General features: G+C 40.2%; 1 protein-coding gene across 4 annotated transcripts; it reads left to right on the forward strand.

Moving 5' to 3' along the window:
* Nucleotides 1–67,742: 67,742 nt before the first annotated feature.
* Nucleotides 67,743–121,580, forward strand: KIF2A (kinesin family member 2A). 4 transcript variants are annotated; one of them, XM_059834180.1, is made up of 21 exons: nt 67,743–67,812; nt 88,183–88,277; nt 89,580–89,699; nt 90,143–90,197; nt 92,209–92,331; nt 92,904–93,004; nt 95,550–95,645; nt 96,452–96,506; nt 99,792–99,954; nt 103,384–103,474; nt 103,617–103,680; nt 104,101–104,192; nt 104,435–104,577; nt 105,312–105,516; nt 108,873–108,983; nt 112,433–112,500; nt 114,224–114,337; nt 115,474–115,624; nt 116,971–117,072; nt 119,013–119,148; nt 120,674–121,580. In XM_059834180.1, the coding sequence occupies exons 1-21, from the start codon at nt 67,749–67,751 to the stop codon at nt 120,757–120,759; spliced, it is 2,235 nt and encodes a 744-aa protein (XP_059690163.1). In that variant the 5' UTR covers nt 67,743–67,748; the 3' UTR covers nt 120,760–121,580. The 4 variants fall into 4 exon arrangements, with proteins under 4 accessions (XP_059690163.1, XP_059690165.1, XP_059690167.1 ...); XM_059834182.1 differs by lacking the exon at nt 114,224–114,337; XM_059834184.1 differs by lacking the exon at nt 114,224–114,337 and having other exon boundaries at nt 92,209–92,274.
* Nucleotides 121,581–121,896: the final 316 nt, after the last annotated feature.

Raw genomic sequence — 121,896 nt, forward strand, 5'->3', positions numbered from 1 at the left:
TGGAAATAGGTAACATACCAGTTCACAATGTTATCTGTATGCGCATTTACATCTTTTTTACTTTCTGTGTCCTTTCTCTCCCTCCACAGAGACGAAGATCTGAACGCCCTTTATCCACCATTGCAGGCAGTCTCAGTATCATTAGCATCATTTCATCCCAGTGTATCATCTACCTAGTGACTTAACCTGATGAGATGACCCTAGCCGACATTAGTATTTCATTTTTCAATTCCCCAAAAGATATTTCTTTTCAATTTATTTCCTACCTGACAAAAATATTGCTAAACACCTGCAAGAGATAAAACAACCTTAATCCAATTTCTTTTCACAGATTCTAAGGGCCATGTTCTTCTGCCACGTATGCAACTTATAGCTCAGACTTCTGCACAATTTAAATGAGAAGCAAGTTGTGTGACTTGGTTGTGGGAGTGGTATAAACAAACGTAGTCTGCCCTTTGCTGACATTGTGTGCCTTGGAGAGCTTAGCGCTTACCTGGGAGAGGAGGGAACACAAGTGTCTTGAAGAAGCCAGGTGTAAATCAGTAGCAACGGAGAAAGAAGCTGTTTCACTGTGTATTCCTCTTGTGCATCTGAGGCAAGTCAAGGCAAAATAGAAGGAACCAAAAAGAAAGCCACTTCTGATAGTAAATGATCCACACTGGAGCTGGCCTCCAAAACAGACTCTATAATCTGCTTCTCTGGCTCACAGACTAGATGCAGCTAATCGGCACAGCTCTTTAATTAGCGCAGAGCTGCTGTCTCCGCAGACAGCCGGGGAGGATGTGCAATGTGCTGGCATGGAGCATCACACATGTCAGTGGGGAACCCTCTCCTCCCATAACGACACCCTGGCTGAGAAGGTTGCTCTTGGCTGAAGAGAAATACTGGAGACCAGAGGGGAAACTGCGAAGTGGATCTTCCTTCATGTGCAGAGTGTTGAACAGCTGAGCAGCCGGCATGCTTCTCTCCAGGCTGTACCCCAAGGAGGCTTTCCCTGGAGGGCTGAGAACAGGAAAGCCAGCGTGCAAGTGGTTACTTAGACTTACTACCCGCTTAATACAAAGGAAAGAGGCTGGTGCTTCACTTAACGTGTTTTCACATACATTCTCCATTTGCATTCAGCAGTGCAAACCTTGCACGCCCTGGGATGAGTTGGTATTTTCACCTCTGACCCACAGAGTTCATTGCCACTTCAGTATTGCCATATGCAAACAGTTGCTGTGACCACAGATCAAGCACCTTTGACTAAAGGTTTTTACTAAACAATTCATCAAGTAGTGAGCAACCTCTCCTAAGAATAACATGACATGATATAGACAAGGCAGCAATCCTAGCTACCAATGGAGCCTTAGGCAGGCAAATCAGCAATTTTCCCTTTTTGAGTTTCTAGGTTGAGGAGAAATTTCCTGAAAATAATCCATCCTTTGTTTGCAGAATACTTCTGAGGTTACATTTGCCGATACGGTTATATATCTCAGTATGTTCTGTCGTCCAAAGGGATCCATCCAAAGTGTCTTCTGCCACCCTCCCTTCTCATGCTCACTACTCAGCTTGCAGCTACAGAAGCAAAAGGGTCTCCTGACACTTACAGCGATGGGTAATGGTGCAGAACAGCGATGCTCACAGTGTGACAGGGCCTCAGACAGAGCCCAGTCACACCACAGGAAAGCCAGTGGGATAACTCTAGTCTAGTTAGGTTATCCCAGGTGTCTCTTCCTCTTAGGAACAAGACACACAGATACACAGACATAAGATACCTCGCAGGCCAAATCCTGTTCTCTGTTACCAGTATCAAACTGCAATAACTCCAGTTAAGCCAGCCTTCGACATTTAATTACATCACTATGCTGGGTTATTCTGGATCGATGTTGCTGCATGAGAATAGAGCTTGGCCCTTAGTATATAGTGTATATTTTTATACAGAGGATGACAGATGTCAAAAAATGCATATTTATTTGCAGGAAAGAGAATTGCACTCTCCTTGAAGATGCTAGGAAGACCCTAGGAAAGCTTCAGGTTAAGATAAAGTTTAAAATGAGATGAGACTTTCTTCCTCCTTCTCCCAGGAAGAGTCACTACATATAATTACAATCCCATGACCGTGATAGGCCCAAATAGTTTCCAGTATTTGCAAGTCTATGTGCCATCAGTGTAAGGACACTTATATATCAAATGCCAGTCTTTGTAGCTTGTCCCGGCATTTCTAAGATGAGACGTAGAGTTATGCTTCACCAGCCTTTATCCAGAAGAGATGATGCTGCTAAGTTAACAATATATGGCTCTAAGTTTTTCATTAATTTTCCAATGCAACTTGCCTTAGCGGGCAATGTAGATATGAAGTTCAAAATTTGCATGGAAAGGAGAAACCTGTTAGGAAGTTAGCAATTAATGTCATAGAGCAACACAGCTAGCACCAAGATTTTAGGGCTGTAACATAATTACTGTGATTATGTGAGCTGCCTGCAAATATATATATATGCACAGACAGATCCCAATGGATTGAGCTGAGGGTTGTTTTTTTTTTAACTTTGGAAGATTCTTGGCTGAAAAAACTCCTCTCCCTCTCTTCCTGCAGTCCTATACAAGCATGTATCTCCTAGGCCTTATGTGCGTCATCCCATTTATGCCATGGAGGCTGCCCATGCGTGTAGGGGTGGAAGGGTGTTTGTGTGAGCAACTGTGCAAACATGACCCAAGCAAGCAGGCTCGGTTTTGTTTCTAATTCCTCCTACCCATAGCCTGGAAGGATAGATACTGATAAAAGTGCAGCTGCGGGAGAGGATGCATGAGAAAATTCAGCAGGGGTTTTCCATAATTTGAACAGCTTGGGATGCTCTCCCTTAACCTGAAGGTTTCAGGTGACTCTGAGCAGACCCTGGAAAGGAAAAACAAGGCTCAGGGGCATAGGAGGGGTCTGGCTAGTGATGGGCTTCTTCAGATCCAGCGCCAGGTGGGGCCATTTCAGCATTTCCTCAGTACCCATTTCCTAGCTGGGTACCAGTGTTCAGATGTGTTTTTTCATAGTCTCTTGAAACATTCACTGTGCTCCCACACCCTAGACCATATGGTACTTATTAAGCTGCTTTTGTAATAAATATACAAAGTCTGAGTTATGTCAGTCATACAGCAATGTGTCTCAATTTTGACATCAACAGAGTTACCTGGCATAAAACCAGTGTGATGCAAGGGAGAATAATAACTTTTCCACTGGCATGTAGTTGAGGATTGTGCAAATTGTTTCAGCCTGATGATAGTAAGATGGCAAAACTACAGGTATGATTCCTTGCTTGTCTGAGAACGATAAAAAATGTAGATTGTCTAGGGAGAAGATGAACTATTTCACATAGATTAAAATAAAAAAATCTCTTTGGGGTCCATTACATCTTCCCTGTTAATGTTTTATATTTTTTATTCTGCATTTTAAAATTTTGACATCCCGGGGTTGGCTAACTCTACAAATGTCACTTCCCGGGTGGGCTTGTCCTTATGCAATTAGAAATAAAGCACAGAACATCCAGAACAGATGGGACTGCTGCACAGAACAAAATCTCCTTCTTTACTCTCATTTTTTTCCACCCAAATACTGTTTCACGCAGAAGATATTTAAACTATGGAATCAAATTAGAGTTAATCAGCCAGAGCATTTTGTAATTAATGAGAAGGTCACATCCCATGTGGAACAGTGGAATTTTACAGTCCGTCACCAATCCTGTGGCTTTTACACCAGTTTATCTGGGTCAAACTCTGTTTTCTATGGGAGCAGGGTAAGTGAGGAATAAAGCCATTCAAACCCACGGAGTTACTCCATATTTATATACCACGGAAATAGGTACAGAGCCTTTGTTTCGAGTAGCAGATGCAGAGTCAAGACAACTCTAGCGTCGTGACAACCCACTACCAAGCACCGTGGAGGGGCTTGACCCTGCTGCTCAGGCTGGGTCCCCTCTGAATGCTCCTGCTGGCGTCACTGCATCATTACAGGGCCATTACTCCCGCTGGCCTCCTGCTCAGGAGGTGAGGACGTGGCAACTCCCTTTGCTAAAACAAAGTGCCTCTAAAGCCCTAGGAAGAAGTGAGAAGAAAAGAGGAGCTTCCCTTCCTCCAAATTTCCCATGTGAGTTGTACCGAAGGTCTCACTTCCCTCCCAGCATCTGCAGAGAATTGTATCTCGTTTGCTCACTTTCTCAGAGGTTCTTCCTGCAACCCTGTTTTCTCTTCTTTTTAGCGGGTATGAAGAATGATTATGTCTGCTGGTGACGATGAAAAGCAACACCACCGCTGGCTTTGCTCAAGTGGAGCCCTGCCAATGTTGATCACTGTTACAGAGACTAACCTATCTCAGCTGTCCACAGAAATCTGAAATCTTCCTTGGGGTTTTAGCCCTGCTATGGACAAACAGTACAAAGACGCTGAGCCTTTGAAGTTTCTTCAGACACAATTCTTGACCTGACAAGCAACCCTGGGATTTAACCACAGCCTTGGAGAGCTAAATGCTGTGTACGCTCTCCCAAATACTTCCAAGGGACTTGCAGAGGCAGCAATCGCATATCCCACGGCTTTTGTAAAGGAGCAATGAAGAAGTTCAGATGATGGGAGTGAAAAATATTTGAGAAGGGACTCAAAGCCTTTGAGAAATGTTAAGGCAGAACCCATCCGGTAAATCTCCAGACTACTGAGTTTTAAATTGGCATGCACTTTGTTTGTTTATCCTTTCACCTTGCATTGTCCAGACCACCCTTTTCAGGGTGCGTATGGAGGAAAACATCCCCACCGCGTTACAGTGATTTTCTTTTGGTGATTTGTTGGGTTTTGACTAGTTTCTAAGCAGAAACGGATCAGTGGGGCTATTTTGCAATGTTTATTTTAAAACATTCTGTTCTTTTATGTAAAACAGTTGGGAATTACTGTAAATTGGCATTACTTAAATGCTATCTTCACACTTCTCCCAAGGCTGGTAAGTCTAAAACATTCTACCTGAGTTGATTCATGGCATAGCTGTGGTAATTGCCCAAACACGAAGATACACTTTTTTTTTTTTTTTTTTTTGAAATGGCCAACATGGAGTTCCTAGCAAACAAGTGTCCATCCTGTAATAGCTGCCAGCAATGCTGACATGGGTCTTCTTCAGCCGTGTCAGAAAGGCCAGAGGAACCAAGTAACGTCCTGCTCCTCCTCCAGTGGGACCCTCCTGCACGGACACCCACCCTTCCCTTCGGTGTCACCATCACTGAGCAAAAAGTCAGGAAGTGAAAGGGAGGTTTAAGAGGGCTTCAGGAGAGCTGTGAACACAAAACTGAATGCTTACAGTTCCCCTGGTTTAGATGTGTAAAACGAGATAAATAGGGCTATTAAAGCATGTCAGTGTTAACTTCAGGGAAAACACAGCTGAAGCAGTGTGAAGTCTAAAGACAGAGAAGTTCTGCTTTATAACTGGATGCTTTAGTGCCTGCAGTGAGGTGACTCTTATTGAGCTAGGGTGGGGGAGACCCCAGCCCCCTGAGGAATGCTGAGCTTTGTCTCCTGCTCCAGTGCACAGAGTTTTGCTATTTACACAAGCAGAATTTGCTTATGTATAATACCAATGCGGGAAAAGACAAAATACAGAAAAAATATGCATAGATTGAGGGATGAGCTTTCCTTTTGAGAGAAAAAAAAAAGCCTTAGAAACAACTATCTTTATTGTTGTGCACTCATGGGGCACAGACTATCACTGAAGCCATGGGATGAGGTTCCAGCATCTTTGTGTTTGAGGCTGTTTTATATAGGACAGGTGATAACTTTCCACTCTTCCTATTCAGGACCCTGCTAAAGACTGCAGGCATTAATTACAGATGCACGTTCAGTGCTCTTTATGGCACTGACACACAGCTGACTTTTTGTCCCAGGTCATGACCACACTGAAGGCAGCTCCCACAGGGAAGCAATTTGGCTTGCGAGAACCCACTGGCAGTCCTGGACAGGCACAGAGCATCCAGGCAGAGCCCTTTGGTTACTTTGACATTCAAACAAAGTTTCCACAGAAATTTTACTGAAAAAACACTCTATGGTAGAACTGAGGAGAGTATAAAGATAATGGTAATTATCCAACTACAAACAGAAATTGTTGAAGAAACATCCAGTGTGATAGTTTTTTAGTTTAAAAGCATATTTCAATTACTTAAATTTTGTGCTAGCATGATTCCAGAAAAATTACACGAATTACAGCAATTTTTCCAAGCTGTGCTTCCTAAAAAGGTGAAATAATTACACAAGCATCTAAGCTAAATTTCTCCTCTTCACAAACGGAAAACATGTATATGATATGGGTCTTCTCCAGTGGGCAGAGAAACGAAAGAGCATGAAGTGAAGAAAGCTCCTGAATAAATTAGGATAACAGGGAGAGGAGCGATACAGGGAGGAGAGGCAGAGACCAGAAGGGGAAAACATAGATCAGGAAGGACCTGAAGAGGGAAAGTGAGGAAGAGAAGTGAGAGGTAAGGCATGTCTTCCTCCATCTTTGAAAATTCTGGAGAAGATATTTCCTTGAAAAGAGTGTGAGCTTAACCTGGGAGATCAAACCCTGTATTGCAGCAGGACAGTTTTAGATTTGAAGGAAGAAGTGAATACCTGGTGCTCCCTTCCCCTGAAATCTCTGCACCTCATAAATTCAAGCTGTCTCAGATTGGCCATGCTTGCGCTGCCCACAGAGGATAAACGAGCTCTTTCTAAACAGACTGTCTTGCTTGTGTCTCGCATCATGCAGGGTATGATACCATTAATATTTATAAACCTTCTGCTATACAGAATATCCCCAAATCCTTTATGATAGGACTCATTTATAAACTGAAGTGGAGAAGGGGAAGGGGTACAAAGGGAAATGCACAGGCAGCGCTCTTGACTTTCAGTTAACAGGATTAATGTCGTTGAAGAAAACAAAATTCCTCCAGATCTGTACTGGTATAATTGAGGGCAGCACCTGACCCCGTGCTACACTCACCTTCTCACATTTAAGAGGGCAGCACGCTCTTCTCCAGCTGTAACTTTTGTGATCTTATATTCTAACAGAAGTGGCCTGACAACTTTAGAGGATATTTTCTGGTCCAAGAGGGTAGCACGCAAGAAAAGCAAATTGGAAATTGAAACTCGGTTAGGGGACAGAGAGGAGGGAGGCAGGCTCACATTGGAGGCAAGAGGGGATGGGGCCATAGACAACCCAGTTAACAAGAGGCAGCTCAGTTCCTCTTAGCTTCTGGAGCTGGCTTGAAAATTCATAGGTAACCTGAAATAAGAAAAGGAAAAAAAAAACACTTGGCATTTCAGAGAGAGAAATAATCATTCCTGCATCACACTGACTGGGCCAGGAGACTAGCTGTTTCTGGCAGAGGTCAAGGACAACACAGTCATGATACTTTTGCTCTCCCCCAAATCTGGAATGAAATCGGTTGTATACACTGCAATGCAGTCAACAGTGAAATTACTTCCAGTTGGGTTGCTGCTATTTTTGCTAATAGCAGCTAGAGTTTAGCTGGCTGTTTTCTCCTGAAGAATCAGTGTAAAGAGGGGAAAGATAATACACTGATGAAAATTGCTGTTTCTCTTCAACATCCTATACTCAGTAGGTTTTGCTAGGCTCCTCTAAATATAGAAGTGTGTGCTGGGTCGTAGATGCTGCATGCTGTGTTCAGATTCACAGCACTGTGTGGGAATGGTGCCCTTCCCAAATGCCTGGTGTGCAAATCACTTCCACAGCCTTCCTCATCCTCAGCTGCATCAGTTTCTTCTTCTTTAATAACTGAAACAAAAGTGCGTCAGGGAATTAATTTCCACTGGCTGTGTTCTTCATTTTTATTCATGCATTTTTCAATTTTAAGCACACAAGTAAATAGGACTCAGACAGACTTGAGTAATTAAAGTTACTGAAGATCCAAGGAGAATTTTTTTCTAATGAAAACTATTTCATCCAGAAGCACCAGTCTGCTCAACCTAAATAGCTTTTTTCAAAACATCTTGGGTTGGCCCTTTTGGTGACCCCAGAGCTGGATTTGGTATTCGTCACAACTCCTGTCAGGAGACCTGGAGTGGCGCAGGTGTCCCCGTGAGGTGCAGGGCTTGTCCAGGAGCCAGGCTCCCAGCCCTGCAGCAAGTGCTGTTGGCCTGTCCGACCCTGGCGAGGGATGCCAGAGGTGCCGGGTACCTCTCGGCAGCATGTCCAGGCTCTTCCCCAGAGCCACGGGCAATTTCCAGAGCCCCTGTCCATAGCGAAGCCAACACCGACAGTCATCTCATTGGCAGGCTGCTGGTTTGAAGGAGCCTCTGGTTCACACGGAAGTTGTGTCAGAGAAATGTTTCCACCCAAAGTAAGGAAAACAATAACAAATCCAGAAAGCCGCACACCTGGTGTCAGAGCAGTTCTTGTATCTTTCCAAGGTACAGAAATCGCACTCTCTGCTGAAGCCGTAAGCTTGGACTTCAAGAGACTAAGGGGAATCTTATATACACATGCAAATACTTATGGCCCTGATCCTACAATTTATAATGTTCAGGTAGACTGCTGTGCTCAAGCAGAGCACCATTAACTTCAATGTGGATTCCAGTGATGCATTTTAAATTGCCAGATCAGAGGCTGAAATTATATGTACTTGGGGGCGGGTATTGTCTACTGCATCTTCTACAATACCCAGCAGATTGTGAACTTTTAAGAAAGGATAATAAAAACATTCAAATATCGTAATAATAACAATAATAACAGCAATAATAACGATGATGAAAAAATAATATGTTATAATGCTGTCTACAACATTCACTTTTCTTCAAGAACAAATAACGTATCAGCTTGGATTGGAGTAAACTAAGATTTGTGAGCCACGATGCAGCAAGTTGAGCCCAGTTTGAGAAAATTCTTCCTGGAATATTGAATTATTTTGCTGATTATGAAACAATTTTGCACAGAGTTGTTTAAATAAGAAACATTTTTATCCCTCGTGCAGTTCTCAAATTGTGATTCACAGATAAGAGATGGCCTCTTTCAGAGCTGGAGGGAGTCACCTCAGATTCACCAGATTCACAGCTCTCTCTTCAGCACCTAAGCCTGGTCCATTCAGCTCCCTGGAGCTCTGTATCAGTTTTGCCCAAACTCCAGGGGCACGTGGGCAGCCCTGGGTCAAATTCCTCCTCTAAAAAATTGAGAAGCAAGAATTTGGAGCCATACCCCTCTGTTGTTAACCATCCTCACAATTAAAATCAGAGAGTAATTTGAACTCCATTGGTTTCAGCAGAACCATATCTTTTTATTAGGTCTTTCTGTGGGAAACTTAAGGGACCTATAATATTCCGTATTTTCTTCCCTGTAGGCTTCTAAACATTAAACCCAAGTCATTTTTCACTATTAATTTTGGAGAGATAAATAGCTTAAGTTCTTGAAGTTTCTTACTGTACGACATTTCCTCTAAGCATATTCTGGACCCATTTCCATATCCAGTTTGCCAATGCTCTTCTCAGAAGAATGAAAGCTCACGGTAAGAAAGAGATCTCTTTTGGTGACTGTCCTGGCCACAGTTTTATTTAGCTCTCTAATTATTTTGCCTTCCACAAATTTTAGGTCATTGTAATGCTACACTTACCTCCAGTTTACTGAGGAAAACATTCAATACATCAGGTATAATCCCGATTTCTGCACAATTACCCTAGAAAATACCATGAAGAGAAGATCCAGAAACTTGTAGAGATCTGCTTCTTTCTGAAATAGTCATGTCCTTAAGAGAAGAACTGCTGTTTTTCAAAGCTGGTCTTAAACTAATAGATTTTTTTTCTGATAAAGATCTTAGAAAAGATCTGTAAATTTGTGACCTCCAGTCTGGTTGAACATAATGTACTCATCTTTGCGCTTCAGGAGAATATTGCTTAGAAATATAAACTAAGACAAAATGGAGAAATGCCCTTTGGCCTGATCTGGAGTTTAAATCCAAAGAAATCTTTCCTTCTCAATCAATACATTTGAGCTTATACCTTTACTGGAACTGCTAATATGGATTACATCAAGTCTTCCAGACCAATTAAAATTTGAAATCCTGGAAGATCATTTTTCTAACCACGTCCTATCATGGCAGTTTGTGATACCTTACAAGAGACTGGATATGATAGCATTGTGGGATGTAAAAGGCTTCATAAGTCATTACGAAATATTAGAAATTACTTAAAACCCTTAATATTTGACCTGGAATTTCTATCGCCCACTAGGGCCCTGTGAGAGGGCATGAGGAGTTATATGGAGAGGAATAAGGCAAAATGGGAGGGAGTTATAATTTTTAAAAAAACATAGAAAATGCTGTTAAGACTTCATATTCTTGACAAAGACCTGACTCAGGAAGGCACCTCCCCCGGGATGTGACAAGTGCCAGCGCTGCTGGCTTGGGGTCAGCCCTCTCCAGCCACTCAGATTTTTGCTTCAGAGATCACTGGGTTGGTTTTCATTCTTGCTGAGACCTTTAATCTCAGGTTGCCCACCATTTTATGGTTTTTTGGCTTTCAGGAGTCAGATGTATTCTGTGAAGCTGTTAATTTCTGGCTGGTTAGTATTAATGTGTTTACTACATGACAGTTTTTATAAATGTGAGAACTCACTCCTTTTTTCTAAACTGTCTGTAAATAGGGATAGATTATGCTTCATAAATTATCTATGAGAGTAAATTCCTTGAGGACTATAATTTTTAAATAATATATGGTATTTCCATAGGAACATGTTGCCCATTACAAGTTTTTCTTTAAAAGCCATAATGTAGCTACCTCAAAAAGCCAGCCTAACTCTGGCATATGTCCTAACCTTTGAAGAGAGCAGCATGACCTTAAAGGATTGAAATTATGCCTGCCTGCCATTAAACAGACTTCTATAAAAAAGCTTGTTTGATAAGGGCAAGCTACAAGGAAGAGTGCATTTCTATAAGCACAAAAGCAGCACAATACATGAAAAGAAATTGAAAAAACAGTCAGGCATTTGAAAAAGAAGAGAAAGACCCCTTTCACTTAGGAACTCAGTTCATCTGGTAAGTGCTAGAGATTTACCTACATCCCAGTGTTTATTGCATACCTTCACTGTGAGTATAGTTGGCTGTAAGTTTCCCCCTGTGCTTAACGACAGCACTAATTTACAGAACGCAGGTCTGTATTTGGATTACTCCCTCCAAATCCCTCAAAATCAATTACCCTTTGAAATACAGACTCTTCCCTCCCTCTCTACACACTACATGTTCTTTTCTCCAGATCACTAATGTAAAAGGAAAACAGCATACTCTCATACTGATGTAATAGTTGTTTAATAGTAACGTCCAGCCACATTTTTATTTTCCTAATATTTAAAATCCTTTCATATTTTCCATCTTAAAAAATCATTTACTGAGGTATATAGCTCTATTCCCCTGCAATATATTGACTCAGTGAAGTAGTATATGTTAAGTATTGGGAAAGATATATCCATTGCCTCCCCTTAAAAAGCTTGCAAATAGCTAGTGAAGGATCTGCTCCGTTCAGATTTTCATCCTCAGTATGGCTCCAACGTGCCATCTAGGAACTGATAAAGGGATGGAGTTAACTGCCCAACACAGAATCATAGAATCATAGAATATTTTGGGTTGGAAGTAACCTCTAAAGTACATCTAGTAGAACCCCCCTGCAATGAGCAGACACATCTTCAACTAGATTGGGTTGCTCAGAGCCCTGTCCAACCTCACCTTGAACACTTCCAGGGATGGGGCATCTACCACCTCTCTGGGCAACCTCTTCCAGTGTTTCACCACCCTCATTGTAAAAAAATTGTTCCTTATATCTAGTCTGAATCTACTCTCCTTCAGTTTAAAACCATTACCCCTTATCCTATCACAACAGGCCCTACTAAAAAAACCTGTCCCCATCTTTCTTAGAAGCCCCCTTTAAGTATTGAAAGGCTGTAATAAGGTCTCCCCGGAGCCTTCTCTTCTCCAGGCTGAACAACCCCAACTGTCTCAGCCTTTCCTCATAGGAGAGGTGTTCCATCCCCCTGATCATTTTTGTGGCCCTCCTCTGGACCCACTCCAACAGATTCATGTCTTCCCTGTGCTGACGACTCCAGAGCTGGACGCAGGACTCCAGGTTGGGTCTCACGAGAGCGGAGTAGAGGGGCAGAATCACCTCCCTTGACCTGCTGGCCACGCTTCTTTTGATGCAGCCCAGGATACGTTTGGCTTTCTGGGCTGTGAGCGTACATTGCCGGCTCATGTCCAGCTTTTCATCCATCAGCACCCCCAAGTCCTTCTCTGCAGGGCTGCTCTCAGTCCCTTCATCCGCCCAGCCTGCATTGGTACTGGGGGTTGTCCCGACCCAGGTGCAGCACCTTGCACTTGGCCTTGTTGAACCTCATGAGGTTCACATGGGCCCATTTCTCGAGCTTGTCCAGGTCCCTCTGAATGGTATCCCATCCCTCAGGTGTGTCAGCTGCAGCACTCAGCTTGGTGTCATCTGCAAACTTGCTGAGGGTGCACTCAATCCCACTGTCTATGTCATTGATGAAGATATTAAACAGGACTGGTCCCAATACAGAACCCTGAGGGACACTACTCTTCACTGATCTCCATCTGGACATTGAGTCATTGACCACTACCCGCTGGATGTGACCACCCAGCTTGAGGGTCCTTTTTCCATTCTTGACTGGGAACACATTAGTTAGCCAAACTATGACTTGTTTGATATATTATTGTGATTGCTTAGATTAACTCCTATGTTCAGGCTCCCTGCCTATAACATTCCATTCATTCATTCATTTATTTAGATAATTTCCAGTCTTGTCTTTTCTGAGCCACTAACACCATTGCAGGCATTGCATCGCCAATTGGAGAGAAAACCCTCAGGTTACTAAGATGATCTACTTCACTCCAGAAAATCTGTTTAGATTTTGCTAGAATACATGCTGCCAGAAGCCACCATGTCCCTTTTCTGGCTCTTTTGGTTCAGGAAAATTTTGACAGCCTGCTGAGATGGTACTGGAGCAAAAACGCAGTAAAAGGGCGCAACAGAGGGAAATGAAACTGTGCTACCATGACCACCTCTTGGTCTAAGCATATGTTCCCAGCAGCCAGCCACCCTCTTAAGGTAACAGCCGTCAGCAAATCTGGTTGCTTTTATAGAGTTCAATAGCTCTTTAAAAGCTCTTGAACTTTTATAGAGTGCCCGGAGCATTTTGCTGAAAGCTTGTGGCTCCAGTCACACGGAGGAAAGTGGCATTGGTCCTGGTGTACATCACAGAATTTGTTTCCAGCCTTTTAAATAAAAGGGAGGTTACAAATGAAGTGAATGTGATTTAGATTTGTGAAGTCAAATGGTTGAATGTTGTGAAACGTCTGACTTAAGGTAGTCATGCAGTTGCATCCTTTGAGACAGGTCTTATGGACAGGAGAGATGGTCAGTGTGTGGCTCTGGAGTGGGTGGTGTGTGCAGTGCTGATGTGCCATAAGCAGCGTGTAGTGCACAGTGCCTGGTGTGGGGTGTGTAATGTGTGGTGTGCAGTGCATGGTACGTGGTGTGCAGTGTGCAGTGTGCATTCCTGCCAGTGGAGGGAAGTCTCAGGGTGCAGATGGGGCTGGTGGTGGGGCACTCTTCATCTGTCTCTACTCTCTCTTGCCCTGCAGCATGGGGTAGGAGACTTCATCCCCTTACCTTAGGGCTATGTGATACAGGTGCAATGTGCCATATGAAGATTTTGATGCATGACCTTTAGGATCAAGATATGGGTGTTAAAGCTATTCAAGTGATTTAAGAACCTGGGTTTCATTGACCATTTTTATCATCAGTTTAAATTGTATGCCCAGGTACAACCTTTCTGTCGACTTATGCCCATTCACTGTACAGGAAGGATATACAGGCAAGGTTTTAAAGATCTCAGTGCTCTGAATGTTGATGTTTCTATCTTTTGTTTAACTTTGCAAGCAAAGAAAAGAGCACAGAAGTGCAGAATAGGTGTCATGATGGTTTTCCTAATAACCACAGGCTGCACCCTGCTTAGGACTCCCTTGTATTAAGGACTGTGCAGCCACAAAGATGGATACAGCCTCTGCTCATGAGGAACTGTTAAATATGACAATCTCAGAGGAAGGAGGATGTGTGAGTGAGCGTGATAAAAAGCAAGAGGAGAAAGGGACTGAAGTAACAGTAAAGAGTTTTACCCAAATACATGGTGTTCTTCCTTCAAATCTTTCCCTATGATTCACATAACATGATGACCTTTAAACACTACTTGCTTATTCTGAGTTGGGCAGTGATAAACTAAAATACCTGTGTTTAACGTGTTCGTTTGTCTCTGCTAACAACATCATAAAAGTCTTTTACCTGATGTACATCACCAGCCTTCCTGAAAACTGGCTGTGCAACTACTGGAGACCTCTGTCTACCCATTACCTCCTGAGCCTCCTTTTGTTTGTTTTAACTACCGTGTCTTGCCTTATGTTAAGGTTATAAACCCTTTGGAGAAGGGGTTGTCTTTCCTTTTATGTCTGCATCTTGCCTCAGTCTACTAGAAACTTGAAGAGACTGTATTAATGCAAATGAGAATGCTTATTTATTTTGTTTATTCAGAAAACACTCATCATTGAGCTATAATGTCCTTGACATACTTTTAACTGTACATGAACAGGAGGGATACAAAATAAAAGTTAACTAAAGCAGTAGCACTTTATCCTCAGACCCCATCACTTGGTTATTATTACAGTTTTAAAGGTCAGCCACAAATAGTGCCACCCTGTTTTAATTTTAACTTAAAAACCCACTTTCAAGAATGCTAACTTCATCAATAGATAGTCACACAGCTGGGTGTTGCAAAATGTTTGGATGTTAGACAAGTCATGGCACATCAGACAGTGGAAGAAGGCACAGCTGTTAAAAGGACAGTAATAAAACCTGGGCTGCAACCTCATCATTCTGAATCATTTGAAAACTCTAAAGTAACTAAACCTTATTATCCCACTCCTACTGCTTCCTATGCAGCCATTGCGGGTGGCTTTGTTGTTTTGTTGGGGGGGGGGGTTGTTGTTTTATGTGACTGAACTAGATCTTGATCCATATATCTGCTATATTTTCCTCTTTAATCTCAGGCAGCAGTTTGAGTGCAAAGAAGCAGTAGGGGGGAAGAAAGTACAGGTGCTTGTGAATTAGTGGGAAATCGGACTTTTGAAGCAATCATCAATGACACAACGAATATAAGGGAGATGCAAACCAAGAACTTTTATGTGATGGTGAATAGGAGGGTAAGGAAAAGATCCACAGCAGGTGAGGAAAATGAGTTTATCTGTTCTTTGAATGCTGAAGGATGATGCCATAAATTTGGGGAAGGCCAGGAGGAGGGTAATGTATCCAAGATGCATGCAGGTGATGATCTGGCTGGAATTGTTAAATAAGAAAAGCAGATAGGAAGGACTACAGTCTAGAAAGTACTGAGAAGATAAACATGGCAAAAGGTAGATATACAGAGCAAGGCAGAAAGAAGTGTTAAAACTTGCAGTCAGACTCTGAAACAGAGTGACAGAAAATAAAGTGCTGGTGTGATCAGTGATTGAGAAAAGCATGGGGTTTGGTGAGGGATTGAAAGGAGCTCAGTTTTGGCCAAGTTAAATTTAAGCTGATGATCAGATATCCAAAGAAAAGAAGGAAATACTGTATTTGATCAAAGGAGACTACTCATGGATAACAGAATAGTTTAAAAGAATTGTGGGTTTGTATAAGGTTAAATATAGTAGCTGAAGCATATTAGACAGATGATGTCATCCAAAGAAAGGTCATAGAGTGAGAGTAGTCAGGGACCAAGGACCGTTCCCCAGAGGGGAAAAGGGGTAACACCTAAAAGTAATCTTAAATTGGTGCTAGGGAGGAGGAGTAGGCACAAGAGAAGATAGCACCACTGAAAGGAGGGTCAGCAAGAGCTTCAGATGTGGAGCATATTCAGCAATATCAGAAAGAACAGAGCGATACAGGTAGGGGACGAGGGTTTATCTTTGTGAGGCGGTTGTTGTAGACCTTGGTCAGATGCAGGAAGGGCAGAATGTGGGCTCGAGTTGAATCTAGTCGCATCTAGAGGAGAACACCTCACAACCCCAGGCAGGGAGCACGTGTTCAGCAAGGTGGCAGCAGTGGCAGGGAGACTGCAAAGCACTAAACAAGCAGTTTCTAGAGCTAGACTTCTGCTGATGTCCTACTTATGCTTCTCCATTTTTAAGCACCAAGTACTACACACAGGTGCTGTACTCATGCATTCACAGTGCCTTTATCAATGCATTTCCAGAAGTATCTGCTACCTGTACTCTCCATGTTCTTCTCCTGCTGGCAGAACTGTGGACTGGACCCACCTGGTCCAGAGCCCTCATGGACTGTCAGGTCCTCCATCGCCCAACATGGTCATGTAGCAGAGTCCACTATTTTTGCCACTGACTTACTCTAAAAGTCACTCAAAGACCATTTTTGTGTTTCGCTGGCTTCTTAGTTGTATTTTGAAACGTGCTGGGACACTCACTCAATCAGATCATGTAAGTAACAGTACAAAATTTGACAACTTGAGTAAGAAATATTGTAGCCTACATCATTTGAATTTATTGTTTGGTGGGAAGTGCCCTTATTCTTTTAACCTCTGTAATACATTTTCAATGGTATGAAATAATTTTCGGCACCATATTTATACAGTAAGGAGTGTTTCTATAGAAGACATTCAACCTATGAAGGTGTCATCACATTGTCCATTTGTAAGGTTTTGCTCCACAGGTTTTCCCATGAGCTGTTAATTGCAAACAGGGTTAATTTGCTTTTAAACTCTTTCTGTTGTTTCACAGTGCCCTTTTTTTCCTTATTATTTCTGTCATTAGCTAGTGCTCTGCCTCACATTCCCCCCCCAATTTTGCCCTGACGCAAAAGGGGACATCAAGCGAATCAGATGTGTCAGTTCCAAATAGAACAACTTTGTGAACAGATTACTGATGCGAAGCATAGGGCATCTAACACACAGGATGACACGTTTGTCTGTGGCTACAGAATTGGTAAGTGAGCAGCTAAAGTGGTTCCTGAAGAGATCCAGCCATGCCACGATAGGGACAAAGACGAAACTCAGACCAACAAGTGTTTCTGAAATGCTCAGAAACCCCTGACACCGGGAGGCTTGAATTTTAACACTCCAGAAAATGCTTTATTAAAGCAGAAGATTCCTCCATTATGTATATGTGGGTCTGCTTTCTGAATAGTCCTCTGTTCAGAGCAATAATTCAGAATACAAGACACTGAAAATGCAGAGCTAAACAATGGATCTTGCTTGAAATCGATAGCAAAACACCCGTTCAATTACAGAGAAGAGGAGCTGCATTTCCAGACAAATTTATTGCTGATGTCAGCAGTGGCATAAGGAAGAAAATGAATAAATCTTGAAAACTGCTTTCCATTAATTTGCTGCTCGGTGGATGGGAGCACTTGTGTATCTATATATGAAAAGAAAAGAGGTGGTGACCTAGAAAGTAATTAGCAGGAAAAAGTAGGATATAGCAGAGTTTGCTTTACTCTTCATTGCTTCCTTCCTGCAATTTCTGTTTCTGTTCATTCAACAAATAAATTGCAAAACAATAATAGTGTATTTCAGATAAAAATTAAGCTGAAGAAGGAATTATGGGATACTATCAATGCAAATGTACCTCACAGTGGAAGAAGATTGAAGAAATAGGAAAAAAGTCACAAAAGCCAAGTATTTTGAAACCTGAATTTTGTCAAGAGATATTATTGTTCTCTCTAATAAGAAATGGTTTTGGCTGGGGTAGTTAATTTTCTTCATAGTAGCTAGTATGGGGCTGTGTTTTGGATTTGTGCTGGAAACAGTGTTGATAAAGCAGGGATGTTTTAGGTACTGCTGAGCAGTGCTTACACAGAGTCAAGGCCTTTTCTGCTTCTCACGCCACCCCACCAGTGAGTAGGCTGGGGGTGCACAAGAAGTTGGGAGGGGACACAGCCGGGACAGCTGACCCCAACTGACCAAAGGGATATTCCATACCATATGACATGCTCAGCATATAAAGCTGGGGGAGGAAGAAGGAAAGGGGGGACATTCGGAGTGATGGCCTTTGTCTTCCCAAGTAACCGTTACGCGCGATGGAGCCCTGCTCTCCTGGAGATGGCTGAACACCTGCCTGCCCATGGGAAGCACTGAGTGAGTTCCTTGTTTTGCTTTGCTTGCCTGCGTGGCTTTTGCTTTACCCTATAAACTGTCTTAATCTCAACCCATGAGTTTTCTCCCGTTTACTCTTCTGATTCTCTCCCCCATCCCACCTGGGGAGAGTGAGCGAGCAGCTGTGGTGGTGCTTAGTTGCCAGCTGGGGTTAAACCACGACTTTATCATATAAATATGTTGTAAAAAAATAAAGTAATTTACTAATACATACTTCCAAAATTTATGTTTTAATGTTTATAATACTTCTGTGGCAACACAGGATCCACAATATTGAAAGAATATACGAGATCTGGATTGAGCCTACACCTGAGTATTCAGACGACTTATGGCAGATTTCCTACTGCAAAACAAATTGCAAAATCACTTCCTCTATTACATAAAAGCCATTACTATATGCCAGTTATCAGAATAATGATCAGGGAGAAAATCTTTAATTGGCTTAATTAGCTGCATTTGTTTGACCAAACTTTCATTGTGAATATTTATCTGAATTCAAGCATTGTGTTCTACAGGCTAGAAGTCTACGACAAGTTATTACCGTGATTCTCTTATATGGTAGCCTGTACTTCATTTCAAAACATGAGTATTTTAAAATAAAGAAAGTGCCTAACATTGTGCAAGCTTTCATGCAACATCAAAATCACACCATGCTCGTAAATAAACATTGATTTTTATGCTACCAAGTTATTATGTCATACTGTGAGGGAGGGAAATAGCCTTATTCTGTAGAAGGCACTGGAAGCAATCAAGTGGATTTGCAAAAGCACTGGACCTTCACTCTGCTCTTCTTCTTGGTATGCATGTGTTTAGCTCCCTGGAGGCTTTACATTGCCACCCACCACCTTTGTCTCCCAGCACCTTCCAAATCAAATTTTAAACAACAGTGAAATTCCTAAAAGGGACTTTGGAAACCTCGGCTTCAGTAAGACAAGAGTTAAGTCAGGTGTCTGTTTCTGAATATCTCCATCTTATTACACTACCACTGTGGTTTAGGAACATTTTTGTCCATGGCTGTTATTCTGTTGTGTGCATTTGACCCCTGCTAAAGTTTATTAGAATTACTCAGTTCTCATGCATGAGGAAGAAAATAAGCTTCCTTTCGCATTTACTTATTCCTTGAGCTCTTTAACCTGTGCAAAAGAAATATATGGAATTAAAGTCTCATTGGGTAAAAAATGGTGCATTCCCATAGCATTGTTTTCTAGCTGCTGAATTAGCCAGAGACTGCCTGTGTCCCACATCTGGAATTCAGCAACAACATTTCATTCAGTGCAAACAGCTTCTTTCCACTGTCTGCTCTGAAGGTCACTGCAAATGCCTTAAAAATAAAATTTGTCATTACCATCCAAGGTAAAATATTTATAGCAAGAAATACCTTGACTAAAGGCATTTCATTTAGAAGAGGGCATTTCATCTTAGTTCAAACACCAGTTTGTGAATTTACATTGAGGGCTTCAGAGCTTTTTGTCTTTTACATCCACCTCCTGTTATCTGCCTTTTTAATATTGGGTGCTTATATTCTGAAAAATATTCTGTTGATACAGACTTGCACTAGGACCCACAAAGGTACAAATGTTGTATTCTTCAACTGTCACCGGTGATCTTTATTATTTAAACCTACAGGAATACAGTGTTTTTACAGCTTACCTCCTTGCCGAACCAAATTAATGAAAGATTACCCTAAACTCAGAATACCTGGAAACACCACTGGAGAAATTTCATTTCCTCAGCATTTCATTTCTAGTAAAATTGGCTTGGTTGTATCACTCTGCAGCTGTGATTTGTGAAGTAAATGGCAAGACTAAATGTGCTGAAAATCTGACATGTTCCCTGAGCAACAAAGGGACCAAAGGCAAATGTTACAGTATTACAGACAACACCAATAGTGCTTGCTTAAGCATTTGCTTCATAAACAATAAAAAGCAGCATTTAAAAAAAAAACCCAAACCAAAAGAAATATCAAGCAGTCCTCTCTGCTTTTACTTTCTCCTTTGATTAGCTTTCTTCTGCTGTTTCTCTTTATTCTCCTTTTAATTAAAAGCTCATCTGTAGTAGCTGCTTATGAAGCTTGATATTCTCTTCAGTGGCATTTCCTTCCAGACGCCCTTGTCCTTGAAGGCTTTCTCCTTGATATGAGGGAGTTTTTTATTATTACTTACCTTGTAGTATCACTTCCAGCTCTCAGTAACTGCACAGTGAAAACCACAGGGAAGTTTCTGTCCTGAAGACCATACAGTCTGTCCTGTAGCACCACCGAAGAGGCACATTATTGGCAGGGAACAGTGTTGGGTCGGTTTGTTCACAGGGTTTCATGTGGTTTTGTGTTTTACCCAGTTCACTGGTGAACTCAAGCTAAGGGACCTGCAAGACCTGAAGTCCCATGGCCAAAATGACCTGACATACAGCATGCCTGGCTTCAGAAAGTCTGGGAAGGACCTCAGATATCCAGAGCCTTTGTCTCCTGGTCTAACCCCATGGATTTCTTTTCAGATTAAATACTTCTCTGATTTCTCATTTTCCTCACTTTATATTTTCCACTTGCTTGCATTCCTTCCACAAATAAAATCTTTTCATGTTAAGCAGTCTTCCTTCTCACGTATTTTGATAAGGAGGTGCTCTCCACTTCCATGTAATATCATTACCTATAGTCAGTCCCGGAGGTCCGGCCCTCCAAATCCCTGCACTGAAAGCACCAGGCACAGCTCAGTCAAATCTTCTTGCAACTCCTTTGGTTTTAAATTAGGTTTCCTCTCCTTCATTCTATCTTTTGTCTGTTGTCTTTCCTGCAATCCTTAATGGCAGCTAAATCAAGAGAAGCTGTAACTGTAACTCAAATCCAGCACAAAAAACCCTATCTTCCCATTTCTCTCCTGTTCTGGTGACCTCTTCTTGCAGAGGCCAGGTGAAATCCTCAGGTTTTACGGTGTGACTCTGCAGTAGCTCAATCAACACCAGTGAATTTACAGTGTTCTGTTTTAAAATTATAGTAAAGTGAGAGACTGGTCTGTGTCAAGCATCCCCTGTTGGATTTTATCCTGCTTCCATTTCCCATCAGTCTGTTGATATTCTGCCTTCAGTATCCTTATAGATTTTGTGCAGCTGCGAGTCATGCAAGAGAACATGGGGGAAAGCCTGCTTTCTCCTAAAGAGACATAAGCCTGGTAAAATCTGAGGAGTTTTCCAAAGATAACTGACAGCAGAGTTCTGGCTGTTATTTGAAATGACAGAAAGTAGACTTAGTCATTACAAAGTAGCTGTAGTGGCTAAACCTCAGACTGCCAACACTTCATAAAGAAAATATGACCACTTTTTCCCATGTGAGTTTCTAAATTTCATAATCAAGAAAAAGCAGTGGCAGCCCAACATCCATTGGTGGCAACTGTGTGCCTGCCTATTTGTACCCATGGGAATAATTAGAGTAAGCTGGAATAGTAAATGTCAAGAGTGGGGAGAGATGTACAGAATTACAGTTAGAAATCCTAAGGAAAAAAATCTGCTTGTTACCATGAAATAGATTTTTAATGCCCTGAAGGCTTCATGACCACAATGCCCATCTGAAGTAGCTGAAATACAAATGAAATAAAAGATTATGTTTTAAAGTGCAAGAAAATAAGGTGAAGGATAAGATATATAATCCTTGAGATGCACTGAGTATCCAGGCTGAAAAGCTGCATTAAGAAGTAGCAACTCTGCCTGGGGTTGGAGCCGTGGCCCCACAGAGGAGCCATCCTGAGGACACCCAGCACCAGGCAGTGTGTCTCACCCCATGGAACGCTCTGCACCGGAGGCACCCACAACAGCTCACAGCTGGCAGGAAAGTGATTATTTATTCTTTTTATATTTTTTTAAGAAAAAAAGTGAGGGTTTCTTTTCTTTTCCAGCCACCAGAAGAGTCTTTGAGCAAAAGGTTTTGAAGAGTAGAAGACTTTGAAGGTTAAAAAAGAGAGGAGGAAGCAGAAAGCAAAATGTTGGCTTCTTCCATTCTGGAATGTCCTTTTATAGCATCTTTCTTATATTTCTCTGCCAATGGAGAAGTAGCTACAGCATTAATACAAACAGGAAGCGGAGTGGTAAGGAGAGCACAAACCTGTCCAAATTAGGTATTATCCCAAAAATGTTAAACCCTAGAAAATCAGACATCCCAGAGGTAAATCAGAAATCTCCACAGCAAATCACTTCCAAACACGCGGTACGCATGTGGGATTAGCAAATGGCAAAGGAAGGAAGGGCTCCCAACACTCTCAGTTGCAGAACTCAAGAGGAAAATCAGGAAGAAATAGCAGAAAGGTGGCTAGAAAGGCACCAGCCACCCTGTACCTCTGAGCATGCACTGCAAGACCCTGCTGGCCCAGCTCAGTTATTTGACTCAATATTTATTAGTGTCCAGAGACACCAATAGGCTATTCTGTTTTTGATATAGATGATAATCTCTTCACCTCCAAAGTTGTGGCTGGTATGATGTTCAGGATGACATACTGACAACTCAGCAAGCATGGCACTAACTCTGGTGTGTGAGAGGAATTGTCTAATACCGGTAACAATAATATGTTCCATCAGCTTATACACTCTATAGACACAGTTCAGCTTCTGACTGGTGATGCTTGTGTGCATGGCCTGACAGTCAGCTGCAGTTGTCTTCCCTTCAAAAAGGAGCCCTGGACTCTTATTCGGCAATGATGAACTAGAAATCCCAGAAATTATGAGAAAGAAGGGGGGACCAATCCAAAGAAATTCAGGTAGTCGCCCAAGCTGTAAGACGAAGCAAGCAGGAGTCCTTTGCAAATCTCTAAATGTAGCATTTTTTTTTCTTGTGTCCTTAGTGAACATCAAATATGATGATCTTGATTTGAAGCAATCTCTATTTAAAGATACATGTGTTAATTAGGACTAACGAGTGGAAAATCTACTGGGAATTACAGAATTTGTGAATAACGTGACAGCAAAAGAAGCAAACAGGTTTGGGGTTATTTTCATAATATCTTAAAAGTTAGAGAAAGGTAATACCTGTGTGCAGTAGTCATTCTCACTAACAGAGATGGGATTTTTCCTTACTGAGGCACTGAAGGGTGACAGTAACAGACTGGTTTACGTTGGGCTTCCAGTGCATCCCAACTGAGACTACTTAATAATACTGCCTGTTCACAAGGGCAGGGGTCTTTCTAATATTAGCCCAACTTCTAGTTCTGATTGCCATGATCACTCCCTATTTACATGTGTGTAGCACGCAAAATTATTATCACTATTTCCAATGACTGTACTTTTCACAGGTTTTCGTCTGTAATGATTGCCTAAGCAAACCATACATGTTTAGCTCTACTCATATTGCCTGAAAATCTCCACCACCTTTGCCTTCATTTCTCTGCTTCTCAGGTTAGCTCTAATGATTTCAACTCTTCGAAAGCATATAGCAATATTCTACAGCACATTTCTGACTGTGGGAGTCCCAGTAATATAACATCTCAGTACTTGCCTCTGTTTTTAGATTGGTTTCTGCAGATTGAGAGATATTTCTCTCAATGTATTTCTTTATGTGTGCCATGCAAAAGTGGAGGCTATAGTCCAGCTGAGGCCTTTTCAGAAGGGAAGGACTGCTTTATGTGCTTGATGTAGTCCTGGTTTTATATATCACACCATGAGGCTTGTTTTTTTACAGCATCATGACACAGTTAATTTGTGTTCAGTTTGTGACCTGCTAAAAGCTGCAGATCCTTATCTGAGGTACCGCTGCCTGTCTCATTGCCCACCACCCACCCCCTCAGCACTGCAGTTCATTTCTTCAGTCAATGGATAAAGAATTCCACTTATTCTCATTGAATGGCAGCCTATTTATTTCAGTTCATTTATCTCTATTCATTGAGATCCTTTAGAATGCCATCCCTGCCATCTAAAATATTTGCAATCCTTCCCAGCTCAGACTTATATGAAAATACAGCAGGCATCCTCTCTCATTTATCAATCAAGTCTTTATTCAATGGTAGCCAACACAAGACTGATGTCCGTACAACCCCACTTGATACGTGTGGCTAAGCTGCTGGTGAACCGGTGATCACTGTTACCTAAGGATCGTGTGTCCTGACTTTCAGCAGTTTCCCCTACACAACGTTGCACTAGTCTGCCTATGAGCTTGCCATGGGGGACAGTGCAAAAAGACACACTAAAGTCAAGATACATCACATCTCCAGTTTCTCTCTTTACCACAAAGCCACTTATTCTGTCATTGAAGGAAATTAGACTGGTTTGACATGATCTGTTCTTGACAAATCCATGTTGGCAGTTACTTACCACTTTGTAAGCTTCTAGGCACTTTCCTAGAGCATGTAGATTAGCAAAATGCAGATAGTGCAGTTTGGCTGTATCTCAGTGGCAGTGAGTCAAGGGAAGACTTCCAGCATCCTTCTGTTTTCCTGCATATATCTTCTCTACCAGTATCATCACTCAAAAAGGCCCTTTACTGCATCCCTCTTCTCTGTTTGAAGAGGACCGGACAAAGTGCTATGGCTGAAAATTGTAGTGTGACTCCTCACTTCTCTTAGATGAATGTGCTCACCCGCACGAGGGGCACTTGTACTGCTAAGGGCGTTGCTATTCTGTGTGGAGAGACCTTTGTGTGTCACTGCTTCAGAAAAATTGCAGCCCACACTAATAATTTGACTGACAACTTTATTTCACTTCATGTAGGTTGGGATTGAACCAACTGTTCAAACACTTTTCTGATGGCCCAGGGATACGGATGGGAATGAGGGAACACGAGGAGAAAGGAGAAGGCAATAAAATGTTTAGGCACATGAATGTGACAGCAAAATACGTGGGTAATGTGTGTCATTAACAGAGCTATCACAAATGCCTATGGAGGGCACATGAGAAGACAAAAATGGCCGTATCTGTATGTGAAATGCAGAAGTCCAGTGACTGCACACAGCCATAACTCACAGCCATATACCTCATGTTCATCTCTCTGCCTATTCAAAAAGAGTTGGCCTCAAATATCTGGCCTTTATCATTCTGGAGAGAAGAGAAAGAACTCCATCTGAACCCTTGTGGTCTTGTGTTTTAACTGTAATGGCAGACAAACCAGAATGGGTCTGGAGATGCTTGATCTGCCTTCTTCATTAAACAGAGTTCTGATCCCAACAGCGTAAATGCCAACATGTCAACGCCGGATTATATTTACATCGCAACTACTCAGTGAAAGGCCATGGGCACAACCTGAAGGGTTGTAAGCTTCTCAGGCACGCTTCATGTCTTCTTCCAACTAAGCACAGCACCAGAGCCACTGTGGGTACCAGCACACCAATAAGAATAAAACAGCACTGTTTCCTCCCTGCTGTCATTCCCCTCTCTAAAACTTACTCTTGAAAGAAGTCATTTAAATGTGATCCTACTCCCCTAAATGAACATTCTGCCTCTTTTTTTTGTCATACTACAGTGCTTTCAACTTCTTCCCATCATTAAGCCATTTGCATGAAATACTGAACTGATTAATGTGGCATTTTCCACTAAACTGTTTCAGGAAATGCTGCACCTTACCAGTGGGATGCTTTTGAATAATGTAATCTCCTTAGTATAATTAAAACTAAGTTCTGAAGTTAGTACCTTTTTTCCCTGGAGACACTCATCAAAATGTCAAGTGTTCCTTCTAGTGGAACTGCAATCCCGTAGTACAAACAAATATATTTATCCACCGTTCCTTGCAAGCAGGAGACCTTTGCCTCTATTCTTTGTCACTTCATTTTTTAACATGAGTAAATAGTGCATGAAATAATAAACAGTCTCTATGCACAGGATGACAAGGTACTTTAAAAGCTTGAAGAAAAGAAATGAGCTACCATAGGTAACAATAGTAAGCAGTCCTCGTTTTGTTTTAATAATGATTCCTTTGAAGTGTGACTCCTAAAATTAAGTTTAAATGCTTATTTACAAGTGTAACAAATGATATGGAACAAAACATTTGCTTCCCCTAGACTTCTCAGGACACTTTTTTTGCCTTAGAGAAAAACAGGGCTGGGGTGCCACCACCTGGAGAGCTGCAGCAATATTGTTCACAGATTTCAAGTTTCTGAGAGTTGCTGGGACTCCACAGATTTACAGCTGAGTCTTGGGCAAAACTCTAGTTAAAAGGGTGGAAAATCAGTTCACATTATGTTTGAGAAACTCCAGAGGTAGGAAGATGCATTTTAAAAACTGATCACATGTATTGTTACATTCACCCCAAAAAATCCTGACTATGTGCATCATATGCATAGCAGGTCAATGTATTTGCTTGCTCCTCTCTCACATCACTGACATGCTCTGAAAGTGAGGATTTGCCTGTTGCGGTAATGCACAGCTCTGAGCCACATGACTGTAATAACCTGTCCTGAAATGAGAAAGTACCAGGTACAATGTAAGTTCACAACCACGTTACTTTGCACAGTCTGCCAGATTTTACAGAACCTATTTGAGCTTGTTTGTACTTTTTCAATTTGCTTTTCTTAATTTAAATGACAAGCCAGCTAGAAGTTATGGTATGCATTTAGGAAACTGAATAAATTCCCACTAAAAACCACATTCTATATGTAGGACTGGCTTCTCTCCAGCATTTTATTATTATTTATAATTGCTTTTCGTATTAAAGTTGGATGTAGAGTAGAGTACGCTGTTAGGTAGAAATAAAGACAGAACAGTTAAATATCTGTTGTTAACAGCTTCATCCTCCCAAACTGTCATATATGTCATTGAAGTTGTTATAGGAAACAGTGTATGCTTGTGCAATAAGCACAAGATCAAAGCTTAATATTCTCTTTTCTAACTAAGGCCATCTGGGAGGTAGGCATCTAGTCTAAGTTAGTGAGGTAAGATCCTTCCATAATCATTGCAGGCAGAAAGACACTGCTAGGGTCCTCCCCCCTGCAACATTTTCCTAGACTTGGTGCAACAAACTACCTTCTGGAGAAGCCCATCTGTCCCCACCAACCCTAGAGACAGCCTGGACATCCAGCTCACAGTAGATACCTCAACTTGTAGGTGGCCAAATGCCTGGGAGTTGTACCTTACCTGTTTCTAACATCATAAGAGGACTCACATAAGCCTATTGGAAGTAATGTCTGGCTTATACATTGTTTAACAGAAACTAAATTAATGAGAACTATCAGATATGTCTTCAGAGGAAAACAGTTCTCCAACCAAATCCTTAAACATGTTGCCTTTATCCCCAGTGGTGGCATTCACATATGCATGTATTAGCCACAACTACTCTGAACTTCCTACAGCTAATCCTCCTGTTTATCACTTCACTTGCAACGCTCCTGTTATAAGATCACCAGATACTGGGGGAATGAATGTCTGACAACACTGATTAGCTTAAAGCGTAACATAACTTCATTAGTGTCTTGTAAGGACACTTGACGTTTAAACAGTGCCATTTCCTAATTTACAAACATTGCAAACCTATCACATCAATGCCATAGAAGGTTAATTGCTCTTACTAATCCATTAATGGAAACCTATTACTTTTGCACAGAATAGAAAACAACAATAAACTTATTTCTTTCATTTATTGGATGATTATATCAAATGTGCATAGCCTTAAACCCTAAATGCTCTTACTTTGTGTATGCCCATTATCTGTTAAGATTAAAAGCCACAGCATTCAGGATTTGCATATGCACAGGCAGGCAGACAGCAATACAGCAACCCAGTCATCCCAAGGTTGCCTTTGGAAGACTAAGCCACCAACATGCACGAGCTTTCTGTCTTCCAGGAAAGTCGAAATGTCCAAGGATCAGTTTGGTGGATGTTTTTACCCTTTCTTTAGCTAGAAAATAAATTTCTGTGTTTTCAATTGTTTAGACAATCTCGAGGGTGTCAGTCTCCATGTTGTGAACCACTGAGCACAAGCCTTATGAGGAGCGGCTGAGGGAACTGGGGTTGTTCAGTGTGGAGAAGAGGAGGCTGAGGGGAGACCTTATTGCTCTCTACAATTACCTGAAAGGGGGTTGCAGAGAGGTGGGTGTTGGTCTCTTCTCCCAAGTGACTAGCAACAGGACAAGAGGAAATGGCCTCAAGTTGTGGCAGGGGAGGTTTAGGCTGGATATTAGGAAAAATTTCTTTACTGAGAGAGTGGTGAAACACTGGAATAAACTGCCCAGGGAGGTGGTGGAGTCACCATCACTGGAAGCGTTCAAGGAATGTGTGGACGTGGCTTTATGGGACATAGTTTAGTGGGCATGGTGGTGTTGGGTTGATGGTTGGACTTGATGATCTTACAGGTCTTTTCCAACCTTAGTGATTCTGTGATTCTGTGACTATGGTGTCCAGTGCCTATAGGTGGGACGGTTCTGAGAAGTGAGTTACATGGTTACGTCTGAATTCAGAACTATCATGAAACATCCCCAGAAGTGGAACATGGTCATCTGCAGTGATGAGCTGTAACAAGAGCCACTGGTGCGCTTCTGGCCTGGACCAGCCTGCACCCCCCCTAAAGGGCTCCTGGGCAGGTTTGGGAGTCCCTACAGCCACCTTGCTGAGCCCGTCAACTGCTCCTGCCTACCCACACCTGAGGCAAGCCAGGGAGCCAGCCCTGGCTTGGGCATCGCTGTCCCACACCTCTTCCCACCCAGAGTGTAGGGGGTGTCCTGGGTGGCATAGTCCTTCAGGACCAGCCAAGCCAACCTGCCACCATGGGCAGATCACAAGGGCACAGCCCAAGTGAGGTAGTCCACAGAAATACAGGCAAATGCAGAAGGGAAGGCTCTTAATAGTGATTCTTTTAATTTCCCAGCTTCATCAGATGAGTAATTTAATAATTTGATAGCATTTTCTTTAGCTGTAGAATGAGGATTACAGTATAACATACTTACACAGCTCATATGGAGAGCCAAGATAATTAAATAGTGGACATTTGTAATGGTATGGTATGGAAATGATGAATCTGAATTCTGGGGTAGGGAACTAGTTACTAAATGGAACATTTTACTCTTTTTGTCTTTCAGCACTACAGCAATAGTTGCTGGGAACACTAACCTGTAGCAGAAAGGCTGAAAATCCCTTGTGCCCCTTTAATATTTTGCTGGAATAGAGTTAATTTTCTCTAAGAGTAGCTAGTATGGGGCTGTGTTTTGGGTTTGTGCTGGAAACAGTGTTGATAAAGCAGGGATGTTTTAGGTACTGCTGAGCAGTGCTTACACAGAGTCAAGGACTTTCCTGCTTCTCACACCACCCCACCAGCGAGTAGGCTGGGGGTGCACAAGAAGTTGGGAGGGGACACAGCCGGGACAGCTGACCCCAACTGACCAAAGGGATATTCCATACCATATGATGTCACACTCAGCATATAAAGCTGGGGGAAGAAGAAGGAAGGTGGGGACATTCGGAGTGATGGCGTTTGTCTTCCCAAGTAACCGTTACGCGTGATGGAGCCCTGCTTTCCTGGAGATGGCTGAACACCTGCCTGCCCATGGGAAGCACTGAGTGAGTTCCTTGTTTTGCTTTGCTTGCCTGCGCGGCTTTTGCTTTACCCTTTAAACTGTCTTTATCTCAACCCATGAGTTTTCTCACTTTTACTCTTCTGATTCTCTCCCCCATCCCGCCTGGGGCGAGTGAGCGAGCAGCTGTGGTGGTGCTTAGTTGCCAGCTGGGGTTAAATCACAACAAATATAAAATGAGTCTTAATTTTAGAAAAGCCCAGAATAACAACATCACTGTCACTCCAAATTCATAAGAATGTCACTGAATGTGATGATCTAATTGTGATGGAAAATAGCCATTTGCAGTGGGTAGGAATGGAAATATTAATCACCTGCAACAGTTACACTGCTTTCTCCAGCAGAAGAAACCTGCTTGTTTAAGACATGTACCATACTAATGTGAATGAACCTCATCCTTGGATCTGTGGTGGAGTTTGTAACAGCTGATCCTGCCCATTTTTTTACAGGACTGTATGCAAGCTGTTAGACTTCTCAGTAGGTCACACATAGAGGTTCACAGTATGTGAAAAAAATTGCTCAAATTGCAAAACATTATACCAAAAGATCAAGACAGAGGAAAGACATACCAAAATAAACTAATCATAATTAATTTAATAAATGGACAGTATATAAAGTACTCTTGGATGCTTCTACAGCTATTGCTAATATGTATTTATAATCACTTAAGTTACAATATAGAATAAGGAATAATACAGAACTAGAAGGAGTTATAATGTAAAAATGTGGAAGGTAAAAATTATTGCTGCAGATGCTGTGGCCAATATAACTTTGGTTTTAATGTTATAATCAACAAGTATGGTATCATAGAATCATAGAATCGTTTAGGTTGGAAAAGACCTGTAAGATCATCAAGTCCAACCGTGAGCCTAACACTGCTAAGTCAACCACTAAACCATGTCCCTAAGTGCCTCATACACAAGACTTCTAAAAATCTCCAGGGATGGTGACTCAATAACCTCCCTGGGCAGCCTGTTCCAATGTGTGACAACCCTTTCAGTGAAGAAATTTTTCCTAATATCCAGTCTAATCCTCTCCTGGCACAACTTGAGGCCATTTCCTCTTATCCTATCACTTGTCACTTGGGAGAAGAGACCAACACCCACCTCTCTGCAACCCCCTTTCAGGTAGTTGTAGAGAGCGATGAGGTCTCTCCTCAGCCTCCTCTTCTCCAGCCTGAACAACCCCAGTTCCCTCAGCCGCTCCTCATCAGACTTGTGCTCCAGCCCCCTCACCAGCTTTGTCGCCCTTCTCTGGACACGTTCCAGCACCTCAATGTCCTTCTTGTAGTGAGGGGCCCAAAACTGAACACAGGATTCGAGGTGCAGCCTCACCAGAGCCGAGTACAGAGGCACGATCACCTCCCTACTCCTGCTGGCCACACCATTTCTGATACAGGCCAGGATGCCGTTAGCCTTCTTGGCCACCTGGGCACACTGCTGGCTCATCTTCAGCTGGTTGTTGAGCAACACCCCCAGGTCCTTTTCTGCGGGGGAGCTTTCCAGCCACTCGTCCCCAAGCCTGTAGCGTTGCATGGGGTTGTTGTGACCCAAGTGCAGGACCCGGCACTTGGCCTTGTTGAACCTCATCCAATTGGCCTGGGCCCATCGATCCAGCCTCTCCCGATCCCTCTGCAGAGCCTTCCTACCCTCAAGCAGATCAACACTCCGTCCCAACTTGGTGTCGTCTGCAAACTTACTGAGGGAGCACTCAATTCCCTCATCCAGATCATCGATAAATATATTAAACAAGACTGGTACCAAGCACTGGGGAACACCACTTGTGACTGGCTGCCAGCTGGATTTACCAACTGGATTACCATTCACCACAACCCTTTGGGACTGGCCATCCAGACAATTTTTTACCCAGCAAGAGTGCGTCCATCCAAGCCATGAGCAGCGAGTTTCTCCAGGAGAATCCTGTGGCTAACTGTGTCAAAGGCTTTACTAAATTCTAGGTAGGCTGCATCCACAGCCTTTCCCTCATCCACTAAGCCGGTCGCCTGGTCATAGAAGGAGATCAGGTTAGTCAAGCAGGACCTGCCTTTCATAAACCCAAGCTGGCTGGGCCTGATCACCTGGTATGTGCCACGTGATGGCACTCAAGATGATCTGCTCTGTAATCTTCCCTGGCACCAAGGTCAGGCTGACAGGCCTGTAGTTCCCCGGATCCTCCTTCTGGCCCTCTTGTAGATGGGCGGCACATTTGCTAACCTCCAGTCACAGAATCACAGAATCACTAAGGTTGGAAAAGACCTGCAAGATCATCAAGTCCAACCATGGACTAACACCACCATGCCCATTAAACCATGTTCCACAATGCCTTGTCCACACTTCCCTTGAACAGTCCACCGGGGTCTCCCCAGTTAGCCAGGACTGCTGGTAGATGATGGAAAGTGGCTTGGTGAGGACTTCCACCAGCTCCCTCAGTACCCTCAGGTGGATCCCATCTGGTCCCATAGACATGGCTGTCTAAGCGGTGTAGCAGGTCGCTAACCATTTCCCCTTGGACTGTGGGAGCTTCATTCTGCTCCCCATGCCTGTCTTCCAGCTGAGGGGGCTGGGTAGCCAGATAATAACTGGTCTCACTATCAAAGACTGAGGCAAAAAAGGCACTAAGTACCTCAGCCTTTTCCTCATCCTTTGTCACTATGTTTCCCCCCGCATCCAGTAAAGGGTGGACATTCTCCTTAGGCCTCCTTTTGTTGCTAATGTATTTATAGAAACTTTTTTGTTGTCTTTTACCACTGTCGACAGGTTAAGTTCTAGTTGGGCTTTGGCCCTTCTAATTTTCTCCCTGCAAAACCGCACAACAGCCTTGTAGTCCTCCTGAATTGCCTGACCCTTCTTCTACAGGTCATAAACTCTCTTCTTTTTCCTGAGTTCCACCCAAAGCTCTCTGCTCAGCCAGGCCAGTCTTCTTCCCCGCTGGCTCGTCTTCTGGCACATGGGGACTGCCTGCTCTTGTGCCTTTAAGAGTTCCTTCTTGAAGAGTGTCCAGCTGTCCTCGACTCCTTTGCCCTTCAGGACCGCCTCCCAAGGGACTCTGTCCACCAGGCTCCTAAGCAGGCCAAAGTCAGCCCTCTGGAAGTCCAGGGTAGCAGTTCTGCTGACGCCCCTCCTTACTACTCTGACAATTGAAAACTCTATCACTTCATGATCAGTGTGCCCAAGACAGCCTCCCACTGTTGTATCCCCACATATGATAATGTTTCTCAGAACAGACATAGAAGGAGAAGCTAGTCTTGGCCTTTTCATTTTGAGGAAAAGAAAAAAAGAGTTATGAATATCTTTAGTAGGACCACTGAAATACACTTCCTCTAGAATCAGGTGAGTGCCTATTCAGCATCATACAAAATAATTTTTTCATATTTAAAATTATGTTTAGCTTTCACCTGTTGTTTTGGGTTTTTGTTTTTTTTTTCTTACTGGTATTATTAATTTTTAAGCTTTTAATCTCCTGAGGCTAATTAATGGCCAATTTGCACAGCCGGCTGGAACAAGCCATGCTGGGGAGCAGCAGGAGCAATGCAGTGCTCTTGCTGCTAGGAAAGAGGAACATCACAATGGACATAATCCCACCCATGGCAAGACCAGCGTACAAAATATGTACTGGGCAGTTAGGGAGTCACTTTTTATAGACCTTCCTTCACCACTTTGGCACTCAGCAGCTGATGTATGGTTTGGAGAAGGAGTATTTATATCTCATCCAGTTTTGAAACCTCTCTAATGCAGCAATAGATGCTCCCATCTAAGGAAATACTGAATACTTCTTAACTATCATATTACTCTCTTCACTGCAGTGGATGTCTGTGTTAAACCAGGGTCTTTTAAGCTGGATAGAGGGAAGCAGAGACTTTTACCTCAAAAAGTTCATACATGTAATATAAAATAGCATTGTACTTTTTCAGCATTTTTTCTCCTTGTTTCCTATCCTGACTGCTTTGAAAAGATGTTTCCTTTCACATCACAGCAATGTCTGCCATGTTGTTTCCTCCACCCCAAAACATCCCCCTTGGCTTAGAGCTGAGCATGGATGAAGAGTTCAGTATCCCCAATCCAGAGGATGCTAACTCAGACTGGTCTAATCCCTCTCCCCATCATGGCACCTGCACGTTGTTCGGTCTGCCCAGACCTCCTCATGCTGTCCTCCCCGCCCTCAGCTGCTCTCACTCACTCTGACTCACCCCACACAATTAGACTTTCACCTGTGCTCAATCATTGCTCAAAGTCCTTTAATTTGAACTGGCTGCCCTTTGCACTGCCAGGCACAGATTTACCTGGGCACAGCCAATGCCAAGCAGCTGGGCTCCGGCACGGGGTGCAGGCAGGGCTGCTTGCCTGCCTCAGTTTAAGTCAGCATGTGCCTTTACATGCATGCGACAGTCTCCTTGTACTGCCTTGCCCTCCCCAGGGAAGCCTTCAGTCTTCCCGTGGTATTAGGTTTTGCCTAAGGCTGGTGGTACAGCTCTGGTTTGCCCCAGAAAAATTTTTCTTGTGAAGTTCCATATGGTATAAATCAGTGCTTAGATACTGTGTGGATGAATGCCATGAAAAAAATCCCCAAATTAGCATTGAATTTGACCCATTGTTTTTTACACATGACCTGTTGGAGACTCAAAGCTTAAATCTATTCCCTCACTAAAGTAAACGAGTGCAGCATGTAAAAGTGATGGTTTATTATAGCACTGCTCATAAGTGTTTAGACTATTGACATTTTAAAATATTTTTTAATTTATTTTAGGAAAAATAACTCTGAATTTGAGAAATTAATCTCTGAAAATGGAATTAATTTTGCATGAATGTATTCACATAAAAAATATCTTTGGCTTCAACGAAATTAGTTTAATAAGGACATGTACGATTAAGTCATATATCGAGAAAAGAAAGCTGAATTACTTAATTGGCCTCTAAAACTTAACAAATTGTAAGTATGATCCTGAAATACTTAAGCTCCCACTGTGTTGCTTTTTTAAGATACAGCTAAAGAAATGCTTTCAACTGTCTAGCCTGCCAAATTTTGAATTCAGATGTGAAAAATGGCCTTTCCTAGAAGGAATATGGAAGAGTTTCTGAAAGTTGAAATAGGTACCTCCCTCAGCTCCAAGTATAGAATACCACAAGCAAGCACATGTTTGCTTGAGTGCTTAATGACAGCCATCTCATTCCAAATACAAACCCAAAGCGAGAGAGGTCAGACACCTGCTTTGACACTGGGTCTGTATGAAGCGACTCAATTAGCTCTGAAATACACCCATTGCCACTCACAGGAGTTTTCACTGGTTCACCGTGGCTGTGCACCAGCATAACCAAAAATAGATCTTAGCCCCATAAAGTCTATTTTGATTGCAAGTACCATCCTGTAAGAGGAAACATCTTGATGTGCCTTTTGAACCAAATCTTTTGCTCTGCTTATGAAAAGATTGTCAGATCTTCAGTTTAATTTGTATAATTCAATCTTTTTATGGCACTATAACTCATTGGCTTAGAATATATTAACTGGGGAAAAAAATGACCGAAAGGGTTTATACAACTGTTCCTGGAAAATGTCTTTAAAGAAACACAAGAGAAAAAACGCTTAACTTACCATCTGATAATTACTCAACAAAGTAGTCTCTGAAATATGAAAGGCCAGCTCATTTCCCACCTGTCTCCTTCCCCATTGGCATGCAAAGTACTCTAGCGAGTGGCCTGACCATCCTGCTCCTTAGGCTTACAGGACTTGCTGGAAAAGGCAACCACTGCTCCCCTTCATCTCTCTACTCTGTTCTCCACTTGCACAATTTGAGAAGAGTCCAGCTAACAGGCAGATTGCTATGAAAAGATTATTTAATTTCCCAGGCTTTTGCCTCAGTGTCATGCAGTTACTGTTCTGGTCCTGGAGGAAGAGACTTCACCAGGGTCATTACTGAACTTTGGTATTACTCTTTTCATTGCTGGCCCTCTGCTAGCTATATTAATCGTGCTGGTTACACGTCATTTCCAGTAGCTCAGGTCATCTGCAGCTTTGTTGCTAACTGCCCTGCTTAGTTATCTTCATTCCTAATCTCTCACATTAACTGTACTCCTCATTTTTTCTCCTTTATTTATATTATTTTGTACTTTTGGATGATCAGCTTTTCCGCAACTGCTCTTAGCAATCCATTTCTCGCTATCGGTGACTGTAGTGCTTAGGATGGTCAGGCAGCTTGCGTATTTTACTGTTGGCTTTCCCAATTGTTAGTGAAGCCACATTGGGTTTCTGAGTGGGAGGGCTGGTTCCACTGCGTATTAGTGTATGTTTGCCCTGAGTGTATGGAAACCTATAGTATTCTTTCCTCCTTCTTTGGATTTTATGGCCTTAGTATAAAAGGTAGTCTTTGGGTGTAGTGCCTCAGAAGTACCCAAATCATTACAGACCCAACCGCTCTCTACAACTACCTGAAAGGGGGTTGTAGAGAGGTGGGTGTTGGTCTCTTCTCCCAAGTGACTAGTGACAGGACAAGAGGAAATGGCCTCAAGTTGCACCAGGGGAGATTCAGACTGGATATTAGGAAAAAGTTCTTTACTGAGAGAGTGGTAACACAGTGGAATAGACTGCCCAGGGAGGTAGTGGAGTCACCCTCCCTGGAGGTATTCAAGGAATGTGTGGATGTGGCATTGTGGGACATGGCTTGATGGGCATGGTTCTGTGTGGTGTGGGTGGTTTTTTTTGTGGGGGTTTGGTTTTTTTTTCTTTTTTGTGTGGTGGTTTTCGTGTGTGTGTGGGTTTTGGGGTTTTTTTGGGTTTTTTTGGGTTTTTTTTTTTTTTTTTTTTTTTTTTTTTTATTGGTTGGACTTGATGATCTTACAGGTCTTTCCCAACCTTAGTGATTCTGTGATTCTGTGATTCTGTGATCTTGGAGTTGCAGGATTGGTTTGAATCAGAAAGTAACACAGGATTACAGAAATCAAAAAGGTTTATCTTGGTATGTTGTCTTTTCAACCATAAACAGGGGTTACACTAATAAAGACTAATAATTTTCAGAAGAAAAGACTATTAATAGCACTGAAAACAAGACATACAGTTGAATTCTGACATAGGCGCTCTTTTTAGCCTGGGCCAGATAGTGATGTCTTCCTTCTCATGAAGAGGAGCCTACACGGTGGGTGATACTAAAATGAGGTACCAGTCCGGTTGTGTGCTCCTGCTTGCCTGATGCCAGCCCTCATTCCGTACCCACCCAGCCCCTCCAGCGTGGGTGTGGAGCATGCCTCCAGGCACTCACACACGCACAAAGAGCTAGAGACTGCCTGCCTCCCTGCCAGCATCCCTAGCACTGTGTGCATCATCACAACCTGTCACACGCTGCACAATTTCTCTGATGCTGGTGAGAAATCCTGTCACTAGGACAGAGTACTCAGGATCTCATGAATCAAGCATTGTTCTTCTGGATGGATCTGCTCAAGACGCCACATGCTTCCCTCTCCCACGGCCCGTCCTTTTCCCTAGCCTACTTTCAAAAGTTGTGCCATGTCACAAATCCACAGGCAGTTTCTCTTACTCTCCATACCTCATACCACCGATGTGCTTTCCTACTGTATGCCCTGTCTCTGTGGTCCTTCTTCTGTAGGATGGCAAGACTGATGGTGAGGGAAATGGTAACACTAAGGCCCCAGTAAGATCTTGAGGGGCAAGAGGTCACAGACAATTCTGACAGGACAAATTTATTCATTCCTTCAGGAACATTACAAAACTGACCATTTTTGGCCTACACTAACAGACAAGCAATAAAGAAACCTTAAGGCAACATCACAAGCCATCACAGCAAAGTAACAGCAACAAGATAAGGAAAGAAGAGGCCAATGCCATCCCCTTAGGAATCTAGGAAATAAATGTTTTCTAGGTCAGTAAACCCCACCACCTTTCTCTGAAGAGTCCAGGATATAAAATGAAATATTTTCAGGACTAGGAGAGGCTGCATATTGTCTACTACAGCAGAACAAGTCAATAACATGAACTTACATGAGTAGTGTCAATTTGCCTTTAACAGGTCAGATAAAATCAAACAGAGGCTTCTCACCTTTACCCGAGACCAAACAAATCAAAAAGAGGGCTCTTAGCCCTTGCTTAAATCCAAAGAAATCAAACAGAACAGTTTTCCAGCCCTTTTCAGTTTGCAGATCCCTCTACAAGTTTCCCATGGCTCTCTATACCAATGCAAGATGCCTGGCAATAGCGCTGCTTCTCTTAGTTACCTATCAAAGACAAATGGAAATTACCCAGGAACCATCGACCCTCATCATTGACAGGTCTCACCCCTGTCTAAGTCCAGAGAAATCAAACAGAGGAGCCTCTAGTCCTGGATTCTCCTCCAACTTTTTCTAACACAGGTAGCTGGCACAAAATTTCCCTTTTCCAGGGTCCTAGGCAGGACTGGAGCAAGGCTCGGTGGGCTGATGTGTTGTTGGGCAAGGTTCTTCCTCCTTGGTGGTGTGCTGTCAGCCAGTTCCCTCTGCCCTGGGTGCCAAAGATGCCCCCACCCCATCAGAAAAAGGCCTGTGGCCAGGGAGGGCTGATTCTATTCTTCATCTTAAAGTGAATATCCTCATGTTTTTTAGTGTCTCCTTGCCCTGGTCAGCCATGGCTGCTAGCCACAACCCCTAAGTTTCTACACCATGGCACCTGGTTAGGTGGCTAGCCCCCAAGATTGCTTCTGCATGAAACCCCTCAAGAGGCAAACGAACATGCCAGTCTCCCATAACTGAAGGAACTCCCCCATACACCAGGCAAGGTGGCAGAATTTCCCCCTATGAGAAGACTGTTCTGCACGACAGTAAGGTTTTGAGCCCTGAAGGGTTGTCAGTATAGGGGTATATGGGAGGGGGGAAGAGGCTAGAAAGCCAGCCCCCTGCTACACCCAGGTTTCCTCACTGAAGGAGTCAATTGGCTCAAGCTGGATGCGCTAAAATTGCAGATATGTAAAATAATCAGTGATTATGGACTAATGCAGGAGTTTGATGCAAACAAAAGTGTGTTAACTGAAGATGTTGACTAAAACTGTGACCTCCTCCAAGCATCGTTCTGCATGACAGACATGGCAACAGGAGCATTTCCCCAGAACCAAGAGTGCTATTTCACAGTTGAGCATTGAAGCAGGTCTTGACACAGCCTCTGAGTGCCCAGCCGTGGATCCCTGGGTCAGGTATAGCAAAGCATCCAGTATTTATTCTCCTGTTTAGAAAGAAATAAATTATTTCATTTTTCTTAAGGAGATCTGCCACTGTAAATGGGGTATTATCATGCTACTCCTAAAACGTAGGTGTGACAGAGAAAAAGGAGTGACCTTCTTGGTCATTCTCAGAAGAGACACGTCATTGCAGGAAGGATGGTTTCTCCAACCAGGAGCAATAATGAACAGTGGAGTTGCTTTTAAGTATCCATCAGCAACCTATCTTCTTTCTCAATTTTCTCAATTGTAGTATTCACTGCAATTCACAGATGATTATTTTTCCCAGCAGCATTAGAGAGAGGATTTAAAGAACTAGGACTTCTTGTCAAAGCAAACGAATACATTCAGATAATGTGATACATGTTATTAAAAAGTTTAAATCAAAATAGAATGGTACATTTTATTTTAAAGTGTATGACTTGGAGAAATCGTATTACAGAATCACAGAATCAGTACGGTTGGAAAAGACCTGTAAGATCATCGAGTCCAACCTGAATTCTAGTAGGTGATTTTATTTGACTTTTCGTCCCATACAGAACGAATATATTTTGGTAATGTTTGCAGTTGCCACAACATACAGACATTCCAGGGTCAGGTTCTTTGGTCGCAGAGCTGCTGTGGTCTCTGCTCACCATGAGATGGGAGTAAAGAGTCCTTGACGCAGCAACAGTCTGGGAGGCTTATGTACTGAACATTTAAACGCAAACAACAGTTTTTCTAATCCCTTTTGAATCTCTCTCTGATGAATATAGGCAATAAAATTTCTAGCTCACCCTATCCAGACTTACAGATATTTTCTTCATGCTGAGCAAAGAACATGCCCTAGGAATGGGCCTGCTACTGTGTACTTTATTTAAGCAATTTCCCATTAAACCAGTTCAGTTGACAAGTACAAAGTGATAAGTCTAACATTAAGTGACACTCAAATAAAATTTTGTTGTAATCACCAGTGCTTTTGAATTAATAATTTGTCAGTCTTTTTCTGCTGGAAAGATCTTTCCTGGTTTATTTAAAAAACTTTGCTCAAATCAAAAGACAAATTAATCCAGGGTTTTTAGTCAGCAGCAGCCACCACTACAGGTCCCATCAAAACACCTTAAAAAGCAACAGAGAACAGCAACAGTGTTGATAGTTCTATTAACAGCTCAGTCAAATTATTAATGTTTCTTTGTGTTTCTTTGTGAGAAGGAATACAAACCTGGTAATAGAGTCAGTTATTTCTTGCAAGTAGGGTTGTCCAAAATCCATTAGCCTGAATGTATCACTGTAAACAGAAACTACTGCAGGAATGATGGTCTCCTTCACAAGCTAATTTTACAGAAGTGACTATCAGTTTGAACTAACCAAGCTACCGATACACGGACCCAAGAAGAGCAGAAAGTCTTAGGTTCTAGATTTTGCTGGTTTTACATCCTTCAGATCAGTGATTTTCAATCTCTCTCAAGCTACGAAGCACTGCCAGCACTCAAAATATCTCAGGGAGCTTCAGGATATTGATAGGAATCTGCTGAACTTGAAAACTGAACTTCAGTTGCAGACCATCTTCTATGGCCTTCTGCCTGTCACCCTGTAGCCACCACTCTGGGCTCTTGGTATCTGTTATAAAAGTGGTAGAGAGGAGAGAACTGTTGGTTTTCTATCAAGCTAGCCAAGATGGCATCTATCCCTGTAAGGGTTCATGAATGAACAAAGCATGAAGCTGAACAATAAAAAGGCATTCTCGCAGATGTATCAAAGGATAATGTATGCTGGTGGAGAACGAAGTCCTGATAAGCTGAGGTAACATTTTCTGAAAAACTTGTGCTCTCATTAATTCACATACATCTGGGACTCATCTCAGAGAGAGTAGCAGAACATTTCTCTTATTTAAAAAATGGGTTTAATTACAAAAAATTTGATATGTGTCTATATTTGCCCCAGTGAATGCACGAGGAAATGGTGGGCACTTCTAAAAGCAATGAAGAGGAAACTGGGCTTGCAGGATTTTCCTGTTAGTCAAGCATCTGTTTTTACCAATCCCATGATGTTTCCAGGTGTTTGGCTGAGTTATTTGCTAGGCCATACAGATGCCTAACACATGTCAAGAGATCCGATTACGCTTCTTTAAGGAATCCTGCCTGCAGAGGCAGAGCCACAGCTCTTCATGCCCTGCTGCTGCTGCTACATGGGATTACAGACAGCTCTTTATTATCCGTGACACACGTCATGATGGGCCAATTGCATAAACGCAGTCAGTGCATTGTGCGGTGCATGTGGATCCAGCTCAACACTCCTTTGTTCTGGGCTCGCTACCAGGGCTGTTCTCCCATCTCTTGGGTGGTCAGCTTGCATACAAATACCTTGCTTTTTGCCACAAAATCTGCAGCTGAATTGCTAAATATGAGTGCTGAAATCCCAGTTCCCTACAAGGCAACGGGAGTTTTGTTACCGCTTTCAATGGGGTCAGGTGCTTGTGCACTGCTGGATGCTTGTTCCCTATTGGGCAATAGGAGATCTGTAAATTTTGCTGTTTGTCAGCTGTCATTTTCTGGAAGTACCAGTCTTTGTATTTGTGTAACTGTTATTATCACCTTAAGGATAATTTCTCCATTTCAGAGACCTGCAGGTTGGTCACTGAGACTTCAGAGCATTTGAGAGAACAGGAATGGATTTTTACTAGCAGCAGAGCACCTGAGGGGCTTAGGAGGGGAAACACAGACAGAAGAAACAGGAACAGACTTCATTTATTAATGGGTAGTGTGCTTTGTCCACTGCCTGGTGGCCTTTAACAGAGTCCCTGGAGGCACAGACAGCCCCTGGAGTAAGTTATTTTTTAAAAAGACAGCATTTATTTTCAGTAAAGCTACAAAGAGTTGCTGTAGAGCCTCTGGGTCCCTTTTTCCCAGTGACAGTAGCGATGCTGTCCAATAAAAGTGGGCAAGTAGAGCACCTGCGAAATTTTAGGTCCCTTTTTAACAGATTATTATATGCCCATATTAAAGCTGAGTCTTGTTACTTTCAAATCAAGCATATGCTTTACATATATAAAGCTGCGGCATCCCACTGCAGATATCGGCCCGTCCCCGTCCCCAGGGACATGCCCAGTGCCCAGGGAGGGGGCTGCCTCGCTGTCCCCCAATCCTGCCCATTTCCTTGGCTGGGGGGTGGAACAGCCCTGTCTGCAAGGTCCTGCCTGCTGCCCTGGGAAGTCCCCATGGTCCCAGCCCCCAGGGAGCTGTCGTTCCCTGCAGTGCCCTGCCATGGGCAGAGCCCATGAAAAAAACCCCTCCTGATAACCAGTTGTCCATCATCGACCTGTGCCCAGCATCTCCTGACCAGCTTTCTGGCAGCTGAGGTATGACAAGGCCCACGTGCAGCTCAGTGAGGCCAAGCAAAGTACACTGAAAGGAGAGGAGGACCCACTACCCCGGAATGGCCAAAAGCCTGTACAAAACATCACGTTCCCAGCACTGCTGCTCACTTCTGAAGGGCGACTAGATCCTCAGTAGATCAAAGCAGGAAACAGGCACGGGGAAAATGTCACTCAGGAAACAGCAAAAAGGGTTGGAGGCACCTCCCATCTGAGGCAAGAGATCGCATATGCCTTCCATCGGCGGTGTCCAAACCCACCCATGCACAGGTGCCTCATTACCTGTCCCAGGGACAACAGCAGGATCCCAGCCACAGGCCAGTGGCATGCTTAAAGAGAGATGGCTGAGGACAGCCTTCCCAAATCTGCGGAGCCATCCAGAGAAGTGCCACAGAGCTGCAGGGTGGAGGGAAAGCCCTTCGGCTCCAGCCCTGCACTGGGCAGGAGCCACATTGTCCTTCACACACACTTGTCCAGCCCCTTATCAAAGGAGATTTCACAGCACCCAGAGATAGTCCATGTAGGTGTTTCACTGCCATGACTGATGATCTGCAATGAGTTACCTAGTGCCAGGTGGTATTTACAGATGAATTAAGAAAATGATGGGTTAATTAAACTACCTTACTCATCTCTTTTCTTTCTCCTTCTATAACTTGGATAACAAGCAAACAGAAAAGAATTAGTCTTGGTCCTTTATTATCTCTTATCTTGGGCAAAGCCTTTTGCAAAGGATTCAGAAGGACATCCACACATCTTTCAGATGTAGGACCATGGAACAATATTGTCCAATTTATCTTCACAGGTTTTCATCCTTGTTTTAAATGGTGGTAGCACGCTGACAAAGCTTTTGTGAATGCTATAAAATATAGATTTGTTAGACAGGGAAATAAAATATTTAGTGTTCCTTTCTCTCTGCTAACAAATCACAGTGAGAAGGAAAAGGCAAGCATTATATTCCCAAAACTCAGACAGAAATAAACCTCCATGAGAAAACCTCAGAAAACTTCAAAAAGACTCCGCTTGGTGCATTAAGAATTCTGACAACCTACCAGGGGTTGCAGTGCGCATTTTGTTTTCATGCTTCTGAAGAATACCTATGGTTTAAGTTTTTATCAAGGGACTAGACCCTTCTCAAAGGCATAGACAGTCTCTAAAGGAGTGTTACGCAGCACACCAGAAAGGCTAGGGTCTGATATCAGTACAGAGGAGTAAAAGGAGACTGATACCAGTCGCTGGTTCTTCAAGCCTTACATCTTACACTATGACAATTTGCCACTTGCAAAAAAGCAGAGTACTTCACTATGTCCTTTCAAACAAAGTCAGCACTGGGGAGTGACGTAGGGGAACAGCCTTCTCACGCAACTGCTGATGCCAGTTCAAGGAAAGTTCACGTGATCCATCCTACAGCTGCCGAACTCTGGTGGTGATCAGTCGTGATAAAGTACGTCCCTGCTCTCGCATCTTTCTTCATTAGGAAGTAGACACAAGTGCTAATAGACAATGCTGTCCTGCTGTTCCATGTAGCTGTTCTGGAGCCTCGCAAGAAGGCATAACCCAACAGGCAGAGCTTTCCACCATGGACCTCCTGACCCAAAGACCGAGTCAGTTAGGGAGAAGACTTCAACTGACTACAGTGAGTGCTGAATCACAGGCAGCTGTGCTCAGACACTAGGACTTCACCTCTTCTGGCTAGGCCTGAATCTGGGAAAGGTAATCTGGACATCAGCCTTTCTTAATGACTGGTTCTGTCCCAAATGACATACAGAACAACCTCGCAGCCTCACACTGTTACTGCCAACAGAGGGAATACAGCAATGAACAGGGAAGGAATGAGTTAAATCTTTTTTCCACACCGAACTGAAAAGCCAAGTGGTAAACTCTTAGCTTAATCCTCTCTCTCTAACACAAAACCAGTCTGTCAGGCACAGTTTTGGAGTCCTTTTACCTTTGTGATAAAACAACTGTTATTTTTTTTTTGGCATTTGCCAAAAAGATATTGCTACCCTCTACCCCCTCTTCAGAAATTAAGTCTTCATTTACAGCATAAAAGACTCTGACTGTGCCTGTGGTAATAAATGGGGTTTTCTCCATCATTAGTGTCTCCTTCTAACAGATTGCCTCAACCACCACATAGCAGCTTAGGCCAGGAAAGGCAACTGTAATACTCATATAGATTAAGCATCATAGATTTCTTCATTCCCTTACACATGATTGTCAAGTTTTTCCATATTAACCCCAAACCTGTACATGTTCTACTTTGAACTTTGTCAGAAAAAAAGACAGCACATCAGAAAAAAAGAATAAAAACATAAGCTAATAATCAGCTTTATTAAAAAATAAAAAAGACAACTGGGGCAAGTTGGAAATAAAACTGTGTGCTGGAACATTTAAAAAGTCCTAAGAGAGCAAAAGCTGTTAATTTGGCAGTAAATCTCAGTGAATCTAAATAGTAAATAAGCTTTAGGTAACAGAAATTACAAAGATGCTTTGAATGCTACTCCTGCAGCTGCCAAAACACCATCTACAGCTCTATTCTGTGACATTTTTATCAAGCATCTGAAATGAATAGCATCATTTCAACAGGCTGACATCAATGTTCATGTGGCTATATTTAAACTGATTTTGTCAAGCCTCATTCCTATAGAAAGTCAGAAATACTACAGACTTCTGAGTGAAAAAATGGAACGCATAACAAAAGTCATAATCATGGTAGAAAATAAAGACCTTTTTATTAAAAAATACTTGGTCAACAAAGATCCACAGAGATACAAGCAAACAGACATACTTTTGTAATTCTTGGCCTAAAGAATATCTGCCAGGTTAAAATATTCTACCTGAATGCATGTGAAACAGAAAGGTCATTGCAAAAATCCGTCTGGGCAACCAGGGGCAATTCCAGCTGTGGGATGAGCAGGTTCACGGTGCACTGGGTGAAGAACTAGCTGAAGGGCAGGACTCAAAGGGTTGTAGCGAATACGGCTACTTCTGGCTGGCGACAGGTCATCAGCGGTGTTCCTCAGGGCTCAACTCTAGGGACAGTTCTGTTCAATGTATTTATCAATGATCTGGATGTAGGAGTTGAATTCACTATTAGCAAGTTTGCTGATGACACCAAACTGGGAGGTGCTGTTGACTCTCTCGAGGGACAAGATGCCTTGCAGAAGGATCTAGATACATTGGAGCACTGGGCAATGATTAATGGCATTTAACAGGAATAAATGCTGGATTCTGCAGTAGGATGGAGTAACGCTGGGCACAAGTATAAACTGGGAGAGGAGTGTCTGGAGAGCAGCCCTGCAGAAAGGGATCTGAGGGTGCTGGTCAATAGCACGCTCCATATGAGTCAGCAGTGTGCCCTGGCAGCCAAGAGGGCAAAACACATCCTGGGGTGCATCAAACACAGCATAACCAGCCGGTGAAAAGAGGTGATTCTCCCGCTGCATTCAGCATTGGTGCAGCCTCCCCTTGAATACTGTGTGCAGTTCTGGGCCCCACAATTTCAGAAGGATGTGAAGGTTCTTGAATGTGTCCAGAGGAGGGCAATAAAGCTGATGAAGGGGCTGGAAGGCATGTCCTGTAAAAAGCAGCTGAGGACTCTGGGTTTGTCTAGTTTGGAGAGAGGGAGGCTAAGGGGGGACCTCATTGCTCTCTGCAGCTTCCTGAGGAGGTGAAGTGGAGAGAGAGGTGCTGAGCTCTTCTCCCTGGGATCCAGTGACAGGACACATGGGAATGTTTCAAAGCTGCATCAGGGGAGGTTTAGGCTGGACATGAGGAAGCATTTCTTTACCAAGAGGGTGGTCAAACCCTGGAACAGGCTTCCTAGAGAGGCGGTTGATGCCCCAAGCCTGGCAGTGTTTAAGAGGCATTTGGACAGTGCCCTTAATAACATGCTTTAACTTCTGGTCAGCCCTAAATTGGTCAGGCAGTTGGACTAGGTCCCTTCCAACTGAACTATTCTATTCTATTCTATTCTATTCTATTCTATTCTATTCTATTCTATTCTATAACAGCAAAGCATGTGTGGAAATCTCTACGTAGAATATAATGCCTTCTTGTTACAGAACAGTAACATCTGTGGTTTCTTCCAGTACTCTTTTTCTTGCCATGTTCCAGGTAATTCAGAAATCACATGTATCGAGAATGATGAAAGTGAATTCCCAGTTCTTCCAATCTCAACAGTATTTCAGCAGCTACAGGAAGGTCCTACTTCCTTTGTGCATAAGGTTTGAAGGTTTTAGATTTGATTTTTTAAAATAATAAACAGCATTTCCAAAGTTGAAAGTGATATAGTAGCATTTTTTTAAAAAATGAATGAATTATCAAAAGTTGTACATTACTGTCACTAATCTGTCACTACAATTTCTTTCACTAAGCAGTTACTTGCATCGAAACACATTGGAATAACTCAGTGGCTTCTACAATTTACTTCATGGACTCCTGCCATGGTCTAAAGAGAACATTCTCACTCTAAAGGGCTCCAGAATAATGGCAGCACATCCACAAGAGTCTCTCTTTGTCCAAACACTCATCCCTAGATGTTTCAAAATCTATGGACTGACACTGTGTAACTCCTAATTAGCTCTGACAAGGGTAACCGTTCATATTTTGACTAATATTAGACCTGTTCTAACATAGGAAAAACAACTCAATCACAGTGAGGTTTTTATTAGACTGGTACTAAGTTTGGGCTTTTTTTTCACTTGCTATGAAATTGCTGTGCCCCCTGCGTTGTTATCTACAGAACTTTAGAAAAGAAGGGATGGGGAAGCTTTCAAAGTCTTCTTCTTCTTCCTCTGCTTTTATAGGCTCCTTGTTCATCTTTCCTCATTTACTCTAAGTGAAGACAGTAACAAAATCAAGCTTCTCAAAAAATTCTTTATTATACTTAAACAAAACATAATTTCTGAAATGTAAATTCATGGTATATTGGGGAGCTAGTTATTTAATGACAAGTTTTATTAATTATTATAAGACAGCTAACCAAGGGCAGAAAGCAGGAAATGGAACTTTCCAGGCTTCACTTTGAAGATTTTTCTCCTAATAACGTACAAAACAAATTAGCTTCATTCTAACAGAAACAGAAATAGACTCGACTATAGCAACCTCATTGTGCTGTGCTTTCAGGGAAGCTTGTCAGCAGCTGTCTGATCAACTCTGATCTTGCTTCCCACTGTAAACATCAAAGATGCTTTTTGTGGCTTACCATAAAAATAAGTGGCAGAATCCAGCATGGGTTGTTATCTTCTGGGGACAACAAACTGCAGAAATGCTGTCTGTGGAAGTGCTAGAAGAGATCCAAACATTTTCTGCAGTTTCTGTTCACCCTGTTCCAACAACTCTTCTTTGCCCCTCTTGTTTCTCTTACCAAAGTTGGACCATTTAGTTTTTTACACAGGCAAATTTATCTCAAAACCTGTATAGTGGCTTTAGTGCCAAAATTGAAAAGTTTAATATTAGACACCTCAGCATCGGTCCACCTTTGTTTTTACATACACTAGACCAGATCTTCAATAGAGCCCAACAATACAATGGCTCTATAGACTTTGTGTCAAAATTCTGTACTCAGTTACACTGGTAATGTTCATGATGTTAACCCATCAACATTACAAAGATTTGCGCTGATGAGAACAGAATACTTTCCACAACAAAACACACTATTTAGGATTCCTGAAAGCCTCACAGCTTCCTTGAGTGTCTCTTTAGCAAAGGATTATTTTACCTCTGTGCTTGATTTAGGCAATAGTCCCAGTCCCTACTGTTGACATTTGATTCAGCCCTCAGAGAAGTCAATTAGAAACCTACTTTAGCTACAGTAGAATCGTATCTCTGTTGAAAGGTCTATCTGCAAATAATTGTGTAGGATGTGACTTGCCCTCTCTCCAGGCACCATGAAGACATCAAGGCACATTACGTATGTGCAGAACCTTTAGAACAATATGTAAAATACCTAAATATGATTAGGTTGTTCTCAAAGTAATAGGAAAGCTGTCAGCCTCACAGAACTTCAAAAGCTTTTTAAAAAGATTAACGGTATGGGTACTCTAAAGACCTGCTCCAAGCACGTTAAAGGCCAGTAAAAAGGAATTTAAGAAGGGATTATCATTTTGGGCTTTTTCATGTGTACTTATGTGTAATCAATGTATTATTGTGATATAAAATGTCACTCGGATTAAAGAATCACATTCTGTGCTAAACAAAAGAAATATTATATATTACAAATTTTTGTGTTAATTTGTTGAAAAAGTAGTGAATGGCACTTGGCTGGTATTTGGTGAGTTGTGACAGTGACATACAAATATGAGTGCATTTTACACACACAGTGAGTTTGCCAAGCTCATTGGTATTCTTACAGAACATTTTAAAAATAAGATCCATAAATAAATCGCATCAATTTTAGGCACTAGTGAGCATAAAGGTCTTAAAATAGACAGAATTCACACATAAAGTGGACAGACCAGTCAGCGCTGGTTTTAGTGGATTAAAAGTCAATACACCTTTTTGGTACAGTGATAACTTTAGATAACATGATCCAGATACTGATGATGTCCCAAAAATATAGAAGCTCTGAGGAATCCTATGAGTAAGTGTCTCCATGAAAAATCTTGCATTAAGACCAGTCTTGCACTGCAGTGAAGGAGCAGTTTAATCATACTCTCTGTCCCAGAGAGGATGGCTGTGAGCCGGGGTCACTGCTAAACCCCAGAGTAAGGGGGTGCTCTCTGGTGTACCTGCCAGAAACACCGTTGGCATAAACACCTATCCCGTCTCAGCATGCTGTCCCAAGCTGGAAACCTTCTGACGATTTTCTGAGGTAGGCAGGAAAACGGGTGGCTAGCACAGGAGAGTCTAGGTGTCCCTGTCCCTCAAAGACTGATACAGCAACAACTAATTTCCAGCACCAATAATTATGCCCTGTATACAAATACCATTCTTGCAGGGAAGTAAACAAAACGAAGCCTGTGCAGCCCATCATCAGGCAAAATAATAAGGCAAAATGTAAAAGAAAGAAAGGAATCTTCTTCTGTACCCTTCACGGCATTTTTTCCTATGTTTTTTAATAGTTTTTGATGTTTGGAGTTCCAAGGTACTGCCGAAACTAGTACAATTACATTGTATGAAGCTACTGCAGTTACATTCATTATTTCTGATTACCAAAAAGAACAACTTTAATCTCAAAACATGTACTGAATGTTGAGGAAAAATCTAGGGCACAAGAATATTCAGAATAAGTTTAAGCTATGAGGCAATGACAGTTTCTTCTTCATCTATGAAAAAGGATTTCTTTTCATGTATCCAAGATGATACCACACTGTTCAGCTTTAAAATTCAACAGCTTTTTCTTCTCAAAAAAGAACAAAACTCTCAAATCCTTCCCTAAAATATTAACTAGTAAGTGGACTGTCTTAAGGTTCTCTGAAATATCTCTTGGAAGATGCCATGTCTTCCTAAGCCACACTGCTTCCAAATATATTTGCCAAGTGAAAGTGGAACTGGCGCCCACACTCAGTAGTGGCATTTCATCAAAATTTATCATAGCAGCAGTAAATATTACCACTTCGGTCAAGCCAGTATATTGCAATTTAACCATTTCAAATTTTTAAAATGTTAAAAGTAGATAATTTTTGAAGATGCTGAATTTTTTTTTATTTCCTTAAACTACTTAGAAATACTTTCTATAAATTTTTCTTCTACATCTCTCACCTATTTATGCCTCTTATATTAAAGCCATCACTGTATCCCCTCTCTACTAAACAAAATTATCTGCCATAGGTTGTATGAACAAGGACCCTAATTCTGCTGTACTTCCTATGAATTATTTTTCTTCCTCTTCCAGCCATTGCCATCTTCCTTTCATGATTCTTGTCTGTTAATGACACTAAATCGGTGTGCAACACAGAGATAAATTGTCCTCAGTGACTACAATTACAGGTTTTATAGTATCCAGAAGTCAAATGTAAACACTTCTTTTCAGCGTAAAAAGTGATGTTTAAGGAATGCTGCTTACGAATTTGTTACTGTTTTAAATTGGGCTTGTGGAGAACTGCACCAATTTATCCTTCGTCTCTTCTCATGAATCGAAATCACTCTTGATTTTAAACACAAAACTATTGGTATGGTTTGCATTTAACTCTATACTGGAGTAAAAGGATGCTATTCAGCTTGCCAAAATTCCTGTTATTTTTCTATTAAGGGATATGTTTGCTTTTTTTAAATTCAGATAGTTTTTTGTTTTAATAGTGCTTAGACTTTGCCTTGCAAGCACTACAAAATTCTTTAAAAGACAGAATTAGTACACCTCAAGGATTAAGTTTGAATTTAAATATTTAGCACTTCTCATAAAAGTGACCCAGTTTCAAAACTATTATCAGTAAAATTCCATATATGGCCACAAAGCTTCAATCGCTTTCTATGCATGATTACTTATATCATGAGCATTTTCAGATCTAATTCAAGAGAATCCATGAGAAAAAGTAGAAACATGTTTCTCCACATACAGCTTTTAGGAACCAATTTCGGAATTTCAGAAATGTGTAATCATACAGGAAACCTGTCTTTAAAAAGCGTATGAATTCTTATTGATCCTGGGGACTAGACATCTCTATCTGGCTGTAAAATCCCTTTTGAATGTGGTTTGTGATCCTTTCAAGGACTTAAATTTCAGAGGATAGTGATATGTGTCTAATGGATCACTGTCATGACCCTGTATCACTAACCTGGTTAGTGGTTAACCAGGAAGACTCCCATTCCAAAAAAGCATTTTTGATGATGCTAATAAAAACAATTTTCACTTTGAGTAGCTAGGTTTGAGATTGAAAAATTCTCAAATGACATGAAATAGAAATCATTGCTCCAGTCTTTAAAAATGAAGATGCTGAAGAACATTACAGAACTGGAGTTTTAGGAGAGGATGTATTACATTTACAATGGATTTTGACAAGCAATACTGCCAGGGGCTTCAAAGGGGCTTGTCTGGGCAATAGCTGGAACTGCATCACAGAAGACAGGATGGGGTGCCATCCAGAGGGACCTGGACAAGCTCGAGAAATGGGCCCATGTGAACCTCAGGAGGTTCAACGAGGCCAAGTGCAAGGTGCTGCACATGGATCAGGGCAACCCCCAGTATCAATACAGGCTGGGGGATGAAGGGACTGAGAGCAGCCCTGCAGAGAAGGACTTGGGGGTACTGGTGGATGAAAAGCTGGACATGAGACCACAATGTGTGCTCGCAGCTCAGAAAGCCAACTGTATCCGGGGCTGCATCAAAAGAAGCGTGGCCAGCAGGTCTAGGGAGGTGGTTCTGCCCCTCTACTCTGCTCGGTGAAACCCCACCTGCAGTACTACATCCAGCTCTGAAGTCTTCAGCACAGGAAAGACATGGACCTGTTGGAGTGGGTCCAGAGGAGGGCCACAAAAATGATCAGAGGGATGGAACACCTCTCCTATGAGGAAAGGCTGAGAGAGTTGGGGTTGTTCAGCCTGAAGAAGAGAAGGCTCTGCGGAGACCTCATTATGGCCTTTCAATACTTAAAGGGGGCTTCTAAGAAAGATGGGGACAAACTTTTTAGCAGGGTCTTTTGCGATAGGACAAGGGGTAATGGTTTTCAACTAAAAGAGGGTAGATTCAGACTAGATATAAGGAAGAAATTCTTTACTGTGAGAGTGGTGAAACACTGGAAGAGGTTGCCCAGAGAGGTGGTAGGTGCTCCCTCCCTGGAAGTGTTCAAGGTCAGGTTGGATGGGGCTCTGAGCAATCTGATCTAGTTGAAGATGTCCCCGGTAATTGCAGGGAGGGGGCTGGACTAGATGACCTTTAAAGGTCCCTTCCAACCCAAACCATCTATGATTCTATGATTCTATGAAGACAGGGGAACAGACAGTGCTACAGTCCCCCCAGATCAAGCTTTGTTGTCTGCAGGTTGAGCAAATGGGCCCCAAAGCCACCAGTCTGGTAAGGTGGTTTGGTGGAAACCTCTGACCTGGCCTACAGCCAGTATGCACAGTATGCACACTAGTCACCCCAGGGAGGGTCCTGGAAGAAGCATGTTTGAGGATTTAACAAATCACTGTGTTTCTTTAATTAATGCAAAATTGCCTGGAGAGGACAATAATGGGGTGTTATTGTATGTTATTGAAAGGACAGGTTACCGGATCTCAGTCACACTTTTTCATGGAGGGAAAAGGCTCTAAATGCACATGAAATACTGACAGAGTATAAGGAGGGTAAAATGAATACACAAATTGTTGCTCCTGGTGGATGTCACAGAAAAGGATTGGGGTGACTTCTTGACAGGGCACTTCAGGACACATCAGGATGAGGGTGAGCCTGCCACACTTCACACAGCAGAGAGGCTTGCAGGCTGAAAGAAGTGGAGCTAAGAGCCAAGAAGTCTTATGTTCTGAATCTCTGATAATTTACTTTCATCTGTTAGGAGCCTATCACTAACCTCTGTATTTTCCAGTTTTATTACTGATATTCTATAGATCATTTGTTTTCCTATTCAACACCTGTGGCTTTGTAAGGGTTGATAAATGTTTGTACTGTACTTTGGATACTTATGATCCTATAAAAATACTAAGTACTAGTACAACTGTAAAAGCAGTGGAGCAATATGTGTTATTTTTAAAATATTTTGCCTTTAAATATGTAAGCCTGGGAAATGAGTTTATAAGGGAAATCTTATATATGATAGCAGTCACAATTAAAAGAAAATCAAAAAGTTGGCAACCCTGAAGTTATTAATTTATTTTTGAGACTGTTTCAACAGAAAACATAAAGAAAGATGTGAGAAGAAAGATAGAGTTCCTTTAAGACTGTTTCAGAACATTTCCTAGAAAAGCATACAGTCCATTGTAGGAGTAAACATATACATAAAGATACATATTAAGATGGAGTAGTGGCAAAGATAATACCATTCTGATAAGTCCCTTCTTTATCCTTGGGGAAAAAAAATCGAGCTTGTGATTGATTCTTTATTCTTCAGATGACAACAGCTCCTTCTGTTATCTTCCCTGCAATGCTCTTATGTACTTCTGTGCAATTTCCTCCATGAATTTTACAAATGAGTTCCCGGGCCAGTTGTGCAGGTAAGTTCCTGTCCTCTTCACACCTCCTGTTGTGTTAATAACTGAGCTATAGGGTAAAGGAGAGGCTTGTAAAGCAAGACCAGAGAGCTTCTTTCAAGGGACAAGTCACATTTTTTTTCTATCTGGTTGAAATCTACATCTCCTACAGAAAAATGCCATCATTTGGAAATGCATTCCTGCTGACCCACTCTAGTAGCAGTGAGAGAAATGAAAGCCTCAAAGAAAAAGTTCAAATGAAGATCAAGCTGAAGGTCTATATCCACAAAGAGACTGAGAAAGAATGTCAGAAAATGCAGTTTGTCTGACAGAAATACATTTTTCAGAGAAATCTTTGAAATGTGAACAGAATTTCAATTAAAAGCCAGGATCCTACCTTACCTAAATGATATAATATGGCAATGCTCAGTATAAACTACTGAGGTTTGAAAGTGGCTGCTCTTGATAAGGAAGAGATAGAAAATGTGACAAAGCTTTCAAGTAATAAATCACAGCTTTGAACCAACCGAGTTATTACATTTATCAGCTGGGACTAGTGAGATTCCTTAGTAAAACACAAGCCTATGATATGTGAATATTTGTTTCAGTAAACAGTGCTGCACTGTATCACAGAATCACAGAATCACTAAGGTTGGAAAAGACCTGTAAGATCATCAAGTCCAACCATCAACCAAAAAACACTACCATGCCCATTAAACCATGTCCCACAATGCCTCATCCACACGTTCCTTGAATACCTCCAGTGATGGTGACTCCACTACCTCCCTGGGCAGTCTATTCCACTGTGTTACCACTCTCTCAGTAAAGAAATTTTTCCTAATATCCAGTCTAACCTCCCCTGGTGCAACTTGAGGCCATTTCCTCTTGTCCTGTCACTCATCACTTGGAAGAAGAGGCCAACACCCACCTCTCTGCAACCCCCTTTCAGGTAATTGTAGAGAGCGATGAGGTCTCCCCTCAGCCTCCTCTTCTCCAGACTGAACAACCCCAGTTCCCTCAGCCGCTCCTCATAAGACTTGTGCTCCAGACCCCTCACCAGCTTCGTCACCCTTCTCTGGACATGCTCCAGCACCTCAATATCTTTCCTGTAGTGAGGGGCAAAGTAGTATTTCTACTACTGACTGTGCAAAAATAGTAGGTTATATCGTCACTAGGACAATCACAGTCTTTAACATAAAACTTTATATGTAACAACAATTCCACGCCGAAGGACATATCAACTGGTAGATGAAATTCTATGTTTTGTCAGCCCTTGGGACAAACCCATGTAGCATAAGGAATATGTGAAATGCTGGCCTTCTGCACATACTCGTATTTTCTTCTTACTTGGTGTATTTAGGCTGGAGGACTCCTCATGCCTCAGGTTTCCTGGGATGCAAGAAACAAATTTGGACCACAGAAACAATAATTAGCTTCATTTTTCCAAATGCCAGGTGAGATCAGAAAGGCAAGTTTCTTCTAGCAGAAATAGGACAGCAGAGATAACACTAGCGTTACTGGTCTTGTGTTGTCTAGCTCCATGGCGGTCTCGTTGAATGCTGATGTTCTAGTTGGGGGGAGTAGCTCTACACAGTCCTGATGTCCTAACAACAATTAGGATCACTAGGCTAAGTGTCATTGGTCAAAGTAGAAATCAACTTGTAGAGGATGTCTTAATTTTGTATTTTGTCCAGGACTAGTGAGCACTCTCTTCCTACACCGCAAAAAAATGTAACTAGGCTTATCTACCAGGCAGCTTCCTGGATCTGGTGGTGCTGAGCCACCTCCTTGGTACAACTTGCTTCAAGCTGCCATTTTGTTGCTTATTTGAAATAAGGTTTTCCTGTAGTCCTACACTGTTATTATCACAGTCCTTCAGTGTGGCAGGTACTTTGCAGTGACCCAAGTTTTCTTTACAAATTATTCCCATGCCAGTGCTTTGTGCTTGTGTGTGCCGTGACAGATCATTACAAAGGATTATTGCAAACAAAATACATTTGGGCAAACACACTGAAACTTCATGCAGAACAGCTGTATGTTGGTGACCATGGGTCTGCTAACTTCCATCATCATTCAGAGTCATTCTGTTTGCCTCTTGTTTGGTGAACACTGAGACATTTCAGAAAGATGGCTTAATAAAGACATGACAAGCTACAAGATAGTAACACAACAAAGTTATGAGATGATTTTTTAACTCTGGGGCACATAAAATTAAATATCTGACTACAACCTCTCATTCTCAGGGTGTTTAGTGCCCACAGTAGCCTTCGTTACACCTATAAGAATTAAATACTTCAAAGACATTTTTTCTTCTTTTTTTTATAAAACAGGATTTTAAAAATAAGTAATCACAGCTGAGAACAGAAAGTTACAGTTCCTGTAAACTAACACCTGGAAATTAAACACCGTTTTCTAAAATGTGTGGCAACTTCATGGGTTGTAACCTGCACAGAGGAAGCCCATATGTCCACCATTTCATTGTTTCTCAGTATGTTGGTCCTTTTCGTTAATTCTTTCTTCTGTGAAGATGAAAAATCTGCAAAAAACTTCACTTCTTTGTGTAAACCTCTTTTAGAAGGAAGTTAATATAAAGAACTTGTTAAGCTATGAAGGGAGGAAAGTTATACGTTAGGATTTTATTCTTTTTGTAACTGGGTCCTGTTGTTTTCCTATTTGCTTCACGTTGATGGCTGTTGTCATGTTGTGGAATAATTGCTGGAGGTAATTTAGGAAATAAATTTATATTAAAGGTACAGCATTGAAGAAATCTTCAGGGTGGAGTGTGGCGAACATGCAAGGAATCCATCCCACAGAAGTTCCCTAGGCAACCTTAGATGTTGGCAACACCAGGGGAGTTTGGTGCGCTGACTCTAAGAGAAACTGCACGGAGGGTGGAGCGGAGTGAAGACACCGCAGCCACGCTCTGTGACAAGACGGGAACTGGAAGGTACTATGGAACTGACAAGCTGCATATTTACTACCCTGAGCTGCATATTTACCACCCTGAGCCAACAGTCCGTCATTTTTTGACGGAATACTATCCTTTGGGTGAACTTTGCTCATTATAATCTCATTATAATACTAGAAAACACATCTCCATCCCAAAGCTACCCACCTCCAAGGTGCGACCACCCCTCATTGAGCTTGTGCTCTGGATTTTTCTTAGTCTCTACCTTTAAAAGTAAAATGAGAAACTTGTACACCAATTATAATAGAGGTACGCATGACTAGAGTCACTCAAGCTCCACCTGTAAGGACAAATAATATAAAATGGCTTAAGAGAGGAAGGATGCCAGGGAAGATACCATCACAGACCACCTTTGTCACCTGGGATCAGTCGACGGGCTGAACCTCTCTTCCCCCCCACAGGGACACCTTTGGGTAAGATTCGAACACTTGGTTATACTGAGTGCTTCCCCGGGAAACTTGGAAATCTCTACAGAGTTGCTTTATAACTTAACATGTTTGTAGCCAGGCTATATTACTCATATTCTTGGTATTTGCACATGCTTTGCAAGCAGTAGTTTTATCACCGGCAATCCAAAAGAACTTGTGTATCTGTTGCTTCAATAACCTGCACTATTCACTAATCTGGCCGTGAGAGTTCTCATTGAACACCACCGAATACCTTAAGTGTGGCCGTGCTAGTTTAAGGAACGTGACTAGACTGAAAGTGTGCAGTGTTACGAGCGTATCCGTAATCGTGAGAGTTCAATACATTGAACGCGACCGGACTTGTAACATCCTGCCGACTACACCAACTAGACTGAAAGTGTACGGTGTTACGAGTGTATCCGTAATCGTGAGAGGTCAATACATTGAATGCAACCGGACTTGTAACACAGAAAAATTGGGCATCACTCAGAATCTAAGCCTAGCCGCCCCTAGCCCCTCTGATATCTGAGGACAAGCTGGAATGCAAGGGGGTTTATTTTCTGCCAAATTGCCTTGCCTTTTAACGCGACACATGTGAGCAACAGAAAACAACTTGTCAGGAAAGTTTCTGATATAGGTGTGTGTGTACTGCATATCCTGCAATTGCCTGGGTTTGCCTGGTTTTGTCTCCTGTTTCTCGTTTCCTTATTTGAGGTTATAACCTCAGAATTAGAAATGAAAAATGGTAGTAACTGTAACAATCTCAGTAATTACTAAGTAACTTCATTTTAATGCCCCTGAAGGGCACTTCAGCGGTTTTGTATATAATTATTCAGAAAAAAAAGCCTCCACCTCTTCTGCCAACATATTGAAAGGCAGGGATTCTTTCTTCAGATGCCTTAGTACAGGCACGCCCAAGTTATCAGGTAAATCGTATGGGCGGTGGTTGAACACACAGTATTAAACTCATCGCTAAACTTAGAACAGCCATGAAGTTCAAATGAAATCTGTTAATCCAGGTGGGGGAAAGGGTTTAGGCAGGAGGAAAAGGATTTGTCATAAATACAATAGAAATACAAGGTTGCCAGGATCTGAAAGAGGTCATCTAGCCCATCCACCTGCTCAGAGACAGGATATATACCATCTCTAAGGTATACTTAATCTCTTCTTGAATCACCTTCACAGGAGAATTATGACAAATGCCCTGTATAATCTGATCCAGTGTTAACTATGCTTAAACAGAAAGTTTCTTTCCTATAATGTACCCCACAGTACTCTTTATGAACACATCCAGCCTGCACCAGCTGCTGCTTCTGCAAGAGCATGACAACAGGTTGCACTCATTGTGGTTGCCATATAAACCAGGGGAATTTTCAAAGCACTATTATTGCATTCTAGAGTAGCACATTTGAACATTTGGCTTCTCATTTGTGAGTCTAACATTGTCATTACCACATCTAATCTTGTTGATGTATTAATTTTCGGGATTTGTAACTTACTTCCACACACCCAGTATATCAACAGGCTGCTTGTGCTAGACCAGCCTGCCTGCCAAGCCAGCCGACACCATCCAAGTACCCTCTTTTCAGCTCCTGTAAGAAGCAGTATGGGACAAAGTTCCTCAAGTTTGGACAAAGCTACTCTTCAAGGTTACATTTTTGAGGTAATCACAATACTGTCTACACTTGTGTGTCTCTTTGAACCACTCCCTCTTTTCTAACAACATGTTAAGAAGAAGAAATAATGCAACTTTTAAAACAAAACTTGGAAAAAGAAAGAAGTCGCATGGATGGGCTTCTCAAGGCACTCTACAGGGTATAATTATGAGCAAGTCCAAAGGGGATAAAATGAAACTTGCTTATCTTTCACAAGCCTTTCTACCATTTGCCTGAATTTTCATCAATGCTGCACTAAAAAAGAGAGATTTAGTTTCACCTTTGCCAGAGAAAGTACGAAAAGTAAGAGCAACTTCCTTAGGGAAGGCTCTGGGACTCATGTGACACTCTACAGCACTCCATGAGAATAGACCCAGAAGTTTAGTAACCAGAAATTAATATGAATACATTTCTTTAAGCTGAAAGAAGAGAACAACTTCAAAACATTGCCCACCCACTTTCAGAGCTAAATGTAAAAAGCCATTTTCTCCCCAGTATATTTTCACTATGTGTGTATTACTTAGTACAAATGTAAAAAGTTTAAATATATTTAAATATATTCCAGTAGTTGGCTCCAAAATGTTCTAGTTCCATTTCTTTCTTCATGCACTTGATCCAGTGATCTTGGAAACACTTGAATTCAGTTATGAACTATCATGCAAAAGAACTATACACTAGATTCACAGTTTATTGAGACATGCTGGAATTTCCACATAATTCCTCTCCTTTGACACCAGCAGCTGTCTCTGACCATAGCCATGCCATGCCTTTCAGCCAGGCACTGCATCTTCTTTGAGGGCACCTCTGTCCACAACTCAATATGACAGCTTTTGTGCCTCCAGCTTCAGAGAGACCCAGAGCTCCTGTCACCTCCTCTGAGCAGAAGAGGACTTGCCCAAGCACTGATGCCTGCCGGAGCCCTTCCACACCAAAGTGCAATCTCATCCCATTTGTATTTTGACCCTGATGGATGTCTGTGCCATGGAATCCATTCCAATGCCACTTATTTCTTAGAAATAGGTAGGATTTCAGTGTTTATTCATGTCACCTGCCATAAAGAACCTGGGTTCTTTCAGTGGGTTGCCTTCCTACTCATCAAATGTAAAGGAATCCTTGATTTCAAACAAACTTAAAGAGCAGTTCAGCTGTAACTGTACTGAGGTTAACATCTACTTTGACAGGGAAGTTACTACAGTAATTTCTTCCAATCATAATATTTCTTTCTCATTGCTTTGGCAACGTAAGAAGCAGTAAGACATTTGCCTAGGGACTGGAAGACGGTGGGGTTATTCAGTTTTATAGGATTCACCATTTCTGAAATCCAGGAAAAAGGAACACAGTTTGACTATACCCCCTTATTTATTGCATAGAAAAATAATATATGGGCTAGCTTACAATAGAAGACAGGGCATTAATAACTTTTAGCTTTTCTGGTTATTACAATAAGTAATTACAATGTCTGGGATTTTTTTTTACTTTAAGGACAAAACATTAGGTTTGCTGTGCTCACAACTCATAAGAGCTCCCCAAACATAAATAGCCTTTGTTATGATACTTTTAAAAATCTTTACTATGACAAATGCAAGCAACTTAATTTGTCAAATGCAAAACTGATCAGAATAGTCTGCATATATCATTTCTGCCTAGTTTCCAAGGTGAATGGGTAGGAAATGCAGACAGATTTGCAAGGGTATAAAAACTGATACATCTTTTAAAATTTTTTTTTTCTCTGACGTTAATGAAGATAAAAACATGCATGGATCCACTTGCAAGCAAATGTCTTAATTTTTTCAAGGAATCTGTCAAGCAAGAGTAAAGATTTATTTTAGTCAAATTACTAGACAACAATTGCATTTTAACAAAATAGTTCTATTTAGTAGTCATTTTTTTATAAAACAACTTTTACCATCTCCTTTTTTTTAGCAGATTTGATGCAAGTTTGTTATATGGAAAAACACAGGGAACAAAAATGCACCTGATTGCACCAAATTCTCTCTTGTAGGAGGGGAGGGATGAATAGTACAGTTTTAATGACTTCGACTAAAAAAGTTGCCTCACTATTTTTGCTTCATAAAAGTATGCATCAGTATAGTTAGAAATGTGCTCCAGTTGCACAGTCAGGGTACTAGCAGAAGGATATCTACTGTCAGAGGTCTGTGTTAGTGCCTAGAAGGAAGCTTGGGATTGCTGTATTATCATACTTATTTCAAATGGTTTCTATCCTCCAGGATATGTGGAATCCAATCCACTGACTGCCTTCTTTTAGAATACCTTTTTAGCTTGAATTTAGGTCCTGACTGCCTCATGACTGAGAAGCTGCAAATAGCTCTTTTTTTATTTTTTTCACCTCTCTGTTGTATGTTGAGGAACGGGCATATTCAGGACTGAGTCCCATGTCCTCTGGGTGCATTACCAAGCCCAGTGCCTGGGTGTTGCCATAGTATTAAGCAATGTAGTTCTAGCTAATTTCACAGAGGTTACACTGGATTTATGAAAGGGCATCAAAAAGGAGTAAAATCATAAACAAGCACATTGACAATATATATGAATTCAAATTCCAACACAAAAATGTGCTAAAACATTTTGTGTTAAGACAAAAATACCTCAGGTATGACTATCTGGTTTTGCTAATACTGTGAGCTAATGGTGCAGAAATATATAGAAAGCTACAGGATAACTTCTAAGAACAAGTAAAGAAACCATTCAATTTTTACAAGGCAGATTAGGTCTACATGACTTGCTGCAGAAGCCTTACTGGTGGGGCACAGACAGGATGTAATTATTAGATTAAGCTACAAGGCAGATGCATTCATGCTAAAGTCATTTTCACAGGTAATACGATACAGGATATTTCCTTCTGACAGTAAAGTTACATTGGATAGCAGAAGGATGTAGGAAATGTGTATTTATCATTCAGCTGAATAGCCTGACTAGAACATTGTTTTACCACAAACGCTCTGAGATTTCCCTTGAAGATTTGGAATGGGGAGAGAAGGGAGAAAAGAAAGAAGGAAGAAGAGGATGAAGAATAAATATAAATACCCACAGTATAGTTGTTCTGGGCTTACCTGTAGACAGCAAGCAGTTTGGACAGAGATCGAGTTTCATCTGCTTTTGCTCATTAATTTTTCTGAAGCAGTTTGCTATCTAGCAGGAATTCTGCCTGTGTTTCATACAATCAATAGGAAAGCATAATGAAATATGACCCCAGATACACAGCTGCCTTGGGCCAGACACTCAGCAGCAGAATATGGAATGAATAAGAGAATACGTAATATACGTGCCAGACCCATAATGATCACACTGCTGTCTACCTCAGTAAGCACACTCAGCTTTGTTATTCTTCAGCGCTTCTATAATTTTGTGACTTTTGAACTAGTGTATTTTTCCTGGACTGTCATTTTAACCTTAGCTATGTGTTACGACTAATCCAGCCGGTGTTCACAAGCAGCTATGAATATGGGGAAGAGCAAAAGATGTCACTGTGGCTACAAATGTAGAGCTGGAGTGAAGGGCATGGTAGGAGAGGGAGGTGTGCTCTTTCCTAACGTATTTTGTTTCTCTCATGTTCTCTGCTTTGAAGAGGCCAGAATACATTCACACTCTTCTTCACTTTTTTGATTATTTAACTAGTACCTAGCAATGCTCCACCTCTCTCCATGCAAAAGTTCTTTAGGAGTGCAGCTCATTCTAGAATAATAAAGCAATAAGTGAAATAACAATTTTATTTGTATACTTGCATTTGCTTTAGGAGCAGATTTGCTCAATAATTAGTCTTCTCCACATTTTTGGCTGACCATCCAAACCAGTAGAAGTGTACCAAAACTGCTGTATGTGGAGTGATGTTCTTCACAACAGCAGAGGTCAGTAAGCCTCACATTTTCTTACTATCGTTGACCTGATGATGCACCCTTATGCCAGCCCTATGGATGCTGCTAGAAGGATTCTTACAAGACAAGATCTAGAATTACCTGGAGAAGCTGCATGGAAATAAAGTAATAAAAGAAAAGTAACCAGAATTGCAAAAACATACAAACAGATCTCTTTAGCCCTGTTCATGCAGATGAGAGGCTTTTAGAAAACCTGACCCTCTTAGGGAGCATACAGACAAGGGACCAGAAAAGCCATGTTCGGACTTATCAAGCACTGGATGACCCTGGTGACCAACAGAGCGATTACAAACTTTTGCTTAAATTTGCTCTGATAGCAAAACACTGCGAAAGAACAACTTAACGCTTCCAATTCCCATGATGGCATGAATATCAGTAGCTCACTGACAGCTCTATTAAGATGGACATATGACAAGTGTGTTTGAGTTGTACAGCAACAGTTTCAGCACCTTCATTCTCTAATCCAGAGAAACCTAGCATGCTTAGACATATTTGTTTAAATCAGAAAACCTAACCATCTGTTGTTTCCAATATATAATTGGTTAATTATAACCCCAAGAGCATTATTACTCAAGTGAGTCATCAGTTCACTTGTTGCAGTTAACCAGCAGAGTTTGTAGACATTTAATGCAATGGAATCTAGAACGCGTTTGTGGAAGACAAAAGGTTGGTTACGAAGCTTTGAGTACCTGGTTTAAACATTTTGACTCCCAGATAAAGCAGCTACACAAAGTTATGAATATCACAATAAATTATTATTCAGAGGTAGTGACATGGAAATCAGATTTTTATATGTAATAAAGCAGTGGGAAATACATTAAAATATTTTATCTCTATAAGTAAGGCGGTTCTCCTATTTTTATCACTTTCTGATACTATTGTATAGTGCTATTACTCATGAAGTGCTGTGTCCAGCAGGGGATAGTTTTAAACAGCAATACAATATAGATGAAGAGATGCTTAAAAGGAAAAAAGAGCAGGAAGGGATCTGTGAGACAGCTCAGCTGTTACAGTTTTCACAAAGGTACTAACTGGACAAGAAGAGTCTATCAGTCTAAGTGGGCAACTGGCATCTCAAACTACTTCAGGTGCTTCTTGCATATTTACTGATCCTTAAGGGGAAGAAATAACCTATTATTAATTTTTCAATTTTTTGCATGCTGCAACAGGTTCTCATGATGACCTGAGAAGCTACAGTATTATGGTGGCTCCTTTTTAATATTGTTTCTATGTGATAAATATGTTGATGATTTTTTTTAATCTTATAAGCAACCACATGTTCCATTAACCTGACTGTTGACTGCCCTGCATACACAATGCCCAGCTGCATTCATGCAACTAGAAGAATATTTTCCCAGCTGAGTTTTAAAAAGAAAACATTTCATACCAGTATGATTACAAACTTGTACTATGATTAATCCTATTTGTACACTAGTGCTGTGAAATAGTTCAAATACTTAACAATCAATGACTTTTAAGTTATCAAGGAGGTAGACTGATATCCGTAACCTGATTCTGACATCAAAATACAGTGAATTAAGAATTTTAATTAATATGATTGTGCCTGTGTGAAATGCAAGCAAATGCTAGTGTTTGTTGAAAACTGAAGTATTCCTGCTAACAGTTGAAACATAACTGGTGCATGATAATTTTCCACTATTTTTGATATCTTCCTAATCCAAAAGTAGCCAAAGTTTTGAACCGAATGCCAAAGTTTCAGTTTGTCTGTATTGTCAAGAGCACCATTTACCAATGCATAAAAAGTAGATACGTACCACTCCGGGAATTTTTCAAACATTATTTTAGAAACAACAAATATACTTTCTAAAAAATGGTCATAGAAAGCCTATGTTAGTGGGCCAATAAAATGGAATACTCTATATAATAAAATTTTCCTGTACCTCAACAAAAAAAAAAAACAAAAAACAAAAAACACCTAAATTTTGGACCTCAAAGCTTTTGCTCTTTTATTTAATGCTGGATTGAATATGCGTTGTTAACCAAAACTGTGAAAAGAGACATATATTTAGAACATTAGGTAAGAAAGACCTGGTACTCAGGAGTACAGTTTTGGGTGCTTTTTCTTCAAAAAAAGCAACACTTGCTTCAGAAAAACCCCTATTAGAGATCTTTATTTGCATAAGAAAACAAATGCTTTGCCATATTTTAAACATATTTGAATTTATTTACTACCTCTGCTGTTCATTTTCTAGACACACACAAGCAATTTTCTGGCCATTGCTGACTTGCTCTATGAAAGCCTCCATGTGTGCTTTATGACAATAAGAAAAATCTCAGTTGTCACAGAGTACACAACAAAATAATAATCTTGGGTCTTATTTTCATGAGTCAACTTCAAATTCGTATTTCAAGTTTAGACCATTCTTAAATGATTCGCTGTACTAAGGCCAAAGTGTTTCAAAGATTTCAGGATTAACTCCAGGTTGATATATATTGAAGTTCTATTTTATTTTAGAGTATGACCTGATTTTATAAATACTTGTATATATGTTTCTAAGATACATCTTCTTTACCTCAGTGGGATGACTTGTGTATAAAAGTAATGATCTATTTCTGCAGCGACAGGACTCGAATAATTTTCCAGAAAATTATATAAAATTCACCTCTCAAATTTTTCAGTTTAACCTTTCTGGAATAGACAGAGCAAATAGTATGAAAAATCATTCATCATTTCTTATTTAACTATTTCAAATGAGGTACTTTTCAATTACTCTGCATCTAATGTTAGAATCTGAATGTTTTTATTTTTACATTACATAAAAACATCAGAAAAGGTTTAATCAAATTGATCATAAATATAACAGTTAAACAGAGACCAAGCAATGGCTATCCAAGTCTGTCATAGGTGCTTCTCCAAAAAAAAGGTGAACTATAAAAGGTATGTCTATGTGGTAGAATTTGTGTAAAAAGAACATTATAAAATGTTCCGTTCAAGTCATTGAAATGCCATGGAATTATAGTGGGTAGAAGAAACACTGTTTTTTCACTCAAAGTTAGTCCCTGCCTAATTCTTACGTAAGTCTAAAAAATTTGTTGCATTTTGGTTTTATTTGAAAAACATCTACAGGTTAAAAAGAACAAATCTTTAATTTAATTGTAATTAGGAGAGGCCTTCTTAAAGGCACTGGACTCGTTGTGGTATTACTTGCATCAGATATTTTTCAAAGAAGTATTTCTTCCCAGTGTTTGTCAGTAGTCTAAATTAAATGGGCAATGACTAAACTAAAAAGCCAAAGTAGTTTTGGCTTTATATCTTGATACCTTTAATATTGTAATTCCACCATAACCATAGTAAGCAATGCCTTCCATGCATAATGTGATTTGGACCTAAATTTCTTGTATAAAAAACAAAGGTGGGTAAGGATAAGAGACTAAGACCCAGTTTTTAAAATTGTTAAACTTTCACTCTTTTAATTTTTCTGTAACACTTCATCAAAAGTGTGATTTATACCAGTTAGAGCCAACACAAGTGCAAGATGGTTGTTGCTGTTTGTTTTAACTTTCTGTCAGCTCTCCTTCTGGCTCTTTTGTGTGTGTGTATATAGAATCACAGAATGGTTGAGGTTGGAAGGGACCTTAAAGATCCTCTAGTTCCAACCCCCCTGCCATGGGGCAGGGACATCTTCAACTAGATCAGGTTGCTCAAAGCCCCATCCAACTTGGCCTTGAACACTTCCAGGGAGGGGGCATCCACAACCTCTCTGGACAACCTGTTCCAGTGTCTCACCACCCTCACAGTAAAGAGTTTCTTCCTTATATCCAATCTAAACCTACCTCCTTTCAGTTTAAAACCATTGCCCCTTGTCCTGTCACTACAGGCCCTGCTAAAAAGTGTCTCTCTCTCTTATAAACCCCCTTTAAGTATTTAAAGTCTGCAAAAAGGTGTCCACGGAGCCTTCTCTTCTCCAGGCTGAACAACCCCAACTCTCAGCCTTTCCTCCTAAGAGAGGTGCTCCATCCCTCTGGTCATTTTTGTGGCCCTCCTCTGGACCCACTCCAACAGGTCCATGTCCTACTTGTACTGAGGACTCCAGAGCTGGATGCAGTACTCCAGGTGGGGTCTCACAAGGGTGGAGTAGAGGGGCAGAATCACCTCCCTCAACCTGCTGGCCACACTTCTTTTGATGCAGCCCAGGATACGGTTGGCTTTCTGGGCTGTGAGCGCACATTGCCGGCTCATGTCCAGCTTTTCATCCACCAGTACCCCCAAGTCCTTCTCTGCAGGGCTGTTCTCTCTATATTTACTTACATATATATATAAAGCCTGTAGGAATTGGGAGCCCTAATTTCTTGACTTACTTGCCAGGTATCATTCTGGTTTCAGTATGAAACCAACAGTGGAGGCAGGGAGAAGACATGAGGGAAGGAGGGTGACGGGCTGGGTGGGAGGGTGTAGCTCTCAGGGGGGTGGGGTGGTGTCAGCTGTCATTATGTATCACCCGTTGATGTGTGGATTGGGGGATTATTTTCAGTAGACCAGCTTTGCTAGGCATGAAGAGGATGTGCGTTTAGGGGTATTTATTGTGATGCTGCTCAAGGTGACCTGGAAGCTGTGCAGGAAGGATAATTTTAAACTGGTTGTGGCTTTGTCACATCAGGAACCACCCTTGGAGGAGAAACCCACCGGACAATGTTTAATGAAGTGGCTTGCCTGAGGTACCAGGGTCATTATAGGGAAACGAGGAACATGAAGTGTGTTTTGGTTTTTATTTAAGCTGTATAAAGGCATGGGGCAGACATGAGGTGAAGATGGATGGATGCTGTTGACAGCATGGCTTTCCTTGGACCCAAGAGCTGCTGGCAGGCTGGGGAGCACAAAGACTGCTTCTAAGCTGCTCTACTTGGCACACGGGAGCCGTATGAGCAGATAGTGGGTAGATAAAGCTATTACATTAAAACTTCAGAGCAGCTCAGTCACCATCTGGTGCCAAACAGGTGCGTGTGTTTCTAAGTCGGGGACAGGCCCAAGAGGTAAAGGGTCGCACAGGCGACCTGCGGCTGGGACGAGCCTCTCCCGGCCCCGGCCGAGCTGCCGCGAAGGGCGGCTGCGAAGGAACAGCTGCGGCGCCACGGGGAGGGGCGAAGGGGGTCGAGGGCGAGGCGGGGCTCCCCACGGCCGCGGGGTGGGGACACCGGACGCCCCCGTGACGGGGGGCGCGGCTAGGCGCACGGCTAGGGACCTGCCCGGCGCCCTTCCGCCGAGGCAGCAGGAGGAGGAGGAGGAGGAGGAAGAAGAGAAGGAGGAGGAGGCCGCGGCCGGCTGACGAAGGCCGCGACCGCGCCTCCACCCCCGCCTCCCCCGTGAGCCGGTCCTGCTGTGACGCCGCGGCGAGACGCGCAGGCGCAGCAGCTCCCAGCGCCTGTTGTATCCGGCCGGCGCCTTTTCTCTCTTCCCCCTCCTCCCTCTCCCCGTCCGTCCCTCCCTCCCTCCCTCTTCCCCTCCCAGAGCCGCCGCGGTCGGTGCCGCCGCGGCCACCGCTGCTGTGCGCGCCCTCCCCGCCCCCTGTGCGCCCGGCCGGCAGCGCCTCCGATCTCCCCGGCTGCCCCATGAGGCGATGGCAGCGGCCAACTTCGGCAAGATCCAGATAGGGATCTACGTGGAGATCAAGCGCAGCGATGGTCAGTGCGGCAGGGGCGGTGGCGGGGGCCGGCCCGGCGGAGCGGCCACAGACCCCGGCCGGGCGCCGCCGCCTCCGCCCCGGTGCGCGGCGCGGGGGGCGGGGAGGGGGCTGCGCGCGGGGCCCATTGTGTGCGCGGGGCCGGGGAGTGGCCGGGCCTGGCGCGCGCTGCGGTTGTCAGGGGAGCGCTCGCGCTGGGCGGCGCAGGGCGGTTGCGCGGGGCGCGAGCGGCGGTGACGGCCGCCGCTGGGGACGGGGAGGCTGCGGCAGGGCGGGGAGGCGGCGGGGAGGGGCGGCGGCGGGGTGGGGGGCTGCGGTGGGTAAGGAGGGCGAGGGGGGTGCGGGAAGCAGCGATGGGCTCGTGGGGGAGGGGAAAAGGGGAGAGGTGCGAGGTGGGCAGTGAGACGTGGGGGGTGTCTGTGGATGGGGGTGATGGGGGGATTTGGCGGGGGAGAGGGGCGTGGGTGGGGAGGAGAGCCCGGGGAGGTTTGGGCTGGGAGGTGGGAGGGCCTTAGCGGAGGGGATGAGGTGATGGAGCGAGGAAAGGAAAGGCCTTTAATGTAAAGAAATAACTTCTTGTTTGCTCTGGCGTATGAGCTGTGCTCTGAAAGAATGACACGGGGGTATGCCCTGACAGAAATGCCTTTGGACACTTCCATCACTTGACAAAAAGCTGGATGTTATTATTTCAGGTGTTCTTTATGATTAAAATATAAGACGAGCGCTTGCTATTTATGCTCATGGGTTGTTATTTCTCCGTGGGGGATCCGGTGTTTCTCATCTTGCCCAGCATCTCCTGGCAGGAGGATGTATGGTGCTGTCTAGAAATACATGTGAATAAAGGAGGCGTGTGTGTCAAGTTTAGGGTTCTAACTCTTCATGTTTACTGGTAGGAGAGAACTGAAATGGGAAGTTCACTGGCTGAATCAATGGCAAGTCACTTATGACTTCAGGTCTTTCATTTGAGTGGGAATATGTCATCTGTTCTTGGCCTCTGTGAAACCTACTAAACCGGGGTGGGGTTCTGCTGGGGTTTTCTGGAAAGTCTTTTTTTTTTTTTTTTTTTTTTTTTCCCCTTTCTTTCCAGGGTTCAGCTTGCTAAAGAATAAGCAGATGTTTTTAAGGGAAGAAAGGTCTGGAGGTCAAAGGCACTGAAGTTAGCATGGTTCTGTCATGAGGCAGGACACAAGCAGCCGACAAGCTTTATGCAGCTTGTCTTTCTTGTGTCCCGTACTGCAGTTCAACCCTACAATAAAATAATGGTTGGTGTTGGCTGGACACTGTACTAAACCTAACCCCTCAATTTGTGCTTAATGGCTTGTGTGTCACATGAAGAATCTGATAGGTCTGGCAGCTATTTGCGTAACTCCTGCAGATATCTGCCTGGGGTTTCAGAAAACCTCACCGTAATAACTTGTAAAGCTGTTTTTCTGAGGTCTGTGTGAACTTCTAATAAATGTTACTGTTTGGTTTGTATGCCTTTGGAAAATAAGGCATGAGAATGCTTTGCTGCTTCCCCGCCCCACCCCCTGCAGGGTTCTGCTAACTTCTGATGTCAGAAGTGAGGACAGTAACTCTTGAACATAACAATACTGTTAATGGTTTACGTATTGTGCTTTATCACTTACACATGTGATGCAGCACATTAAATAAATTACACATCAGTAATATACTGTAGGGTTTTGAGCATTTGTGTTAGCTTGGTCCTTGTGTGAGCAACCAGACTGCAGTGCCATACCAGAGTTAGTGGGTCCTGGTTATTGTGGGATTTGGTTGTTTTTTGTTGGGACTGGGGGAGGAGATGCCCTGTTCTGGTTCAGGCTACTGCACCCTTCTGTCATTCCCTCCCCATAAAACTGTAGGAGAAACTGTCCTAGGTATGTGGAAGGGAGCATTTCGAGAAAGATACCAAAGGACAGCCAGCACTAGATTGCATTGCCTTTCAGAAGGTAGGTTTCCAACCTGAGCTGTGGTTGCACAGACAATTGAAATTGATCTAGCTGCTTCTAACAAGGGGAGGGTCTTGCTGCCTGTGCCTCTCTCAGCTGTGTTGTTCCTGCAAACTCTCTCCCCCATCCAATGTGGCCAATGATTTTTTTTTCCCCTGATGATTTAATACATTAATTGATGGTTTGGTTTGCTAAACACAGTAGAAAACTTTCGGATGTGCTAGTTTTCTGCAGGATTAGTGAGTTCCCATAGCTCACAGAGGGATCTGTGACCCCAACAGTATTGGTGTGCATGAAATGCATGGCCAGGGTGAAGAGGAGGTCTTCACATATGATCCTTGGGTTCAGTAACAGGGAGCTACCTGGATCTGCTCTACCCAGAACTGTATCCTAGGTGGAATCAGGGCTGTGTATCATATCAGCTACACTTGGCTGAAAGCATGATTAAAACCATTCAAGAAACTTTTGGAGAAAGCGGTGTGTTGGTCTGGGTTTTTTTTCATATGTTGTCTTGTCTGTAGGGAGTCCCTTTTTAAAACTAAGTATTATTTTGAGAGGGAGCTATAGTAATTCCTTAAAATGTCCTTATTTACCTGTTTATTTGCTGAATCCAGAGAAGAATAAAGTTTTACTTTGTTAATGGGTCATTTGAAAGAGTATGCATTTTTTCCCATCTGCCCACCAGTTATGTTAAACACTTTTCTGAATACAGAACCTTATTAATTCCACATAACTCTGTTTTTCTCTAAATAAAAATAAAAACAGAATAGCTTTTTTTTTCTGGTGAAACATCACTGTTAAAAGTCATACTTGCTCGCTACAGCCCAACTGCGAAGATATGCAAAACACAATAAATGTGAGAATGAGACCAGAACATTCTGGAAAGAAGAGTTGCATATTCTGTCATTTTGACAAGTTCTAATTAGGTTTAAGTGTTTCATGAACGATTTCTTATAGGACTGAATAGAAAATAGATGTTGTACAAATGAAAGGCATTGTTAGAATTCATGGCCAAAACCACATGAAAACCAGTGTTTGGATAAAACCCAACATTTTCGAGGACTGACGCTGCAGAGATGCTTGCTGTGTATCTGTTTTTTCTCAGTTGGTAAACATTGGTATAAATGTTGTCTAGAGTTGCAGATAATATTACCAGTTATAATTGGAATAACTAGTTTTGTTCATGTAATGTAAGAGCATATTAAGTGATCAGCTAGTTTGGCTTTTTAGAGTAATTTCTGATACTGAAATTTACTACTTATTTCAGTGTAATTTATGTATGTTGCTTGAAATACGCCTTGGTAACCTGTCTTAGAAACAGGAAAGAATTTGTTTGGTTTAGGTTGCGAGTTGCTAAGAATGGGCTGCATTTCCAGTTTTGAAAATTGTGCCTTATCCCTTGGAAGCTTAGGGAAGTAGAGAGGGGGCCAGAAGGCAGCTGCGAGACCCGCTGTAATGCTCCTGTCGAGAAGATGCTCCTTGTTGAGGTTGAAATATGGGCATTTCTCTGTTGACGAATTCCCTTTACTCAGATAATAATAGCCCTCTGCTTTACATGTGAATTTATACCTGTATCTCCACTTCTTGTGCATTATTCCATTAATGATGACAAAGACCTGTATAACTGCTTGGAGAAAGAATATCTCACATTTTTTTTTTCCCATAAATTCAGTCTTTTGCTGAAATAGGATAAATCTCTTAGGCCCTGTGGCCCTTTAGTAGGCTGATTGGTGTTTTTCCGTTACTTTCTCAGTCCAATTGTGTTCTGTCCATTTCTTCCTCAGGCTGTTCCTATTCTCTCTGTCTTTGCAGATCTGAAATACTACCTAGAAGAACAGAGAAATTAATTATATATTTGCTCATCTGGAAACTGGGAGCGGGGAATGCAATTCTGGTCTCACTGTCAGAAATAATGTGAGAGGCGTGAGGGGAAGGGACATTCCTGTAATTGGAAGAGGGACTAAAGATGTGACTGAACTTCCAGGAAAGGAAAAATGGTGAATTTTTAGGGATTAGCCATCAGATGGTGTAGAAAAGAAAGATCATGCTCTTATGCCCCTTTCTTCATAATACAAGAACAGGAGAGCTGTCAGTGTTTGAAATAAAAAACTTAAAACTGATAAAGGAGAATAGACCAGGTACAGTTATCCAGAGAAGACAGAGGCTAGGAGCATAGCAGAATTTTAAGGATGTCGATGTGGATCTTAGGAATATCCAGTTTTACACTAAAAATTAAAAAAATACACCAACAACTGTAAAAGGTAGTTTCTGTTCTGCCTAAGTCTGTAGTTTAAGTAACTTCTAACTGATGGGAGGTGGTAAGAAATCTTGCCTGTGGCTGTGTTATTTTTAATTGCCTACTTAAGAATTTTCTTCACTTGTCTATGAAGCATCTGGAACTGGTCACGGTTGAAGATAATCCATCTACTTCAAAAACCTACTGGCAGCTCCTCTTTCCTTAGGCTTGCCAAACCATCATGGTAACTGTTTTGCCTTCAAACACAAGACTTAATTTTTGTAACGGGAAGGGCTGTAATTTGTTTCTTTAAAGCCCAACTTCTGTGAAATTGATGTTTCTCAGAGTTGAGAGGTCTGTAGCATCCTCTGTCTTCTGGGTAGTCCTGTGTGAAGATCTTGTTGCTATTGGGAGTTGCACATAAAGATCAACGATTTTATAGCAGGATAGAAGGTATAATGATGCTATAAAAATTCTGCTCAGGTTTGGGTAGTCACCCTATTTTACAAGCTCTTGAGGGCAGATTTAAATGAAAATGCGCTCTTACTTTTTCCTTTGGTGACATACATCTATTTGTTCCCTGTGATTAAGACTTTTTTGTTACCACGTTTAAATCATTTGACTCAATTACCTAATCCCTATGTAAGCCATACAGACACAATGTATCTTTGTCCTTCCATAGTGGCCAGATCACACCCAGGGCTTCAAGTCTGCTATTGCTGGTGAAGCTAATGGGTCCAACATTTAGGCTTACTTATCCAGTGTAGGTTCTCATGCTGTTACATCCAGAGTTTCTGGTGTTTGTTCCTATGGAAGTGTTGACCAGAAGGAGGTGTTAAATTTTCTGTTCTTTTTTTCAAGTGTTCAGCTTTTGTTATTCAGTAAGTGGATTTTCACTGTAACTCGCAGATTCTCAGATACTTATGTCGGCCTTCTGTATTTTGTATAAATAGCTTTGAATGACAAGAGCTGAGTCCTAATCTTCAGAGAATCTTCTCATCTTTGTTCCATAAGTGTGTTTAATACAGCATTACACACTGGCAATAATGTCTTTAGAGCTGTATGTGGCTACTAAGATTACACAGCTTCTATTGCATGTTTTTTCCTCCCTCTAATCATGTTGTGACAGAATGTATCCTTTGTTTCTGTTTGGTAGGTAAAGTTATTGCTCTTTCCACCCACTCTCTTTGATGGCCAGTTGCCTGAGCCCAGTTTTACTTGTCTTTTTCTTCTTAAGGCTTTATGAACTGAAGACTTTTCCATGCTGCTATGGCACCAAGCACCTTGTTGAGGTGGGAAGAAATGATAAATCATGCCTGACTAAAGAGTAATGTCATTCCAAAAGTATCTCTTTCTATTTGCTCTAGAAGATAAATTAGCCTTTTGTCCTCTTTTAATACGTCCATTTACCATAGGACAGTGTAGAGAAATGAGTATGAAGTATTTACCAGGTGAGCTCCTTTGCTGGAACACAAAATCTGTAACATATTTGTTGGTTTGACCTGTGGAATGTACCACTGATTTTTTTGTGCTCGAGGAATAAGTAGCAGAATGGAATAAATTTGCTTCATTGCTTTGCTCTTGTTTAAGTTCTTCCTTTGTAAACATTTAGTTCTTATATCATAAAGTGTGATTGTTTTTTCTTAAAAACTTCTTTTCCATCTTATTGTTTGTTGGGTTATCTTGTCTTCCACACCGTACTGTATGACTGGACTTGGAATCAGGAAGAGAAGGCTGTGGTCAACCCATGGTGAACACTAAAGTGTGGTGTTCACTATAATTGTTCACAGAATGTTTAGTCCATAGAGGAAGAGAATTTGATGACTTTTGATAAATTAAAGGATTATGTTAACTTTTCAGAGTTAAGTTAAATTTCTCATGTAATGCAAAAAGTAAGATACAGAAGTCCACAGTAAGGACTACCAAGCAGTCTTGACTTTGTCCAGTAGTGAGAATGTGTAGTAAATAAAATATATATTCAGGCATGATGGTGTTTGTAATTTAAAACTGAAGAGTTTTTAAGAAGACATTGGCTTTTAATAGTCAATTTCTCATTATGCCTCTGTAGCATAGCTAAAATTATTGGAAGCATAGATGCTTTCAGTGTGTATTTCCAGATGTAGGGTAAAAGGTTTTTATGGAGCTGCAATACATGTTTTGTTGTATCTGTTCATCTATTTCAAAAACATGAACAAGCTTTCAGGTATATGAACAGTTCTTTTTGCTTGCTTGAAAGCTTGTCTATGTTTTCCAGTTTTACCACTTGTGTCTTTTCAGAAGTCTTTTTATTTTTTTGGAGGGAATAGTTACAGTTCCTTCTAATGTAATTTTTTAAAATTTGCTTGCAGTTGTATATTCCAAACCTCCAGGTTTTATAGTGGCTTGGTATTTGAGGTTTTATTTAAATTGTTCTCAATACTGAACTGAACATAGACACTAAAACAAATGTTCCTAGCTATATTGTTTGGATCAATTTTTCCTGGGTTTTGGTAGAGATTTTTATATTTACGTAAGACTGTTAGACACTCATCATACTGAAGTTAGCTACAGTTAATTTTGGCTGTTGATGTGATTCCACAGCTGCTTAAGATGTTTAACTCTGGGCTGCTTTTGTCTGTCCACTGCATTGGTGTTAGTTTTCAGTTAGATGTGTTGTAGGGAGGGCAGAGAACTAAAACTATGGTAGTCCAGATGTAGATTGTCTCAAACTGCTGTTCGCTATCTCCTCGAACGTGTTCGTACAGGCATATGTGCTGTTTCTTCTTTTTCTGTCCTCGTTGCTTTCCTTAAAACGTTCACAGTTTTATATTGCTGTTTGAGAACTATTTTTTTATTTTCACTTGAAGAATTAAAAAGCCTATACTTCGCTATAGTCTTCCCAATATAGAGATAGACAGGTGATTGACATGATTTTCCTACACCTTTGATATCTGTAGGGGGACACTTTGAATTCTGTATTGTGTAGCTATGAGACAGTACTGACAGTGTCTGATACCCTGGAAATGCATTTTGGTTATGTCCCCAGAAGTTATCATGATCAACAGGTCAGTTGTGGCTTAGAACACCCATAAACGATTGATTCACTGGAAGTCGGTGAAGTACACCTGCCATGTTAAATGCTTTTCTCAAGTGGAGCCACTGTCGGAGGCAGAACAGGGGGCTAGATGTTCTTCTTTGGTGACACTCTTCCCCATGCCTGGTGATGGATTGCTCCTGGGAAACAGATCAGCCACAGATAGTAGTTCTTTGGGATGGTGCTGCAAAGATGGCATTGCCATTTCCCTGTTGAAAAGTGGAGTTAATTTTGCTGTCCTTGAATTTGGTCATTGCTAAATATGTAAAACTAGATTTTACATCTGTTAGACAAAAGGTAATAAAGCTCTGTGAAAAATTACATTAGAGTTACCTTTCCTGGAAAAGAGAATGAATTTATCAGGCTTATGCATATAAGGTTTTTTTTAATGTGTGTAGTGCACTGAATCATGTACATGAGCAGAACATGCCTGGAAGACTTTTGATGACTCTACTATTACAGTCTAAATTCAGTTGTTTCATGTTGCTGGGTACCCAAGTTAGTTTTAGAATTGCTTAGTTAGAAGGAGTAAGTAGAGGTTCTTGAAGATAACTCTGTAAAACTGTGTGTCTAGCCAAAACTTTAAGTGACATTTTAAAAACTTTGAATTATCAGTTAGATTGAGTAATTAAGCCACTTGATCAGTTTTTTCTTTTTTTTTTTTTTTTTTTGGAACGGGATCTTGTTTAGCAACTCTGAGTCTGATCTTATATTTGACTCTTGAGGAAGAAGAATGAGGGATTTTGCTGCTTAAAGACTTGAATGTGGTAGTAGAGTTTTTTATTTTACTTTATTAAAATAATATGCTTTCAGAATAGCTTATTTTTTTCACCTAGTGGCAGTTCCGGTTGCATCAGGCATAAGCTGCTTTTAAGTTTCCCAGACTTATAAAGGGAACTGTGCTGCATTCCTTGCCACTTCTGCAATGCCAACACTGTAAAACTAATTGTCCAAACCCAAACAGTAACAAAGTGACTTCAGGTAACTTGCATCTAACAAAAAATCTTTTATTTGGTTTCATTTTTATCAATGGGTGGTCGTGCTTTTCACACAGGGCAATGTTACTTGCTTTCAAATTATCAGTAATCCTATTGAAGCTTTGTCAAGTGCAAGTTTGAGTTTCTCATGACTCCCATCAGGCACTGACAGCTCTGTCTAATCCCAGGTATGAGGCATGTGAGTATTTTCAGTCTCTTCTGTTACTTAGAGGATAGTATGTTAAGAGACACTTTCAACGGATGAACACACTGAATGTGTGAGTGGAGGGAGGTGGAGCGTGGGCTTTATTTAAAGCTTTCTTTTTAGAAGCAAGGTGCGTAGCAGTACAGTGCTGCACATTTTGAAATCACTTAAAATATGTTACTTTTCCCTTGTGGCTGAACTACATCTGGAGTTTGAGGCGTTATTTCTGACCGCTCTATAAAAGTGTTTGCTAGAGTTGCTGGCATGCATAATGATGTGGTGATGAGGATCTCTGGCTCTAGAAAGAGGACAGTAGAAAAGAATTCAGTTTGAAAAGCACATGCACACTCACATTTTGGAATACTCCAAGTTTCTCATTCAATTTTGGGTTATGTTTGCATATTCTTCTACACTTTTATGAATTGAACTTCCCAGTCATTTTGACATTTTAATAGGATCGGAATTCAGGTGGTGATGAATGAGGTGAATATAAATCACAGCCTGATGATTTTTAAGTTACAATAAGCTTTCATCAAACACAGAGAAGAATTAAAATATTACTTAATACTTTCATGTTCGTTTGAGCCTTTAGGACCTTGTTAAGATAAGGGAAAAATACAGGCTTTAAACTTGTATGAGAATAAATGCTTGTGATTTTTAACCAGGCAACAGTTGGCAGCTCTGTAATAAATTAAGTAATGGTAAATATTCTTGCTAAATGTAATATTGTACAGTAAGGGAAATGGAAAAAAAAACCCCAAACAACAAAACAATATTTGACAGGATGGATCATGAAGGGCAAATGGTACCATCTGAAAACATTTATAGAAGGTGCTGGTAGAAATGTTCTGTGTGATGCAAGAAGCTATTGTTTATAGGCAGCTAGTGTCAGCTTCAGAGAAAGTAGAGAAAATCATGAAAAGGAGGTCTCTGCCATTTATTTAAGCAACAAACAAAATTTTAAAGAAGCTGCCTGCAAAATTGTTCTAAAGGACTCCAAGGAACTGCTGACTAAATGTGCAAAGCGATGTCAAATTATGTTCGGTTCTACAAAACTAAAAAAATACATATAAGAAGACATTGAACTATTCCTGCAACTTGTTTACAAATTGTCAACTCAAAGGCAAGATGTGAATGTCATTACCAGGAATTGAATTAAAACCTTCACTTAATGCCGCAGCAGTAAAAGAAAAATGTGATAGAGGACAGAAAATGGCATGGCATACATTAATGTCTTGTTCTCATTTGAATAAAGTTTGCAGCTCTGATAGCTTAATCTTCCTTAAATATGAGAACTGGAGGGATTCATATGGGCCATGAAAGGGACCAGTGGGTGTTGGAAAACCTCGCAGGAATGTTGAAGATGGGTGGATTATTGGTTTTTTTGGTTGGGCTTTTTTATGCACTTTGGAAGGGAGATTGCTCTGTGAGTATATGACAAAATGGAGGTTATTTTATGAAAAGTGAATGAAAACTTTTTTCCCCCTCTCTCTCTTCATAAGACTTTTTAAAAAAAGTCTCCAATTTCAGTAAAGCTTATGAAGTGTTTCTACCTTTTTGGAGATTCTTCCGTCTCCTTAAACTATGGTCACCACTACCATAAAAATACCCCAGTGGATCAAACTGTTGGTTCAGCTAGTCCAACAGCGATAGGAGAGGCTATTTAGGGAAAGCAGGTCAGCCTTGCCACTGTCTGCAGTCTTCCTCTTCCCCCAATATCCAGATTTATATCTGGGATATTAGAAGTACAACTCTGCCTAGTCCTATTAAATATCCATTTATAGACCTATTGTCTGCAAATTTATTGAATACCTTTCTGACCCGACTTACACTGTCTGCCTCCACAACCTCTTGTGAAAGCAAGATCGGGAAGTTCCCGGCTTGCTCCATAAAAAAGTACATTACTACTTTTATCTTCTTGAAACCAATGTGTTGTAAGAGACTGTTCGCAGCTTTAGTGTTGCAGGATTTGGTGAATAATAGTTTCCACTCATTTTGTCCTTTAGGTCTGTAAAGCGCAATCAAATCCACCTGCAGTCTTTTCCTCAAAAGTGAGCAGTCTCACCCACCTTAGTATCTTCATTCTCTTCATCTTCTTAGTTGTCCTTCTCTTTGCTTCCTCTAATTCTGCTACATCTTTTTTGAGGTGTAAAGTCTAGTGCCACAGTACTTTAGATGTGGGTGTACTGAAGTTTTATTTATAGTTTGAAAATGACACTTGCTTTTATTCTCTAGCTTCCTGATAATGGCCAATATTTTACTGGCTTTTTTTGTTGTTGCAGCTGCATGTTGAGTTATGTTTTTTAGATAACTGTAAGTGTTAACTTAAGGATCTCTTACTTGAGTTGTAACTTCTAGTTCTAGTTTCAGCATTGTGTACCCATAAATTAGATTATTTTTCTCTGGGTGCATTATCTTTCTTTTGTCTATGCTGAAGCTCATCTGCCACCTTTTTGTGTACTCTCTTATTTTTGAGAGGCCCTTTTGAAGTCATGGCATCTGACTTCCCAAAAAGCTATCTTGCCAAAGGATCAGAACCCAAATTTAGTGTAATTCAGAGTGTAACTGAACACCAGTCTGAAGGCTGATGTGTAAGTTTCTAGCTAATGTTTTGAAAGTCCTATATCATAAGAGAAAACAGTGCTTCACTTTCCCAGTCCCCTCCATCATTAGCACATGTTTGCATGTAATTTTCTTGTACAGAGATTTAAAGTATTTCACGGTTTGGACTGTTCTGAATGTGAATTTATCTTGCACCTCATTTCAGTCTAGCGTCCTGGTACCATGATCATTCTTATTGCACATGTGCTAGTTCACTTCCAGGCTCCCATCTGTAGTGAACCAGATGACCTCCCTCCCACAAGAAACCTAAACTTCCTTGACTGGTTCTTGAGGAAAGACCTGAACTGCATAATTTTGGCTATCACTGCTCGGACAGTCCTTCTGTGTTGTAGTAAGCATCATAGTTTCATATTCTTGTGTATGTCCCTGGGCATGCAGCACATGCTCCTGTTCATGCTCTAAAAACATCATAGTGGGAGGTGGCAATGCAGTTTTCTCACTTTTGTGTAGGTCAAGGTGAATAACCATAAAAAAAAATTAAGAGGTCTTAGGGCGTTAGGCATGCCACTTGGGACCACAGTGGTGCACCTGTATAAGCATTTCAGTTCAGATCAAGAATGGACTTTGGATATGTATTTTCTGATCATCCCTTATGTCCTCGTGCTATGTTTTAGTTTGCTTTGAACGTGGCCTTGGAGCACACTAAATTCCTTTTGGATGAAGTTTAGCTGGAGGGTACACTCCAGATATGTACATGATGCACTCCAACAAGGGGTGTTCAGTCTGTGGCACTAGACTCCCCCCCAGCCCCCTCCAGAATATGCGGCCTGAATGTCTGATCCCCAGCACCACCTGCTTTGCTCTGCAGATCTGCTCCTGTTGCAGTATGCTACTTGTTACCATAGGCACAGCTGAGGGACCTGGGTTGAGCAGTAAGTGCTGTAGTTGTAAGCAATGTGCCATGAAAGGTGCTGTCTCAGGGCTGTTGTGGACGTGAACCAACCCGCACCAGTTGTCTTAGGATTTCTGTCCATGGTGCGGTCTGGAAAAAAGGCAGGGAGGTGATCTCCAGGACTTGAGGTTTTTCTATTACAACCTAGTACTGCCTGCTGCTTGAGAGTGAGAAAGTTGGTTGTGGGTTATGCCGTGTTTCAATAAGAGCATGACAGAATCTAACTTGATAGCAAGTGATAGATCCTTGTAGGAGTAGCCTCCCATTCCCATCAAAAAAGAAAGACGGTTGCAGTACCCCAACGACAAAACCAGCATAACTGAATAAAAGGATTTTAGGTCATGGAGCAATTGGCCATCATGTTAACATTAATTTCGGAAGTGATTACAGCCCATCCTGATTTTGTACTAAAACAAGGGGAAAAATTACAAATCTAATCAAAGCATTCTAGGAACATACAGTGTTCTGTATGTTCTAAATTGACTAAAAGTAGTAGCAAAAAGTGGAGGACAGATGCTGAAGTGCTTCTAGTCTCTGTGTCCCAAACCAATGTCCTTGAGGTGAAGCAGGTAGATGCGGCGCTGAATCCTGGAGCTGCGTGCGGGGTGACCAGACCTGAGCTTGGCCCTGTTGGGGCATCAGTGTGGGAGAGGCTTTGCACAGCATTACCGGTATCGACCCATTATGAAGGTCAGCTGTAAGTTTCTCTGAATTTCAGTAAAATGTTTCGTAGAGTCTGAAAAATTATTCAGATGAAGTTTAATACAAGAACAGCAATGTATTTAAGACGGGTGATGATAGTATACCGAATAACTTCTACCTAATAGTGTGCCTTCTGGGATCAGTTTTGGGGCTGGCTGGCTGTTTTTTCCCATCCGTTACAGTTGTTCATTCCTGGTCATAACACAGAAAGTAATGTTGTTCTCAGGAAACTTCATTACTATGCTAGAGTGGGAGTATCGTCTCTGTGGAGATGTGTATCATGCAGGAAGATGAGGAAGTATGGAATGAAACAACTGGAATAAATATGGCACAAAGTAAATGTGCTTTTGCTTTAGATTGGGAGATCAGAAACTGTAAATGACAGGAGAAAAACCTTGATATTGTAGTTAATCACAAAATAAGTGTGGACTACCAGGGTGAAAAGAGAAGGAGAAAAGTGAGTGCAATTTCAGAATTACTGTTACTGGGCAGTGTGTGCTCCTGTGGAAAGCGGTCTGGAGCTCCTGTGGGATATTGCACCTCGTCCTGGTTGACATTGTTTGGAAAGGAGATACTCCTAAAAGACTGAAACAGGTAGAGATAGGCTCACGGTTCTTTTACAGGTGTTTGTACAAACTGTACAAGAAAGCCCGGAGTACTAAATGACTGTGAACACATGTAATCTGTAAAGATGTTTGTTTGTGTTGACAGCAAGGTACTAGTGCAGCTTTCTGGGGTGAATAGCAGAGGCAGACCACTTAATAACACAAAGGTGAAATGTGTTCAGTTTATTGAAGGGTTTCTAGAGCACTCATGGTAGTATGTATTGGATACAATCGGACAGGTGCTTCCTTCCAAATATTTTTTCTGCGGCTCAGTTATATATGGAGAACTTATCCACTCTTAAAAATGGTAGAATGACTAGCACAGTACAGCTCAGATAACTTGCTGATAAATATCTAAATATCAGTGCATCTGTTGGCCATCGTGATGCGATACTTCTTTATGAATTGAACTGCTTTAGAAACAAGTCTCCTCTCTCGCTCTGATGCTGACACCCACAGAGGCAATATGTACCTGTAGCTTCTGAATGCTATGGCGGTGAGATACTCCTGACAACCTTTTGTGAAGCCAGTGGGGTGACTGCCATTGATTTCACTGGCAATTGAAGCTTGCAAATAAAGGGAAAATGTTTTAGGAGGAGCTCAGTAATGTGAAATAATGCCCTTTGAAATGTGCTTAAAAGAGTGTTAGCTCCCCACCCCCAAAAGAAACTGGTCCTACCTTGAAGGGAAGTAAAAAACCAAAGTGTTCCTCTAACTGGGGAAACCACAGGAAACTAGTTTTGAATGTAAAGGGAAATTTTAGAGATTGTCTTGCAAAATGAAGAGTCAGCAGAAAAATCTAATGAATCACAATGTGAAAAGACTGGGGGTTTGACAGTTATTAGAGGAGCAAAAACCGTGACAGCAGCGCTGGGATGCAGCTCTAGGTAACTGCTTTAGAGAAGGTGCATCAGTGTGGACAGCTAACAAGTTCAGCTAGACTGAGCATGGTGAATTGTAATGTAGTGGTTCGGGATGGAGAGGCTTGTTGGTGCTGAACGCAAGGGGAACCAACAAGTCACTTGGGTCCTGTTTGCTGTGTGAGGGAAATGAAATGTGCTGTTTGTATTTTGAAGCTAAATGCCACAGTTCAGTGGCATGTCTATGTGTTGTTTTTTCCCCCCCTCCTCATTTGTTAGTGGACTGTCAGTAAGATCTGTGAACTTTGTTTTTCTAAAGCACCTCATTTGATTGGCTTTTGCACAGAAATTAGATACGTATCTCAGATGGGGATTTTTGCGAATTTGTTAGCTTTCTAAATGGCGGCAAGTGTAGATTACATCTGATTTTAATTCAAAGCTGAAATACACAGGCAGATACGGGAAACTTGATTTGGGTAATGTTAGTTTCTGTTATCAAAATCCCCGTCTGTTAAGTTGTAGAGGTTTACAGAGATCATAAAATGTGGTTGTAACATACTTGTAATATGAAGGATTTGAGAATTGCTGTGATAATTTAGAGAATAAACCAAAATGAGTTGGTAGCTAGGAATCATTCACAAAAAAAAAAAAATCTTTAATTAAAATTATATGGGGTTTTTTAATACTTAAGAACTTGCCTTAGAAATATGGCAGGTACTGTGTATGTTTAGTGACCCGTTTGGCAGTATGATAACACTATAACTAAGGTAACAGACAAGACAATAATGAAGTCTGGCAAAACCAAAATAAATATATATGATTAAGTAAAACAAAACTAAAGTGTAACTGTGGTAGATACAAAGAAAATAAAAGGCTACTTGTTTGTGGATAAATGAACCTTTGAAACAAAATTAAATCAAACATGTTTAATGTTGTGGAGAAAGAAACATCTGTCACTAGTAACTGCTGGTTTTTCCTTGGGGGATTAGCAGCAGGGCTGTCTATCTAGCACAGGGAGGACCATGACAAGCGCTGGTCTCCTGAATAGGGATGTCACCATAGTTAACATTACTGTAGACACGGAGCCTGGAATTCTCTTTTTCCTTGGGACTTTTTCCTTGAAGTTTGGTATAGGCATTATTTGGTGAGTAGAGGATTATTTTTCACCTTTCTGAGCTCTGTGAGAGCAGGAAAGCCCTTCCACTAGAGTTGCCAGGATTGGAGCCTGTAGCGCAGGAGACAATTTCCTGGACCACAGTAATTCTGGTGAATGCTGTTTGTGGATTTGCAGCCTCATGCTTCTCCTAAACATAATTTTTTTTGTATATGTAACTTGGAGTTTGTATTATTTTTAAAAGAAAGTGAAGAAAATTCTACTTTCTGCAACTTTAATTTTTGAATATGAAGTGGCAAAAGGTGAAGGTCAATCATGTCCAGGTGTCTCTAGATGAAATAACATTCATGTTAGTCCCTCATGAACATGATTAGGAAAACCATGGCTTTTTCACAAATGCCTGTTATAATCCTTTAAGGGATGGGTAACTTCCGTTGCAGTGGTCATCCTCAGCAAGGCTGTGTAGCAGATGTTAAGCTGTAGTATATTTTTGCATTCATCTATGAAACATCTACTGTTGATGCACTTAGAAAAGCTAAGTGCTTGGCTGATGGACCATTGTCTGAGCTAATGTAACGTATTTGTGCTCCTACAGAAGTGGCAAGTTCAGAGGATGTAACATAAGCTGTGAGTTTCATTTACTGAATGTTGGGTCTGTTAACATTGCTGTAGCCTGGTCCTGCTAAAAATAATTGCCAGGGTTTGAGCTGACAACTGTATGATGGTCATAGCGTAACGCTGCTGGGCAGGGTCCTGCAATTGTTTTTTGGGGAGGAATGAGAGGGCAATACTGGAAACTATGAACCTTTCTTCTCCATAGCCTAATCCAGACCCTGTGTGTAAATTTTAAATTATTACAGTTCAAAGATATTTCTAAGACTTCACAAAACTTTTGCATGAGAAGTGCAAGTACAGTGCCTTTTGGGGCGGGTGTGCTTTAATTATGTGGAAGGGTTGGGAAGGCTGTGGTCATTTTCCAGCCTTATTTCTTGAGTCACTTGGGAGAGCTCAAAGAGGCTTGAGTCACATGTCAACCAACGCTTTAGCCCAGACTGTAATTTAGAAAACACCAACTCATATTTAACACTGATAACTTGCGTTTCTGAAGAGTATTAGGAGGATGAAAAGGTTTTAATACTGTCACTGATCACTGCTTCGAAATTGTGGTGGTTTGGAGAAGTTTTGTAGGTAGAAAACATTCAGTTTCCTTAGAGATAAGGATCTAAGTACAGTTTGGTATTTGCAATCAGTTGGCACTGCTACCTAGGTTGAGGGTTAGTTAAAATGTTTGATTTAACCATGGTGATTTGCTTTTGCTGCTGCTTCCTATACCTTTTCCTGCACCCATAGCTACCCTAAGGACTCTTACAATAGAGGGGATTTAGCTGGTATTTCTGCAGATGTTTACGCTTGCTTTCTTCTGTTTGTCAAAAGTTCATCAGATGACTAGGAAAAGAGGGAATGAGAGTTGATGCTCTTCACTTGTATTGATTAGGGTGAGAATATCATAACGTGTGTGTATTTAAGCTAATTGTAAAGTGTTGGCTTCCCATACGTTCATGTTATCTTACTGCTGTATTTGCAGCAACATCTTCTGCATGCTCTAGGCAGTAGGAGATAAGCCAGATGCCACACGCTGTATGACAGAACATATTTATACAAATAATAGCCTTTTCAAATAACTTCTCCATTAGTTTTGAGCCCTATAGCAATGGAAAGAATTCCCAGAAAAAGTTTTGCCTGTGATGTGAATCCTAATCATGTGAGGAGAGGCACTAGAAATCAAAGAAACCCCAAGTGAAGAGTCGGTGTACCAGCACTATGGCTCTACTTTCCTTTTCTGTTTTTGAGATGTGTGTGAAGGTAGTCTTTCTTGAATCACTTGCTTCTTTTTCAGATTGTCATAATACATGTTCGTGTTTACATGGACGTGTTTACATTCTAGATTTTGGCACTAACTCTAGAAAATGCACCAGAAATCAGGGACGTTGCCTTCAACTGCTCTGTGCAGATTGATTTGGCTCTTATGCTTTAGCAATTGCAGCTTGGTCTTGCTTTATATGCTAGACGAGGTTTATGCCAGCCTAATTGGTTGCTGGCATTCCTGAATTTCACAGCTGCTGTATTCAGCTGTGTACTAGGAAAATATAATGGAATACTGTTTGCGGAGAGCAAGAGGCAATTGTAAAGATGTAAATGTGCTTTCTGGCACTTCAATAACATGTAAACTTCTAGTAACACAAAGGATTTTTAGGAACAAATTATATGAGTACATTGGCAGCTTAAACATTGTAGTATACGTTTTCTATTTAAGCTGAGAATATTTGGAAGATGGACATAACTTTTATTTTTGTTAGTGTTGGTTTTTTTTTAATTCAGTTCTGACTTTTTTGGCGAGGGAACGGATGAAGTCTGGCCCAGAGATGGAAGATTTATTGTGGTTCTTTTGTTACAGCATGCTGGCTTACTGTGTTTGTGAGAGTGTTCAGTATTTTCTATTCATTCATCAGCCTGCTTTGATCTCCTTTCATGGCAAAGATTAAACCTTTTTTAATTATTATTCATTCTCTGTCGAAGTAATAGAGCACAGGAGCAGGTAATAGGACTTACATGATTGCTCTGTGTCACAGGTTTCAGCTGTGACTAGTGCTTTTCTTCAAAATTTATAAAATTTGGTAACACACTAAAGATTATTGTAATACTGTATATAATATGCTTTGCTAAACTTGCATTTTTCCTATACAATTTTGCTCTTGGTTCTGGATTGACAGCTGGGCCAAGCCGTAAAACAGTAGCAGAAGGTTATGCCAATGTAAGCTTGAGGAGTTTTCCTGTTCCCAGAGCTTTTGTGTCCTTGCATCCCAGCATGCTCTTTCTAGAAGTGGCAGTAGTGGCACAGCTACAGGAAGACAGTGGCTTCTGTTGCTACTTTGCTGATGGACCAAATAGCTAATTGAAACAGTTCTACAACAGGGTGTTCTTGCACAAAATTAAGTCCCTAGAGGTTATTAGATGCAGAAAAATCAATGGAGAGGTGTATTGAGGACGTTTCACAAAGAAAACTTGCACAAAAATGCTCGTCGAAGGAAATGAGGCATGAGAGCATTGTGTTTGGTGAGTCTGCTCCAGCCCAGCCACCAGCAGAGTTCAGGCAGGGTCCCGAGGGCAGGATGCATGCCCGCACAACATCCTTTGGGTGAGGGGAAATGGAGGAGTGCCCATGTGCGGAGGGGAGGGCATGGTGGTGATCCCTGCCTGTGCCTCTGCTGGCAGCACCTTCATGGGGAAGGCAGGCCTGACTGTCCCTGCAGAGCACGCAGCTGGGGCGCCCGTGAGAATGGTGCTCATGAAGCACAAATGGAAGGGTTTGTTCATACAAAACACAGGTCAGGGAAATAATAAAAACTAGTGAATGCTAGAGGAAAGTAACCAAGTGAAGCAAAGGGGGAGGCCTTTTTTTTTTTTTTTTTAAAGTAAAAAAACTACTTAACCTTCTTTGGTGGTGGAGTGAATCTTATGCTTTAGGCAACAAGCAGCACAAAGGTTGTAAATGTGTATGTAAGGTATGTTGCTGGCGAGGTGAGCACCACAGATGTGAAAGCAGCGCTGCCCGGGGGTGCTGGCTGCTTTGCGAGCACCCTGAATGCTACGCTTTGCCTGAGTTTCAGTTAGTCTCTTCCTCTGAACATTACATTAGAGTACACATATTTGCTGTTACCTTCCATGATGCTTCCCCATAGTCTCTCTTGCTTAATTTTAACTAGGTGTGAATGTTTAGGCAGCCTTTGCAATAAAAGAAATGTTAACAGTATACATTTGTTACTTGCACTGTTAGGTGAGATAGTTTGGGATATCAGTCAAGGTTTTTCTTTCTTTCTGTCCCTCAGCAGGCCTTAAGAGGCTGAGACTGTATAAAAATGTTAACTTTGGAAAACTGTCAAATTATGACCGAAATGGCTAAACCGGAAGTTTGAAATAGTTGGCAGAGGAGAAAACTGGAGTTGATTTGGGGGGTTGGGAGCTTTAGGAAAGAAGAGAAGGTACAAGGTGGAGGAGACCCAGACCAGGGCAGATGTGTAAGGACCGTGCTGTGTTTCGCCCCTGAGTGGGTGCCTGGCAGCAGCAGCGTAGGCACAGACTGTGCCAGGATGGTCGCTTGTGCTTTGGAAGCTGCACGTGGCCCTTGGGCACCTGGGGGGTGGCTCGGGGTGGGTGAAGGGAGGGGTTGCTTGTTTGTGCTATGGCTTATTAAAAGAGAGTGTTAGAGGAGCAGTCACATTGGACTTGTGTTCTTTAGAAACCCCAGTTCTTGGTACTCTTAGGGCAAAGCACAGATGTGAAATCGATGTGACACCTGGGTCTTGATCCTTTTTTGTCAGTGCATGGCTCCTCTGTTCTTCCAATTGCTCCTTGCTAACATGTGTATGAAATAGGACATAAAAAAATTGTGGTACACTGCATATTTAAGAAGAAATATCCTTGTTCCTACTGAAAGTTTACTGGTTTTATTGTACTTTATGGGGGCCTGCTGGCTTTGGGTCTTTCACTGGAGAAGTCAAAGCAATGACACTTTAACTCCAGCTCAGCAGTCGGTGTTAGCAGTTGTTTTTAAAATGATGATTTGTATTATTGTTGCAGGCAATTTAATTTTAGTTGAATTACCAACTGACTGGAAGCCCATAAGAAATCGGTATCAGAATACAACTTCAGGGGGCTTCACTTCTGTGTTGAGAGATGTGTTGTATCAGCCTAGAAGGGGGACAAACAAGCATTTGTGGAGTGCAGCTCAGGAGACTTTACCACCCGTGGGAGACTTGTGGTATTGGAGTTTTCTTCTCTCAGAAAAGAGAGTCTAGGTGGTGTGGTTTTCACATGATGTTTTCATTACTTACCACTCAGTTTTCTGTTCATTGAGATTTTTCACTTGTACGCTGGCTGTCTCATTAGAGTCTCTGCAGGTGGATCAGGTCTGAGCCACTTCACCATGTGTGGACAGGAATCATCTTCTATTTATCACCTTAGTTTTTTTAACCTCTTTTTCCTGCCTCCCATTGCATGTCTCAGTGCAGGGATCAAAATAACTTCTGGAAAATTCTTCCACCAGTTAATAAATAATCATTTGTGTTTGCTTTCTAGGCCGAATTCACCAAGCTATGGTAACATCCCTAAATGAAGATAATGAAAGTGTAACTGTTGAATGGATTGAAAATGGAGATACTAAAGGCAAAGAGGTAAACTCAATTATTTTAGAACTTTCTCTGTTAAAAAATGTGTAATCTACATCAATATTACTTTGGAATTTGCACTGGAAACAAAGCAAAAATATAAATCTTAATTTACTTGATGATTCTTTGGTTACAGACTGTTTTGTGTCGGAGCTGTTGGACAAATGCTGGTTTCTGTTGTATTAAATTTGACTTCCTGAGCTCTGTGTCATAGCTTTTCAATAGTTCTTTTCGTCTGTTGATTTTGAACAAGATTACAAAGGCTGACCTTGTTATCTTCTTTTTACAAGTAGAAAAACCAAACTTTTGAGAGGGAGAATGTCTTGCAGTTCAGACAGGAAACTAGTGGGAGAGCTAGATGAGACATCTGTTTCTGTTTGTATTATTGAGGAATTGAACTGCTAGGTCTTTTTGTTATTTATTTATTTTTGGCAATCATTTTCTGGCCTTGCTTTCCTTGAGAAACTGTGTCTCTGTGTGTAACGCTTTGCTATCCCCTCTTCCGTTAAATTCTGGACCATGTTAGCCAGTTTCCACTGAGATTTGGAGAAGCATCTCAGAAATAATTACACTTCACCGGTTTTGTGAAAACACAGGAAAAACAAAAAAAAAAATTGTGATAATGTCCTGGTGATCTCATCAGCTGAGCTCATCCCTCTGACACACAGAATCCATACAGTACTGAGGTCTTTGAAAGGTCCAGCCAGGGGAAATGGCAGTCTATAGAGACTAAAGCTCTGTAAGATTTTTAGGAAACCAAGTTTCAATAGATCTGAAGCCAGCTATTTTTAGGATCCTGCCCCTCCCCCCCCTTACATTTTACAGCATTTTGAATGAGGAACACTTACAAGAAAAAAGTAGTATGATAAATTTGACATGGTTTCAACTGAGATTTTATTTTTGGTGGTTGTAATTCACCTGTTTCTTTTGCACTGTGTGGGAAATTTCAAATAACTGAGTTCTCTTTATGTTACAGAATGTCTTTCATATTCTGCAGTAATTGTCAAATTACCACAGTAATACTGGGTACTTCTGTTTTAATGTAATCACTTTACAAAATTACGAATATCTAGTGGTCATTTTTAGTTCATTCCTTTTCTGGAGGGTGTGTTTGCAAGTAATACGAAGACCAAAGCCTACGCTGTTTTTAGTGGACATAAAATAAGATAATTCAGGTTATAGAATTAACAAATTGTGGGGTAAAACCACTTAATGTATTTATTGTTTATTCTCAAGCAAAACAGGAGAAATGGAGAGGGTGAATATTGTTCTAAGACTCATAAACGCGTTTTATATTCTTTAACACAGATTGACTTGGAGAGCATATTTTCACTTAATCCAGATCTTGCTCCTGACGAAGATATTGAACCTAGTCCAGAGACACCACCACCACCTACTCCATCAGCCAAAGTAAACAAAATCGTGAAGGTTGGTAATACCTCTGCAACATGTTCATGTTAAACTTACAGTACTCCTATACATGTTGTTACGCTTGAATTTTTAACTTTAATTTTTGTGTCTGTGGAGCTACTTGATGGCTGTGTTCCTTTCTTTTTCCTATGGTGAGTAGGGGCTTCTAAAAATTTTCTAAGAACAGGTTTGGCAGAGAGGGAGTTGGGGACTAATACTTGTATAACTAAATATATCTCAAGGAATAATACAGATAAGGTTTTGGAGGTTGTTTTGAAACAGTATGTATAGTTCAAGCAGTCTTCACCCTAGGCTTTTCAGGGAGGGATTTGGCAGCAATCACCTCTTCGTATTGCTGGCATCATGTTATTTTCATTCACTGGAAAGAAGTGGAGATGGGGCTGCAGTTTTATGTTTTCAATAGTAAGGTGGTCGAATAACAGAGATTTCTTTCTTTACAGAGTCGGCGAACTGTGGCACCTATTAAGAATGACACCCCTACCAGAGATAACAGAGGTATCTTTCCATTTCAAGGAAGTAAGAAATATGGGAACATTTTAACCTCCTGCTCATCTAACATTCCGTAATAGTTCTGCATTTCTAATTCAGTATGTATGCATGTGACCTGTAAAAGGCATGAGACATCATTCCTAGAATGATTCCTGGGTATGTTTAGGAATTCATACTGTATGAATAGTATTTATATGCAAGTTTAAGCAATATAGCATTAGGAAAGTTAAGCTGAATGAACTCAAGGTGCAAAAATTTGAAATTAATTGATTATGCTACCTTAAGTCATGTGTGGACTTTTCCAAGCTAAAGTATCCTTGATTTGCTTCAGCTTAATTGAGTGTTTCAATATACAGTAAGTAGTGCACTTAAAATTCTTACGCTTTCAATATTTTAGCTTAGTTTTGTAACAGTCTGTGTGTTAAACATTCATTCAAAGAGTACTTAAGCCCTACGGGTTATTTCTTACTCCACAGTTAATAGTGAAAAGGCCACAAAAAATGCTGAAATAACACAGGCGGATAGGTGAAAAGTATGTATTGGATGAATACAGGTTTAATGCATCTATAACATGAGAAAGAATAGTTACTGGTTATTGCTTTCATTTTCTCTCCTGCGTTAAACTTAAGTAACTTGTACTGATGATGGTGATGATTCTTTTTCCAAACATTAGTCTGCTGTCTAGATTCCACTCCATCTGCTTAAACTTGAAAACCAGTGGGCTTGCATATCTTTGCCAGTGTTCAGACTCTTCTGGTGGACAATTGGGACCACTTTCTCCTTTCTGCCATTTGCCTCTGGGGGTATTAAACAAATCGGAAATGTCATGAGGAGAGGATAATTTTTTTCAAACTAATACAGTTTACATTTAAGACCCATTATTGATGGGCTCTCTTCACATCCATACATGTTGTTGCTTGTAGTAAATGGTCTGTTTGGTATGGAGTAAGTCTGCAACTTGTATTTTAATAGGTCGTATGCATCTTACTGTTCACAGTCAGCCTAAATATTTGTTCTTTGTTGGCCTTGTAGTTAAGCTTTTCTCAGCACACTTATTTAATGTAGTCAGTTTATGCTGTAAACTAGATCTTCTGTTGTATTTGGAATGATCTGGGCGTTTGTCTTGTCTGTCCCATTCGATACCTGTTTCCATAGTTGTCTCCATGTGGCGCACAGTGAGCTGGCCTTTGTTTGCAATGTCTTCTCTAGGCTGCCAATCAAAGCTGATACCTTCACTTTCATACTCTTTGGCAGACTCCGTTAGGAACATGTGCAGGAAATAGGCCAGATGAAGCAGAGCTGCTTGAAGCAACTCTTTCAAAAACAATTTAAAACATACAGCTCTTCCAAAGAGGCTTGCATGCTCACCACTCCCACTGCATTCAATGGAAACAGACATCACTGCATCTTCAGAAATCAGCATCCTTAGCACGTATAGCATGAACTCATAGGTTCAGATATATTGATTTTTATCTGTATCGCTTTCATTATAGTGTCAAAAAGGTTTGTTTCTTCCACTCACAAACTGAGCTGCACTTTGCTGCCTTTCATTTGTTTCCCTGTGCTCCTCCAGAGATCGTAGGCTCAATGGAGTGGGACCATTTTGTAACATCTAGGGAATGTGAAACAGCGGGGCTTCTTTTCTTACTTGGTTTTTGGGTATAACCAATATAAACAAAATTTCATCACTTTAAGCTTCAGGACTGCATATCTTCAAGTACACACTTCATTCTATGCACATAAGAAGTTGTACTAATTCTGTAGTAGAGTATTTAAAAATATGCGTGTGCAGCGTTGGTACTTAATGATTATGTTGTGTTGGTGTATAACACTAGGAAAAAAAGGCTGCATACCAAATGTCTTTATTAGACTTTTGACATGTATGGCTCCCCCTCACCCCCAATAAATTGTGTCTGGAAAGGGGCCTTGTTTTATCTCATCATAACAAAGCATTTCAGAATCGGATAGAAATATTACTCTTCTGTGTCCAGATGACCTTTGTGCTTTTCCTTTGCAGTGGTTGGTTCTGCACGTGCGCGACCTACTCAGCTTCCCGAGCAGTCTTCCTCCTCTCAACAGAATGGTAGTGTTTCAGATATATCTCCAGTTCAAGCTGCAAAAAAGGAATTTGGACCCCCTTGTATGTAAATCGTGTATCAAGGATTAATTCGTTTTGGGCGTTACGTGTACATTCTCTTGGATTATGTTGTTGTCCCTAAATGACAAATGGTCTACATGCGCAGTTGTCTGTAGGCTTCCTCAACAAGCTTTTTCAGAGAGCTGTGGTTAAACAAATGTTCACTTCTGTTATAGTTGTGATAGTATTTGGAATTTGGTTTTCCTTTATCTTTTTTTAACCATGGCAGTGTTGTTTTTCTTTTTTTTTTTAATTTGCCTGGGCTTTCTTTTAATTCAAACCAAGAGATCACATGTATCTGTCCAAACATTTTTTGAGGGTCATTGTCCTTACATTTTTGGTCATGTAATTATTGTACCATTCCCATGATTTTTTTCTAATTAATTTATTTTATAAATTTTAGAAATTAAATTGCTGTAATTATTCTGTACTAATACTGAGTTGCTTGAAAAGATAGGTAATATAAATAAATGCATTCTAATTATTTATAAATTCATATAATTGAAATGTTAGTGTAAATACTAAATTCATGCAATACACTGAAAATATTTTTAAATTATATCATTTTCTTTAAGCACGTAGAAAATCTAATTGTGTAAAAGAGGTTGAAAAATTGCAAGAGAAACGTGAAAAAAGAAGGTTACAGCAGCAGGAACTTAGAGAAAAAAGAGCTCAGGTTAGTATTTTTGGCTCGGATGGAAAACATGTCAGCAAGAGAAGAAGTTTGCAAAATCATTGTGCTTTATTTCAGTCTTTAATAATTTTTATTAAATGTAATAATTTGAAATTAAATGTTTTTGTCCTGTATACAAGTTTGATAAATATTTTGGTGCTTGGTTGCATTGCTCTTGTAACTGTTACTTTAGACGGTTTTCCCCCTCTTTTTCTTCCTACAGAAATAATTGCTTACAATTGCTTATCTTGCCGTGTGTTCCTTAAAGATCAGGTACTGATGATAGCTATTTCTTAAGGAAAATATTCTGTTGAAAATAATCAAACCTTTGGCTTTTAGATAGGGCTGTTATTCTACAGGAGGTATTACAACATTATTATAAATTGTTCTTTATGATCTTTGATGCTTTGTGGGAGATCTATTTGAGGCTCAAGTTTGAACAATGACTTTTTTTTTTCTTTAAACATGTCTATGCATTTAGAATTTAGCTTTGCATCATGCAAGCCATTTGGCAGCAAGTTGTTAGAAACTTATATGAAAGAAATGAAGTTGCTAATCCTGTGAGAAAAGTCTCTTAATATTAAATGACTTTCTGTCACAGTGGTGTAAAAGGTTTTGCAAAACTAGTAGCGTAATCTTGTTGGCAGCCCTGTGCGTATGTGTTAGTCTCTCTAAAGAGATACTACCAGTCCGCTACTGACATGAGAAGTACTACCACCAAGTAAATAATTCAGGTAATTTACTTCATGATTTAATGATGTTCTTAAGTTGACCTAAAATCACCTATGTTGAATTCGAGTTCTCTAATTTCCATCCATTTACACAAATGTTTATGTGTAAGGAACAAATATTTTTTGCTTTATGTATAAAAATTCTTTGACGTGGTACTACACCTAGAATTTTCTTTTTATCGCTTTTCTGAGACTCCCTTTGCATCTGAGTCTTGAACTCCTGTATCATAGAATTGTAGAATGGTTTGGGTTAGAAAGGACTTTTACTGGTCATCTAGTCCAAACCCCCTGCAATAAGCAGGGACACCTTCAACTAGATCGGGTTGCTCAGAGCCCCATCCAACCTGACCTTGAATGTTTCCAGGCATGGGGCATCTACCACCTCTCTGGGCAACCTGTTCCAGTGTTTCACCACCCTCATCATAAAAAGTTTCTTCCTTCTTTCTCTCTTCTGTATGAGGAAGCTCTGTTTGTCTTGGTGACTTGTACGTATCTGTGCTTCGTGTTGCTTTGTGTGTTCTGTTGCTGTTGTTGTGAAATGCAGCAATGATTAGCCAAGCACTGTCGTCTAGTGGGCAAGATCTTTAAACAGGGTTTGAAGAATATTAGGCACTTTTTCTGTAATAAGCAATACTCCTTTCTGAATGTTAGAAGGAAACATTTCAGCAGGAATATGTATTGTATGGACTTACTGTCAGCAGTTTTTAGTTCACTGTAGTCAGGGTGAACAACATTTAAGGTACAGTCAACTTTTGATTACCAGGGCACAGTTTTATCCAAGGTGAGGATCGGCTGTGTCACAGGTGCAGAGACGTGAGCTGGCTCTCTTTCAGCTTGTTAACCCCAATGCAGTGCTTACTAAGAGAGCCTACGCTGTTTCCACAACCAGCTGTGATCCAGACGGAGTTTTATATTATTTGTGGGGAGCCATGCAAAGCTTAATAAGGTCTGAGCACCAGAGCTGGCTATGCATGGCATCAGCAGCATGTCCTGAAAAGGTGTAAAAACTGACAGTTGTGGGGAGAAGTGACAGGAAGGGCATTTGAGCGATTTAGCAGAGAACCAGTTAAGCTCACAGTAGGCTCAGACTTAGCAAAGCTTGGAGGGGCTCCGTGCATGGCCCCTTATGTGTCTATTCATTCTGGTACTGATGGCTCCAGGTTTAGGGATGGAGGGGCTTCTGAGCCTGGATTTAGCCTACTGTGTATCCTTGGGATTGCTTCTGCTTTTTTGGGGGGACTGGGAGTGTTAGAAAAGTTTCCAATGCATCCAAATAACTGTAGGAGTTAACTCGGGGACAGTGGTAGGATCAACCTCCTTTAACCAACTTGGATCCAACAGGGTTGTGTTTAGAGCACAGGTTGTGCCTGCACTGTCCTCTGCGAGGTGTTTTGTACCTGTGTAGTGGAGTGTATCCATTCGTCTGTTGGACTGTCTTATCTCAGATTAAGAAGTGTTGACTGTATATGCTGTCTGGTGTTATGCGGTCGTTTGGAAGTGTTTCTTAGTGTGAAGATTCTGGTGAAGGCGGGAGTAATTTCTCTTTCTTGTTAATGAGTCCTCAACAAAAAAGTATTTTCTATTACATGCCGACCAAAAACATGAAATAGAAGGCATGTAATTGCTTTGCTTTATGATCGCTGAATTAGCTACATCAAAATGCAAAAAGGCATTAAACTTGCATTTGAGACATTTCTGGTGTTTTGGAGAAAAAATAAGATTTCAGTTAATGTGTATTTTTCTCATAAATAAATATAGAAGATACTGAAATTTCAGGAAAAAAAGTATATTAGAAATTCTGTTCCTTACTTCCCTAGGATGTTGATGCTACAAACCCAAACTATGAAATTATGTGTATGATAAGAGATTTCAGGGGAAGTTTGGATTATAGACCATTGACAACTGCAGATCCTGTAAGTACCCCAGCAACATGGAAGTTTTTTATCCTTCTGTATTTTTTTCTAGGTGTTTTCAATTTTTTCAATGTATACTTCTGTCTGTAAACATGAAAAATAAGTAGTTTAATATATATCAGTATTCTTTCCAACATGGATTTATTTTTTCAGTGATTTGATGATACTGAAATCAGTAGTTATTGAAAGTCTTAGGTTACTAAATTATTGTTAATTGTTATGTCATTTAAATATCTTTTGACTATAAGATAATACCAGTATGTACCTGTAGTACATAATGTAGTCATTCAGCCTCTGTATTGTAAATTTTCCTGGGATGCTAGGGGATGTGCACACAAAACCGTTAAGCTTCTCTGAAAAACCCTATTGAGTATAAAGATTAATATTTGATCTTTGAAGGTGATGAGGGCCTTTGATTTGCAGAGAAGTCAGAGAAGCAGAATCCTTAAATGATGGAGATTACCAGATCTCTGTGGAAATCAGAGACTGTTACAATTTCTGTCAATAGCGTATCTGCCCTGTTAGAGCTGGATTTGCTTGGAATGTTCCAAGCTGTACCTGTTTCTCTACAGAATTAGATCACTGTCTGCAAGGAGTTTTGTCAGTGTGTGGTTCTCCCATTTGGGGTCTTGGCTATTGTGCAGACAACAAGGGGCTTTTTTACATGTTTAGATGACTCACTGTCTTGGAAATTTCTCTGTGTTTAAATGATTGGTTAATTTATTCAAGAATAGAAGTAAAATAAAGTAAAATATTGTATAACTGGAATTGGGGTATAGTTCACTGAAAGATTGTTTCCTTTGCAGATTGATGAGCACAGGATATGTGTTTGTGTACGAAAACGACCACTCAATAAAAAAGGTACGAACATTTAAGATTTTGCTGAATTTTTTCTCTGAAAAACTGCTTCTGATAGTAATATTATTTGTATTAAAGAGATCTAGAAATACTGATCAAAGGTGAAACTCTGTTGTACTAGTCAATATGTGTGACAGACCTAGAAAATTCATAGACTCATCATAACCTTGGTAAAGATGGGGAGAAAAGTAGTTTAACTGTCACCATTTCATGGACTGGGAGTTGAGGCGCAGAGCAATTTTTTTTTTTTCCAAGGTCATCTAGGATGTATTTAGTGGATCTGGGAATTAATTCTACTGTAATTCCTTCAGTATTCTTACACTGTGTTAAGATCACCATTCATTTAAACTATCCTTTAAGTGATCTCCTGAGCAGAGAGCTACCCAATGAAAACTTTCTTACACTTTTTTTGTACATGTGTTTTTATACTTTCAAGTGGTCTTGAATCAGACATCAAGGGAGCAATTCAGGTGCTTAAACGCTGGTATCTTATGACATGTTAGGTGACCAAGCATGTCTAAGACATCCTCGCAGGGCTAGTGGATTACAGAGAAACTGGAGACTTGTACTCCCTGGAGTTGCTGCTCAGGACTGGGCAAGATACCCTAGGACATATAAAATGCCACTAAAAAACTACTAGGTACTGGAATGACTCCCTAGTGACTCTTTTTATATATGATTAGTATTACAACTTTTTTTTCTTACTGCGGGCTAATCAGAAAAAAACGTTCAGGTTTTCAACTCCAGTTAAATCCCAATCTTCCCATGAAGTTCTTTACTTTCAGTGGGAAATTAAGAATGCAAATGCTTCTGGATTGCAGCTTATCTGAATCCAGTGCTTAAGTAAGCTGACTTCCATTTTGAAAGGTGTTTCTTTCTTTCCCTTTCTATTATATTTTGTTTAGCTAAAGGACTCAAAGAGCATTACTCTAACTCTGAAACAACATGGGATGCATGTATTATTTTTGTACTGTCAGAACTACACATTGAGGATTATCTGGAGCATATCCAGAGGAAAATGGGAGAATTGTATGGGAAAGGGAAAAGATATGATGATTCCAGTGTATAGTTAGTTTTTGTCTTATTTTTTTGCGTCCATGTTGCTGCTTCCCCTATTTCATTTCTTTCTTCATTTTTACTCTTACTATTTTCTTATCCCCTATATTTTTTCTTTTATTGATCTGAAAGGAATGCATAATCGCAAAATGTGGTTAATTGAAATTATTCCGCACAACCTATTTAATAAGGGCATTCAACGTGCAAGTCTGGTAGCAGTTGAATTTCTGTTTCAGCATTGGAGCTTATCTTTAATAAAATATGATTTAGAAATCTGACACATTTTGGGAAATGTCACCTTCTATCTGTGCTGAAGGTAGACAAAGTGCAAGTACCGTAAATGAGAGCAAGTTGTCATGGGGCGTGAGTTGGGATTCAGAAGTAAGATTTGATTTTGTGCAAGTTGTATATCTCAGGTATTAGTGGTTTGGAGCTATTAAAAAGTAATTTGAGGTGTTTGTAGGAAGATGAGTGTCTAAGTAAAAATGAAGTTGGCACTCCAGCTACTTTGCATTTTTAAGAATAAGCTATAGTAAAAAGGTACTAATGAAATAATCTATGCAGGAGGTGAACTATAGAGATAAACTAGTACCTACATGATACAGTCTTCTGAAAACACACACGTCATAAGAAACAGTATTTGTCATGCCACATTTTAAAATTGAAGAGTGTAAAAGAATGAAAGATATTAGTGTGTAGAGTACTTCTTTCCCCTGAAGAGAAGAACAAAAAAAAAGTTTTGTCAGTCTCACAAACACAGAATTTTCAACATATTTAGGTGTTCTCAGCACCAATCGTTCTGTGGATTGACTTTGCAGGAAGTAGGTGTTCAGATTGAAATTTTAAAATTTTGTTTCAGTGATATATATATTTATAACTGAGAAATGTATGGTGGGTTTCAGAGACACCATTCCAAATTTTCATCACCAAGGAATACAGGTAGTCATAACAAATAGCTGGGAGCAGGTATTGTCTTATTCCAGACAATTGTTTAAGAAAAATCAGTTTTTGACTGCGTAAACTAAAAAGCTTTTGCTGGAAAGAATTGACCATAATGTATCTTTTTTTCACCACTGTTTCTTATTTCTTCTCTGTAATTACTGCAGAATAATTGCATTTTATTTTATTACAGTGCAGTTGAAAAATTGACTATATAGTGACTTGAATGCATATTTCTGTTTGTGTGTAATGTCATGCAATGGTAACCATTGTACTATTTGATCAGTTTGTTAACTGATGAAAAGATTTCTATCTGATTGTATAAAGCCACATCAAATTCTTGAACTGCATGTCTTAAGAAATTTTACAAAGAAATGCAAGTAAGACACATTAGGATCCTGACTGTACACACAAAGGATCTTTATTTTTGTGCATATCATGGATCACTGGGTTCTCTGTTTTGCTGACTCATAATCTCATACAGCAATTAGCAATAAATTGTAGTGCTGTGTAGTAATTATAACCTGGGAACTCACTATTGAAATCGCATCTAGATGGCTTTTGTTTATTCCCAGTGATAGGAAGGATCATTAGCATTTTCAGCTTTTTCTGCTTACAAGATAATTTTTAGAAAGGATTTTACTTTACAGAAATTTTGTTTTCAAGATGTATACTTTAGGTTCCAGGAGGAATACACAAATGAAAATGTCTGTGTAGAAGGAAAGCAGAATTTTTCTTTTTGAAAGCTGTGAACATATGGCTGTAACATTAAGGATTTAGGGAAAATAAAAAGCCAAAATTTTAAAATAAAGCAGATTATTGTAAGGATATTAATTTCTTTGTGTTTTTGACAGTCCAAGCAGTATAGGACTTCAGTGTCCAGTTTCTCCAGTAGAGAAGTTATTTGTGAAAACTCAAAGCATATGGCAGTAATCTGTAAAACAGTATAGAAGCCTTCAGGAAAAAGAACTCAAATCCATGGAAAGTGTTATTATAGAATACATAACAAGGTACCATGATGGTGCTATAATTAATGTTCTTAGTTATTCTAATCAACTTTGTACAACCTCTCTTTAATTTCTAGCAATTGGTAGGATAGGATGACTAGACTTCCAAAATGAAATCTCTCACTTAGCAGGTTACTATCTAGGTATCAGAAGCCCAAATCCATTGCAGTGTTGTTACTTGGAGGAGCTGTGTTATCTGAGATGTTATGAGAGTGTAAACAATGAAAAAATGTAAAAAATAATGATGTGATGCTAGTTAAATATATATATTTCACTTATTTTATAGAAACTTTAATGAAAGACCTTGATGTAATAACAATTCCTAGTAAAGATGTTGTGATGGTACATGAACCAAAACAAAAGGTGGATTTAACAAGGTACCTAGAAAACCAAACTTTTCGTTTTGATTATGCCTTTGATGACACGGCTCCTAATGAAATGGTTTACAGGTATGTGTATATGCTTTTTTTTTGTGTGTGAATATTTTTTCTCATTATCTCCCATGTCAGTAACTGTGAGCTTAACTTGGTCATGGACTTTACTCCTATTCTCTGTGTTACCAGATATGTATATTGCTACCTCCATTCTTTTGCCTGTCCACTTTTGTTTTAACTCTTTACCCTGAATTCTTCACCTGCAATATCATCTCCATGGCTGTTGACCTCAGTCCTGCTCTCAGTCCTCCTCCAAGCTCTGCTGGTTTCCAGGCACTAGCGTGTATCACCTGCCTGCTTAGCTACTGAGTGTTTGAACAACTTCATGAGCTCTCCATTTGCCTCAGGGTTATTGTCTTATTAATTAGTGTGTGTGCAGCATCTGAGGAACCTGAGTCGTGGCTTTTGGTCTTCAGGCAACTTGGAAGAAAAGGACAGCCCCAGCCCCAAAAAGCTTGCAGTTTGAATATAAGACACTTAACAGATGGAAACAGATCTGGAGAGGGTGAGGAAAGGGTACAAAGAAAGCAAGAGAGGTTATATTGCTGTATGGCTGAGATATCTGAGCTAGCTTGGCTGGAACCAGTCTGGCTGATGTAACACGGAGGTGCATGGAGCTAAGTTATCTTGCTCAAAATGCTGAGTATTTCTGATTTAAAAAGAACAGCAACAAAGACACACATCCTCTTTCAGCCCCAAGGTGTTTGGATCTCCATTTTCCCCTTTATTCTGCTGTTTCACTTCCACAGCTGGCACAGAATAATGCACACAGTGCTTTTAAAAACATGTTTAGAAGTAGCTGTTTACCATGTGCAAGTCACTAAATGGAGTAGATACAGTAGCAGGCAAGATTAGACACCACGACAAGTCGTAGTCTTGGTATGCAGCCTAAATCTTGTGAAGCTTTTTGCAAGGAATGTTGGTATTAGAAAGGAATTTGATGAAGATAATTTTTCTGATGCTTGGAAGGTGCTTCCCGTAGCCTTGAAGAGTAGTGACAGAGAAATATCTTCATTCTCGTTTTTAATCCAACAACTAGGAAGTGAAAGTTAGTGGTGTATCCTGACTGACATTGGATGCTAACATACTGTAGGTGGATTACAGAAAATTCACAGTGAAAGATTTATCATGAGGCCGAGGCCTTGAAAATTAAAACTTCTATCTTATGCTTGATATAATTAGGAGGAGAAGGGTGGCAAAAGGAAAATCTGTGTAGTCTGTTAGTTTACGCTAACAAAAGACTTCTAAACAGCAAAGCTGTGCCCTTGGAGATTTCTGTCTCTAATAGTTTTCTTCTGGTAGCATCTTTCCTTTCTCAATATTGAAGAGCTGCGGCAGAGTGATCTAGCTGGTGATGCATGCCTCTTGCAATATTTCTCCTCCTGCTTAACAACCACTTCTTCTAATCTCCCTCCTTCCTGTTATTTATCTTTGAGCATAGTATTTAAACGTGAGGGGTGTTTTTGGCATACAATGTTGTTATATTTTTGTATTCAGTTTCCTCTGGGCAATTTTTATTAGTTACATAATACGGGAAGATATTGAAACATGGTTGTATTCGTACTGAAACAGTAAATCTCTAGTCTGTGTAGCAGTACAGGCTTTTTCCTTCTCCCTCATACGGCACAGTAATGATTATTACTTGAAGGGCAATCTGCTTCAAGGCCTCCTGTAATAAGAAAAGCCAAAGCAAGATAGGTATCATCATCCGCTGTCACCAGAACTTTGGGGTCATGTTGGGGGAAAAAAATAGCGTGGCAAGTTACTCCAGTTTTCTCCAGTATGCTAAAATTACTCACTGTATTTCTATACTGAAAAACGTTCTTCAGTTTGAAGGAAAAAAGTGCTACTCTTTTTATAATATTAATAACAATAACCACCACAATAATAATAATAATAATAATAATAATAATAATAATAATAATAATAATAATAATAATATTGCTTAAGCTGTATTTTAAGTATTTTTGAATCCATGAGCCACAACACTGAGTTGCAAGTTTTCAGTAGTGTTAAAAAACATGCACTAGTTTGAAGAGGTATGCCTTTTGAATTTCAAAGGATAACTAGAGTTTACATGTCTGAAAGATCAAGAATGCAAATAAAAGTTCTAGTAAAAGTAAAGTTGGACTGTTTTGGCATGATACCATTTGGAGTTGTATACTGCCTTATGAAAACTTTTCTAGATATGTTTGTATTTTGCCTTACTTCAAAAAAGATATAATTATGTCCCTTTTTTATAAATCAGCAAAATAAATAAATTCAAACTCAGTTAAACAGAGATAATGGAATGTGCTTCTTAGGTGGATAGGCTTCATGAAATTTTGTATTTTATATATAAAAAGAACAAACACCAAAATGTGGGAGTATCCCCTTGCGGACGAAGGAAGTATATGTTTAGAGGAAGCAAAAAAGAAAGACTAAGGCTGATCAGGAATCATTTGGTGTATTTTTGATGAAAATTCAAGATTCAGTTATACTTAGACTTTTGCATAACCTTTGGTTGCTCAATGGCTTGGTCTTACCATTATTGTTTTTGTAAGCGATCTTGTGTTTGTTCCAAAGTGGAATGAAAGGAGGTTGTAATACCTCAGTGTTTCTGTAAACTGTTGTTTCTGTTTCTGTCACTTAAAGGTACTTTATGTGTAAATACCTGGAAAAAGTTTAGAAAGAGAGACTTTTGCAGAGAGACTTTTACCTCCATTAGGTTACCCTTTGCTTTTGGAGTTTTTAATGAAATAATGGTGATAAGCAGCTGAAGTAGGAGCAATAAATAACTCTGGTTTTTAAAATAAAAATTAATTCTCTAAAATAGAAAAATGATACTTTGGATAATGTTTTTTGACACATCAAATAATACTTCAGGGATAACTAGATTTTTCCATTCTGATGAGCTTGGGTATACGTTTTCTTGAGTCTCTTCTCAGTGTATGTAAGTTCTCAAAATGTTAAGATGTGCAATGTTGTTTTAGCCACCTGTCTTCTAAATTGAATCTTTGAAGCTGATTTGGGGAAAAAAAACCCAAGCCCAAATTTATAGTAGAATTTTAGTATTATCAAAACCTAAGTATTTGTCTGATCCACTGTTCTACTTCCATGTCTTCTAATGCTGTCTTCTTTAGGGAGCTCCAGACTCTGTAGTAAGCTGTGCTGTGTTACATCATTAAAACAAGGACCTTTCTTTTCTAAGGGTTTAAAGAAGGTTAATACTGTCGTAAAATAAATGGGAGACACCTTGTAGCTTTTATTTGACAGTTTGGGGTATTTTAGTGCCTTAGATCTGGTAGTCTCTTTAGTTCAGTAATTAATGTGGAGATGTCCTTTGGCCTCTCAAAGTACGGGACCAGCTTTGTCACTTCTAGCCTTAAAATTTATAGCATCCTTGTGGTAGTGGCATCTTAAAGTAATTCAGTTTCTTAAGTACTGTTGGTTTTTGTATTTAAGGTTTACAGCTCGACCATTAGTGGAGACCATATTTGAAAGGGGAATGGCCACTTGTTTCGCATATGGGCAAACAGGCAGTGGAAAAACCCATGTAAGTATTTCTTCTACATGTCAGCAATACACTTCTTTTTATTTATGATACACTTAGATAAATTCTAATAAGTAACAAATTTGTCAGTTACAGTTCTATGATCTTTATAGCATGTTTTTGTCTTTTTTTTTTTTTAATTTAGACTATGGGTGGTGATTTTTCAGGAAAGAACCAAGATTGTTCTAAAGGAATATATGCACTTGCAGGTGAGACTTTATTGGTCTGTTGGCTTTTTGCAAATTAGTTGAGATCAATACACTTTCTACTCTCTGTCGTACAAACGTAAGGGTCTACATATTTTGCATGACAGTAGAGCTTTGGTAACATCAATAGTAGTTCCAGGATGTATAGTCTTTACACAGTAAAGTAAATGTGTATATATGGATTACTTCAAAAAATGTAATAAATATAGTGGTTGATTAATTAAGTTTGTAATTTTGGGGTCTTCTGCATCTTTTGATGCAATGTGGCAGTATAAATTGCAGTGTTTTAGACTTGGTTGACTGACCCTGTCTGTTCTACTTACAAAATATGAGAGATGCTGTAAAATAGACAGGTATTAATGAGTCTTCACTGAATGAAAATACATAACGAGATTTCTTTTTATTCTGGAAATGTATTCACAGCTCGAGATGTCTTTTTAATGCTAAAGAAGCCAAACTATAAGAAGTTAGAACTTCAAGTATATGCAACATTTTTTGAGATCTACAGTGGTAAGGTAAGTACCTGATCTTTCTCTGAGGAAGGGGGAACTTCTCTTTCACAAACAAGATTTTGAGCTTGTCACATAAAAGATTTTTTTTCCTTTTTGTACTGAAAGCTTTCTTTCAAATGATTCTTTACACTTCCCTTCCAATCATGTTTTTCCATGAAATGCTTTGCATATTTTGATATGGGATTTGAAACAAAAGTGTCTTCTAAAGCTGCTCTTGAACTGTTCTGTTTTCTCCCCATCCTAAGGTTTTTGACTTGTTGAACAGGAAGACAAAATTAAGAGTGTTAGAAGATGGTAAACAGCAAGTCCAGGTGGTGGGATTACAGGAACGGGAAGTCAAATGTGTTGAAGATGTTCTTAAGCTCATTGAAATAGGCAACAGCTGCAGGTATCTCCCATAGCTTCCACCAGTTTTTCATTGTACATTAAAGAATCAGAACAAGAGTTTTTTGGGGTCGCTTCATAGTGATGGCTTTTTAATATGCAGTGGGTTTTTTGATGATGTTGGCTGCAAGTAAGCAATCTGCCTACCTTTTGAAGAAAGATACTTAGAGTTTCTCTGTCTCCTAGAGAGAAATAAGAACAGATTTTTTTTTTTACAGGATGTGAACTGCATGCATTATGTAACCAGCTTACTGACTTAAATACACATCATTTATAATCTGGAATACTGCCAGATTCTTCAGCTCTAAAGGCCTTGATACGCGGTGGCAGAGGTTAAGCGTAAAATTTTTATTTTTTTTTAAGAATCCAGCTTCATTTTAAAATTAGCCTTGTGCTGCCTGAACACATTAAAAGGCCATTAGCATTTTACATGTAAGCTTTCTGGTAATCTGAAATCTTTGAAGATCTGATTATTCTTGCTTTTAAAAGGGAGGTAAAATGTTACTAATCTTCCATTTCTGTTTGGAGAGAAGGAAAAAGAGGTATAATTGTACTATGTACATCCAGTTATTAGGGTTGTATCTCTAGTGTCCACAAGAACTTTAGACATGCTGTCAACACATGTAAGAAAATACAGAACTCTGCCCTGAAAAAACTAACGTTCTGAGGTTAGTGTGTTTAACGTGTATGGCCCTTCGTCTGTTCATATGTCCTTCCCTTTTCTCCTTTTGTTTAAAGGACATCTGGCCAGACATCTGCAAATGCACACTCATCTCGAAGCCATGCAGTGTTTCAGATTATTCTCAGAAGGAAAGGGAAATTGCATGGTAAATTTTCTCTGATTGATTTGGCTGGCAATGAAAGAGGAGCAGATACTTCCAGTGCAGATAGGCAGACGAGACTGGAAGGTGCGGAAATTAACAAGAGCCTTTTAGCACTCAAGGTAACTGAAATGTTTCCATTGCCTTTGCGTAGGTGGAAGCCTTCTACATATAATAGCAATGACTATTAAAACGAGTGGTTTTGCAGGCTTTGCTTGTCTACATTGTCTACTGATGTGGCGGGTAAAATCATGTATTGATTTTTCCTCTAAATGCCTGAAGGAACACTTGGTAATTACCGAGTAGAAACATTGCAGAAACATTGTGCTATCAACTTGCATGTGGTTTTAAAAAAAAAAAAAAACCTTAACAAAAATCCCTAGTGGTTGCATTTGAAGACTTTTCTGATATATATCTAAAATGGGAGGACAGATGACTTACTTTGGCACTCAAGGTCTGAAATACTAACTGGGAATATTCTTACTGATCTCAGTATTTCTTTCTTTTTTTTTTTAAATAAAAAATAAAGTTACCTTTACAACATACTGATTTACTGCTGCTAATTAATTCACTAAAGCAACACAACAGCAATGTATCCAGAAAGAAAAAAGAGATTAAAATGAACCTTGAAAGCTGGAAACCATTTTTGACTACTGTTCTTTATAGCAAATTCTCTGATACAGCCACTTTACAGATTTTCATACATTAATCCACAACACATCAAGAGAACTAAGAAATATTATTTAAATATTCATATGCCTTTTCTTTTGTTTATTCTATAACGCTCGAAAGAGGTTCAGTCTAAATAGGGAAACTAATTTTTTAGTCTCCACTGGGGAAACTAGTTTTGAATGTCTCAGAACTTATCTCTGTTGTTGGTTAGTTTTGCTTAGGTTTACTACTCTCAGCACCAGCACTGTGGTTTTATATAAAGAATCTGAACCCCAAAATCACTGTGCTTGCTTTTTTATCCCCAGTATAAACTTGGGAGAAGACTTGTATCTGACTCTAAGCAGATCTCACAAAACACCACAAAATTGTAATGTGTGATGTGTCATTACAAAATTGTATGGCATGTTGAAAAATTGAAGCAGCAGTTCTGAAACTGGTCTGTTTCGGTTTAGCATCAAAGTAAATAATACAAGCAACATTGTGTTGACGTTACCACTTGTTTCCAAATGTAATTGAATAAAGCTGGTTTGTTTTTGGGTTGGGATTTTTTTTTTCAGTTTACTTGTTGATTTTGTACTGGCTAGTGCCTTCAGTGGAATACCCATACAACATGCTTGGTTCATTTTCATACAACTTGTCTTTTTAATTATAGTGAAAGGTTCTGCTGCTGCCATACTAGTGATTGTGATATAAATTACATGGGGAAGGGGAGATAAAAATAAGTGGAGGTCTTGCAGAGGTCTAAGCAGTGGTACAAGAAGCTGTAAGTTTCTCAATGATATGTTAGTTTTCCATTTTTCATCTATCCCTAAAAATATTACACAGCTTTTTTCATTTGTATTCAAGACCTTTGAAGTTATTGTCAAGTTCGAATTAAACTAGTATGTTCTGAGGAGTCGTCTTCAGTGCTAATCCAAGAGTTGCTATTTGCATCTGTGAATCAGTCCCGTCTTAACCTGTTCAGATTTTTGGTACAGGAAGTTATTTCTGTAATGCCTCTACATGGAAGCAGTGTTGTCATTTTGTTACCTGGTTTTCTGAGCAGTGATGAAAAGCAAAAACAGTTAAAAATGCCATTAGTTTAGAAGCTGGCAGTGTTCTATAATTCTTTTACTAATAAAGAGATAACCCAATTCTAATTTTTCAGGAGTAAGCAAACTAAACATCATTATAGTAAATTAAAATTTCGTAATTAAACTTGTTGGTTGCCATATCAGTAATTCAACATACATATTTGTTACTGGTTTTAGTTTGTAATGTCACTTGTTGAAAATTTGTTGCCCCTCTTCCTGTCTAATCTGCTTTTCTGCTTATGTAAGTATAGTATTAATGTGCAAATTCAAAACATTCAAAGAATGCACTGCCTTGTTTACCTATAAGTATTGAGTCCTTTTTAGCATTTGCATGTGAAATTCACATTCAACAGGCTTCAGTCTTTCTGTTTATCTGAGCTGTGTCCAATCTAGAAAATTCAGCTGGTGAGTTTTTTAAATAATCACTTTAGTTAAAGCTAACTTGCTCTTGTGTTTGTTCTGTTCTGTGTCATGGCACTTTTATTCTGAGCCCATTTTTAGTTCTGTTTTATGCTGTTTCACAGTTGCAGTGCTTTCTTGGATTATCATCCTGAAGCCTGGCTTTTGGAAGAAGCTGTTTCTAGGAAATTTCAAAAGGCCACAGGGATGTGGCTGCAGCTGGAGGATTAGCTGAACTACTGTAGAACTATTCATGTAACACAAAAGCCATTCCATCTGTTAGTGCTGCTAAAAGCAAAGCTCTAATTTGAAAAGCTTTTGAAGTATGGTTGGTTGAAGAAGTTCTGTGTGTAGATGTGTTAAAACTGTACCAAGGAAGCCGTGCATCCAAAGACATGCCTGTACACAAAGTATTAAGGCAAAGGCAGAAACTGGAATTAGTGATTAAAATATGACGATGACAACAACAACACAGAAATTTAAATTTAAACTTTCTTTGTGTTAGAAGTAATTTATTAGCTGTTGTTAGAGCTCTGAGTGGGCAGAAGTGATGTTTAGATTAGTGCAATCTTGCTTTGCACTGTTGTACTTAGTTGCTGCTGTAACTTCTATAGTTATTTAATAATATTTACATCTGTACAGTATTTCTCACTGGAACTCGTCAACCAATTGCAAATATTACTTTAGCCCCATACCCTTGTGAGTGAAAGAGGAGACCTTATCCCTGTTTTTTCACATGAAGAATATTGTATGACAGGGAATGACTTACATTTTCAAGTGTCTTCCAATATTGAGTACATGAATAGAGAGCTATGCTTACTAGGTTTGTGATCTGTGGAAGCTTTCAGAAAGTTTGTTTTCTTCTGACCTGTAAGGAAAGTCAGTGGTAGACCCAGAATCAAAGATACTGCTTTTAATTGATAGAGTTAACATGTGTCCCTGTCCACGCTGCTTCTGCTGGCAGAGGTTGTAGATCATTCAGGCTTTTGCAGCTGATCATCAGAAATAATTGTTAGTCTGGGCGTTTAACATCAACACTGATTTTTTTTGTTTTGTTTTGTTGTTGTTGTTGGATACAATAGATGTAAACATTTTGGATGAGATTCAGAAAATTTTTAGGCTCCTAAGTCCTTTTTATCTTCCTACCTCTCTACTGAACTTAATGAGAGGTAAAAGCCTAACACTTCTTGAATCCAAGCTTTAATGGTAAATTTTAATATTTTAGGAGACAGCGACATAACTAAGGGATGTATTTTCTAATTTTGAATTACATTTGTATTATATTTATTCAACCCATATTAAAGAAAAATGCATAAACCTGTTTGCTGTTTCAGGAGTGCATTAGAGCCTTAGGCCGAAATAAACCTCATACACCCTTCAGAGCAAGTAAACTTACTCAGGTGCTAAGAGATTCATTCATAGGAGAAAACTCCCGTACCTGTATGGTAAGTTGGTTTGGTTAACTGTTCTAACAATTACAAAGAGAACAGATGCTGGGAATTTAGGCTTTTATGTTTAAAATTGGTTACTTGCTACTGGAAATGTGTTGGACTTATGTTTATACACTTACTTGACACTATATGTGGAGTGAGACTTTCAGCAGAGACACTTCAGATAACTTGTTCCCTTCTCACTTTTAATTGGCCTTTCTTGTTGTTTGTTCCAGTTTTCTAGCTAGGCACCTAGCTAGAAACACTTCTAGCTTGGGAAGTTTTTTTTCTTATTTGTTTGTTTATTTTTAATAATGTCTTAATTATATGAGAGTATTGTTTGTTGACTCAGAATTTTGAAAAGGTGGTGTAGATTGAAAGTACAATGGTGAGTTACGATCTTTAAGTGACAAAGACAAATTTAAAGTTGGTATCAAAGGCATCAGAATATGCTCTAGGCTGTTGAGGGGGGAAGTAGTTGGAATAGATGGGTAATTGTGTATTGTATAAATGTTCATTTGCATCAGTCTGAAAAACAGAATTCTTTTGTCAGATGGTGGAAAGGACAGATAAAAGCACTGATATCCAGTCATTTTATTTGTGGATCCTTAACATTTCTACTTATGGAAATGCAAACTCTGTGCAGCGGACACTGATTGCTAGGCTTGTTTTTGTTGGTTACTTTTGACAGACTCCTTGGAATTAATTAGTCTAGAGGCCAGAGAAGTCTGCAGACCACAACATGAAAACTGTAATGTTAGGGTAGCCTAGTGTTCCCTTTAGCTCTTAGGATTGGTTCTAATTTGAAAATGGTGATAAAATAGCATTTTTTTATTAATCTTTTTTTCTCCTTCAGTTTTCTGATGAAAAGACAGATTGTTTTCTTTCCACTGAGACATAACTTCATAAATCCTATGCAGGATTAGAAAGCTAAATGGTGCATCTCTAGCTAGTATATCCAAACTGCTGAAGAAGGTTTGGAAAGTTGGCCTGTTGGAAATTGCTCCCTGTGCATAGAATAATTAACATTTGTGAATATTTCATGCAATTCTCACCATCACCCTTGCCTCCTTAAAATGCTAACAAGGTGTCTTTGTTTTGGTGAAGCTTTTTTATTTAATTATTACTCTCCTCATAGAGTTGTCGTAACATTTTTTACCATTTAAATGGGTGAGAATGCCATCAGGATTAATCCATGATCTATGGGTGTTCAATTTTCGATAAAGCTTGCATTGCTTTATTTTACATTTGATATAGTTCTAAATAAAGGAAAAAAAGTCCCCTCTGAAAGTGCGTGGAAATATGCTTGAACTATTTTTTATTTTTGTTTTCGCATAACTACAGTCACTTTACAATTAAGAATAAGAAAACCCTTTCATGATGAGATACTGCTTTAAAACTCATTCTTCTGTTACTTTTTCATGTAGTTTCTCAGTACTAGGACCACTTGTGACATTCTGTTTTTAGTGTTTGTTTACCTGCAATTTTTATCACCAATTTCATCAGCAAAATTTTTTCTTAACATACTGATGTGGGAAGAAGAACACTTGGGCGGTTGTGGCTTACTCTGAATTATAGTTGAAAAGGAAGCAGGGAAGGAAAAGAAACCTACAGTGCATCTTTACGTTTGTTTGAATTGAGCTTTCGCATTTGCAGCACTTGTTGCTGCGTTAACTAGATGGAGCAGAATAAAGCTGCCTGTATAGAGATCTGACAGGTTTCTGAACAGCACGTATTGAATTGAGGGAGGTGTAGGAGATACCTTAGCCTGGAATAACCTCCAGTCCTCTCCAATTCCCTGGGAAGAGGAGAGAAGATTTGCACTCCAGTGGCCCAGTGGTGGGAATAGTGGATAATGATCAGCAGTTTCACCCCTCTTCTGGGTGTTCTTTTGCCTCTTTTATCAAGACAATTTATTCAGCCTTCCAGGGGGGTGTTTACAGTTGGCTCCTTGGCAGAGTGTGCCTGGATTCTAAGCATGTTCATGTGTAGGCTTTATATCATACACTAGCAAAATTTTACTGATGAAATTTACAGGGAAAGAAAAGGGCAATTCATTATGATTTATGATAGCTAAAGTTGAACAATAATTTACTAAATTAAAAGAGTACTTACCCTGCGGGTGTGCTGACTGCTAGTTTGCAGCAGAGCCATATAATTAACTGTGGTGCTTCAAACTTCCACAAATGATTGCAAAAATAGTTTAGTAATGAGTAGTTTCCTTTCACATTCCTACAGTTGTCTGCATAGATCATTGCTATGTTCTTGAGAAGTGTCTACTTCATGTGAAGTAAATTAAAGCACAGAAGAACTTTTTAGTTAGAACTGTTATAGCTGTCACAAGGTAAGATGTAGATCATGATAGTATTTCCTCCAAAATATTTTAGCTCGTTACAGGCAAGATAAATTAATGAGTTTGCAACACAGAAATATTATTCAATTGGAAAATATTATTTATTGAACGTGTAAGACCTCTTTTAAGATGCTGGTTTTGGTTGTCAGTGAAGAGGCATTTGTTGTAAAGGGATTCCTCAACAAGACAAAGATTTGTTCCAGTGTTCTAATGTGCTGTTAGAAAGTAAATAATTTTGCAAATATGTGGTGCTTTTCAATATGGAATGCATATAAAACAATGTAGTTAAAACTTGTAATTTTAGCTTAACTGAAGAGATTCTTCAAATGTCCTGGTAAAAAATACCTGCTGGGCCTTTTCCACTTGCTTTCTGACAAACTAACCTGTAAGTGGGATACTTGAGTCAAATTTATTTGGTAATTTCTACACTTCATTTTTATTTGACTTTTCCTTTTATTGTTTATGGACTTCCTGTTGCAATTCTAAAAGTTACATCTTTAGGGATGGAACATTCTCTTCTGTATATAAGGTTAAACTATAATTTGGAAACTTACTATTTTCAAATTTCAGAAGAATATTTTGAAAATAACTTCATAATGTGGGCAGTTATGAGTAGGATCTGCTTCATTCTAAAGAAATCTGGAGATAGACAGGCAACATAAATAGGTTGTTTTGAATTTTCTGAGTCATTGCAGTTTTACTGAAGTTCGTGTCCTTAAATAGTTTCAAAAACCATTTAAAGTTTTTGTTTGCAGGTTATAGTAGACTTACTTTCTACCTAGTTGCATATTTCTCTTTTTGAGGAATCTTTATTTTTTCAGTTACAGTTTTTCATTTACATATTATGTTACCAAGACATGAGATGGGGGAAATTAAGAATTCATAGAAATTCAGTCAATGTTCCAGGTATGGTTAAAAAAACTAAAATGAAGCTTTGACTTGACATCTGTCTCCTTGAGATGACATTGAATAAGGACAGCTGTACATAGTAGACAGATTTTGTAGAAGATCTCAAACGAAACTGGGGATTAAAAAAAATAAAGTTAATTTGAATTCATCTACCCTTTCATCATACGAAGTGATTTATTAACGTGTGGCATCTTTTCTCCAGATTGCTACAATTTCTCCAGGGATGGCATCATGTGAAAACACTCTAAATACATTGAGATACGCAAATAGGTATGGAAAATATTTTTGCTTATAGCTATACCGGCTGTTGATCACTGACATTTGGAATAGTGTTGTTCTGAGATATATAATTATTTTAACTACTTGAATAATTTTATTGTACTTGCATTTCGTAATAAGATTAAAACTAAATTATTGATCCAGGCTCACATTTAATTTAAATTGTCACTTTACAACCATTACAATAGAATCAATAGAAACTGTATTTAAGCCATTATCCAGCGATGGATAATGTGGATTGTAAAGAATGTGGGAGATGCCACTATTAGTTTTGCCCCTGCTCTGGAGGCACCATCTCTTGCATTAGGGGTAGTTGGTATTCATGATGATTCTCTGGGGTGTTAGCTGAAATACCTTTCTGCAATTTGATTTTTTCTTTTTCATCCCCTTGGTGGAATTACATGCAGTTGCTAGTCTGTTTGATACATGTATATGAAATTTTATACTTCCCAACTTCAGGCAAATATCTGAGACCCCTAAGAAAAGAGTCAGTTAATCCAACAGTGGCTTTATAATCAGTGTAGAGAAATTAACACCTCCAGAGGCTGATGCAGCACCTCTGAGACCTGTACTGCTCTCTGAAAGTGTTTGTCTCTCTTCAGTGAGTGTGAAAGGACCCTTCCCCTGCTGCAGTTCTCCTTCATTTAATGTCTGTGGAAATGGAGTGATCAGGTCCTGTGTGTCCCTGCAGTCAGACCTGCGACCCAGAGACCCCTCCATGCTTTGCTGCAAAGAACAAAGGAGGCAAACACCTCTGGGCCATCAGAAACCCTGGCTTGGCCAGAAGAGGCTACCATCTAGTGGCCTGCTTGCCCCAGTGAAAGATAGGACAGGACCACGTCTGCTGCTGCTTGGTTGGGCACCCTGACCAGTCGCTAATTGGGCACAAAGGGCTGGTAAGAAAGCTTACTGCCCGCTCCTTTCGATACCCAAATGTCTCTGTGTCTGGATCAAGGGAGCTAGTAGCAAATCTGCCTGGCTTGGACCAGTCTGTGTGATTTTCTTCTGGTGAGAATGAGGCATCCACTCCCCTGCTTACAGTAACATAATGAAGGACCTTGCACATTCATCAAGACTCACTGGATCTTTTACCCCTTATAGAATATGCGTTGCTGAAATGACTCCAGAAAAAGACACTGCAAAACTAATTAAACACCTATTTCTAGTATACTAAATAGTTGCACTGAAACTGTTTCTTCCCCTTAATGCCAAATTTGTATGTTGTTATGGAGTAAATGCCTGTCGCTGTAAAGTTGCTTCATGTGTTTTGTGTAATATTTTAGTTTTTTCTAGCAATATATCATTTTCATAGTACCATTAGTTTTCAGGTACTGGACACTGTGTGTGCAGTGTAAGACAGGGGGCAGAGTAGAATTTAAAGTTTTGTAGCTCTAGTGGTTTGATATTTTAAAAGGAGCCATTTGAATGTAGAACAAATTTTATTAACTTCACAAACTGAAATCTAGAATTACTCTTTTGAAAAAACTGCTATTATAGTCCCCTGCAAATTAGCAGCACTGGTTTTGTTCAGTTTTGTTAGTGATCTGTAACTTTGCTTGCAGGAGGTTTAGATATGTTGGCACACTTGTGTTTTAACAGAAAAACAGTTCTATAATTAAACTATTAAAGAAATATGCTAAACAAAGAGTTGTCATTTTAACTGTGTTTATGAGAACATTTTCTTTTAATTTGCTGCTGTATTTTGCTGCTGCAGAGTAAAGGAATTTGGAATTAGTCCTTCGGACATTCCCTTCTCACAGGGTAGTGGCAGTCGCTCTGATCTCTCTCCTTCCTATGAGTATGACGACTTTTCTCCTTCAGTCACCAGGTCTACTTCATTCTATACATGGAATCTTTATTTTTAAGTTTTCTTTTTGGCTATGTAATTTTACAGACGAACCTTTCATTAGTTCCCTTGCCTTGAGTCACACATACTTTGGTTTTATTTTGTTTGGCAGGTGATGGTTCTGCATGATCTGCAATCATCTTCCCAGTATTTTGTTCACCCTCCTTAAACATCCACAGTCTGTATCTAGGCTTGCTAGTTTCCTTCATACATTTTTAAAAAAAAGGTGATGTCACCTTTGTACGTTTAGTGTACAAAGACAAGTCTGTGTTTAGGGTAATTTGAATATCTCTAATCAAAAATGAAAACCATTTTCATATATACAGGTTTTTAAAACTTTTCATCACTCTGAAGATGAATGAAAACCGGTTTCCATTGCAGTAAATAAGCGCTACCTGAAAAAACATTTTTCCCCGTAAAAAATATGAAGAATATGTTCTAAAACTTGCTATACTTGCAGACTTTGATGTGTCTGTTTCATAAATTTGCTTTTAAATGGGCTTTTTTTTTTTTTTTTACAGAATCATTATCAATCTTTTAAACTATTTCCATGCTGCAGGAGCCTAACATTTTAATAACATATTTTAACCTTCAAAATTATTTTAATTAAAGAATCTATTAATTCTCTGAGATACTTGGTTGCAAATTATTATTTTCTTCAAAATTCTTGGTGGATTTGCTTATAACAGCTAGTGGTGTACTGACTGACTAAGTTTTTTAAAGCACAATTGTGTGCAAGGGAAAAGAAAGATGATCAGGTTTAGGATGCTAAATAAACTTTTCTTTCAAATATTATTCATTGTTAAGGATTTAATATTGAGGGCTTGGAGATTTTTGCCCTCTTAACTGTTAATAAGTAGTAAGATTTAAATCAGAAAATGCCTCTTGCTAGAAGATAGACTGTAATCCACCTGCAAGTAGTTGTGATTCAATGGTCCAGGCTTTTTAGGAGTTGGACTAACATCTTTTTGTTACTGAAAGTACATTAAATTTGTGAAGCTGACATCATCCTTATTAAATGAATTAATTGCACATAAACCCATAGAGCTTTATTTTTCGTTGGCACTCTTTTGCACAGGAAGTTACTAATTTACAAATGAAACATTTTCTGCTCGTAGGGTGAAGGAGCTGACGGTCGATCCTAGTGCCGCAGGAGATATCCGTCCCATTATACACCATGCTCCTAATCAGATTGATGACTTGGAGACACAGTGGGGTGTGGGGAGCTCTCCTCAGAGAGATGATCTTAAACTGCTTTGTGAACAAAACGTGAGTGGTTCATCATTACATGGAAAGAGATGATGATAAATACAGTGGCAGAACAAATCCAGAGTAATGTGTATTTATAGCCTGTTAGCAAGATCATTAAGCATTATTTTCCCTGCATGCAACACCCATTTCAAGTGAGTTTGCCTTTCTCTGCATGTAGAAATGTGGCTATCCATCATTCCTCTTCCCAACATCCTGATTTTTCTGGGGTGAAACCCCAGCGCACTCTTTGGGAGAGAGCCACATCATGTTCCCAGCATGTTTCCCTGGGCTGCAGGAGTGGGGAGCTGAGAGGCATCTTCGAAAGGGCTTTTTCCCCTTATTGCTGATTATCAGCTCTAGTCCTGGTTCCTTAAATGTTCAACAGGGATTAAAATTCAGTTTGTGAAAATGCTAGTAAAAGATAGAAAAGAAAAATCCTTACTATCCTAACTTAACTTTTCGCAAGACTCTCTGCCTTCTCAGACACCTCCACATGGTGTCTGCATTATTTCTCATTTTAGTAACTGGCTTGTCTTCCAGGAGTCTTATTTTATGAGAACATGCTAGTGATTCATAGAGCTTCCCACTGGACAGTCCTTCCAGCCAGATATCCTTTCATATCATACTTCTTCATTGCTCATGTGGAATTAAATTAACCTTTACAATATGTTTTAAATAATAAGGTTTCAAAGGCATTGTACAAGAAACTATACTGTCTTGCTGAAACATTAATTACGGCCTACCTAGCGCTTTCGCTTTTGATTGTTAACTATTCATTTCTAAAGAAGTCCTGTTTGCCCCAGTTTGTAAATCCATGTTGTGCATTCTTCTAATGTATTGCTCACTATGTACATTTTAGATTTCTCACTTTACCTTTATTCCACTTTTTTTCCAAAGGATTAATTTTATTTTCTGAAATGTATTGGATGTAATTGCTGTTCTCTTTTTTTGAAAATTGTCTGTCTATTGCAATATGCTCAACAAAAAGCCCTGACAGAAAATCAGTTTTCTGTAGGCATTAAAGCCTATTAGAAATTAGCATTCTTCCTTTGTGACTTCCTCTTCCCACTGTTTTAACTTGGTTTTTTTAAAGTGGAATATCCTGTTTTCCGATATTCACTAGGATTAGTGACTGGAAATTTTTGGTGAATATGAATTAAATTTAGCTCTGTGAACGTTTTGGATTTATTGCCCTCTCCGCTCATTTCTGGAGATTTTCTTGTTAGGAGTATTAAATTCTATTTTTGACAGGTTTTGCCTTCTGTGTATTTCTTTTCATGTTCTGTGATGAGATGGATCACATTCAATATATTTCCTGTAGCCACAGTTCTTTCCAAACTAACAAGCTTAACTATTGTTTTTAGGAAGAGGAAGTTTCTCCGCAGTTGTTTACTTTCCATGAAGCTGTGTCACAAATGGTAGAAATGGAAGAGCAAGTAGTAGAAGACCACAGGGCTGTCTTCCAGGTAAAAGATGCAGCTCTACTTTGTTTTATCTTAATCTAGGAATTCAGGTTTTCTCAATGAAAGTGCATACTTTTGAAGATGTAGGATATAATCTGGTCATTCTGTTACTGTCAGAGATTTCTAAATTGTTTTATTATGCTAAGCCCATCGTAGCAAACAAATAGGAGCAGATCCCGTAACCACTGATCTTTGTCTCCATGATGAAAGAGAAGCATATTTCTATACCATCCCAGAAATTTAGTAAAATTTTCCTTTTCTTCTCAATAAACATTCCTAAACAGACTGTGTTCACAGTGAGAAAAGTTACTGTTTTCTTTTTACTATTTTTACTATTCACTATATTTTTGGTCCTTTTCCAGTATTAGTGACTGTGCTTTTTTCCTAGTTGCAGGGAGTTTATTCAGATTAGTCTTGAAATTTTGAATGTCACTGTCTAACCTATGCCAGAGCTAGCAATTAATAGTAATGGCTCTATCACTACCATTTCTGTTTGGTCATCTCCCTCTAAGATACTGCAGTACTCCCTCCAAGTATCTCATCTGAGTATCCTTTTGTGACATCTTTCTCTGAGATGCTGAGATCCAGAAGAGACATATATATTTCTAACTGCCCGTTTGCTTCCTTTTTACAGATACATAAAGGTTTTCACTTGCTGTTAGTCAGGGTCTTTGGAAGGAATACGGCCCGTGCAGTGTAATGCTGGTCAGCACCACGGAGCCTTTTACATTCACAAAATAAATTGTAGTAATAAGCATGAGTTACTAGTTTTCAGAAGGAAATTTAAGTTGCTTCTGTTCATAACCTTAGAGTCTTTAGGTGGGGTGTCCGTTTGGCATGTCTGCTGCAAGAGAACAGCAGAGCATTAAACCTGTAGGGAATACGCACATCTCCTCAATTTAGGTATCTAACTTAATGGAACATTGGTGTGTGTTCATAATACAGTAGGATGCTAAATAACACATTTTACAACAGATGTAGAGATTTAGTTATTATGAAACATTAGCCCTGAAGTAAAACATGCAGAAGTGTGAAAGTCATATGCCATATGCCGTAGCTGCGTCCTAATGCTTGAGACTTCTGGAGAGACAAGCTGCATTAGTTTAAGATGTTACTGCCACAGTGTGTCCATCTGGCCTTCTGCTGGAGATTACTTCTCCTCCCAGCACTAACTGGAAGGAAATGTGTCCGAGCCTCGGCTCCCTTCATTCGCAGCATGGCTTGTTAGTTTATGCCGTGTGTGGAGGCGGGCTGCACCAATACAAAATCTACCAGCTGTACCAGGCAGAAGTTGTCTTCTGTCAGCTTTCTTCTGGAAGCTGCTGATACAAAACATCTTTTCCTAACAAAAATGTCTAAAATAGATCAATGAAATTAATTCTGCTCTAGAGGTGTTGGTCTTCCTTTGTGTCTTGGATGTATGAGTTTACATTAGATGAGATGAATCCTATCCCAATGTGAGCTCCATCTGTCCTGCAAGCCAAAAAACATACATGGGGTTTGGACTATGCTTTCAATATTACTTGGGCTACTGAGCACTGAGGGAAAGACTTAATTTTAGTATTTTAGGCCCAGCATGCCTAGAACTGTCAGCTGCTTTCCTTTTTTAAATCAAAACATTTCCAATGGAATCAGTTCTCCTGACCATAGCTTTGCATGGTTGTGTAAGCTTTAAGCTTCTGGTTGTGTTTTTCTTTGCTGCAAGACTTTTTTTTTTCTTCCTCTTTTTTTGTAGTATTCGGAGTGCAAAGATGCCTAAGAGCTGCTTTAACCAACCTTTATTGTACTCTTATCTGTCTGGGGAGTTAGCTCATGCAATAGTGAGCTTAAAATAGCTCTTCTTTTATACAGCTTCTCTCTAAATTGGTTTTGATTATGGACAGAATTATCTTGGCCTTGAAACTTTGCTAATGTATTTAGTTGTTTTTTTACCTTTTATCTAGGAATCTATTAGATGGCTGGAAGATGAAAAAGCTCTTCTTGAGATGACAGAAGAAGTAGACTATGACGTGGATTCTTACGCTACCCAACTTGAAGCAATTCTAGAGCAAAAAATTGATATTCTAACCGAACTTAGAGGTAGATAGCTTTTAATCACTTTCGTGTGCATTATTAGCAGTGTGTTTTCATATGCCATGGAGACTTGCAAGTAATACTGAGGAGAAAAAAAAGAGTGTGGTTATGGTTTAGGGTCTCTTTTCCCCTGATGCTGCCCTGCAATGTCCTGTGGAAGGAACATTTATTCTTCTGCCTAAGAACAAGTTCACACCTGTGCTCAGTTCATCCTAGTTTAAAGGAAAAACCTCTGCTATACCTCCAGGAAGTATAAACTCAATCCTGCAACTTTCCTTTTCCTTTCTTCCAAAGCAATAAAGGAAGGAAAAAGAAAATCCAAACAAACTCTACGAGAAAAGAAGGTAATGCAATGAGGAAAACATAGTAGGAAGTCCCCGTTCTGATCTGTGTTAGAAAACTCTTTATAACATAAAATCTTACTTTTTACTCAGTCCGAGTATCTGCTGTAAGTTAGAAGAATACATCAAGCAAATCAGATGTGGCTTGCTTGCCTTGTAAGCATGCATTGGCACCAGTATACTTTAGGAAAGAATTGGAGGTACATTCCTTTGTTTTTTATGGATGATGGCTTCCTCTTCAGAAGATGACAATTTGAGACACCAGCAATGAAAAAACACAGTTTAGGTGACTCCCTGTTCTTTGAAAACTCATTAGATACTGCTTTTTGAAACAAGGTACTGGAGGTAAAGGCTATCTAAGAGATCCTTGCATCTTTACAGGCATGATATCTGTATAGCTTTACAGGACTGAAGAAATGTTAAGCCAAAAATTCTTTCTCCCAGTATCTTCTGTGTTCTGCTCATGGCACATAGTGGTCACTGAATATTTCAGCTTTCATTCCTGTCACTCTGGGACTGACATCTTTATGCTGTCATTTTGGTTTCCTTCTTCCTGTTCTTGGGCATGTTACTGGGGAACGGAGTGGGATAGGAATAGAATTATGAAAGGATGTCACACTTCCTTTCTCAGGTTTCTCCCATTCTTGTTATAGTTACGATGAAACATTTATCTATTTATGGTGGAAAAACTCCCAAAATTTAATCACAAATGCTTTTCACATTCATAGAAAAACAGGGGGGAGTAGAACTTACTGTGCCGGGTTTTAGAATGTACGGAAGTGATTGATTGTACACTAAATAGAATTTTGTATGCCTCCAAGGATGGTTTGGAAGGTGCCGGGAAGGAAAAGGATGTATGTGGTGCATACCTATATTCTGTAAGTTAGAAGCAGAATTTAGGTGTGAACAGGTTACATGCTGGGAATGCAATTGTGCAGTTTCCAAACCTATCCTGCCTAGAGACAGGGGTAGCATCTAAGAAGGGACTAAGTTGCTTAGCAGCTTGTTTGTATGGTGAGTATTGAATTTAAGCTTATCTCAATCCTCTTGCAGTTTGCAGCGTCAGCTATTTTTGTGGAGGAATGTTCTTTGTTGTGCATTGGGTCTGGGATGTGGAGCATCAGGGCTTAGTTTCAAGATCTGTGTTGAGCACAGACACATCAGTACTCATTCTCTCTTTTTCATTAAAGATAAAGTGAAATCTTTCCGGGCAGCTCTACAAGAGGAGGAACAGGCCAGTAAACAGATCAACCCGAAAAGACCACGTGCCCTTTGAAATGGGCCTTTGCTGCTAAAGGAATCCACGAACCCGTACTGCTGTAGCACACATTTGTTACAAAACCCAGTGGCCGTAAGAACTCAACTACTTGAAAGTGTAAAAACGTTAGAAATGTCTGTGGAAATGTCCTGTTTCTTATTCACCTGAATGACATTTTCAACTCTTTGTGAAATGCTCCTATGATGTCTACAAAATGCTTCTAGACCAGACAGCACAACCATGCAGGGTTCAGATCTGTGAAGCACTTTGTTTAAAATATTTCATTTATTCAAATTGTGAATTTTGTTTGGGAATATTTGCCATGTTTTTAATGATGAAGTAAAACTGTGGCCATTAACAAGTCACAGTATTTCCTTTTGACTACATTCAGTTTTGTTACAAAGACCAGCTGTGCAGTTTTAAATTGTGTTTGCGTGCATGCACACCTTGCTAGTAGTTGTACATAACTTCTCTTCTACAGACAGCTGTGCTTACCTCTTCCCATTCTGTGCCTTGATGAAGGCTACTAAACCCTAAACATCCTCTTTCTGAAGCACAGCCTTAATAAACAACATTCCTTATTTGTCAATATAAATTACTTTTAGTGTGTGTACATTTTTAATGTGTTTTGAGACTTTTTTTTGGTGGCTAGTTTCATTTCACAGGATGTGCCATATCATTTGAATAGGAACTGCAAGAGCTGTTAGAGTGGACAAACAGCTGGACATTCCATACTCCTTGTAAAAATCTGGAATCTAGATTTATTTGAATGCCATAAAGAATGGTTATATAAATCTAACATTTTCTCTGTAATTAAAAAAAAAAACAGAACAAAAAAAAAAAAACAAAAATATGAATTAGTTGATGTATAATAAAGGGTAATGTTTAAGTACTGAGGAGAGTTGTATCTTAGGGTAATGCAGATATGCAGTATGTGGTATGGTGTGATAATGCTGTCAGAGTAAAGGTACGATCCAACCTCTGCGTATGGATAGGATAACTGTCAAAGTTCAGGGATCCAGCTAAATACATACATATTGGCCTTTCACATACTGTTAAAATTTGGCTTTTGATGCATGACAAACTTACATGTACATTAACTGTAGTTTGCAGGTAGTTTGAGTAGCTCTGTTGCTTTAAAAAAAAAAGTAGCTA

Source organism: Gavia stellata, chromosome Z (assembly GCF_030936135.1).
Source record: "Gavia stellata isolate bGavSte3 chromosome Z, bGavSte3.hap2, whole genome shotgun sequence".
NCBI classification, from domain to species: Eukaryota; Metazoa; Chordata; class Aves; order Gaviiformes; family Gaviidae; genus Gavia; species Gavia stellata.

Bases quoted from the DNA above. Each gene is read 5' to 3' on its own strand.
- KIF2A (XM_059834180.1), top strand. From the start codon at position 67,749: ATGGCAGCGGCCAACTTCGGCAAGATCCAGATAGGGATCTACGTGGAG. The intron at 95,646-96,451 runs GTAAGTACCCCA...TTTCCTTTGCAG, and splicing joins CATTGACAACTGCAGATCCT to ATTGATGAGCACAGGATATG. The intron at 119,149-120,673 runs GTAGATAGCTTT...TTTTCATTAAAG, and splicing joins TATTCTAACCGAACTTAGAG to ATAAAGTGAAATCTTTCCGG.